Source organism: Microcebus murinus, chromosome 31 (genome assembly GCF_040939455.1).
Source record: "Microcebus murinus isolate Inina chromosome 31, M.murinus_Inina_mat1.0, whole genome shotgun sequence".
In the NCBI taxonomy this organism is placed as follows: domain Eukaryota; kingdom Metazoa; phylum Chordata; class Mammalia; order Primates; family Cheirogaleidae; genus Microcebus; species Microcebus murinus.
Window position 1 is genome coordinate 3,050,016 of NC_134134.1, and position 144,179 is coordinate 3,194,194.

Here is a 144,179-nt window from a genome sequence, read left to right on the forward strand (position 1 = left end):
ATATCATTAATATAATAGATTCCTAAGAAATATATTTAGCCAAAGTTGTTAAAAAAAAACCTTTACAATGAGTAGTGTAAGATATTAATAAAAGAAATTGAAGATGACATGAGAAAATAGAAAGATATTATCCAAAATAATGTATACATTCAATGCACTCCCTATCAAAATTCCAGAGGCATTACTTGACAGTATTAACCAAAAAATCCTAATATTTGTATGATATCACAAATACCATTGAGGAGCCCTATGCAATAATGAGAAAGAAGAAAAAAGTTTCCAGCATAACATTTTAGGATTTCAAAATAAATTTTAAGGTGGGAGTAATAAAAACAGCTAAATATATGCCTAAAAACCAACACAAATAACAATGGGAGAGAATAGAGAGCTCAGAAATAAACCAAAACATATAAGGTCAACTAGCATTTATCTAGGCATTAGCAATGCACAATGCAGAAAGTATGGCTCCTCAATGCTTGGTGCTGGAAAACTGGATACCCAAAAACTAATGAATAAAAGCAGACTATGGGCCGGGCGCTGTGGCTCACGCCTGTAATCCTAGCTCTTGGGAGGCCGAGGCGGGCGGATTGCTCAAGGTCAGGAGTTCAAAACCAGCCTGAGCAAGAGCGAAACCCCGTCTCTACTATAAATAGAAAGAAATTAATTGGCCAACTGATATATACATAAAAAATTAGCCGGGCATGGTGGCGCATGCCTGTAGTCCCAGCTACTCGGGAGGCTGAGGCAGAAGGATCACTCAAGCCCAGGAGTTTGAGGTTGCTGTGAGCTAGGCTGACGCCATGGCACTCACTCTAGCCTGGGCAACAAAGTGAGACTCTGTCTCAAAAAAAAAAATAAAATAAATAAAAGCAGACTATGTTTTCTTATGACACCCAAAAACTAACTCCAGAGGTAATAAAGATTTAAATGGAAAATATAAAACTGTAATGTTTCTATAAAATTGTATAAAGAAAAGAAGAAATATGGATATGGGAAAACATTGACATATGACTTGCAACTTTCTTATTTTTTTTTTTTTTTGGATATGACACAATAAACACTGTAACAAAATCTGAACAATTTGGGCTACATCAAACTTAAAATCCTCTGCACAGCAAGGAAAAAAAACAAAATAAGAAAACATATAGGATGGGAGAAAATTTTCAAAGTTTATATTGTATAAAATGTTAATACCCAAAACATATAGGAAACTCATATTTTTCAAATGCAAAACAATGTCATCACCCACATAAAAATAAGTAAAAGTTTATGTAGATTATTTTCAAAGAAAACATACCAGTTTACAACTGGAAACACGAAGAGTAACTCAGCATCACCAAAACATCATGTAAACAAAATGAAAACTATGATAAAGTATCACCTCACAACTGCTAAAATGGCTAATGTCCAAAAGAAGAGACTTAACAAGTGAGGACAAGAGTGTGCAGGAAATCAATCCCTGTAGACTGTTATTGATTGTAAATGGATAGTGTCATCATAGAGATTTGTTAAAACATGTAAATAATACAACTGCCTTATCATTCACCAATTCTACCTATGAGTATAAGCACGTAAAATCAGTATCTCAAGAAGATTCTGCACCCCCATATATATGGTAGCATTATGCACATTTGTCAAGAAAATGGAAACAAACTAAATGCCTGCTTATGATGAATAGACTAAAAACTGACTGCACAAACACATACCATATACTATTACTAAGCCATGAAAATGATAAATATCCTGCCATTTCAACAACATGGATGGACATAGTAGGCATTGTGGGGCGCGGTGTCAACGCCATTACAAGTTGGCGCCTGTTTCTGGCTTTGCCTAGAGCAGCTAACAAGTTCAGCGCACGCATAATTGTCGGTTGCCCTGTGGCGCGAGAATGCAAACAAAGGGTCCTGATATGGGCTAATGCTTTGGTGGCTCGACAGTTGAGCGGCCTATCGCAGCTTAGGGGTTGTACTTCTGGGGTATATAGCAGCTTGCACGCTGCCGGGCTGGGTCTTCCGCATCACGTAAGTTTAAAGGGAACCCCATTAAAGCACGGTCAGAAGAACTCCTGTTGCCGCGTCTTCCTTGCTGGCGAGGCGGGCGCGACAAGTGGTGCCGAAACCCGGGACCTCGTGCAACTTTGAAGCACCAGCGGAGACGACCTCGACAGAGGTGAGTTCAGAACTGACGTGTGGGACGGCCAAAACTCCCCTGCTTCCAAAAAATGGGTAATATTCTGCTGCGGCGCTTTTTGTGGCCTATTATCATAAAATGCCTGTATGATGAGACTTCAGGCTCGCGCGTAGCAGCTAGCCAAAGTGCACTGAGTGACTTGCAAGAAGCAAGCTCAGAGAGAAGCAGTAAGGGAAGGACTGCGGTAAAAGGTGGAAAAAAGGAATATAGAGCTAAAAAAAGGAAGTGTAAAGCGCTTGAAAAGAAAATGCAGGGAGGGATAGCGCAGCCCGACCTGCAAAGGGAGAGAAAGAAGAAAAGGGAGAGAAAGAAGAAAAGGGAGAGAAAGAAGAAAAGGGAGAGAAAGAAGAAAAGGGAGAGAAAGAAGAAAAGGGAGAGAAAGAAGAAAAGGGAGAGAAAGAAATGTAAAAGTACCAGGAATAAAAATAACAAAGGAAAGGACAGGACAGAAGACAGAGGAGATAGCCTTTTTCTGTCAGAATTTAAGAAATTAAATATTTCTGAGGATGATTCCTCTTCTTCCTCTTCTCTTACTTCCTCAAGTTCAGGAGAGGAGGTGGGGGAGGAATTAAAAAAAAAAAAGAGGAACCAGTTTTTCTGGAAGCGGCAGGTTGTGAGCGGTACCGCCCACCTCCGCATGCCCCGCCTTAGGAAGGGCTGGGTTTTTCTTGGGGGCTGCTCGCCGCTGGGGATCCTCTGCCCATACCCTGGAAAACAGAGGAGCCAGTGTGGGTACCTCAGTGGCCCTTACCCTCTGAAAAGTTACTCGAGGCCCATAATCTAGTGCAAGAGCAGCTTACTCTTGGGCATCTTGAACCCTCTCAATCTCCTTGGAATACCCCTATATTTGTGATTAAAAAAAGGTCTGGTAAATGGAGACTGTTGCATGACCTTAGAGCAATTAATGCCCAGATGCAGCTTATGGGGCCTGTTCAAAGAGGACTGCCCCTTCTCTCAGCTTTGCCTAAACATTGGAGTCTAATTATCTTAGACATTAAAGACTGTTTTTTCTCTATTCCCTTGCATCCACAAGATAAAAGCAGATTTGCATTCACGCTTCCTTCCATAAACCATGAGCAGCCTGATGCAAGATATCAATGGCAGGTTTTGCCTCAGGGCATGGCTACGGCAGTGCTTTGGCAGGATAGTCCCCTTTTATGGGTGCATCCTCAAGCCTCTCCAGGAAAGGTGATTGGCCATTATCCTACCTGTGTGGCCGAGATAGCTTTAAAGGGTATTAGTTTGGCTGTGTCCCATTTTGGGCGTCACCCTGATAGCCTGATTTGTCCATATACTGCCAATCAGGTAAACACCCTATGTGCCACTCTTGATGCATGGGCCATATTGAGATGCACCTTCCCAGGGAGCATTGACAACCATTATCCCAGACATGCCTTGTTGCAGTTTGCAATGAGGAACGAGTTTATTTTCCCAAGAGTAACTTCACTGTTACCTTTGGTTAATGCCTTGGATGTGTATACCGATGGCTCTAAGACGGGTATTGGGAGCTATGTCATTCAGGACAAGGTGTATACCAAACAGTTTAGCTATTCTTCTCCTCAGCTAGTAGAGTGTGCCGTAGTCGGTCTGGTTCTCAGTACCATCACTGAACCTATCAACATCATCTCAGACTCCTTTTATGTGGTCAACGCAGTTAAACAGTTAGAGAACTCCTTTCACATTCTTGCCAAAAGTACAGTCTTTTCTGTATTTACAGAAATTAGGAATACTATTCAAAATAGGAAAAACCCATTTTCCATTCAGCATATCAGAGCTCATTCCTTGTTACCTGGACCTATGGCTGCAGGAAATGCTATGGCAGATCACGCCACTCGCGCCCTCTGGGTGTCTGATGGCCACGCCGCCGCCATAGACTTTCATAAACTTTATCATGTGCCAGCTGAAACCTTACGACTTAAGTTCAACATCACACGTGCAGATGCTCGTGAGATTGTACTGCAATGTCCAAATTGTGCTCCTTATCGCACTGTTGTTCATACGGGCGTAAATCCTAGGGGTTTGCGTCCTCTACATATGTGGCAAATGGATGTAACTCATGTCCCATCCTTTGGGAAGCTTCAGTATGTTCACGTGTCTGTTGACACGTGCTCAGGCGTCCTTCATGCCACGCCTCTGGCTGGAGAAAAGGCAAGTTACGTTATCATTCACTGCCTAGAAGCTTGGGCAGCCTGGGGCAAGCCCCGGGTTATTAAGACAGATAATGGCCCGGCTTATACCTCAAAATCTTTTCAGCAGTTTTGCACTCGCTTGGGTGTGGAGCACCGTACCGGTCTTCCCTACAACCCTCAAGCACAAGGCATCGTGGAACGTGCTCACGGCACGCTCAAAATGTACTTACAAAAACAAAAAGGGGGAGATGCCCTACAGCTAGGGCTATCACCCAAAGGACGCATCTCCTTTGCTCTCTTTACTTTAAATTTTTTAAATTTAGATGTCAAAGGACGTTCGGCAGCAGACAGGCATGTCACGCCTGCTCCGCCACAGAAAGAATTAGTGAAGTGGAAAGATGTGTTGTCTAACCTATGGAAAGGCCCGGATCCAGTGTTAATGAGATCCAGGGGAGCTATTTGTATTTTTCCACAGGACCAGGACAATCCCATCTGGGTGCCCACGCGGCTGACCAGAACGGTGCAGCAGCCTCTGGAGCAGCATGAAGACGTGCTGGCTACTCCTCCTGATGACAGCATAGATGATCGCGAGGATGGCAGCGGAGCCACGCTGGAGGATCCTGTCAGTGCCTCCTCTGCCGATGCCTGTGACACATAACTCACCAATTTTCCCCCGTCTGTTCTACTAATGTTTCCCTGGACACTGCGTATATGCCGTTGGACACACAGAGTAATAATCTGGAGGGAAATAGATCCTTCTCCTTGAAGAGGACTTTGTGTTTTGTGTGGGGTTAACGGAAGCTGCACAGACTTGGCCCCCCTGTCCATTGGTGGCTGGGGGTATGGCAGGGAATGCTAGTTTCGCATGGAATCTTAGCGACTCTTTTAAGGGTTCTGTGAGGGTGATTGCGGGAGGGCGAAACTCGACCTTTGCCCCTACACCTGTCTGTGTTTGGCCCCCGTTTATTTAGGTGGTATCCACGGAAAAACCCTCTGGTACACATGTGAACTGTTCCTCTAATACGTGCAATTATACATTGTGTTGGAATGCCATGTCTCACCCCTCTGCCATTGTTACCTACTTGCCTAGATACATTCCTGTTTCTGTTGAAGCTCCTAGCTCTATGACTTTGTTTCGGTCTTGCAGCCACGAACCATGTGGTATTGGCACAGACATTTGCTGCGCTTGAACTGAGACAGTCTGCACAGGTGTGGTTGACCATGCTAAAAGGTTAGCCTAGTTTTGGGTTGCACCTGCTCCTACCCCCAGGTATTTTAGCAGACATGGCCTTTGTACTCTGAGGGGTCTCTCCCATTGCACCAAATAAGGCATGTCTCCTATCCCACAGCCAGCCTTTGCACACCTCCGAGTTGTGCTCATTGCACGAGGATAGGTGGTTGCTGGTGAAAGTGAGGCTCTGCAACCTTGATCGCACAGTCGAAGGATGGTGCTGAACGGTTGCTCAGCTCTCATTAAATTAATAAAACAGGGGGAGATGTGGGGCGCGGTGTCAACGCCATTACAAGTTGGCGCCTGTTTCCGGCTTTGCCTAGAGCAGCTAACAAGTTCAGCGCATGCATAATTGTCGGTTGCCCTGTGGCGCGAGAATGCAAACAAAGGGTCCTGATATGGGCTAATGCTTTGGTGGCTCGACAGTTGAGCGGCCTATCGCAGCTTAGGGGTTGTACTTCTGGGGTATATAGCAGCTTGCACGCTGCCGGGCTGGGTCTTCCGCATCATGTAAGTTTAAAGGGAACCCCATTAAAGCACGGTCAGAAGAACTCCTGTTGCCGCGTCTTCCTTGCTGGCGAGGCGGGCGCGACAAGGCATTATGCTAAGCAAAATCAGCCATTCCCAGAAAGATAAATACTACTATGGATAATTATTTTTAAAAAGTTGAATTTACAAAAATAAAGAGTACAGCAGTGGTTTCCAGGGTATAGAGTCAGAAAAAATGAGATGTTTAAGGGTAAAATCTTTCACTTATAAGATGAATAGATCTTGGAGATCTATTATATGGCAATATGATTAGAATTATTAATAATGTATATGCTTAAAATTTGTTAAGACCATAGACCTCACTATCAAAAAATTTTCTCAGTACAATTAAATGGTAAATATGTGAGATGATTGAACAGTTTATTACTTTAATTATATTGTTTTACATTATACACACATCAGATCACTACAGTGTGTACAATAAATATATACAGTTATACAATTATTATTTGTGGAAACTTCCACACATTAAACACCCTCCACACAGAAATATATGCACACATACACACATATGAATGGCACAATTCTGATGCTAGTAAACAGGAGGAAATTATGGAATATATGTCATCAAAATATTGTGAATCAATTGGGAGTATAAATATATTCATGTATGTGAAGTACTGAATGAGACAGATTATTTAGGAATTCTATAAGTTGAGCGTCCAAAATAAACTATATTATAGTTTTGGTATTTGGGTATAATAATGTTGAAAATTTACTCTTATTTATACTGAAAAAAGATTATTTAGAAGTGAAATAACATTAGATTGTCTTACATTTAGGCAGAGGCTATGCATTTGTACAAAGTTAGTGAGCCTGACTTTCTGTAGAATTGCCTCTGAAAACTTAGAATTGGAAATCATGATGCATAAAATATGACTATCTGTCCCTAGGGTTTCTGGTATTACAGAAACAAATCCAAATATCTCCACTGTTCCCCTTTACACATTTCAGAATGATGCATCAAAAGGAACTTAAAACAGGGAGCAGGGCATGGAGGATCACACCTATAATCCCAGCACTATTGGAAGCCAAGCAAGAAGGATTATTTGAGGCCAGGATCTTATACCAGCCCTAGCAACATAAGGAGATTCCATTTTTACCAGATAATAATAATAATAATAATAAATAATGGCTGACCATGGTAGCTCATGTCCATAGTTCTAGTTACTTGGAAGACAGAGGTTTTAGGATCCCTGGAGCCCAGATGTTTGAGTTAGCAGTGAGCTATGATCAGCCACTGTACTCAAGAAATGGCAGGAGAGCAAAACCCTGTCAAAAGATGGTTTAACGTAGTGGTCTTCAAAATATGCACAGATAGTCCCATAACTCCTAAACAATAGAAATGATGATAGATAATGTAGTCCCTTATAAGCCATCAAAAGAAGTATGGCTCTCACTGACTTCTAAGGATGATTACTTCATGAGTAGAAGTCTTAGAGAGTTCAAGAGCCTGGGACAACAGATGTCCTTCTGGAAGATAAAGAGCAATGTACACAGGCTTCTAAAAATCATTTCCAACTGAACACAATATTCCAATCCACTTTTTAATATCTGCCTTCCTCTTTGAGATTTACCTCTCTAACATTTGTTATGTGCTTCACTGAATCTCACCTACCTGGATATTTAACTGTTGTTTCCTCTTTCTTCATAATCCAGGGCTCTGTCCTTTGCTCCAGACATGCAATCAGCTCTGGCTTTGAGACAGCAAGACCTATTTCATTAGAAAAATTTCACATGACTCCTACTGAAGACTTTCCAATTACTAATGCAGTGCTATCTTTAGTAGACACAACATTACAGAAGATTCTATAAAATTCTTTTGCAATATATTGTTTTCTCACATACCCTGTAGAATGATAAAAAATTATTTCTAATTTATGACTAGAGCACCAATTCCCACTAGCACTAAATAAATAAAAGGTGTAAATTCTTTTCTAAGGTGCAGGCAACAATTATATACCCTGATTTCTAGAGTAACTACTAATCTAGTGTGAAATATACATATCAGTCCAAGAAAGGGAAAGGTTCAATATAACATGAGACATCTAATGATTTTATTTTACAAAACAATCCTCAAATTTTCTGTATAAGCATGGATATAAAGCATGGATATCCATGCTTTCTGTAAAAGCATGGATATAAAATTCATTCATGTAAAGTAGATACTTTTAAGGAACTATCTACAAAAATATACTAATGGCCTTAATGTGGAATAGGAATTCTGTATATAAGTGATCCTCACCAAGGGAGACCAGGTTTCCATAGTTCTCCAACATCACATCCCTATACAAATTCCGCTGAGCATTGTCAAGGCATGCCCACTCCTCTGGAGAGAATTCTACAGCCACATCCCTGAATGTCACCATCTCCTGTAAAAAGACACATATTTCCCAAGTGGCCGTAGAGAGAGTTCTTAATTTGACTATAAGGAAAATGAGTTATGAGAACTGTTTCTGACATATGAGTGACTGGCATTGTCACTCATATCTTATTGTCTAATAAGATAATTTTTAGCACATTGATATTATTGAACACATTCTCTTATCTGCTGGAATGAAGATCACAAAAGATATATGAAACTGTGTGCATATGATTTTGCTTTGGATGTTAATTATTGAATACAAAATTAAAGGCCTTACTACCATAATATAAATTTATGGGTGTTACATTTACATCACATTGATATATTGTGCAAATTTCTCACATAGAGAAACATAGAGAGTTAGAAGGTATTACCTAATTTTTACGAGTACAATGAAGAATTAGAGATTTTGTTAAAATACAGATTCTGATTCAGGAGATCTGGGATGGGGTCTGAATCTCTGCATCATATGATATAACTGCTGATATCAATGCTTCTTGCCTAAGAACAGTATTTTGTAAGGATTCAGTAAATGGTAGACTTTGAATTTATCTCAGTTCATCTGAACAGAAACAGATGACAGCCCTCGTTTTTTAAAGCAAGCTATAAGAAGAAAGGGGAGCTTCCAGATTAAATGTGATGGTTCATTCACGATAGTCAGTAAATCTCCACAAGACACTTAATGATAAAGAAAAGAACAATTAACTTTATATTGGAGGAATAATTCAGAGAGCATCTTAATCAAGTGAATGAAATTAACATAACTTTAATGGGACAAATTGGTGTTAGGCACCATTGAAAAGAGGAGGAAACAAAATCACTGCTGGCATGGTAGTGCCAACAATATGTAACCATGAAGAATCATCAGTTTTATGCAAATTTCAGATACAGATACTTCCCATGTTTTGTTATCTTTAATAATGTATGTAAATACTTTAGCATCATACAGAGTAAGCCTTCTATTTTCTCTTTTTCTCATAATTTTCGGGTTATCCCAAGCAGTTAATGCTATACTGTTTCTGAGTTTTCATAAAAATATTATGTAGAGCAATGAAGCATCCAGACCAAACTTTGAGAGTACATCTTTCCCGTCTTCACTCAAAACTAAAGACTCTCTCCCATCCCCAATGGGAATCTCAGACATTCACACTATACTATCTTGACCAGTCACAATGGGAACATTTTCAATAGTACATGTCATATATTTATTAGGAAACTTGATTATTGTATTAAGAAGTTTGTGGGAGAGAATGTAAAGCAGGCTCTGTTATATAGGGAGGAAGGATTTTCCAGAGCTCCTTGACTATCTTAAGAAGAAATAAAAAAAAATGTAGTTACAAAACTTATAAGGCATACATATCAGAAATAAAGAAGTAAAACTTTACAAGTTCAAAAATTGAAGTTCTACATGACTTTCTAGGAGAAATAGTGGATACAACCCAAATCTAGGACACACTTACCTGAAAACCAGCCATTTCTTCTTCCTCTTCTCCTACTCTGAAATTTCTTTTCAGGTGATATTGTGTTGAACAATGAGAATTGAATCTTGAGACTGCCCTTAAAGGACTCAGAACAATTTCTTCCCTTGTTTCCACAACACTCACAAGCAGGAGGAACATAAAATACAGAAGGGCTACACTCACTGGTTCTTAGTCACTAGAAAAAGTCAGCTATGAGCAGCTAATTCATTGAGACCAAAATGTGAGGTTCTCCTGTGTTTTCTTTTGGTTACCTTCCCCTGCTACAGGTGCCAGGAGTTTCTGCTACAGGAATGGGAATCTGGACCACACTGATCTGCCTCTACCAAACTCAATAGATTAGGCCCTGTCACTTTCCTCTGGAACAAAGGCTAAACTCACTTCTCATGAATGTATGCAGGAGTCCTAATGCTTGACCCGGAAACAAATTAGAATTATTTGGAGCATAATTAAAACCACATGGATGGTCCCACCCAGCCCAACACACAGGTGATGGTGTTTCTTCAATCTAGCCAGGTTATCCTAATTGAAAGGCTGGGCTGAGAGGTAATTACCTTAAAATTGTCTCTGAAATATCACTGTGAATATAAACCATGTAGTACTGTGAGCCTCAATCTAAGAAATGTGGTCTGCTGGTGTGGAAGGGGTTCATTAATTGGGTTCTTTGTCAGGTCCCATTTTAGCGCTGATGTTGCTCAATGTAGATCCATTATTAGTAGCACTCAGGTAGAGACAGCAAGCACAGCATACATACTGCCTTTTGCCCAACACTCATCACAACATATACTTAATTTCCAAAGTGAAGAGCAGCATAATGTAATGTCTGCTGAGCATGTGCTATGTGCTCAGAAGTATGTTATGCTGCACCGTGAAGAAGCCTTTACATTGTGTGATGTAATCCTTATTATAACAGAAAAGCTGAGGCGTAAGTGTCCAATAATTTATGGAAAAATTTAGATGTGGTGCCAGCCTTTCTATTCTTCTCAATCAAGTATAATACAACATTACTCGAGATCTAGAAAATTGTCTACACTCACTGCAAAAAAGTCCTTTCAAAGTCAACTTACAAGTCCATGTCGATCTCATACACTGTAGCACATGTCTCTACTGAGTTTTTGATACAACCTCAATCCAAAGTATGTCCCTGTGTTGTGAATTCCAGGTGGAGGCCAGGTCTACTTTGCATTAAACTGGTATATTCTTTGCTTTTACAGAGAGGGAAGGAAAACAGGAAGAGAAATTCCTCTTTGAAACCTGGACTAACGCATCCTGAGTAACCTCAGACCTTGGATTCAGAATTCAGAGCTTCAGATTTGGGTCTCTAGAGAGGCATGTATCAGTGGGACTCACTGCACAGTTCCTGGCATTTAGGCAAGAAGAGAAGGCAGAAAGTTTATGTGTCCAACCCAGTGAGAATTATCTTGTTCTCATTTGTATCCGATCCCCATGGTCTCTGAAATCATTTCAGCTCTAAAGATGTGAGATACGATTAGAGAAAGGATAGAACTACTGATTTTTATCCTATGAGAGTGTATTCATTGGAATCTGGTCTAAGAATGCTCTGGAGGGACAGTAGACACCAAAGAGGCCTAGAGATCATACTGTGTACAGATATGGGGACAGTGAAGCTCTGTGCTGCAGACTTTCAGATTATAGACTGGAAGCTCATGAAGGAATCTAGTGTCCAAAGCCCTTCTAATTTAGAAGTGGTGGGCACATTTTATGTTTATGCTGCATTTTAATTCTGGAAAGTGTTCCCAAAATATTAAAAGTCAAGAGTCTCCAAATAAGAAAACCTCTCCACAAAGTTAAAAGGGAATTAAAAGAAAACCCATTTTATTACTGAATTAAAGCAGAATGTGATCTGCACAGTGCCAATCCACTGAGAGATTTCAAAGGCACACATAAAGTTGTTACTGTATATAACTAAGCAAATCATAACTTTTACATACATGTTGTCTAGATAAAAAATAATTAGCTTTCAAGAAAGAAGAAAGAAGACTAGACAGCCCTATTTGTCATAACGGGTGCACCATAAACTTACTTGGTAATTAGTGAGACTCTTTTTTTTTTCGTAATTGATTAAATTCAAATACAAATCAAGCGTCTTAAGTCAATGTAGGAGGAGATAATTTTGCAACTTAAAGCTAGGTGCTCACTGAAATTAGGATCCCATCTTCATATGGAAATTGTGGTAAAGGAAACTATCTTCCTTGATCTTTCATTTCGAAGAGATGTTTTAGTTTCAGATAAAGCATTTCTTAAAAATTTTTTTTTAAATCTTTAAAAAGTATTTACAAGTCTTAGGCAAATAGTTAGGATCTCTGGCTCTTCTTGGTTCAATGATGCCCTGTTTTGGTGCTGTTCGCAGCAATTGCTCCACCTGGGGAGATGGATAAGGCTGCCATTCAATTTCAGTGCTGCTCCACCCTTAATTCAACCCTGAGCCACCTCTACACCTGAGGAAAGAGGGAATGCTTTATCATTCTAATGTTTCCCTAGCCAAGGCATAATAAGATTTGCAAGGTGATCTAGGGTATCCTAAGGGTAATTAATATGTCATTAGCTTTAATCTGCATTGCAGTTCACCCTCCACCATGGGCTTTCTTAGTGGGATATCCCATAGTGTGATGAAATTTTCAGGACACCTTTTGAATATTTGAAAAGAACCTACACCCCTGAAGAATCAAAGTCTGATGAAATAAAATTAATGAGCATGTTACCATTTTAAAGTAAAAAAATTAAAACCACCCAAGAGCCCATCAACTCATGAGTGGATTATTAATATTTGGTATATCTATACAATGAAATATTACTCAATTTTAAGAAATGACAGTGAGCTAGCACTGCTTATATTTTCCTGGATTGAGTGAGTCCTTTATCAGAAGTGAAGTAACACAAGATCAGAAGAATGGACTCCACATGTACTCGCCATGAAATTGGTACTGAATGATTACCACTACGGTGCACAAATGGTGGTAGTGTTCACCAGGAATTTAGGTGTTTGGGGATAGACCCACATCTGAAAGACGCCTTGATCATCATGGAGCAGAATGGCATAAATCTAACCTTTGCTAGGGAGAGGCAAAGATATATAATGCTACTAAAATGTTTATACTCTCATATTTTCTTGAAATAAAAAAATAAATATAAAAACCATACATCTTTCCTAAACTTCATAAAAATACCCAATATTGAGTCACAAAGCAAATACAAAGGTCAATCAAGTAATCATTTCAAAGTAACTTAAGCTAAAATTTCAAGCTTATTTAAAAATTATAAATATATCAATAAATTTTAATTTAGTAATTTCATGCCAGGAAGTTAGGGTTAGGGTGACTTTAGGGTAAATTTATAATTTAGGAAAAATTGTACATTAAAAAATATAAATTATTATATTGTCTATAATGGTACCATTGGAAGATTACTACATTTTAATAGAGATAATTATGTAAGGATACCATAGTTCTTCCATTTGGAGGTCTATGAATTTTTAAAAAGGCACAAACTGATACTTTGTACCCTTTGATTTTCACTTTCCTAATCCCACTCTCTGTGGTCACCACACTTCCTACTATGAAATCACCTTTCTTTAGATTCCACAGATAAGTGAGATCATACAGTATTTGTCTTCCTGTGCCTGGCTTACTTTACTTAGCATCATGTCCTCCAGTTCAAAACATGTTGTCACAAATGACAGAATTTCATTCCATTTGAAGGCTCATTGTGTAAATGCACCTCATTTTCTTTATCCATTCATGTGCTGGTGGACACTTAAGCTGCTTCTCTACCTAAAATAGAATGAATATTGTTATAATGAACATGGAAGGACAGATATGTCTTCTACATACTGGTTTTGCTTCAATTGAATATGCATGAAGATATGGGAGTGATGGATCAATTTTCATTGTTGAGGAATCTCTATACTATTTTCTACATTGGCTGTAATGAGAAAATAGATTTTTAAGACTCAGAAGGGAGGAGGGTGATTGGGATTGTTCAATCAAATCTTATCTACTGGGTGAAACCTGTATTCATTGAATGAATGATACACTCAATGTCCTGAATTTAACACTATATAATACATACATTCATCAGGGGAAAAAACTCTACTGGTACCCCCTAAATTTATTGAAATACAGATAAATTTGGCTGCCCTAATTTATATTCACAGCAACAATATTCAAGTTTTTCCTTTTCTCCTCATCCTCAGCAGCACTTAGCATTCTCACATATTGAGAGTAGGCATTCTCACAGGTGTGAGGTAACAGCTCATTATGGCTTCAACTTTCATTTCCATGATGATTAGATAGGTTGAGCATTTTGACATATATCTATTGACAATCCATTTCTGTCTTTTGAGAAATGTCAATTAGTTTTATCATATCTTTCCCAAAGTAGGCCTAGATAAAATCATCACACTGTGTCTGACATATACATATACAATTATTTGTCAATTCAAAACAAAAATAAAGCAAAATAAATAATGATGACCAAATAAGATGATTGCACAGGAATAAGAAATGGATATTTGATATAGTTCACAAATAAGCCACATTCCAAATATATTCTATTGGAGTACAAATACAGAAATGAATAAAAGGAAGAAAATGACCCATTTACATACCAACTTTCAAGACAATATCATTTCTTTCTGTATATGATCTGTTCCTCAAAATATCTGGCTTTATAGTTAAATGCATATGAATATGTCTCTCTCTATATGGTAAATCACACCATTTCAATGAATATGTTTCCTTGTTTTAGATTTGGATTTTCAGTGGAAATTTAAATATAGTATATTCCCTATTTTCTGAGAAGAATCCTGAGGGATCCGAAGAGGTTCCCATTCATTTCATTTTTGTCATGCCCTTTGCCTTTAGTTTCAGTAAATCATTACATTTGCATTTCACCATCATTTACTAAGGAATCATGAAAGAGTTCTAGAATATGACACTTGCATAATCACTGTTGAATTAGAACATGTACTTTTGAAATATTTTTTCCTTAAGTAAAGTTCTAGAAATTGAAATCCTCTCACAATTACAGTAAACATTCTGAAGAACTAAATACAATAAAAAATTCAGTGTTTAGTTACACTAGACACTTTTCAAGAGCTAAATAGCAACATGCAGTTAAAGGCTACAGCTTACACTACAGCATGGATACTAAACTTTTTCAGTATTGAAGAATGTTCCCTTGGATGCCTAGCAAAAACCAGCCACTGGGAGAGACAATACTGGCCTATACATAAGACAAACCCACAAGGCAGCCAAACAAGTTTAGCAAAAGAATGACCTACACTCAAGAGTGTACATGGTAACAGAAGAGCAAAATCTACATTCATCCATTCAGAACATAATTCCTACTGCACTGGACAAAATGCAGGAAACAAAGCAGAGAAGGCTCCCAGGCTCCCTGAGCTTTAATTCTGTTTTTGGTGATTTACACAAAATATAATTTCAGGTAAATGCAGCTGTGACAGAGAGAAGTAAAGCAGGATAATTGGAGGGAGCGTTAAAGGTGGGGTGGGTTGGGGTATGGGTGATGTCCCCCTAGGGAGATCCATTTGAGCAGGGGCCTGGATAAAGGTAGTGAGTGCACTGTGTGAGGATATGTGGGAAGAACCTGAGTGTGAGCTTGGTGAGTTGTGGCTCCAGTGGAATGAGTTGGGTGGTGAGTAGAATGAAATGGACAGAGGTCAGTAGAGATCAGGGGACCCTATACTTTTTATCTCAAACTCCTACCAGTAAAAAACTTTGGGGCATGCACCCATAATTCATGCATATAGAGAGTCTTTATTTACTATTATCAGTATATTAGCAAAGCATCATCACTACATTTAAGGATACAAGTAAACATCAATACAAGTTCTGGTATTCTCTCACTTTACCGCAATGTATCATTTGCCTAGGGGACATTAAGTGAGCAATGGTGCTTCCTTATAAAGTCTCAAAGTTGCCAGAAGGGTTTAATTAAACTGCTTGCATAGACCAAATTTTTGCCATTTAGCATATAGCAAAGCTTCTTGACAGCAGAAAGCCCCTGTAAGTAGTGCAAATACTTCCATAAACAAGCCATTTGGAAAGACGCTTTATAATATACTCATAAGTACCACTTTTGGGCAAATCAAACTCCTCTACTTGCTGTATAAATTTGAGCAAGTTATTTATGCTTACTGACTCTCAGTTTTCTCATTTGTAAAGTGAGAATTTGACTTAATTTTTTTTTCCTGAAGTTTGTGACAGGGGGCTCCTAAAGAACACCAAGTATGTTGTAAGTAAAGAAAACACACTACATTTTATCACTGTAGTCAGGCTTCTATGTACTGTAGTTAATTAGGCACAGGAGTTGTAGAAGATGTTCAGGAAGAAAAAAAATCAATGTTTGTATAGGTTAAGTAGTAGAAAATGGCATGGTGTTTTAGGAAATCCATTTATTTGTAAATGGTGAGAGAGCATGGGACATGTGTAGGATCCTTCAGCAGTGGCTGGTGCATAGTGGATACTTGAACATTTATGAAAATAACACAGGCGGAGTGATGGAAGGGAGTATGGGAGGAAACTATGCAGGAATCAGAGCCCTATCCAAATGAACTTTATACGCTGATTCTGATAACCTAGAAACTGGTGGGGGGGCTCTGAAGGAGTTTAGGGAGGAATAGAGGTGATAAAACTTGCATTTTGGCAATCTTGTAGCTACTAGAGTTTTAGGGGATGAGTTAGAGGGGCCAACTTGCATGGAAAAAGAACAGTTGGGAACCTATCAGACCAATCAACGTGGCAGTGACTAGGGCCCTGCTGAGGCTTTGGTATTGAGAAATGAGAGAGGTACATTCAGGTAATATTAGAGGTGAGATGATGTGTACAAGGGTGTCTTTTTCTGAGGTTAGAACACATGAGTGAGGTAAGAGAAATGTTAAGTAATCCATGGGACTTATGCCTACTTAAGAATATGGAGTGAAGTATAGGTCTTGACAATGACACTTAGCCTTCCAAACGAGAGGGTGAATGATTGTGGTGTCTTTTGCTATGACAATATATTCTGAAGTACCACAGGGGGTTGTGAAAGAAGCTGCAGAGTGAGCCTAGCTTTCTACCTGGTAAGTGTGAGTTTCCTATGGGTTCCCCAGGGAAGGCAGCTGAGAGGTGGTTTGGTGTGTGGACCTGAAGCTGCATTTTAGCACTTATAGCATTTAGGGGTGCTGATGTGACAAGATGAGATAAAACTGCTTAAGGCGTGTGCACAGTGAAGAGTGGAGGGTAAGGTTGTTTTATCAGGGGAGCAACACAGCACTAGAGGCTACTAGCTGTGGACTTTCAAAGATCTAACACAATATCAGAAGCCTGATATAAAATCTCTAGCTTATTAACCACTTTGGTACCAGTGTTAACTACAGTTGATATCCACAGATGAATGCGCACAGCTGAGCATTGACTATAGTCCATAGCCACAGATGAACATGCACAGCACCTTAGCCGACAGCGGTGATAGGAAGGTGCACAGCCGAGCATCAACTAAACGAACAGCATGACATGACTTTTCTAATTTTTCATTTATCAAAATAAAATTGTGAACATTTAAAAACAATGTAATAAAAATATATATGTATATGTTACCTATTCTGATTTACATTACAAGTAAAGCTGCCTGTAAAGTAAATCAAGCTTTCAGTGTTTTATATCTTTCCTCATCACACAAGAACAAAATGGATTCGTCGTCAATGCAAAGCACCAACTATCGTGTAGATATGAGTGCCATGTTGGCAAGGTTTCGGGGCGAGTGAGCACCATACTGAAGTGGTTAAAAACAAAAATACAAAAAAAAAAAAAAAAAAGAAACATAAAAATCTTGCAAAATATAATTATTTCCAAAGACATATTCTTAAAAGTCATTCTGCCCTTTTCCTACAACAAAATTATTGAATGATGATGTGGATGACTTTTCATATAGCTAATATGTCTAATGTAATGTGGGATGAGACCATTTCCAATTTATTATTCTCGAAGTCTATGAAAGAGGTTGGGGTATGTGAAAATGCATCTTCGATTTCACTAGTACCTGCAACACCCTTCCCTCAGCCTCTGACTCCTCCTACCTGGGGTGTTCTCCCCACTCTTGCCCATTCTACACCTCAGCACATCCCTCATTTTTCAAGGAAATTCCTTTAATACTCAGTGTAGACTTTCTGGGCTAGTAGTCCCTTGTGGTACTTTTCCCAATAGATTTAGCACTTTTTAAATTTTTTTTTTATTTCAGCATATTACAATGGTAAAAATGTTTAGGTTATGTACATGGCCTTTGTCTCACCTGAGTCAGAGCTTCAAGTGTGTCCATCCCCAAGATGGTGAGCACTGCAGCCATTAGGTGTGTATACACCCATCCCCTCCTCCATCCTCCCATTAGCCCAGCACCCAATGAATTTAGATGTGATGAACATTATCTTAGATCACCTTCTCCTTCTAGTGTGCCATGGTGGCCTTGCCTCTGGTTGATCCAGTCCAGGACTCTCTCAGTACTCTCTGGCAGCTGACCTGCTCCAGGGTCTTCTGCTGTCTCCAGAAAAAAGCATTTCTGTGCTACTCCTCTGCTGGGGTAGACCTCAAAGAGGTCACTCACTTCACTGTCAGCATCCTTTCCACCATGTTCTCACCTCCCAGGATCTCATTTCATGTCCCACCCTCTTCAAGCTCCAATCACATGCCCTGGCTTCTGAGGACCTGCCTTGTTACTAGAACTTCCCATGAATACTGCCAGGAAAGAGCTGCTCTGTAGGGCAAATCCACAAGGTAATGGACATAATATTGGACCTCAGCTTGGGTATTTATTTTTTTAAATATATTTTGGGAGAGGTCTAAAACCTCCCCCAAATTTAAGCAGATAATTAGAATCCAAACCCTCTAGGACTATCTGATAAAAACTAAAAATGAAAACAAAAATGAGGATTTCATGACTGAGAAAAATTCTGGCCAATGTGGCCAATGTCACCAATGTGATCATATAGACAGAACAATCCTGTCCTATTCTAAATCACTTGCTGACTATATAGGTAATTTAAAATTGTTAATTGTGGTAAAATACACCCAATATAATATTTACCATCTTACACTTGTTAGTTATGCAGTACAGTAGTGTTAAGCATGTTCACACTATGTGAAAGAAATTTCGAGAACTTTTTTTCCTCGAACACCGATTAAACATAACTCCATTTCTCCATTCTTCCAGTCCCTGGCACAACCATTTTACTTTTTGCTTCTATGAATTTGATTCTTCTAAATACTTTGGATAACATAGTTTATTTTTTATACACACAATAACAAAAGTATCTCCAGCAGAGAGAAAGAAGAAACCCCTGGTTTTAGTAAGTACCTAAATACTGACTTTAAGGGCTGTGATTTACCTCACTGCATTTTTTTTTTTTTTTTTTTGAGACAGAGTCTCGCTTGATGCCCAGGCTATAGTGAGTGCCATGGCGTCAGCCTAGCTCACAGCAACCTCAAACTCCTGGGCTCAAGTAATCCTTCTGCCTCAGCCTCCCGAGTAGCTGGGACTACAGGCATGCGCCACCATGCCCGGCTAATTTATATATATATATATATTAGTTGGCCAATTAATTTCTTTCTATTTATAGTAGAGACGGGGTCTCGCTCTTGCTCAGGCTGGTTTCGAACTCTTGACCTCGAGCAATCCGCCCGCCTCGGCCTCCCAGAGTGCTAGGATTACAGGCGTGAGCCACCGCGCCCGGCCTCCTCACTGCATTTTTATTCATTCATTTATTAATTCAGGAAGCAATGTGTTCCACAATGTGTTTAGACTGAAAAACACAGTGTTGAATATATGAGCTAGTAGACATTTATGCAGTTTTAAGAGTCCAACGATCTATTCCATAATGCCTCCCTTATTACCTCCTGCTGTTTTACCTGAAGGCTTCCTCCCTCCCATTTTTAACATCTGTCTGGAGAACATACAACAATTTTTCCAGACTTTATGGCCCACATTTTTATGTTTACTTGTGCTATGCTCTACCTGAAGTCTAGAGGTACTTTACTAAATGTATTTTTATATGTAAGTTACTTAAAATAAACAAATATATCTGATCAATCTCTGCATTACTAATGTCTGACATAGTATGGAAATGTGTGTGTTGGGTAAGTGTGTGCTGGCTGACTGTGTGACAAGTCAGCACTGTACTTTTATTCTTCTGCTTATATCATTACATAAACCAAGTGCTTAAAAAATCAATAAATTAAACAAAATTATCTTTTAATAAAACTAATACTTTTGTTTTAAATCATTTTCATTAAAAATTTTTGTATAGAATTATTTCCCTTTCATTCCATTCATAATGTTTAGTTGGCTGTTGATTGTTTAAAGCAGCTATGGTGAAAGCAAATTTTTTTTCTGTCAGATATTTGCAAAAGGATAGTAAAAAAAATCTTTTAAATCTATTATTATAATATGCCAATCCTTAGCCAAAAACCTTTAGATAAATTTTAATATCAGTTCCAGTATTTATAAATTAAACAAAAGATTTGTCATTTAGCTGAATTTCTAATTGAGGTTTTTAGTCATTAATAAAGTTTGCCAATATACTTTTGTTCCAGTACTTCCAGAACCTCCTTGTCTTAAAACATTAGATTTTTTAATTTGCATATTAATAGCAGAAGTTGTGCAATACAGTCTCTAGCCTGAATAACATAATCGGAAGTGAAACTCATCATAACGGAAATTTCATTCGAATAAGCTGAATCAATTATACCTAAATGTATTATTACTCTTTTTAATGTAACAGAAATATGACCAAATTATTAACTAATATTAATGTGCTTGTAGGATCAGGCCAAATATATCTATAGGTATATATATCTCAGTAGATGGTGTTAAGAGTCCATTGTCACAAGATGATCTTTGTTCTCTGAAATTACCTTTTGGGCCAAGAGTCTCAGCCAAAGTTGCATTTAAATGTCTGACCAGACCTTTTGGCAATTTCTGAAAAGTTTTTTTCTGCAGCCAGGTGCTCCCCTTGGGCCATAAGGTGCCATTGGGGTGCGGTGGTGGGGAGCTGGTGCTGGGCTGCCTGGCTGAGCATGGCCACAGCCTGGGGGGCTCAGCAGCCATGGCAGCGGTGGCACCATGCTGCTTAATTTTGCTGGGCATAATGCCGTTGGCATTTAGAATTAACATTATTAAAAGCCAATATATGTAAAATCCTATTCCTTAAATTAGGAGGACTAATCATTTCTTGCACCATATCTTTCTTGCAATCTATCAATAAAATCTACATGAGTTTCATTAATATTTTGTTTAAAATTTATATAGGAAGCTACAGTCTAAGAGAAGGTATCTTTTTCCATACTTTAATACAGCACTGTTGAATTTGAGAAATAGCCTGATCATCATATTTTAGTGGAGCATTAATATCAAATCAATATTCTTGACCTGTAATTTGTGCCAGAAATTTTTACTGGTGGGTCCGTGGACTCATTTAGCTAGGGTTTCTGACACATATTATCCCTGCACCAAGTGGTGAACTGTAAAAATTTAGGCAGAGATATAATTGTTCGCACAGGAGATTTCCAAACCCAAGGAATTAACATTTCTATTTGAACTACTTGTTTAATGGAGCTCAGGGTGTAAAGAGAGTTTGTGCTGGCTGTGCATAGGGGCTCACACCTGTAATCCTAGCACTCTGGAAGGCCAAGGCAGGAGAATCACTCAAGGTCAGGAGTTTGAAACCAGCCTGAGCAAGACATTGACTATGTCTCTACTAAAAATAGAAAGTAATTAATTGGCCAAATAAAAATACATAGAGTAATCAGCAGGGCATTATGGCATATGCTTGTAGTCCCAGCTACTAGGGAGGCTGAGGCAGAAAGATTGCTTCAGCCCAAGAGTTTGAGGTTGCTGTGAGCTAGGCTGATGCCATGGCACTCTAGCCCAAGCAACAGAGTGAAAGTGCTGCTTTTGGCATTCCATTTGTCAGTCGTAAGCAAGGAAACTCTGATATTTACCAGCAGGTTCATAATCCAGCACAACATGAAAGGGGCTTTAATGATTTTATTTGAAGCTAAAGACACCTGGACTTCCTGGTGCTGATGATTATGTTATGGAAGAGACTAAAGATGTATGTGGTGCTCACTGTCTCACCTCTGGCCACTGTGAGGATCGAAAACAGGATTGCATCCAAAATCACTGATGAAATTTTCAATCAAAAAGTGGCCATGATCCCTGAGATTCCTCTAGGGAGAATGACCAAATTATTGGCCAATGTTAGATAACTAAGAATGTGAAGTGTGTACTGCACACTCCAACTACTAAAATAAAGGAAGATAAAGTTATGTAAAATAAATTCCGTAAGATTGAAATATCAGGTAAAGAAAGATTATTCCAAACATTTTCGATGCAGAGAAATCATTCCATTATATTCTAACACTGAAAATACACACTCAAAAGTAGATTCTAGATGGATGCATATGTTGTACTATAATTAATAGAAAATTAAATCCAATGCTCTTTATCTAAACTCCCTATTAATAGATTGCCAAATTCTCATATTTCTTTTTATAGAACTTACCATATGCATCACACACTTATTAATGCTTCATTTATTGTAATTATTTTTATATTTATGACATTATATGTTAGGATCTAATAACAGTTTGCTTTTACAAAAGAAAACAATGCTGAGTTCTTGATTTACTCCTCTGGCCTTCAGAATTGTTTATCTTTCTTTGGCCTTTAAGGCTCTTACTTTAACCTTAGGACACTGAACCTCTCTAATTTTACTTAAGTTACGAGAATGCTGTATGTATAGCCTATAAATGGCCTCAAGCTGTCTAGCTAAAATTTTTGTTCACCAAACTAAAAAAATTCTACACTTCTCATCAGAACTTTTAAAGTATTGTGTGAACTGGCCAGGCTTGAGTGCAACAGTGAGAATATTATAGCCCAAGCACAGATGGAAAGAAGAATGGCTTAGATAGAGTTGTAGAAGGGAATGCAGATAAAAAATTCCAAAAAACTCGAGATAATTATGAAATGAAAGAAGCAGAATTTCCACTTATAAATTCCAAGAGTTGGTTGTTCTGCAAGTTCCCTCACTCTACATGCAAAATCAGTGATTTTTTACCCTGGATATTTTCAATCTCTTCTCTGGAGCCACAAGCTCTCTCCTACAGAAATATTGACTGCTAATTATAAAGCATCTATTAAATATCTAACAATGTCCTGTACTTATTTCTTCTATTTAAATATAAAATCAACTCCATAATTTATAAATCCTTCTGAGTGTTTACCTGAACAAAGTAGCCTGATAAAGTCAACAAATCAATTAGTTTGATAACCCAAAGTAAAAGAAACAGTAACCAGAATGTTCTTTCAATATCCTTCCCAAATTAGTATGAAAATATAGAATGTACTAAGTAAAATGTAATTACTACAATGTGGAATTACTCACACCTTTAGGTAATTTTATGAGCACCATGAAGTTTTATAACAATCCTTGTTGTAATTGCAAATCAGGTCACATAAATGGTATTTAATGAACTTTGAAATAATAAAATAACATAGGTGGCCTAGCATGAGTAATAAGCATGTAAGAACAGAGGATTGGCATGGGCAGGTTCCCATTCAGAAGCTTTAGGGTTTTAAAGAATTAATTCAACATAAAGTGAACAAAATATTTCCTTTCAGAATCTTTGAAGTTTCTAGTAAATTCTCAACACTTTTGAAATTATCCATCTTTTCTAATATTTCTTTTTTTCTGTTGAAATAGGTATACATCCACATTCACACAAACATAATTACTTACTCTGTAAATATACTACAACTATAGTTCAACTTAACCATGATGTATTTGTATATTTGATTCAATATAAATAAAAATATACTTATTTCTGTTTTATTGGCCAGGCAGGATGCATGTTGAAGGAAAAATGTAGGATACAATGTAATAACTAGTCATGCTGTGTTAAGAAATGTATGGCTTTTCATTAAGTACAAAATCTTTATTATAAGCATTATGGTAACAATTTAATTATAAATATAATGAAAAAGAGCTTTGGGAACATTATTCTTCAAAGCAGAGACACTGATAAAAAGGATCACAAGTGATGTCTTGCTACTGTGTAACCCCACAGTACATTTTTACAACCCATTACCTCCAACTTTGAGTAACATGGGATAGGTTAATTGTGGTGCAAAATAACACTTCATTCAATCTACATGTTTGACACATTAAAATTACTTTTAATTTAATGAAACAAATTAAGTTTACATGTAATCTAAAAATATTCCAAATTTCATTCGATTTTATCTATCATAATGTACAATATTAAAACAAGTAATTTCTAATATTCTAATTTTTTCATTCTGATTATAATAAGAATATTAGTCTGTATACCTACATCATACATCACTTGAAATACTGTTTGTTATTAAAAAATATCCATAGTACCTCTCGATTTCAAAAATCTTACATTTCAGTGATTTTAATTTCCCATGGAAAAGTACATGAATAATGCCTACTGAATACACAAAGACTACTAATAAATGGGATGTAGCTATCATTAACCACACACATTCACATACACGCTAAGAATGAAAACATACCATCTACTGTATCTAAAGTTGAATAACATTAGTATTTGCTTGTCAAAAAGGAAAAAAAAATTTACCTTTTATATTTTTACCCTACCCTGACCAGAAAGTATATTTTACATGTAATTATAACTTTCACAAAATCTCTCTCTTTTTAAAGCTGACATACAAGTAAATCAACTAACTATTTTAACTGGGTGGTACTCTATAATCAACAACCTGGTTTAAAGAAATTTGTGAATGTCTTAGTGCATTAGTGTATTACACTGTGAATCCTCTGATATTTGTTTAGACTTGATTCTTCATTAAATGTATTCTGAAATTCATTATATTTGTAGAGTATTTTTAAGTATCAATTCTTTGTGGTTCTCTAAGGTATATCTTTGGCATAAATATTTTTTCACATTCATTGTATTTGTAAGGTCTCTATTTCTTAAAATTTTTGTGATGCTGAGTAAAGTTGGAGAAAGTATTGGAGCATTTTTGTCAGTGTAAGTTCTCCCATGTCCAATAAGATCTCTGTTATAACTAAAAGTATTGTCAGCACTCTACATTATGATTGTTTACTTGAAGTATAAAGTACTGTTGTGCATTTTAAAGCTAATACTTAGGGAAAGCACTTCCATAGTCATTACATTTATCTCACTTTTATCTAGTATAATTTATTTGGTGTTGAATAAAATGCGAGCAGTTATTAAAACTTTGCCACAATTCTCACATTCATAGAATTTTTCTCTGTTATGCATTATTTTATGAAGACTAAGGTGTGAGCACTGGGAAAATGCTTTGCCACATTCCTCACTTTTGTATGGTTTCTCTCCTGTATGGATTCATTTATGTAGAGTGAAGTCTCTGAGCTGGAAAAAGACTTTTGTTACATTCTACAACATTTTAGGGTTTAACTCCAGTATGAATTCTTTTATGTTGAGTAAGGCTTGACCACTGGGTAAAGGCTTTGCCACATTCTTCACATTTGTAGGGTTTCTCTCCAGTATAAATTATTTTATGTAGAGTAAGGACTGAGGACTGGTTAAAGGCTTTGCCAAATTCTTCACATTTGTAGGGTTTCTCTCTAGTATGAATTTTTTTATGTCGAGTGAGGATTGAGGACTGGTTAAAGGCTTTGCCACATTCTTCACATTTGTAGGGTTTCTCTCCAGTATGAATTCTTTTATGTAGGGTAAGGATTGAGGACCGGTTAAAGGCTTTGCCACATTCTTCACATTTGTAGGGTTTCTCTCCAGTATGAATTCTTTTATGTAGAGTAAGGTTTGTGCAACAGGTAAAGGCTTTGCCACATTCTTCACATTTGTAGGGTTTCTCTCCAGTATGAATTCTTTTATGTAGGGTAAGGATTGAGGACCGGTTAAAGGTTTTGCCACATTCTTCACATTTGTAGAGTTTCTCTCCAGTATGAATTCTTTTATGTAGAGTAAGGTTTGTGCAACAGGCAAAGGCTTTGCCACATTCTTCACATTTGTAGGGTTTCTCTCCAGTATGAATTCTTTTATGTTGAGTAAGGCTTGAGAACAGGTTAAAAGCTTTGTCACATTCATCACATTTGTAGGGTTTCTCTCCAGTATGGATTCTTTTATGATGAGTAAGGATTGAGAACTGGTTAAAGGCTTTGCCACATTCTCCACATTTGTAGGGTTTCTCTCCAGTATGAATTCTTTTATGTACAGTAAGGTTTGTGCACCAGGAAAAGGCTCTGCCACATTCTTCACATTTGTAGGGTTTCTCTCCAGTATGAATTCTTTTATGTATAGTAAGGTTTGTGCAACAGGTAAAGGCTTTGCCACATTCTTCACATTTGTAGGGTTTCTCTCCAGTGTGAATTCTCCTATGTATAATAAGTTTTGAGCAACAGTTAAAGGGTTTTCCACATTCTTCACACTTGTAGGATTTCTCTGTGGTATGAATTTTTCTATGTCCAGAAACATTAGAGCTGTGGTTAAAAGTTTTGCTACATTCTTTAAGTTTGAAACTTTTCTCTCCAGTATGTCTTGTCTTGTGTCTATTTAGATTTGATGATTTGCTAAAGACTTTTACACATTTATTACATTGGACGATTTTTCTATGGCAAGTTGACAAACATTGGGTAAGACCATCAGAACATACTTTCTGCTTCTTACACTCAGCCACACACTCCCAGTCTCTTCTTAAGTGTATATTTTCAAGGCCACGGCTTCCATATAGTCTCATTATTGATTTCTGAAAGGGGTCTTTTATGCCCTGCTCTGGTAATAGGTCTTTGGTGCAATAGTGAGACAGTTCTGAAAGAAATGAAAATAACAAAGTATCTCACTAACCAGACTCAGGTTAATATACTTCACAATTCGAATACATAAAACTATACAAAGCACGTTAGCAAGAAAGCACAATAGAATACCATGGTCATACTTCCATCATAGATGTATGACCTTAAAAACATACTTACAACCATGATTCTTTTACAAATCATAACTGCTAATAGTTCATAGCACCCCAACTGAGAAAAACACCAAGAACCACAGGAAGGGATGGAAACTTTGTTGCATTTACCCACCAAAGCCCTTCCTCCATGCTGAGACTGAGTTATCACTTTAGTAGTAAAATCCCATCTCCTGGATTCCCTTTCAAAAGAGAATGAAACTATGGGCACATGTCCACACATGTGTTTTTTGTGGCCTTTCCAAAGGCTGGTTTCCACCTCCCTTGACAACTACATAACTCTCTGAGAAAAATATCCACATATTAAGAATAAAATTCTGGAATATCATAATGATGTTGGGCAAAATATTTAATTATGCTATAAAATTTGAAAGGCAAAATAAAAAAAGATCATTGCCATGTGTTAATTTCTATACTATATTAAAGGACATAATTATTGACATTGATATCATAAAGGTGAGGGCAGATGTAAAGATTAAAAATTTTTATATGCAACTGAAGTAGTTATTCATTTAACATAAGTAGTAAGTTCAAAGATTTTAAGTAGTTCTTACAGTGAACATCAGAAAAAATGTTTATAGAGATAAAAGAAAGCTAGGCAAAGAAACAAAATATGTCACTAAAAATCAGTGAGGCACAATGGAGGACAGAAGGAGAGAAAGAAAAGACATTGACAAAAGTTATATAAAACAATTAACATAAGAGAAATTGTAAGTCCTTCCTTTGAGAAAATTACGTAAATTTTATGTACTAGTGTTTCCAGTCAGAGGCACAGTTAAATAAAGAGTTAAAAAAAATCCAACTGTATTCTATCTAAAGCGACTTGACTTAATTCCTGGTGAGAACAATAGACTACAACTAGAAGGATATAGCAAGATATATCAGAAAAACATTTAGCATCTAAGAGCAGTGGAGTTCAAAATTATATTAGGCACATTATTTTGAAGTAAAAAACGTTATAATTTTTAAAATATACTTTAAGTCAAAACTGTCACAAGAGAAAAAAAGGCAATAAATATAAAAAGTGGTCATTCATAGAGGGCCTATGAAAATAATACATTTATATGATATCTATCTTTATCTCCAATCAAGGTTATCAAATATATTTTTAAAAAGCATTGACAGAAATGAAGCAAGAAATGGACAACAAAGTAATACGATACTTTGATATTCTATTCCACTTTCAATAATAATAAAACCAGTCAATTATTAATAAGAAAACAAAAGATTTGAAAACACTACAGAGCAATTAGACTTAACAGATATATTGGAAACACTCTACAGAATAATAGTAGAATATACAATCTCCTTGATAGCTCATAAAACGTTCTTCCTAAAAAACTACCTGTTCAGCCACAAGTCTTAACCAATTTTAGAAAATTGAAATTTTACTCACTTTAATTTTTGACTAGAATGGAATGAAACTGAAAATAAATAATAGAAGAAACACAGAAAAATTTACAAATATAGGAAAATAAACAACACACTCTTGAATACGTTCTTCTACAACAGAAGAAGACCTAACGTTGTGAAGATATCCAGACTGATCTACAGATTAAATGCAATTCCTTTCAAATTCTCAATTTCAGTTTTTGAATAATAGAAACAGCAAACTTTTCCTTCAGAAGTTTCATTAAATGTAAATGGTTTAGTCTCTCAAATGAAAAATAAGATGAATGTATGTATAAAAACAAACAGAACTCTACAATATGCCACCTACAAAATCCTTCCTTTAAAAGCTCTAAAAAGTCAAATGGTTGAAAGTAATGTAAAAAACACTACATAAATAATAGGAAGACGATATTGTGGCCATAATTAAAGAAAATACACTTTAAGTCAAAAACCATCAGAAGAGACAAAGACTTTTATAATGACAAAATCGGTCATTTAGGAGAAATCTATAGCACAGAACACACATAGACAGATGATATACATGTAATGTACACATTTTAGGTTAGATATTTTTTAAATATATATTATATATCAGGGCTTTGCATGATATGTGATTATTTCAATGATGAATATATAAGGCTATGCCTGATATATATGATTTCAATGATGAATACAAAAATTTGACAGAAGATAAATAAGAAAACAGATAATGGGAAAGACATTATAGACTAGTTAGATGTAAAAGACATTTAAAGAGGTCTGCAGTCAAAAGCAGCAGAATACACTATGGTTTCAATCATACATGGTAAATGCTATTAGGACACTTAAGTCTTATCAAGTTGAAGAACCCTAAAATCATACAACATATATTTTTTGACAAAATTGAAGTGGAACTAGAAATCAAAAGCACAATATAAACTGGCTAATACAAAAATATGTCAAAATTAAACACATTCTTTAATGCATTCATGCTCAATGGTCAGATGATTTAAAATTGTTAAGATCCTGACACTGTTTTAGTAGATGTAACATGAAATGCATAATAAAGAAAAAGGAAGAGAAGAAAAATGGGATTGTATCACACTTCAAATTTTTTTGCAGAAAGGAAAAACTTAGTAGAGTAAAAATGCCTCCTTTTAAATGGGTAAAAATAGATGCAAATCAAATATTTGATTGAAGTTAACATGGTGAATAAGTAAAAAATGATTAAAATTCAAAAACAATGGTGAATAGTTTGACTAATAAATGGACAATAGATTGTTCTGGCATTTCTGCAAGGAAGATATACTAATGGACAAACATACTTTGAAAGCATCCTAAAAATTATTAAACTATAGAGAAATCAAAACAATATCACAATGATTTACCATCTCACATGCATTACATTGAGAACTTAAAAGTAAATAAAAGCCTATGCAAATACATACATATGGTGAGAATGTATAGAAAGGGAAATGCTGCCATGTTATTCTGAGCCTTTGATTCTAAAAATTACAAAAAAACTGAAATAGAACAGATCACAAATTTAAAATATATGAGGAATCAAAATCAGCTCTATGGTGGGTAAAGAAGGATGCACTTGTTTTTCCCCCAAAGAACAAAAAAATTTGACAGCCATCCATGGAAAATTACAATTATCTGAATTTGGGGACTTAAATGGAAGGTCATTAAACTCTAGTGGAACCATAGATCTGGGAAGGTGATTTAGAATATTCAGGCTCTCATCCAGCTGACAAACTTAAGGACCCATTGTCCTGAATACAGACTGCAACATGGGTCAACCATCTTAGATATGCAGTCTCCAATGGTTCCCTGTGACAAAGTTGGAGTGGTGTTTCTCATCCAGAGACTTTGGGAGAGACACAGCTATCTGCAGCCATGGAGGCAGACTTGAATAACTTGGTCTTGCTATCATCTGTAAAGCAGAACTGTGACTCTGTTACAGCAGTCTGAACTATAGTCCATGTCCAGTTCTTTCAGTGCATAGATCCACACAGCGACCTGCAGGGACTCTTCCAAGGTACTCGTTGGGAGCCACACTCAGCCACACATATAGTATCAGCCCTAAAATATGCAGACTGAAATGCACAACCATACCCTAGTATGTGGCATACACATCCTAATCCTGAAGGCAACCAGTTTACCCAGAAACAAGAGAGGATTGGAAACTATCCAAGCCCTTTGGAACTGGCCCACCAGATGCAGACTCCACTGCAGAGCAAGGGGCAGCCTTGTGACCTAGCTACAGAAACTCTTCATTGTAAACCCAGTGGAGATTCCTTTAGCCCAAATACTCAAAAGAAAAAAATCTTTACCTTCCAAAACCAGTTTATAAAATCTGGGAAAGCTATTTAATCCTTCATATGCACAGATACCAATATAAGGTTAATGTGTAACCTCTCTTAATGCTTCTATTTTATCAAATTACTACAAGACCTAAGCAGAAAAATTAGGCAATAACATGACCAGATCCACTCAAATTAGAAAGGAAAAAATAAAAATAACACTATTTGCAGATGACATTATCATATATATGAAGAACAATAAAGAAGATAGGAAGACAGCTTTAAAAGTAATAAAACCCCCACTTAAGTCACGGGATGTAAAATTTACATACAGATATCAGTTTCTTTTCTATACACCAATAAAGTACACAATAAAAAAGGAAAATACTCTCATGTACAATACCATCAAGATAATAGATTTCTGAGAAAAAAAAATTAACATTTGGTTAAAAAAACCTCTTACACTGACTACTCTATGATATTAATAAAAGAAATTGAAGATGACATGAGGAAATAGAAATATATTATCCAAAAGAATGTATACATTCAATGCACTCCCTATCAAAATTCCAGGGGCATTACTTGACAGTATTAACCAAAAATTCTAATATTTATATGATCTCACAAACACCATTAATGAACCCTATACATAATTAGAAAGAAGAAAAAAGGTTCCAGCATCACACTTTCAGATTTCAAAATAAATTTTAAGGTGGGAGTAATAAAAACAGCTAAATATGTGCCTAAAATCCAACACAAATAACAATGGGAGAGAATGGAGAACTCAGAAATAAACCAAAACATATAAGGTCAAGTAACATTTATGTGGGCACTAGTAATGCACAATGCAGAAAGTATGGCTCTTCCATGCTTGGTGCTTGAAAACTGGATACCCAAAAACTAATGAATAAAAGCAGACTATTTTTTTCTTATATGACACCCAAAATGTAACTCCATATGTAATAAAGATTTAAATGGAAGATATAAAACTGTAATGTATCTTAGAAAAATTGTATAAAGAAAAGGAGAAATATGAGAAAACCTTGACCTAAGACTTGCAATTATCTTTTTTTTGGATATGACACAATAAGCACTGGACCAAAATATGAACAATTTTGGCTGCATCAAACTTAAAATCCTCTGCACAGCAAGGAAAAAAACAAAATAAGAAAATATATAGGATGGGGGAAAATATTTTCAATGTTTATATTGTATAAAATGTTAACACCCAAAATATATAGGAAACTCATATTTTTCAAATGCAAAACAATGTCATCACCCACTTAAAAATAAGCAAAAGTTTATGTAGATTATTTTCAAAGAAAACATACCAGTTTTCAACAGGAAACATGAAGAGTAACACAGCATAACCAAAACATCTTGTAAACACAAATGAAAACTATGATAAGGGATCACCGCACAAGTGTTAAATGGCTAATGTTTGAAACAAGAGACATAACATGTGAGGACAAGAGTGTGCAGGAAATCAATCCCTATAGACTGTTACTGATTGTAAATGGATAGTGTTGTCATAGAGATTTGTTAAAAATATAAATAACACAACTGCCTTATCATTCACCAATTCTACCTATAACCATGTAATATCAGTATCTGAAGAAGATTTTGCACCCCATATATATCGCACCATTATGCACATTTTCCAAGAAAATGGAAACAAACTAAATGCCTGCTTTGATGAATAGATTAAAAAATGACTGCACAAACACATACCATATAATATTACTAAGACATGAAAATGATAAATATCCTGCCATTTCAACAACATAGATGGACATAGTAGGCATTATGTTAAGTAAAATCAGCCATTCCCAGAAAGATAAATACTGCTATGGATAATTATTTTTAAAAAGTTGAATTTACAAAAATAAAGAGTACAACAGTGGTTTCCAGGGTGTAGAGTCAGGAAAAATGAGGAGATGTTTAAGAGTAAAATCTTTTAGTTATAAGATGAATAGATCTTGGAGATCTATTGTATGGCAACATGATTAGGGTTATTAATAATGTTTTATATGCTTAAAATTTGTTAAGACCATAGACCTCTCTATTAATAAATTTTCTCAGTATAATTAAATGGTAAATATGTGAGATGATGGAATAGTTTATGCCCTTTATTATATTGTTTTACTATTTATACACACATCTGATCACTACAGTGTGTACAATAAATATATACAGTTATACAATTCTTATTTGTGGAAACTTCCACCCATTAAACATCCCATACACAGAAATATATGCACACATACACACATATGAATGGCACAATTCTGATGCTACTAAACAGGGGGAAATTATGGAATATAAGTTATCAAAATAGTGTGAATCAATTGGGAATATAAATATATTCATGTATGTGAAGCACTGAATGAGACAGATTATTTTGGAATTCTATAGGGTGAGAGTGCAAAATAAACTATATTATAGTTTTGGTATTTGACTATAATAAAGTTGAAAATTTACTCTTATTTATACTAGAAAAAGATTACTTAGAAGTGAAATAACATTAGATTTTCTTACATTTAGGCAGAGGCTATGCATTTGTACAAAGTTAGTGAGCCTCACTTTCTGTAGACTTGCCTCTGAAAACTTAGAATTGGAAATCATGATGCAGAAAATATGACTATCTTTCCCTAGGGTTCCTGGTATTACAGAAACAAATCCAAATATCTCCACTATTCCCCTTTACACATTTCAGAAATGACGCATCAAAAGGAACTTAAAACAGGGAGCTGGGCATGGAGGATCACACGTATAATCCCAGCACTTTTGGAGGCCAAGCAAGAAGGATCACTTGAGGCCAGGATTTTATACCAGCCCTAGCAACATAAGGAGATTCCATTTTTACCAGATAATAATAATAATGAAAAATAATGGCTGGCCATGATAATTCATACCCATAGTTCTAGCTACTTGGAAGACAGAGGTTTTAGGATCCCTGGAGCCCAGATGTTTGAGTTTTCAGTGAGCTATGATCAGCCACTGTAGTCAAGAAATGGCAGGAGAGCAAAACCCTGTCAAAAGGTGGTTTAATGTCGTCGTCTTCAAAATATGCACAGATAGTCCCATAACTCATAAACTCCGCCTGCACAGATAGTCCCATCTATTAGCAATGCTAATAGATAATGTAGTCCCTTATAAGCTATCACAAGAAGTATGGCTCTCACTGACTTCTAAGGATGATCACTTCATGGGTAGAAGTCTTAGAGAGTTCAAGAGCCTGGGACAAAAGATTTCCTTCTGGAAGATAAAGAGCAACGTACACAGGCTTCTAAAAATCATTTCCAACTGAACAGAATATTCCAAGCCACTTTTAAATATCTGCCTTCCTCTTTGAGATATACCTCTCTGACATTAGTTATGTGCTTCACTGAATCTCACCTACCTGGATATTTAACTATTGTTTCCTCTTTCTTCATAATCCAGGGCTCTATCCTTTGCTCCAGACATGCAATCAGCTCTGGCTTTGAGACAGCAAAACCTGTTTCATTAGAAAAATTTCACATGACTCTTACTGAAGACTTTCCAATTACTAATGCAGTACTATCCTTAGTAAACACAACATTACAGAAAATTCTATAAAATTCATTTGCAACATATTGTTTTCTCACACACCCTGTAGAATGATAAAAAATTATTTCTAATTTATGACGAGAGCACCAATTCCCATTAGCACTAAATAAATAAAAGGTGGAAATTCTATTCTAAGGTGCAGGCAACAATTATATACCCTGATTTCTAGTGTAACTACTAATCTAGTGTGAAATATACATATCACTCCAAGAAAGGGTAAGGTTCAACGTAACATGAGACATCTACTGATTTTATTTTACACAACAACAATCTTCCAATTTTCTGTAAAAGCATGGATATTAAATTCATTCATGTAAAGTTGATACTTTTAAGGAACTATCTACAAAAATATACTAATGGCCTTAATGTGGAATAGGAATTCTGTACATAAGTGATCCTCACCAAGTGAGACCAGGTTTCCATAGTTCTCCAACATCACATCCCTATACAAATTCCTCTGAGCATTGTCAAGGCATGCCCACTCTTCTGGAGAGAATTCTACAGCCAAATCCTGGAATGTCACCATCTCCTGTAAAAAGACACATATTTCCCAAGTGGCCATAGAGAGAGTTATTCATTTGACTACAGGGAAAATGAGTTATGAGAACTTTTTCTGACATATGAGTGACTAGAATTATCCAATGAGATATTTTTTAGCATATTGATATTCTTGAACACATTCTCTTATTCACACGAATGAGGATCAGAAAAGATGTATGAAACTGTGTGCATATGATTCTGCTTTAGAGGATAAAGTATTTAATACAAAATTAAAGGCCTCAGTACAGAAATATAAATTTATGGGTGTTATATTTACATCATATCAGTAAATTGTGCATATTTCTCACATAGGGAAACATAGAGATTTAGAAAGTATCACATAATTTTGATCAGTACAATAAAGAACTGGAGATTTTTTTTTTAAAAAAAGCAGGCTCTGATTCAGTAGATCTGGGGTGTAGTCTGAATCTCTGCCTGTCACATAATATAACTACTGATAACAATGCTGCTTGCCTAAGGAGAGTATATTGTCAATATCCAATAAGTGGTAGACTTTGAATTTATCTCAGTTCATCTGAACAGAACACAGAGAATAGCCCTCATTTTTCAAAGCAATGTATAAGAATAAATTAGAGCTTCCGGATTTAATATGATGCCTCATGCACATCAGTCAGTAAATCTCCACAAGACACTTAACAATAAAGAAAAAAAAACCAATTAACTTTATATTGGATGAATCTGTCAGAGAGCATCTTAAGCAAGTGAATGAAATTAACATAACTTTAGCTGCACAAATTGGTGTTAGGCATCGTTGCAAAGAGGGGGATACAAATCACTGCTGGGATGGTAGTGGCCAACAATATGTAACCATGAAGAATCATCAATTTATGCAAATTTCAGATACTGATACTTCCTATATTTTGTTGTCTTTAATAATGTATCTAAATAGTTTAGCATCATACAGAGCAACTCTTCTATTTTCTCTTTTCTCCATAATTATTTTTTTCCATCAATGCTATCCTCTTTCTAAATTGTCCTAATGATATTTTATGTAGAGCTAATGAAGCATCCAGATCATACATTGAGAGTACATGTTTCCCTTCCTCACTCAAATCCAAAGACTCTATCCCATCCCCAGGACGAATCTCAGACATTCACACTATTCCATCTTGACCTGTCACAATGGGAACATTTTCAATATTACATGTCATACAGTTCTTATGAAACTTGGTTATTGTAGTAAGAAGCTTGTAGGAGAGAATATAGAGCAGGTTCTGTTATATAGGGAGGAAGGATATTCCAAAGCTCCTTGACTATCATAAGAAGAAAGAAAAAACATGTAGTTACAAAACTTTTTAGGCATATACATCAGAAGTAAAGAAGTAAAGGTTTACAAGTTCAAAAAATTGAGGTTCTACATGACTTTCTAGGAGAAAGAGTGGGCACAACCCCTTAATTGGGACACACTTACCTGAAAACCAGCCATTTCTTCTCCCTCTTCTTCTACTCTGAAATTCCTTTTCAGGTGAGATTGTGTAGAACGATTATAATTAAATCTTCAGACTACGCTTAAAGGAGTCAGCACAATTTGTTCCCTTTTTTCCACAATATTCACAAGCAGGAGGAACATAAAATGCAGAAAGGCTACACTCACTTGTTGTTAGTCATAGAAAAGATTCAGCTATGATCAGCTCCTTTATGGAGACCAAAAATTGAGGATCTTCTGTCTTTTCTTCTGGTTACCTCCCCCTGCTACAGGTGCCAGGAGATTCTGCTACAGGAATGGGAATCTGTACCAAACTGATCTGCCTCTACCAAACCCAAGAGAGCAGAACCTGTGACTTCCCTCTAAAACAAAGGCTAAACTCAATTCACATGAATATATGCAGAAGTCCTAATGCTTGACGCTGGTATCAAATTAGAATTCTGTGGGGCACAATTAAAACCACATGGATGTTCCCACCCAGTCCAACAGGCAGGTGATGGTGTTTCTTCAATCTAGTCAGGTTATCCTAACTGAAAGCCTGGGCTGAGAGGTAATTATCTTAAAATTGTCTCTGAAACATCACTGTGAATATAAATCATGTGGTACTGGTGGCCTCACTCTAACAAATGTGGTCTGGTGGTGTGGAATGGGTACATTAATTGGGTTTTTTGACATGTCCTCTTTTAGTGGTGATGTTGTTCAATCTAGATCCATTATTATTAGAACTCAGGTAGAGACAGCAAGCACAGCATACATACTGCCTTTTGCCCTACACTCATCACAACATATGCTTAATTTCCAAAGTGAAGAGCAGCATAATGCAATGTCTACTGAGCACGTGCTATGTGCTCAAAAGTATAGTATGTTGCACTGTAAAGAAGGCTTTACATTGTGTGATTTAATCCTTGCTGTGCCAGAAAAGGTGAGTAGTAAGTGTCCAATAATTTACAGAAAAATTTAGATGTGGTGCCAGCCTTTCTATTCCTCTAACACAATTATAATATGACATTACACAAGACATTATCATACAAGGCATTATAAGACATTATAATACGACATTACAGAAGATCTAGAAAATTGTCTACACTCACCCCAAAAAGGTTTTTTGAAACTCAACTTACAAGTCCATGTTGATCTCTAACACTGCAGCATATGTCTCCCCTGAGTTTTTGGTACATCCTTATTCCAGAGTATGTCCTTGTCTTGCGAATTCTAGGTTGAGGCCAGGTCTAGTTTCCTTCCCTCTGTAAAAGCAAAGGATACACAACATGTGTATACAACGTGTGTATACACTTGTGTATTCTTTGCTTTTACAGAGAGGGAAGGAAAACAGGAAGAAAATTTCCTCTTTGGAACCTGTCTAATGCATCTTGAGGAACCTTGGACCTTTCATTCAGAATTCACATCTGCAGATTTAGGTCTCTAAAGAGGCATGGATTCAGTAGCACTCATGCACACTTCCTGGCATTTGGGCAAAACAGAAAGCAGAAAGGGAGTTTATGTGTCACACACAGTGCACAGTAACTTGTTCCCATTTCTGTCTGAGCCCCATGGTCTCTGAATCCATTTCAGTTCTAAAGATGTGAGATGCATTTAGAGAAAGGATAGAACTACTGATTTTTATCCTATGAGAGGGTATTCACAGGAATCTGGTCTAAGTATGCTCTGGAGGGACAGTAGACACCAAAAAGGCCTAGAGAACTTACTGTTTGCAAATGTGGGGACAGTGAAGCTCTGTGCTGCAGACTTGCCGGTTACAGACTGGAAGCCCAAGAAGGAATCTAGTGTCCAAAGCCCTTCTAATTTAGAAGTGGTGGGCACATTTTATGTTTATGTTGCATTTTTAATTCTGGAAAGTGTTCAGGAGATATTAAAAGTAAAGAGTCTCCAACTCAGAAAACCTATCCAAAAAGTTAAAAGAGAATTGAAAAAAAAACCCTCTTATCACTCAATTAAAGCAGAATGTGATGTGCACAGTGCCAATCCACTGAGACATTTCAAAGGCACAACATAAAGTTGTTACTGGACATAGCTAGGCAACTCCTTTTACATACATGTTATCTAGATAATAATTTTCTGTGAACAAAGAAGAAAGAAGCCCGGACAGCCCTATTTGTCATAAACCGTGCATCCTAAACTTACTTGGTTTTCAGTGAGACTTTCTTTTTTTGGTAATTGGTTAATTTCAAATAAAATACATGTGTCTGAAGTTATTGCAAGAGGAGATAATTTTGCAACTTAAAGAAAAATGTAGGATGGAATGTAATAAGTAGTCATGCTGTGTTAAGAAATGTATGGCTTTTCATTAAGTACAAAATCTTTATTATAAGCATTATAGTAACAATATAATTATAAATATAATGAAAAAGAGCTTCGGGAACATTATTCTTCAAAGTAGAGACACTGATAAAAAGGATCACAAGTGATGTATTTTTACTCTGTAACCCCACAGTACATTTTTACAACACATTATCTCCAACTTTGAGTAACATTGGATAGGTTAAAGTTGGTGCAAAAATAACACTTCGTTCAATCTACAACATGTTTGACACATTAAAATTATTTTTAATCTAATGAAACAAATTAAGTTTACATGTTATCTAAAAATATTCTAAATTTCATTTGATTTTATTATCTATCATAATGTATAATATTAAAACAAGTTATTTTTAATATTGTAATTTTTCATTCTGATTATAATGAGAAGAATATTAGTCTGTATACCCACATCATACATCACTTGAGATACTGTTTGTTATAAGAAAAATCCATAGTACCTCTCCACTTCATAAATCTTACATTTCAGTGATTTTAATTTCCCATGGAAAAGTACATGAATAATGCCTATTGAATACACAAAGACTACTAATAAATGCAATGTAGCTATCATTAACCACAGACATTCACATACACACTAAGAATGAAAGCATACCATCTACTGTTTTTAAAGTTGAATAACATTAATATTTGCTTGTCAAAAAGGGAAAAAATTATATCTTTTTATATTTTTACCCCACCCTGACCAGAAAGTATATTTTACATGTAATTATAACTCTCACAAAATCTCTCTCTTTTTAAAGCTTACATACAAGTAAATCAACTAACTATTTTAACTGGGTAGTACTCTATAATCAACAACCTGGTTTAAAGAAATCTGTGAATGTGTTAGTGCATTAGTGTATTGCACTGTGAATCCTCTGATATTTGTTTAGACTTGATTCTTCGTTAAATGTGTTCTGAAATTCATGATATCTGTAGAGTAATTTTAACTATCAATTCTTTGTGGTTCTCTAAGGTATATCTTTTGCATAAATATTTTTTCACATTCATTATATTTGTAAGGTTTCTATCTCTTAAAATTTTTGTGATGTTGAGCAATGTTGGGGAAAATATTGGAGCATTTTTTTCAGTGTAAGTTCTCCCATGTCCAATAAGATCTCTGTTGTAACTAAAGGTATTGTCAGCACTCTACATTATGATTGTTTACTTTAAGTTTAAGTACTGTTGTGCATTTTAAAGCTAATACTTAGGGAAAGCACTTTCATACTCATTACATTTATCTCACTTTTATCTGGTATAATTTATTTGGTGTTGAATAAAATGTGAGCAGTTAGTAAAGACTTTGCCACAATTCTCACATTCATAGAATTTTTCTGTTATGCATTCTTCTATGAAGATTAAGCTGTGAGCACTGGGAAAATGCTTTGCCACATTTCTCACATTTCTATGGTTTCTCTCCTGTATGGATTCATTTATGTAGAGTGAAGTCTCGGAGCTGGATAAAGACTTTGCCACATTCTACCACATTTTAGGGTTTCTCTCCATTATGAATTCTTTTATGTCGAGAAAGGCCTGAACACTGGGTAAAGGCTTTGCCACATTCTTCACATTTGTAGGGTTTCTCTCCAGTATGAATTCTTTTATGTCGAGTAAGGATTGAGGACTGGTTAAAGGCTTTGCCACATTCTTCACATTTGTAGGGTTTCTCTTCAGTATGAATTCTTTTATGTAGAATAAGGTTTGAGGACCAGTTAAAGGCTTTTCCACATTCTTCACATTTGTAGGGTTTCTCTCCAGTATGAATTCTTTTATGTTGAGTAAGGTTTGAGGAATGGTTAAAGGCTTTGTCACATTCTTCACATTTGTAGGGTTTCTCTCCAGTATGAATTTTTTTATGTTGAGTAAGGATTGAGGACCAGTTAAAGGCTTTGCCACATTCTTCACATTTGTAGGGTTTCTCTCCAGTATGAATTCTTTTATGTTGACTAAAAATTGAGAACTGGATAAAGGCTTTGTCACATTCTTCACATTTGTAGGGTTTCTCTCCAGTATGGATTCTTTTATGTTGAGTAAGGTGTATGCACTGGGTAAAGGCTTTACCACATTCTTCACATTTGTAGGGTTTCTCTCCAGTGTGAATTCTCCTATGTATAATAAGTTTTGAGCAACAGTTAAAAGGTTTTCCACATTCTTCACACTTGTAGGATTTCTCTGTGGTATGAATTTTTCTATGTCCAGAAACATTAGAGCTGTGGTTAAAAGTTTTGCTACATTCTTTAAGTTTGGAACTTTTCTCTCCAGTATGTCTTGTCTTGTGTCTAGTTAGGTTTGATGATTTGTTAAAGACTTTTATACATTTGTAACTTTTGAAGATTTTTCTATGACAAGTTGACAAACATTGGGTAAGACCATCAGAACATACTTTCTGCCTCTTACACTCACCCACACACTCCCAGTCTCTTCTTAAGTTTGTATTTTCAAGGCCAGAGCTTCCATATAGTCTCATTATTGATTTCTGAAAGGGGTCGTTTATGCCCTGTTCTGGTAATAGTTCTTTGCTGCAATAGTGAGATAGTTCTGAAAGAAATGAAAATAACAAAGTATCTCACTAACCAGACTCAGGTGAATATACTTCACAATTTGAATATATAAAACTATACAAAGCACACTAGCAATAAAGCACAATAGAATACCATGGTCATACTTCCATCATACATATATGACCTTAAAAATATACTTACAACCATGATTCTTTTAGAAATCATAACTGCTAATAGTTCATAGCACCCCAATTGAGAAAAACACCAAGAACCACATGGAAGGGGATAGAAACTTTGTTGAATTTACCCACCAAAACCCTTCCTCCATGCTGATACTAAGGTATCACTTTAGTAGTAAAATCCCATCTCCTGGATTCCCTTTCAAAAGAGAATGAAACTATGGGCATATATCCACACATGTGTTTTTTGTGGCCTTTCCAAAGGCTGGTTTCCACCTCCCTTGACAACTACATAACTCTCTGAGAAAAATAAGCACATATTAAGAATAAAATTCTGCATTATCATAATGATGGTGCAAAATATTTAATTATGCTATAAATTTGAAAGGCAAAATTAAAAAATGATCATTGCCATGTGTTAATTTCCATACAATATAAAAAGACATAATTACTGACATCAATATCATAAAGGTGAGGGCAGATGTAAAGATTAAGAATTTTTATATGCAACTGAAGTAGTTATTCATTTAACATAAGTGGTAAGTTCAAAAGATTTTATGTAGTTCTCACAGTGAACATCAGAAAAAAAATGTTTATAGAGATAAAATAAAGGTAGGCAAAGAATCAAAATATGTCACTAAAAATCAGTGAGGCACAATGCAGGACAGAAGGAGAGGAAAGAAAGAAAATACAGTGACAAAAGTTATATAAAATAATTAACATAAGAGAAATTGTAACTCCTTCCTTTGAGAAAATTATGTAAATATTTATGTACTACTGTTTCCAGTCAGAAGGCACAGTTAAATAAAGAGTTAAAAAAAATCCAACTATATTCTATCTAAAGCAACTTGACTTCAAACCTGGTGAGAACAATAGACTACAACTGGCAGGATATAGCAAGATACATCAGAAAAACATTTAGCATCAAAGAGCAGTGGAGTTCAAAATTATATTAGGCACATCATTTTAAAGTGAAAAACGTTATAATTTTTAAAATATACTTTAAGTCAAAACTGTCACAAGAGACAAAAAGGGCAATAAATATAAAAAGTGGTCATTCACAGAGGGCCTTGTAAATAATACATTTATATTATATCTATCTTTATCTCACATCAAGGTTCTCAAATATATTTTTTAAAGGCATTGACAGAAATGAAGCAAGAAATGGACATCAAAATAATACGATACTTTGATATTCTATTCCACTTTCAATAATAATACAACCAGTCAAATTATTAATAAGAAAACAAAAGATTTGAAAACACTACATAGCAGTTAGATCTAACAGATATATTAGAAACACTCTACAGAATAATAGTAGAACACACAATCTCCTTGATAGCTCATAAAACGTTCTTCCTAAAAAACTACCTGTTCAGCCACAAGTCTTAACCAATTTTAGAAAATTGAAATTTTACTAACTTTAATTTTTGACTAGAATGGAATGAAACTGAAAATAAATAATAGAAGAAACACAGAAAAATTCACAAATATAGGAAAATAAACAACACACTCTTGAATACATTCTTCTTCAAGGGAAGAAGACCTAATGTTGTGAAGATGTCCAGATTGGTCTACAGATTAAATGCAATTCTTTCAAATTCTCAATTTCAGTTTTTGAATAATGGAAACAACACACTCTTCCTTCAGGAGTTTCATTAAATATAAATGGTTTAGATTCTCTAATGAAAAATAAGATAAATGTATGAATAAAAAACAAAGAGAACCCTACAATATGCCACCTACAAAAGCCTTCCTTTAGCTCTAAAAAGTCAAACTGGTTGGAATTAATTGTAAAAAAAAATCTACATAAATAATAAGAGGACGATATTGTGGCCATAATTAAAGAAAATATACTTTAAGTCAAAAACCATCAGAAGACACAAAGACTTTTATAAGGAAAAAATGGGTCATTTAGGAGAAATCTATGGCACAGAATACACATAGATGATATACATGTAATGTACATATTGTTGCATATATATTTTTAAATATATATTATATAACTGGGTTTCTAAACATATTAAGAAAATATGCACAAAATTATGGACAGAAGTATTGCAAGAAATACCTAGCAACACACTAGTTATAGGAGACTGTAAGACCTCACATTCAATGATGAATACAAAAATTTGACAGGACATAAATAAGAAAACAGAAAATGGGTAAGACATTATAGACCAGTTGAATGTAAAAGATATTTACAGAGCTCTTCAGTCAAAAGCAGCAGAATACACTATGGTTTCAATCATAAATGATAAATGCTGTTAGGGCACTTAAGTCTTATCAAGTCGAAGAATCCTAAAAACATACAACATACATTTTTTGACATGAATGAAGTGGAACTAGAAATCAAAAGCACAACACAAACTTGCTAATACAAAAATAAGTCAAAATTAAACACACTTTTTAATGCATTCAGCTCAATGGTCAGATGATTTAAAAAATTAAGATGTCAATACTCCACAGTGATATACAAATTGAATCAATGTCTATAATAGTCCTATCATACTTCTTTTGAAGATATATAAAACTAAATTCTAAAGCGTATTGGAACAATAAATAGCCAGACTGTTTTAGAAATACAAACAAGGAGGCATAGCACTTCTTGATTTCAAAACAAATCTACAGGAATAACAAAACAATCTACTGGCACAATAACAAACAATGAGATGAAACAACAGAATGGAGATCCCAGAAATAAACCTTTGTGTCCATAACCAAAATTATGTTAATCAAGATTGCAATGACCATGCAATGAAAAAGAAGAGTCACTTCAACAAATGTTGTAGAAAACTGAATATTTCTGATAGAAAAAAAAATGATGTTGGTACCTTCCCTTGCACTATTTAGAATATATCTCAAGTAAATTAAATATTAAAACATAAGAAATATATGTATAAAAGTCTTAGAAAAAATAAAAGGGAAACATCATGATATTGGTCCTGGCACTGTTTTAGTAGATGTAACATCAAATGCATAATCAAGAATAAGGAAGAGAAGAAAAATGAGATTGTATCACACTTGAAATTTGAAGAAAGGAAAAACTTAGTGCAGTAAAAATGCCTCCTACAAAATGGGTAAAAATAGATGCAAATCACATATTTGTTAGAATTTAAAACCGTGAATATATGAACAATGATTAAAATTCAAAAACAATTGTGAACAACTTGACTAACAAATGGACAATAGATTGATCCGGCATTTCTTAAAATAAGATATGCTAATGGCCAAACATAAAATGAAAGCATCATAAAAATTGTTAATCTTTAGAAAAATGCAAAAAGAAATCACAATGAGATATCACCTCATATCCATTACATTGAGAACTTTTAAATAAATAAAACCATAAGCCGTCACATACATATGGTGAGAATGTAGAGAATTTGAAATGCTGTTATGTTATTCTGAACTTTTGAGTCTAAAATTTATAAAAATTAAATTATAACAGATCACAAATTTAAAATATATAAGGAGAACAAATCAGCTATATGGTAGGAGGGGAAGGATCCACTTGTTTTTTTTTTTTTTCTTTCCCAAAGAACAACAAAAATTTGGCAGGCATCCAAGGAAAATTACAATTATCTGAATTTGAAGAATTAAATGGAGGGCATTAAACTCTAGTGGAACCATAGTTCTGGAAGGGTCATTTAGAATATTCAGGCTCCCATCTAGGTGACAAACTTAAGGACCCATTGTCCTGAATACAGACTGCAACATGGGTCATTATCTTGGATACACAGAGTCTCCAGTGATTCCCTGTGGCAAAGTGGGAGTGGTGCTGCTCATCCAGAGACTTTGGGAGAGACACAGCTATCTGCAGCCATGGAGGCAGACCTGAATAACTTGGTCTTGCTATCATCTGTAAAGCAGACTGTGACTGCTAAAGCAGTCTGAACTACAGTCCATATCCAGTTCTTTTAGGGCATAGATCCACACAGTGACCTGCAGGGACACTTCCAAGGTACTCATTGGGAGACACACCCACACACACTTATGGTATTGGCCCTAAAATATGCAGACTGAAATGAACAACCATGGCCTAGTATGTGTCATACACATGCAAACCCTGAAGGCAACCAGTTTACCCAGAAACAAGAGAGGATTGGAAACCATCCAAGCCCTTTGGAACTTGCCCACCAGATGCAGACTCCACTGCAGAGCAAGCAGCAGTCTTGTGACCTAGCTACGGAAACTTCATTGAAAACTCAGTAGAGATACCTTTAGCCCAAGTACTCAAAAGAAAAAAAAATCTTTACCTTTCTAAACCAGTTTATAAAAACTGAGAAAGGTATTTAATCCTTCATATGCACACATACCACCATAAGCATAATGTGCAACCACTGAAAATACTAGTATTTTATCATATTACTACAAGACCTAAGGAGAAAACTTTGGCAAGAACATGACAAGATCCACTCAAATTAGAAAGCAAAAAGTAAAAATAACACCATTTGCAGATGGCATTATCTTATATACCAAAACCCATAAAGAAGATAGGAAGAAAGCTTTACAAAGTAATAAAACCCCACAGTTAAGTCACAGGATGTAAAATTTACATACAGATATCAGTTGCTTTTCTATACACCAATAAAGTAGACAATAAAAAAGGAAAACATTCTCATGTACAATACCATCAAGATAACAGATTTCTAAGAAAAAAATTTAACCAAACGTTAAAAAAAAAACCTCTACACTGAGTACTATAAGATATTAATAAAAGAAATTGAAGATGACATGAGTAAATAGAAAGATATTACCCAAAAAATATATACATTCAATGCAATTCCTATAAATATTCCATGGGCATTACTTGACAGTATTAACCAAAAAATTCCTAATATTTCTATGATATCAGAAATATCTTTGAGGAGCCCTATGCAATAATGAGAAAGAAGAAAACCAGCATCACACATTCAGATTTCAAACTAAATTTTAAGGCGGGAGTAATAAAAACAGCAAAATATGTGCCTAAAAACCAAAAGAAATAACAGTGGAAGATAATGGAGACATCAGAAATAAACCGAAACATATAAGGTCAAGTAACATTTATCTAGGCACTAGCAATGCACAATACAGAAAGTGTGGCTCTTCAATGCTTGGTGCTGGAAAACTAAATACCCAAAAACAAATGAATAAAAGCAGACTATTTTTTCTTATATGATACCCAAAAACTAACTCTAGATGTAATAAGGATTTAAATGGGAGACATAAAACTGTAATATTTCTAAAAAAACCATAAAAGTATAAAGAAAAGAAGACATATGGGAAAACCTTGACATACGACTGGCAATATTCTTTTTTCTTTTTTTTTTTTTATATGACTAAATAAGCACTGGAACAAAATATAAACAATTTGGCCTGCATCAAACTTAAAATCCTCTGCACAGCAAGGGAAAAACAAAATAAGAAAACATATAGCATGGGAGAAAATATTTTCAATTTCATATTGTATAATACGTTAACACACAAAATATGTAGGAAACTCATATTTTTCAAATGCAAAACAATGTCTTCATCCACTTAAAAATAAGCAAATTTTATGTAGATTATTTTCAAAGACAACATACCAGTTTACAACAGGAAACACAAAGAGTAACTCAGCATCACCAAAACATCATGTAAATATAAATGAAAAGTGTAAGGTTTCACCTCCCAACTGTTAAAATGGCTAATGTCCAAAAGAAGAGACATAACAAGTGTGGACAAGAGTGTGCAGGAAAGCACTCCCTGTACACTGTTATTGATTGTAAATGGATAGTGTCATCATAGAGATTTGTTAAAAATATAAATAACACAACTGGTGAATCATTCACCAATTCTACCTATGAGTATATCCATGTAAAATCAGTATCTTAAGAAGATTCTGCACAGCCATATATATCGCAGCATTATGCACATTTGCCAAGAAAATGGAAACAAACTAAATGCCTGATTTGATGAATAGATTAAAAAATGACAGCAGAAACATATACCATAGAATAATACTAAGCCATGAAAATGATAAATATCCTGCCATTTCAACAACATGGATGGACATAGTAGGCATTATGCTAAGTAAAATCAGCCATTCCCAGAAAGATAAATATTGCTATGGATAATTATTTTTAAAGAGTTGAATTTACAAAAATAAAGAGTACAACAGTGGTTACCAGGGTGTAGAGTCAGGAAAAATGAGGAGATGTTTAAGGGTAAAATCTTTTAGTTATAAGATGAATAGATCTTGGAGATCTGTTGTATGGCAACATGATTAGGATTATTAATAATATTGTATATGCTTAAAATTGGTTAAGACCATAGACCTCACTATTAATAAATGTTCTCACTATAATTATATGGTAAATATGTGAGATGATGGAACAGTTTATTTCTTTAATTATATTGTTTTACCATTTATACACATATCAGATCACTACAGTGTATACAATAAATATGTAGAGTGATACAATTCTTATTTGTGGAAACTTCCACCCATTAAACACCCCCCATACAGAAATATATGCACACATACACACATATAAATGACATGATTCTGATGCTACCAAATAGGGGAAATTATGGAATATAAGTTATCAAAATGTTATTAATCAATTGGGAGTATAAATATATTCATGTATGTGAAGCACTGAATGAGACAGTATATTTAGGATTTCTATAAGGTGAGCAGGGCAAATAAACTATATTATAATTTTGGTATTTCGGTATAACAAAGTTGAAAATTTACTCTTATTCTATACTAGAAAAAGATTCCTTAGAAGTGAAATAACATTAGATTTTCTTACATTTAGGCAGAGGCTATGCATTTGTACAAAATTAATGAGCCTGACTTTCTGTAGAATTGCCTCTGAAAACTTAGAATTGGAAATCATGATGCATAAAATATGACTATCTGTCCCTAGTGTTTCTGGTATTACTGAAAAAAATCCAAATATCTCCACTGTTCCCCTTCACACATTTCAGAGATGAGGCATCAATAGGAACTTAAAACAGGGAGCAGGGCATGGAGGAGCACACCTATAATCCCAGCACTTTTGGAGGCCAAGCAAGAAGGATCACTTGAGGCCAGGATCTTATACCAGCCCTAGCAACATAAGGAGACTTCATTTTTACAAGAAAATAATAATAATAAAAAAATGGTTGGCCATGGTAGCTCATGCCCATAGTTCTAGCTACTTGGAAGACAGAGGTAGTAGGATCCTTGGAGCCCCTATATTTGAGGTTGCAGTGAGCTATGATCAGCTACTGTACCCCAGAAAGGGCAGGAGAGCGAAAGGCTGTCAAATGATGGTTTAATGTCATGGTCTTCAAAATATGCACAGACAGTCCCATAACTCCTAACCAATAGAAATGCTAATAGATAATGTAGTCCCTTATAAGCCATGACAAGAAGTGTGGCTCTCACTGAATTCTAAGGAAGATCACTGCATGGGTAGAGTTCTTAGAGAGTTTAAGAGCGTGGGACAGAAGATGTCCTTCTGTGAGATAAAGAATTCTGTGAGACACAGGCTTCTAAAAATCATTTCCAAAAGAGCAGAATATTCAAACGCACTTTTTAATATCTGCCTTCCTCCTTGAGTTTTGGCTCTCTAACATTTGTTAATCTGCTTCAGTGAATCTCACCTACCTGGATATTTAGCTGTTGCTTCCCCTTTCTTCATAATGCAGGGTTCCATACTTTCCTCCAGGCATGTGATCAGCTCTGGCTTTGACTCAGCAAGACCTGTTTCATTAGAAAAATTTCACATGACTCTTGTGGAAGACTTTCCAATTACTAATGCAGTACTATCCTTAGTAGAGAGAACATTAGAGAAGAATGTAGAAAATTCCTTTGCAACATATTGCTTTCTCACAGACCCTTTAGAATGATAAAAAGTTGATCTAATTTGTGACTAAAGCACGAATTCCCACTAGCACCAATAAATAAGAATGGGAAATTCTATTCCAAGGTGCAGACAACAATTACATACCCTGATTTTTAGAGTAACCACTGATCTAGTGTGAAATCCCAAAAAAGGGAAAGTTTTAAGATAACATGAGACATCTAATGATTTTATTTTATGCACCAAAATCTTCAAATTTTCTTTAAAAGCATGGATATAAAATTCATTCATGTTGCTTTCCACAGAGGTTGAACTAGCTTGCAGTCCCACCAGCAGTGTAGGAATGTTCCTCTGTCTCCACATCCATGCCAGTATTTGCTGTTTGGGGACTTTTTGATTACATTGAGAACTTTTAAATAAGTAAATATATATACACATACATACATACATACATACATATGTTGAGAATGTAGAGAAATTAAAATGCTGCCATGTTATTCTGAACCTTGGATTCTAATATTATACAAAATAGACATAGAACAGATCAGAAATTAAAAATACAGAAAGAATAAAATAATTTGCATTTCCCTGCTGATCAGAGATGTTGAACATACTGCAATGAGATATCACTTATCTCCAGTAAGAATGACCTTCCAGTAAAAAGTCCCCTAACAATAAATATTGGCACAGATGTGGAGAGATAGGAACACTTCTACACTGCTAGTGGGACTGCAAACTGGTTCAGCCTCTGTAGAAAGCAATATGGAGATACCTCAAAGAGATACAAGTAGATCTACCATTGGATCCAGCAATCCCACTACTGGGCATGTACCCATAAGATCAAAAGTCACTTTATGAAAAAGACATCTGCACTCCAATGTTTATAGCAGCACAATTCACAATTGTGAAGCTATGGAAAGAACCCAAGAGCCCATTAATTCATGAGTGGATTAATAAAATGTGGTATATGTATACCATGGGATACTACTCAGCTTTAAGAAACAATGGTGATATAGCACCTCTCATATATTCCTGGATATAGCTGGAACCCATTCTACTAAGTGAAGTATCTCAAGAATGGAAAAACCAGCACCACATATACTCACCAGCAAATTAGTATTAACGGATCAACACCTAAGGGGACACATATGAGTAACATTTATCAGGTGTCAGGAGGGTGGGAGGGAGGAGGAGGGGATGGGTGTATACAACCACAAGGAGTAAGATGTGCAATGTTTGGGGGATGGACATGCTTGAAGCTCTTACTCAAGGGGGCAGGGGGGCATGGGCAATATAAGTAACCTTAACACTTGTACCCCCATAATACACTAAAATAAAAATAAAAATAATAAAATTCATTCATGTACAGTAGAAACCTTTAAGAAACTATCAATAAAATAATAATAGCCATAATGTGAAACAGGAATTCTGTACATAAGTGATCCTCACCAAGAAAGACCAGGTTTCCATAGTTCTCTAACATCACATCCCTATACAAATTCCGCTGAGCATTGTCAAGGCATGACCACTCTTCTGGAGAGAATTCTACAGCCACATCCCTTAATGTCACCAGCTCCTGTAAAAAGACACATATTTCCCAAGTGGTCATAGAGAGAGTTCTTAATTTGACTGCAAGCGAAATGAGTTATGAGAACTGTTTCTGACATATGAGTGACTGCAATTGTCCAATAAGATAATTTTTAGCACATTGATATTCTTGAACATATTCTCTTATCCGCTGGAATGAGGATCACAAAAGATGTATGAAAAAGTGTGCATATGATTATGCTTTGGTTGATAAATCACTGAATACAAAATTAAGAGCCTTACAACAGTAATATAAATTTATGGGTGTTATACTTACAAAACATTGATAAATTGTGCATATTTCTCACATAGAGAAACATAGTGAGTTAGAAGGTATCACCTAATTTTTACGAGTACAATGAAGAAGTAGAGATTTTGTTAAAATACAGATTCTGATTCAGGAGATCTGGGGTGGGGTCTGAATCTCTGCATGTCACATGATATAACTACTGATATCAATGCTTCTTGCCTAAGGAGAATATGTTGTCAACATCCAGTAAAAGGTAGAATTTATCTCAGTTCATCAGAACAGAACACAGATGATAGCCCTCATTTTTCAAAGCAAGCTATAAGAAGAAAGGGGAGCTTCCAGATTAAATATGATCCTTCATGCACATCACTCAGTAAATCTCCATGAGACACTTAATGTTAAAGAGAAAAAAACAATTAACATTATATGGGAACAATCTCTCAGAGAGCATCTTAAGCAAGTAAGTGTAATTAATATCATTTTAGTGGGACAAATTGTTGTCAGGCATCATTGCAAAGAGTAGAATATAAAATCACTGCTGGGATAGTAGTGGCCAACAATATGTAACCATGAAAAATCATCAGTTGTATGCAAATTTCAGACACAGATGTTTCCCATGTTTTGTTGTCTTTAATAATGTATGTAAATACTTTAGCATCACACAGAGCAAGTCTTCTATTTTCTTTATTTTACATAATTTTCTGGTTATCCTACACAATCAATGCTATCCTCTTCCTGAATTCTCCTAATGATATTTTATGTATAGCTGATAAAGCAACCAGATAAATCTTTGAGAGTACATGTTTCCCCTCTTCACTCAAATTCAAAGACTATATCCAATGCCCAACAGGAATTTCAGACATCCACACTATTCTATCTTGACCTGTCACAATGGGCACATTTTCATATTACATATCATACAGTTCTTATAAAATTTGGTTATTGTATTAGGAAGCTTCTGGGCGAGAATGTAGAGCAGGCTCTGTTATATAGGAAGGAAGGATTTTCCAGAGCTTCTTGACTATCATAAGAAGAAAGGAAAAAAAATGTACTTACAAACTTCTTAGGCATACACAACAAAAGTAAAAAATTAAAGGTTTACAAGTTCAAAAAACTGAAGTTCTACATGACTTTCTAGGAGAAACAGTGGACACAACCTCTAATCTGGGACACACTTACCTGAAAACCAGCCATTTCTTCTTCCTCTTCTCCTACTCTGAAATTTCTTTTCAGCTGAGATTTTGTAGAACAATTACAATTAAATGTTGAGACTGCGCTTAAAGCAGTGAGCACAATTTCATCCCTTGTTTCCACCACATTCACAAGCAGGAGGAACATAAAACGCAGAAGGGCTACACTCAATTACTCTTGCTCACAGTAAAGAGTCAGCTATGATCAGCTCATACATGGAGACCAAAATGTGAGGTTCTCCTGTTTTTTATTCTGGTTACCTTCCCCTGCTACAGGTGCCAGGAGTTTCTGCTACAGGAATGGGAATCTGACCACAGTGATCTGCCTCTAACAAGCCCAAGAGAGCAGAACCTGTGACTTTCCTCTACAACAAAGGCTAAATCCAATTCTCACGAATATATGCAGGAATCCTAATGCTTGACCTGTTATCAAATTAGAATTAGTTGGGGCACAATTAAAACCACATGGATTTTCCCATCAGCCCAACAGGCAGGTGATGGTGTTTCTTCAATCTAGCCAGGTTATCCTAATTGAAAGCCTAGCTGAAAGGTAATTACCTTAAATGTGTATCTGAAACATCAATGTGAATATAAATCATGTGGTACTGTAGGCCTCACTCTAAGAATTGTGGTCTGCTGGGGTGGAAGGGGCACATTAATTGGGTTCTTAGCCATGTCCCTTTTAGTGCTGATGTTGCTCAACATAGATCCATTATTGATGGCACTCAGTAGAGACAGCAAGAACAGCATGCATACTGCCTTTTGCCCAACACTCATCACAACATATACTTAATTTCCATATGAAGAGCAGCATAATGCAATGTCTACTGAGCATGTGCTATGTGCTCAGAAGTATGGTTGGTTGCACTGTGAAGAAGCCTTTACATTGTGTGATTTAATTCTTATTATACAAGAAAAGGTGAGTAATAAGTGTTCAATAATTTACGGAAAAATTTAGATGTGGTGCCAGCCTTTCTTTTCTTCTCATGCAACTATAATATGACACTACACAAGATCTGGAAGATTGTTTACACTTATCCCTAATAGGTCTTTTCAATGTCCGATTACAAGTCCATGTTGATCTCTTACACTGCAGCATATTTCTCCCCGGAGATTTTGATCCATCCTCAGTCCAAAGCGTGTCCCTGTCTTGCAAATTCCAGGTTGAGGCCAGGTTTAGTTTGGATCAAATTTGTGTATTCTTCGCTTTTACAGAGAGGGAAAGAAAACAGGAAGAGAAATTCCTCTTTGGAAGCTGCTCTAATGCATCCTGAGGAAACTCAGACCTTGGATTCCGAGTTCAGAGCTGCAGATTTAGGTCTCTAGAGAGGCATGAATTCAGTAGGGCTCACTGCCCATTTCCTTGCATTTGGGCAAGAATTGAAGGCAGAAAGGGAGTTTATGTGTCCAATTCAGTGTGCATAATATTGTTCCCATTTGTGTTTGAGGCCGATGGTATCTGAATCCATAAAAGTTCTAAAGATGTGAGATGCATTTACAGAAAGGATAGAACTACTAATTATTATCCTATGGGAGTGTACTCACAGGAATCTGGTCTAACTGTACTCCAGAGGAACAGTGGACACCAAAGAGGTCTAGAGAACTCATTGTGTTCAGATGTGGGGACAGTGAAGCTCTCTACTTCAGACTTGCTGGTTACAGACTGGAAGCTCAAGAAGGAATCTAGTGTTCAAAGCCCTTCTAATTTAGAAATGGTGGGCACATTTTATGTTTATGTTGCAGTTTTAATTCTGGAAAGTGTTCAGGAAGTATTAATAGTAAAGAGTATCAAACTAAGAAAACCACTCCACAAAGTTAAAAGAGAATTAAAAGAAACCCTTTTATTACTCAAATCACAATGTGATGTGCACAGTGCCAATACACTGAGAGATTGCAAAGGGACACATAAAGTCGTTCCTGTACATAACTAAGCATATCCTAACTTTTACATAAATGTTATCTAGATGAATAATAATTAGCTTTGAAGGAAGAAGTCTAGACAGCCCTATTTGTCCTAAACAGTGCACCATAAACTTACTGGGTAATTAGTGAGACTCTCTTTTTTTGATAATTGGTTAAATTCCAATAAAAAACAAGCTTCTGGGCCGGGCGCTGTGGCTCACGCCTGTAATCCTAGCTCTTGGGAGGCCGAGGCGGGCGGATTGCTCAAGGTCAGGAGTTCAAAACCAGCCTGAGCAAGAGCGAGACCCTGTCTCTACTATAAATAGAAAGAAATCAATTGGCCAACTGATATATATATAAAAAAAATTAGCCGGGCATGGTGGCACATGCCTGTAGTCCCAGCTACCAGGGAGGCTGAGGCAGAAGGATTGCTCGAGCCCAGGAGTTTGAGGTTGCTGTGAGCTAGGCTGACACCACGGCACTCACTCTAGCTTGGGCAACAAAGCGAGACTCTGTCTCAAAAAAAAAAAAAAAAAAAAACAAGCTTCTGAAGTTAATACAGGAGGAGATAATTTTGCAACTTAAAGGCAGGTGCTCACTGAACTTTGGATCCCATCTTCAGATGGAAATTGTGGGATTGGGAGCTATTTTCCTTGATAACTGAAATTTCTTTCGAATAAGCTGAATCAATTACACCTAAATGCATTAATACTCCTTTTCATGTAACAAAAATATGACCAAATTATTAATATTAATGTGCCTGTTGGACCAGGACAAATAATGGCAAATTCTTAAAAGTTTTTTCAGCAGCCAGGTGATCCCCTTCCTCCATAAGGTGCCATTGGGGTGCGGTGGTGGGGAGCTGGTGCGGGGCTGCCTGGCTGAGCACAGCCACAGCATTGGTGGCTCAGCAGCCATGGCAGCGGTGGCACCATGCACTTTAATTTTGCTGGGCATAAAGCCGCTGGCATTTAGATTTAACATTATTAAAAGCCAATATATGTAAAACCATATTTCTTAAATTAGGAGGACTAACCATTTCTTGCACCATATGTTTCTTACAATCTAGCAATAAAATCTACATGAGTTTCATTAACATTTTGTTTAACATTTATATAGGAAGCTACAGTCTAAGAGAAGCTATCTTTTTCCATTCTTAATACAGCACTGTTGAATTTGAGAAATAGCTTGATCATCATATTTTAGTTAAGCATTAATATCAAACCAAATTTCCTGTCCCATCATTTGTGCCATCGATTTTTACTGGTGGGTCTGTGGACTCATTTAGCTAGGGTTTCTGACACATCTAATCCCTGCACTAAGTGGTGAACTTTAAAAGTTTACACGGAGATATAACGGTTCACACAAGAGATTTCCAAACCCAAGGAATTAATCTTTCCATTTGAGCCAATTCTTTAAACGAGTTATTGGTGTAAAGAGAGTTTGTGCTGACCGGGTGCAGTGGCTCACACCTGTAATCCTAGCACTATGGGAAGCTAAGGCAGGAGGATCACACAATGTCAGGAGTTTGAAACCAGCCTGAGCAAGAGCAAGACTGTGTCTGCACTAAAAATAGAAAGAAATTAATCAGCCAAATAAAAATATATAGATAAATCAGCAGGGCATTGTGGCATATGGTTGTAATCCCAGCTACTAGGGAAGCTGAGGCAGAAGGATTGCTTGAGCCCAAGAGTTTGAGGTTGCTGTGAGCTAGGCTGATGCCATGGCACTCTAGCCTGGGCAACAGAGTGAGAGTGCTGTTTTTTGTCATTCCACCTGTCATTCATAAACAAGGGAACTCTGATATTTACCAACAGATTAATAATGCAGCACAGAACATGAAAGGGGCTTTAACAATTTTATTTGAAGCTAAAGACAGCTGGACTTCCTGGTGCTGATGATTATGTTATGAAAGAGACTAAAGATGTATGTGGTGCTCACCGTCTCCTCTCTGGCCACTGTGGACATAGAAAGCAGGATTGCATCCAAAATCACTAATGAAATTTTCAATCAAAAAGCAGCTATGATCCATGAGATTCCTCTAGAGAGAATGACCGAATCGTTTGTCAAAGTTAGATGACTAAAAATGAAAACTGTGCACTGTGTACTGCACCCACTAAAATAAAGGAAGATAAAGTCATGTAAATAAATTCTCTAGATTGAAATATCAGATAAATATTATTCCAAATATTTTAAATACACAGAAATAATTCTATTATATTCTAACCCTGAAAATACACACTCATAAGTAGATTCTAGATGGATGCATAGGTTGTACTATAAGTACTTTATAGAAAATTAAATTCAAACTTCTTTATTTACCCAAACTCTCTATTAAGAGATTGCCAGATTCTCATGTTTCTTTATATAGTACTTACTGTATGCATCACACACTTATTTATGCTTTACTTATTGAAATTATTTTCATATTTATGGCATTATATGTTAGGATCTAATAACAGTTTGCTTTTACAAAGCAAACAATACTGAGTTCTTGATTTAATCCTCTGGCATTCAGAATTGTATATCTGTCTTTGTTCTTAAGGCTCTTACTTTAAGCTTAGGATTCTGAATCTCTCTAATCTTAATTAAGTAATCAGAATACTGCATGTATAGCCAATAAATTCCCTCAAATTCTATAGTTAAATGATTTTCACCAAATTAAATTAATTCTACAATTCTCATCAGAACCTTTAAAGTATTATGTGAACTCTCAGCAGGTGAGTACAACAGTGAGAATATTGTAGCCCAAGTGCAGGCAGAAAAAAGAATGGCATAGATACATTTGTAGAAGGGAATGAAGATAAAAAGAGACCAAAAAAAAAAAAAAAACAAAAAAACACTGGAAATAATTAAGAAATGAAAGAAGCTGAATTCCCACTGATAAATTCTGAGAGTTGTTTGTTCTGCAGGTCTCATCACTCCACATGAAAATCAGTGACATTTTTCACCCTGGACATTTCAATCTCTTACCTGGAGCCACAATTAAATTTTATAAAAATCATTCTTATAATTGCAGAGTAGGTCATACATACAATAAATACAAACTTTCAATTAATAAAATAATATATTAAGCCTAGCATGAGTAATAACCGTGTAAGAACAGAAGATAGGCACGGGCAGGTTCTGTATTAGAGACTTTAGAATTTTAAACAAATTCATTCAACATAAAGCAAAAAATATTGCTCTCAGAATCTGTGGAGTTTCTAGTTTGCTAGTATATTCTGAACAATTATTAAATTAACTATTTTTTTCAATATTTCTACTTTTCTTTTCAAAATAAGTATACATCCATATTCACACAAACATAATTACTTACTCTATAAATCTACTGCAACCAAAGTTCATCTTATACGTGATGTATTTGTGTATTTGATTCAGTATAAATAAAAAAGTGTGTTTATTTCTGTTTAACTGGCCAGACGGGTGGCATGTTGAAAGAAAAATGTAGCATAAAATGTAATAAGTACTCATTCAGTGTTCAGAAATATATGGCTTTTCATTAAGTGGACAAACTTTATTATAAGCATTACAGTGACAATGAATTATAAAAATAATAAAAAATAAAACTTGTGGGAACATTATTCTTCAAAGAATTAGAAATTTGAAGCCACTGAAAAAAAGATCACAAACGATTTAATTTTACTGTGTAACCCAATAGTACATTTTTGCAATCCATTGCCTCCAACTTTGAGTAACATGGAATAGGTTAATGTTGGTAACAAACTAACAGTTCATTCAATCTACAACACGTTTGACACAACAAAAACCTTTTTTAATTTAATAAAACAAATTAGGTTTACATGTAATCTAAAAATATTAAAAAATTCACTGTTTCATTATTTGAATGTACAATTAGTAAAACAAATTATTTGTAATATTGTCATTGTTTTATTCTGATTTTAATGAGAAGGATATTAATCTGTATACCTACATCATATATCACTTGAAATACTGTTTGTTAGAAGTCTACCACACAGCACCTCTCCATTTCATACATCTTACATTTCAGTGATTTTAGTTTTCTATGGAAAAGTAGATGAATGATATGTACTTAATACACAAAGACTTCTAATAACTGTGATGTAGCTATCATTAACCATAGACATTCACATACACACTAAAAATGAAGCATAGCATCTACTGTTTTTAAAGTTGAATTACATCAGTATTTCCTTGTCAAAGGTTGCAAAAAAAATTATACTTTATTGCATTTGCATCCCACCCTGACGAGAAAGTATATTTTACACATCATTATAATTTTCATAAAATCTCGTGTTTTTAAAGCTGACATAAAAATAATTTATCTAACTATTTTAACAGAGTTATTCTCTATACACAACAACCTGGTTTAAAGAAATGTTTAAATGTGTTAGTGCCTCAGCACATTTTTCTGTCAGTCCTCTGATATCTGTTTAGACTTAATATTGATTATATGTGTTCTGAAATTTATTATATCTCAAAAGGAGTTTTAAGTATCAGTTCTTTGTTGTTCTCTAAGGTATACCTTTTTCATAAATATTTGTTCACATTCAGTATATTTGTAAGGTTTCTATCTATGAAAATTTTTGTGATGTTGATCAATGTTTCAGAAAATATTAGAGAATTACTTTCAGTGAAAGTTCTCCCATGTCCAATAAAATCTCTGCCATAACTCAAGATATTGTCAGCACTCTACATTATTATTGTTTACATAAGTATAAGTACTGTTGTGCATTTTAAAGCTAATATTTTGGGAAAATACTTCCAAAGTCATTGCATTTATCTCACTTATATCTAGTATGATTTCTTTGATGATGAGTAAGATTGGAGCAGTTATTAAAGACTTTGTCACAATTTTCACATTTATACAATTTTTTTCTGTTATGAACTCTTTCATATAGATAAAAGTATGAGCACTGGATAAAAGCTTTGCCACGATCCTCAAATTTATATGGTTTCTCTATACTACGAATTATTTTATGTAGTGTAAGGATTGAGCACTGGGAAAAGGCTTTTCCACATTGCTCACATTTCTAGGGTTTCTCTCAAGTATAAATTCATTTATCCAGAGTAAGGTGTGTGTACCGGGTAACGGCTTTGCAACATTCTTCACTTTTGTATGATTTCTTTCCTGAATGAAATCTTTTATGTCAAGTGAGGTCTCTACACCGGATAAAGGCTTTGCAAGATTCTTTACATTTGTAGGGTTTCTCTCCACTATGATTTCTTTTATGAAGAGTAAGTGTTGAGCACCAGGTAAAGGCTTTGCCACATTCCTCACATTTTTAGGGTTTCTCTCCTGTATGAATTCGTTTATGTCGATTGACATGTCCAATCTTGTTAAAGGCTTTGCCACATTCTTCACATTTGTAGGGTTTCTCTCCACTGTGAATTCTTTTATGTTCAGTAAGGTGTGTGCTCTGGGTAAAGGCTTTGCCACATTCTTCACATTTGTAGAGGTTCTCTCCACTATGAATTCTTTTATGTTGTGTAAGTTTTCTGAACTGGGTAAAGGCTTTGCCACATTCTTCACATTTGTAGAGTTTCTCTCCTGTATGAATTTGTTTATGTCGATTGAGGTCTCCAAGCTTGATAAAGGCTTTGCCACATTCTTCACATTGGAATGGTTTCTCTCCACTATGAATTCTTTTATGTTGAGTAAGGTGTGTGCTCTGGCTAAAGGATTTGCCACATTCTTCACATTTGTAGGGTTTCTCTCCAGTATGATTTCTTTTATGTATTGTAAGGGTTGAGTACCGGGTAAAGGCTTTGCCACATTCCTCACATTTGTAGGGTTTCTCTCCTGTATGAATTCCTTTATGTCGATGGACATGTCCAATCTTGTTAAAGGCTTTGCCACATTCTTCACATTTGTAGGGTTTCTCTCCACTATGAATTCTTTTGTGTTGAGTAAGATATGTGCTCTGGGTAAAGGCCTTGCCACATTCTTCACATTTGTAGGGTTTCTCTCCACTATGAATTCTTTTATGTAGAGTAAGGGTTGAGCACCAGGTAAAGGCTTTGCTACATTCCTCACATTTGTAGGGTTTCTCTCCTGTATGAATTCCTTTATGTCGATGGACATGTCCAATCTTGTTAAAGGCTTTGCCACATTCTTCACATTTGTAGGGTTTCTCTCCACTATGAATTCTTTTATGTTCAGTAAGGTATGTGCTCTGGGTAAAGGCTTTGCCACATTCCTCACATTTGTAGGGTTTGTCTCCTGTATGAATTCGTTTATGGCGATTGAGGTCTCCAATCTTGATAAAGGCTTTGCCACATTCATCACATTTGTAGGGTTTCTCTCCACTATGAATTCTTTTATGTTGAGTAAGGTGTGTGCTCTGGGTAAAAGCTTTACCACATTCTTCACATTTGTATGTTTTCTCTCCATTATGAATTTTTTTATGTTGAGTAAGGATTGAGCAATGGGTAAAAGCTTTGCCACATTCTTCATATTTGTAGGGTTTCTCTCCTGTGTGAATTCTCCTATGTATAGTGAGATTTGTGTAGCAGTTAAAGGGTTTTCCACATTCTTCACACTTGGAGGGTTTGTCTATAGTGTGAAATTTCCTATGTCCAAGAACTTTTGAGCTGTGCATAAAAGGTTTGCCACATTCATTATGTTTGAATCTTTTCTCTCCAGTATATCTTATCTTAGGTTTATTTAGATTTGAGGACTTGCTCAACATTTTTATACATTTATAACCTTTCAAGATTTTCCTATGATTACCTGACAAACATTTGGTAAGATTATCATAACATACTTTCTGCATCTTATACTCATCAACACACTCCCGGTCTTTTCTTAAATGTACATTTTCAAGGTCAAAGCTTCCATATAGTCTTATTATTGATTTCTGGAATGGATGTTTTATGCCCTTCTCTGGCAGTAGGTCTTGGGTGCAATGGGAAGACAGTCCTGAAAGAAATTAAAATAACAAAGTATCTCACTAATTATACTTAGGTAAGTATACTTCATAATTTGAATATACAAAACTATACCAGGGACATTAGCAAGAAAGTGCAATAGACTACCATAGTCTTACTTCCATCATAGATATATTACCTTCAAAATATATTTGCAAACATGATTCATTGAGAAGTCATAATTGGTAATATTTCATGGTACCCCAGATGAGTATGACACCAAGAACCATATGGAAGGGGAAGGAACATTTGTTACATTTACCCAGCAAAACTCTTCCTCCCCACTGATACAGAGTTCTCACTTTAGCAGTAAAATTCTATTTCCTGGATTCCCTTTCAAAAGAGATTCCAACCAATGGCACATGTGTCCATACATCTGGTTTTTGATGGCCTTTGAATGTCTGGATTCTATCTTCCAAGACAACTACATAACATTCTGGGAAAGATATGCACATATCAAAAATAAAATTCTGCAGTATTATATTGATGGTGCAAAAAATTTAATTATGCTATAAAATTTGAAAGACAAAATAAAAATGATCATTACCACATGTTAATTGACAGAATATAAAGAGACATAATTATTGACATCTATATCATGAAGTTGAGAGCAGATATAAATATTATGAATTTTTATGTACAATTGAAGTTAAGTAGTTATCAGTTTAACATAAGTTGCAACTTCAGAATATTTTAGGTAATTCTCACAGTGAACACCAGAAAAATGTTTAAAGCAATACACAAATGAAGGTGGCCACAGAAACAAAATATATCACTAAAATTCAGTGAGGTGGAATGAGGAGAAAAGGAGTGAAAAGAAAGACTAAATAGTGACAAAAGTTATATAAACAATTAATATTAGGGCAATTTTGAATCCGTCCCTTTTAGACAATTATGCAAATATTTATGTACTAGTATTTCTACTCAGAAGACACAATTAAATAAAGAAATTAAAAAATCCAACTATATTCTCTCTAAAGAGACTTGACTTCATACCTGGTGAAAGCAATAGACAAAAAGTGACAGGAAATAACAAGACATACCACGAAAATGCTCAGCATACCAGAGCAGTGGAGTTCAAAATTATATTAGGCACATGACTTTTGAAGTGCAAAATGTTATAGTTTATAAAATATACTTTAAGTCAAAAGTTCCACAAGAGACAAACAAGGACATTTAATATAAAAGGAGGTCATTCACTGATAACCCTTTAAATATAATTTATATATCTGATATCTATCTATGTCTCGCATAAAAGTTCTCAAATATATAAAAAGTGTTGACAACATTGAAGCAAGAAATGAACATAAAAATAATAGGATAGCATGGTATTCCACTTTCAATACTAATAAGGTCAGTCAAATTACTAGTAAGAAAACAGGAGAGTTGAAATCACTAGAGAACAATAAGTCCTCACACATATATAGAACATAATAAAATATACAATATTCTTGATAGCTCATAAAAATTCTTCCTACAAATCTACCTGTTCAGACAGAAAACATGTCTTAACCAAGTTTCGAAAATTGAAATTTTACACAGTTTAATTTCTCACCAGAATGGAATGAAACTGTAGATAAGTGACACAAAAAACACAGAGAAATTCAAAAGTATAGGAAAATAAACAACACACTCTTGAACATGTTCTTGTTCAAGGGAAGAAGACCTAATGTTGTGAAAATGTCCAAAGTTATCTACAGATTAAATACAATTCCTTTCAAATTCTCAATTTCATTTTTTCAAAAATAGAAATAGCAAACCCCAAAATAATATGAAATCTAAAGAGACCACAAAGATGTGAACAATCATCAAAAAGAGAAGCAATGCTATAGGTACCACACTTACCCATTTTAAAACATTAAAAATGTATACTTTGGAATACTACTCAGCTATAAGAAACAACACTGATATGCACCTCTTGTAATTTCCTAGATAGAACTGAACCCCATTATCCTAAGTGAAATATTCCAAGAATAGAAAAACAAGCACCACATGTACTCACCAGGAAATTTGTTTCACTGATCAACACCTAAGTGGACATATAGGATTAACATTTATCGGGTGTCGGGCAGGTGGGAGGGGGAGGAGGGGATGTGTATATAGAAACATAAGGAGTGCGATGTGCACCATCAGGGCATGGACACGCTTAAAACTCTGACTCTGGGGGTGAAGGCAACACACATAACCTAAACATTTCTACCCCCATGATATGCTGAAATAAAAATAGAAAAATAAAAAAATGATACAGTAGTCAAAGAAGTTATCTAATGGCAGAGACACCTGGACCAATGAATGAGAAAGAAACACAAATAAGCTCTTACATATATTGTAAAATAAAGAGTTATCTTCATATGCATATTCATTTCACCATAATTTACAAAAGTCAGTGGATGATAGCAACCCAAACTGCCTTTGCCAAATGAACAGATAAATACTATTTGAAATGTAGAAATAATGGATTATTTCTCAGCTTAAGAAAAAACAGATTCTCTAATAACATCCACAATATAGATAAACCTCGATGACAATATGCTTAATGAAACCTCAGTCACAATAAGACAGATGTATTTTGATTGTATGTATAGGATATTTCTAAGCTGTTACACTCCTAGGAACAGAAAACATAATGCTTTTTGTCAGCAGTTAGGCAATGGGCAAAACAGGTAGTTTTCTCATGTGTACTGAAATTCACATTTACTTAGTACATACATTCCAGACAATATAGTACATGATGATGTAAATATAGCTCACATGACTGATGTTAACAACTAAAAGTAATTAAGATTTCAATTTTTGTGAATTTACAATAATTAAAATAAAAAGAATATCTTAAAGAGATACAGAGATGAACTTTTCAAAACTTTCTTACATATTACAAAATTGTTTTTTTAATTTCAAAATATTATGGGAGTAAATCATTTAGAATATGTATATTGCTTTTGCATCGACTGACCAGAGCTACAACTGTGCCCATCCACAGATCGTGTGCACCACACTCATTAGGAGTGGATTTTCCCAACACCTTCTCCCCCTTTCAACAGCCCAATACCCAATGAAATTTACTTCCATTTGTTCACATATGTGTTGATCGATTGGTAACAATTTGATAGGGACTATTTGTGGTGCTTGTTTTTCCATTCTTGTGATAGTTTACTTTAAAGAAAGGCCTCCAGCACAATCAAGGATAATACAAAAGGGTGTCATTTAGCCACTGAATTTGAGGCTCCGTAGTACTCTATGGTATACATATATCACATTTTATATTTATTTATAGATATATTTATATTAATGTATTTATAAGTACTAAGGATGTTTCTACCTCTTTGCAATTGTAAATTTTGATGTTATAAACATTCAAGTGCAGATGTATTTATTATAGGATGATGTTTTTACATTGGTTAGATAGCAAGTAGTGGGATTTCTGGATCAAATGGATGTTCTAAATTTAGTACTTTCCTGTGTCTCCATGTAACTTTCCAGAGAGATTGTACCAGTTTGCAGTCCCACTAGTAGTATACAAGTCTTCCTACCTCTCTACATCCACACCTACACTTACTTTGGGCTTATTGATAAAAGTCATTTTCACTGGAGTAAAGAGATATCTCGCTTTGGTTTTCATTTGCATTTCCTTGATGAATAGAGATATACACACTTTTTTCATATGCTTCTTGGCCATAGTACATGTCCTTTTTAAAACTTTCTGTTCATATATTGGCATGCTTTTAATCAGGTTGTTTGATTTTATCTTACTGAGTTCCTGGACTTATGTGTATAAATTCTAGCTATTAGCAATATATGGAATATATAGCATGCAAATATTTTCTCCCATTCTCTAGGTTGTCTGCTTGCTCTAGTTATACTTTTAATGGCTGTGTAGGAACTTTTTAGTATGATGAGGCCTGATTTATTTATTTTTGTTGGTGGTGTGATTGATTTGGGGTATTCTTCCTAAATTTTTTGTCTAGGCTGAAGTATGTAAGAGCATTTTCAACAGTTTCTTCTAAAATTCTATGGTTTTATGCCATAGAATAAAGTCTTTCATCCATTGTGAGTTGATTTTTGTGAGAGATGAGAAGTGTGGATCCTGTTTCACTCTTCTACATGTGGCTATCCAATTTTCACTGGACCATTTATTCAAAAGGGATTTCTTTCCCCTGTACACGCTCTTGTCTGCTATTCCATGGCTATATGAGGATGGTTTTATATCTGTGATCTCAGTTCTGTTCCTTTGTTCTATTTCCTGTTCTTGTGACAATGCCATGCTGTTTTGGTTACGATAGCCTTGTACTATAGCTGAAAGTCTAGTAAACGGATGCCTCTCAATTTGTTCATGTTCCTCAATGTCGTTTTTGTTTTATGGGGCCTTCTCTTGTACCATATGAAGTATAGAATTACTTTTCTAAATCTGTAAACAATGATGTTATTAGTTTAACACAAATTGTATTGAATCTGTAGATTACTTTGGGTAGTATAGATATTCTAACAATGTTGATTTTGCCTATCTTTGACCATGGGATGCTTTTCCGTATGTTTCTATTCTCTTCTATTTCCTTCCTCAGTGTTTTATAATTCTCCCTGTAGAAGTCCTTCTCATCCTTAGTAAATATATTCCTAAGTATTTCATTTGCTTTGTTTCAATTATGAAAGGCATGCATCTTTGACTTGGTTCTCAGTTTCACAGTTGTTGGCCTATGAGAAAGTTCCTGATTTGTGTACATTGACTTTGTAACCTGAGACTTTGCTGAACTTATGTATCAACTCCAGTAGCTTTTGGCAGACTCTTTGGTGTTTTCTGAGATCATTAATCTGTAAAGTGTGATGGTTTGACCTCTTCTGCTCTGATTGAGACTCCCTTAGTTTCTTTCCCTTGCCAGAAGCTCTGGCAATGATTTCCAGTACTATGTTTACAATAACTTAAAGGGATATATTATCTGTTTATAAGCAGGAATGCTTTCAAATTTTCTCTGTTCAGTGTGAGATTGACTGGGGGTTTGTCATATACGACCTTTATCATTTTGAGGTAAGTCCCCTCAATGCCTATCTTGTTAAGCATTCTTACACCAAAGAGGCCTGATTTTGTTAAATGCTTTTTCTGGGTCTCTTGAGAATATTATATGGTCTTTGTTTTTACTTTCCTTTTATGTATATAATTACATTTATGGATTTGCCTATGTTTAACCATGCCTACATCTCTCAGATGAAGCCCACTTAACCATAATAGATTACATCCTCAATATATAAAAATGACTACAACTCAACAACAAAAATGAATGACTTGATTAAATAATGGACAATGGATTGATCTGGCATTTCTGAAAAGCAGATATACAAATGGCCAAACAGAATTTGAAATGGTCCTCAAAATTATTAATCTTTAGAGAAATGCAAGCAACATCACAATGGGATATTACCTCACATCCATTACATTGAGAAGTTTTAAATAAGTAAATATATATACACATACATACATAGGTTGACAATGTAGAGAAATTGAAATGCTCCCATGTTTTTCTCAACCTTGGATTCTAATATTATAAGACATAGACATGGAACAGATCAGAACTTAAAAATACATAAAGAATCATGAAAGTAAACAGACAACCTACAGAATGGGAGAAAATTTTTGCATCCTATGCATCCGATAAGGGACTGATAACTAGAATATACTTAGAACTCATGAAAATCAGGAAGGAAAAATCAAATAACCCCATTAAAAAGTGGGTAAAGGACTTGAACAGAAACTTTTCTAAAGAAGAGAGAAGAATGGCTAACAAACATATGAAAAAATCCTCAACATCCCTAATCATTAGGGAAATGCAAATCAAAACCACAATGAGATATCACTTAACCCCAATGAGAATGGCCTTTATCAAAAAATCTCCAAACAATAAATGCTGGCGTGGTTGCGGAGAGAGAGGAACACTCCTACACTGCTGGTGGGACTGCAAACTAGTTCAACCTCTGTGGAAAGCAATATGGAGATACCTTAAAGCGATACAAGTGACTCTACCATTTGATCCAGCAATCCCATTGCTGGGCATCTACCCAAATGTTCCAATGACACTCTACAAAAAAGACACCTGCACTCGAATGTTTATAGCAGCACAATTCATAATTGCAAGGCTGTGGAAACAGCCCAAGTGCCCATCAATCCAAGAATGGATTAATAAAATGTGGTATATGTATACCATGGAGTACTATTCAGCTCTAAGAAACAATGGTGATATAGCACATCTTATATTTTCCTGGTTAGAGCTGGAACCCATACTACTAAGTGAAGTATCTCAAGAATGGAAAAACAAGCACCAGATATATTCTCCAGCAATCTGGTATTAACTGAGTAGCACCTATGTGGACACATAGGTACTACAGTAATAGGGTATTGGGCAGGTGGGAGGGGGGAGGGGGGCAAGTATATACATACATAATGAGTGAGATGTGCACCATCTGGGGGATGGTCATGATGGAGATTCAGACTTTTGGGGGGAGGGGGGGAAATGGGCATTTATTGAAACCTTATAATCTGTACCCCCATAATATGCCAAAATAAAAAAAAAAAAAGAATCAAATGAGCAATATGGTCGGGTGGAAAATATCCAGTTGTTTTATCCCAAAAAACAAAAATTTGGCAGCTATCCACGGAAAATTACATTTATGTGAATTTGGGGACTTAAATGGATGGTCATTAAACCATAGAGGTACCACAGATCTAGGAAGTCATTTTCAATATTCAGGTTCTCATCCAGTTGGCAAAATTAAGGATTCCTTGTCCTCACTACAGACTATAACATGAGTCAACCAACAGGAATGTGCAGAGGTTCCAATGGTTCCCTGTGACAAAGTTGGAGTGGTACTGCTCATCCAGTGACTTTAGGAGAGACACACCTATGTGCAGCCATGAAGGCAGGCCTGTATTACTTGGTCTTGCTATCATCTGTGAAGCAGACCTGTGACTCTGCTACAGCAGTCTCAACCACAGTCCATGTCCAGTTTTCTTAATATGTAGATCCACATGGTGAACTGAAGGGTAACTTCCAAGGTACTCATTGGTAGCCACACCCACCCACACAGCTGGTATCAGCCCCACCATATGCAGAGTCACTATACAACCAGGCCCTAATTGGTGTCATACAGATCAAACTCCTGAAGGAATGCCGTTTACCCAGAAACAAGAGAGGATTGAAAATGGCCCAAGTGCTTCAGAACTAGCACACCAAACGCAGACTCCACTGCAGAGCAAGAGAAAGTCTTGTTACCGAGCTACAGCAACTATCCATTGAAAACCCAGAACCCTAAAGAAAACATCTTTACCTTCCAAAATCACTTTATAAAAACTGGAAAAGTAATCCTTCACATGCACAGATACCAATATAAAGATAATATGCAATGACTCTTAACACATCTATTTTATCATATTACTACAAGATCTAATCAGAAATTTTAGGCAACAACATAAGAAGAATCCACTCAAATTATAAACAGAAGAGTAAAACTAACACTGTTTGCAGATGACATTATCTTATATATCAAAAGCCATAAAGAAGATAGAAAAAAAATTATAAAGTAGTAAAACAACTCAGCTATTCACAGGACATAAAATTTACATACAAATATCAGTTGTTTTTCTATACACTAGCAAACTATCCATTAAGTAAAGAAAACACTGTCAATTACAATAGCATCAAGATAATAGATTTCTAAGATATAAATTTAACCAAGTGGTAAAAAAGATCCTTTGCACTCACTACTAGAAGATATTAATAAAGGAAATTGAATAAGACATGAGTAAATAGAAAGATATTATCCAAAACAATGCATACATTCCATCCACGCCCTATCAAAATTCTAGTGGTATTACACATAGTATCAACAAAAAAATTCCTAATATTTGTACCATATCACAAATACTTTGATGAGCCAAAACAATGTTTAGAAAGAAGAGAAAAGGTTCTGGCATCACACTTTATGATTTTTAAGTGTATGTCAAGATGACAGTAATAAAAACAACAAAATATGAGTATTAGAAAAGCACAAAAAGAAAAGGAAGAGAATGGAGAGGTCAGAAATTAACGGAAACATATAAGGTAACTAAACTTTATCTATGGCACTAGCAATGTGAATGTAGGAAGTATGGTGTCTTCAATGCTTGGTGCTGGAAAACTGGATACCCACAAACAAATTAATAAAAGTAGACTATTTTTTCTTACATGATACACCAAAACTAACTTGAGATGTATTAAATATTTAAATGGTACACTTAAAACTGTAATGTTTCTTTAAAAAAAAGCATAAGTGAAAAGAAGAAATATGGGACAACCATGATATATGTCTTGAAATTTTGTGTTTTGTTTTTTGTTTTTCTTTGGGGGGGATATATATGACAAAATAAGCACTGGAAAAAATATAAAATATATGAGCTGCATAAAAGTTCAAATCCTCTGTACAGCAAGGAAAAGAAAAAAATAAGAAAACTTAAGATAGGAGAAAGTATTTTCACACTTTATATTCTATAATATGTTAATGCCCAAAATATAAAGGAAACTCCTATTAATCAAAAGCAAAAACAATATTATCTTCAACATCATTACCCAATCAAAAACAAGAAAAATATTGTGTAGATTTTTCTCACAGAAAACCTACAAGTTTACAACAAGCAACATGAAGAAAAACTCAGCATCACTACAACGTCATGCAAACACAAATCAAAATTTTGTTAAGGTATACCCTCCCAACTGTTAATATGGGTAATGTCCAAAAGAAGAGACATAACAAGTGTGGGCAAGACTGTGCAGGAAAGCAATCCCTGTACACTGTTATTGATTGTAAATTGGTACTGTCATCATAGAGATTCATTAACAATTGTAAAAAAAGAGAATAGCCTTATCATCCATCAATTCTACTTATGAGTATAACCAAAGATGTAAAATCAGTATCTTAGGAAGATTCTGCACCTCCATGTATATCACAGCATTATGCACATGTGCCAATAAAATGGAAACAAACTAAATGACTGTTTATGATGAAAAGGCTAAAAAATGAGTATACAAACAAATACAATAGAATATTATTAAGTCATAAAAATGATAAATATCCTGCCATTTCAACAACATGTATGGACATGGTAGGGATTATGCTAAGTAAAATAAGCCATTCCCAGAAACATAAATACTGCTATAGGTAATATAAAAAAGTTGAACTTATAAAAATAAATAGTACAACATTGGTTTCCAGAGTGCAGAGGCAAGACAAGTGGGCAGATGTTTAAGGGAAATAACTTTTAGTTATAATTCTTGGAGAACTAATGCACAGCATCATGGTTACAGTTATTAAAAATAATTTATATACATGAAACTTGTTAAGAACATAGACCTCACTATAAGTAAATGTTCTCACTATAAATAAATTATAAATGTGAGAGATGATGGATATGTTTATCACTTTAACTCTATTATTTTACAATGTATACACACATCAAATCATTACTGCATAAAAAATAAATGTGTACAGTTATACAATTCTTATTTGTGTAAAAGTACACCTGTTAGACACACACACCACACACACAAATACACACACACACACACACACATATACGCACACATATGCACATAGGAATCACACATTCCTGATGGTACTAATTAGGGGAAAATTACAAAATATAAGTTATCAAAATATTATGTATCAATTGTGATTATAAACATATTTAGCAATTTGAAGCACTCAATGGGACAGTATGTTTAAGAATTCTATGAGGTGAGAATGCAAAATAAACTATATTACTGCTTGGAAACTATGGTCTAATAAAGTTGTAATTTTACTCTTATTTTCTACTAGAAAAAAGGATATTTAGAAGTGAAATAACATTAGATTTTCTTATGTTTAGGAAGAGGCTATGTATTTGCATAAAATTAATGAGTCTGAATTTCTGTAGGATTGCCTCTGAAACCTTGGAATTGGAAATTATGATGCAGACAATATGAACATCTGTCCCTAGTGTTTCTAGCATGACTGAAACAAATCCTAATATCTCTAATATTCCACTTTATAAATTACAGTTATGAGGCAACAAAAGGAACTTAAAACATGGAGCTGGGTATGGTGGATCACACTTATAATCCCAGCACTTTGGGAGGCCAAGGAAAGAGGAACACTTGAGGCCAGAATCTTGAAACCAGCTCAAGCAACATAAGGAGACTCCATTTTTAAAAAAAAAAAACTATTAATAACAAAAAATAGCTTGCAATGGTAACTCCTGAACATAGTTAGTCCTAGCTACTTAGAAGACTAAAGTAGTAGGATCCCTGGAGCACAGAAGTTTGAGGTTGCAGTGAGCTATGATCAGCCACTATACTCCAGAAGGGGCAGCAGAGCAAAACTCTGTCAAAAGATGATTTAATGTAGAGGTCTTCAAAATATGTACAGATATTCTCATATCCCCACATGCAATAGAAATAGAGACAGATAATAGAGTCCCTTATAAGCCATGACAAGAAGTTTGGCTCATAGGCCGGGCGCTGTGGCTCACTCCTGTAATCCTAGCTCTTGGGAGGCCAAGGCGGGCGGATTGCTCAAGGTCAGGAGTTCGAAACCAGCCTGAGCAAGAGCGAGACCCCGTCTCTACTGTAAATAGAAAGAAATTAATTGGCCAACTGATATATATATAAAAAATTAGCCGGGCATAGTGGCGCATGCCTGTAGTCCCAGCTACTCGGGAGGCTGAGGCAGAAGGATCACTGGAGCCCAGGAGTTTGAGGTTGCTGTGAGCTAGGCTGACGCCACGGCACTCACTCTAGCCTGGACAACAAAGCGAGACTCTGTCTCAAAAAAAAAAAAAAAAAAAAAAGAAGTTTGGTTCCTACTGAATTCTAAGGAAAATCAGTGCATGGGTAGACTTTGTAGAGAGTTTAAGAGCATGGGACAGAAGATGTCCTTCTGTAAGTTAAAGAGAAACATACACAGGCTTCTAAAAATCATTGCCAACACAGCAGAATATTCCAAGCCACTTTTTAATATCTGCCTTCCTCCTTGAGCTTTACCTCTCAAACATTTGTTATCTGCTTCACTGAATCACACCTACCTGGATATTTGGCTGTTGTTTCCTCTTTCTTCATAATCCAGGGCTCTATCCTTTGCTCCAGACATGTGATCAGCTCTGGCTTTGAGACAACAAGACCTGTTTTATAAAAAAAAAAAAAAAAATTCACATGACTGTTGCTGAAGTCTTTCCAATTACTAATGCAGTACTATCCTTAGCAGAGAGAACATTATAGAATATTCTACAAATTCCTTTGCAAGATATTGTTTTCTCACAGACCTTGTAGAATGATAAAAAATTATTTCTAATTTATGACTAGAGCACCAATTCCCACTAGCACCAAATAAATAAGAGGTGAAAATTCTATTCTAACTTGCAGGCAAGAACTATATACCCTGATTTCTAGAGTAACTACTAATCTAGTGTGAAATATACGTATCAGCCCAAGAAAAGGAAATGTTCAAGATATCCTGAGACATCTAATGATTTTATTTTGTACACCAAAACTTCAAATTTTCTTTATAAGTGGGGATATACAATTCATTCATATAAAGTAGAAACTTTTAAGAAACTACCTACAAAAATAAATTAATGAACTTAATGTGGAATAGAAATTCTGTACATAAGTGATCCTCACCAAGGGAGACCAGGTTTCCATAGTTCTCCAACATCACATCTCTATACAAATTCCGCTGAGCATTGTCAAGGCATGCCCACTCTTCTGGAGAGAATTCTACAGCCACATCCCTGAATGTCACCATCTCCTGTAAAAAGACATAGATTTCCCAAGTGGCCATAGAGAGAGTTATTCATTTGACTACAAGGAAAATAAGTTATGAAAACTGTTTCTGACATATGAGTGACTAGACTTATCCAATGAGATATTTTTTTAGCATACTGATATTCTTGAACATATTCTCTTATTCACAGGAATGAGGATCACTAAAGATGTTTGAAACTGTGTGCATATGATTCTGCTTTAGATGATAAAGTATTTAATACAAAATTAAAGGCCTCAGTACAGTAATATAAATTTATGGGTGTTATATTTACATCATATCAGTAAATTGTGCATATTTCTCACATAGGGAAACAGAGATTTAGAAAGTATCACATAATTTTGATCAGTACAATAAAGAACTGAAGATTTTTTTTTTAAATGCAGGCTCTGATTCAGTAGATCTGGGGTGTAGTCTGAATCTCTTCCTGTCACATAATATAACTACTGATAACAATGCTGCTTGCCTAAGGAGAGTATATTGTCAATATCCAATAAGTGGTAGACTTTGAATTTATCTCAGTTCATCTGAACAGAACACAGATAATAGCCCTCATTTTTCAATGCAATGTATAAGAATAAATTAGAGCTTCCAGATTTAATGTGATGGCTCATGCACATCAGTCAGTAAATCTCCACAAGACACTTAACAATAAAGAAAAAAACAACAATTAACTTTATATTGGATGAATCTGTCAGAGAGCATCTTAAGCAAGTGAATGAAATTAACATAATTTAGCTGCACAAATTGGTGTTAGGCATCATTGCAAAGAGGAGGACACAAATCACTGCTGGGATGGTAGTGGCCAACAATATGTAACCATGAAGAATCATCAATTTATACAAATTTCAGATACTGATACTTCCTATATTTTGTTGTCTTTAATAATGTATGTAAATAGTTTAGCATCATACAGAGCAACTCTTCTATTTTCGCTTTTCTCCATAATTTTCTGGTTATTCTTTTCAATCAATGCTATCTTCTTTTGAAATTTTCCTAATGATATTTTATGTAGAGCTAATGAAGCATCCAGATCAAACATTGAGAGTACATGTTTCTCTTCCTCACTCAGATCCAAAGACTATCCCATCCCCAGGATGAATCTCAGACATTCACACTATTCTATCTTGACCTGTCACAATGGGAACCTTTTCAATATTACATGTCATACAGTTCTTATGAAAGTTGGTTATTGTAGTAAGAAGCTTGTAGGAGAGAAAATAGAGCAGGTTTTGTTATATAGGGAGGAAGGATTTTCCAGAGCTCCTTGACTATCATAAGAAGAAAGAAAAAACATGTAGTTACAAAACTTTTTAGGCATATACATCAGAAGTAAAGAAGTAAAGGTTTACAAGTTCAAAAAATTGAGGTTCTACATGACTTTCTAGGAGAAAGAGTGGACACAACCCCTTAATTGGGACACACTTACCTGAAAACCAGCCATTTCTTCTCCCTATTCTTCTACTCTGAAATTCCTTTTCAGGTGAGATTGTGCAGAACGATTATAATTAAATCTTCAGACTACGCTTAATGGAGTCAGCACAATTTTTTCCCTTGTTTCCACAATATTCACAAGCAGGAGGAACATAAAATGCAGAAAGGCTACACTCACTTGTTCTTGGTCATAGAAAAGATTCAGCTATGATCAGCTCCTTCATGTAGACCAAAATGTGAGGTTCTTCTGTCTTTTCTTCTGGTTACCTTCCCCTGCTACATGTGCCAGGAGTTTTTGCTACAGGAATGGGAATCTGAACCAAACTGATCTGCCTCTACCAAACCCAGAGAGCAGAACCTGTGCCTTCCCTCTAAAACAAAGGCTAAACTCAATTCACATGTATATATGCAGAAGTCCTAATGCTTGACGCTGGTGTCAAATTAGAATTTTGTGGGGCACAATTAAAACCACATGGATGTTCCCACCCAGCCCAACAGGCAGGTGATGGTGTTTCTTCAATCTAGCCAAGGTATCCTAACTGAAAGCCTGGGCTGAGAGGTAATTATCTTAAAATTGTCTCTGAAACATCACTGTGAATATAAATCATGTGGTACTGTGGGTCTCACTCTAAGAATTGTGGTCTGGTGGTGTGGAAGGGGTACATTAATTGGGTTCTTTGACATGTCCCCTTTTAGTGGTGATGTTGTTCAATCTAGATCCATTATTATTAGAACTCAGGTAGAGACAGCAAGTACAGCATACATACTGCCTTTTGCCCAACACTCATCATCACAACATATACTTAATTTCCAAAGTGAAGAGCAGCATAATGTAATGTCTACAGAGTATGTGCTATGTGCTCAGAAGTATAGTATGTTGCACTGTAAAGAAGGCTTTACATTGTGTGATTTAATCCTTGCTGTGCCAGAAAAGGTGAGTAGTAAGTGTCCAATAATTTACAGAAAATTTTAGATGGTGTGCCAGCCTTTCTATTCTTCTAACACAATTATAATACGACATTACACAAGACATTATAATACAAGATATTATAAGACATTATAATACAACATTACAGAAGATCTAGTAAATTGTCTACACTCACTCCAAAAAGGTTTTTTCAAACTCAACTTACAAGTCCATGTTTATCTCTAACACTGCAGCATATGTATCCCCTGAGTTTTTGGTACATCCTTAATCCAGAGTATGTCCCTGTCTTGCAAATTCTAGGTTGAGGCCAGGTGTAGTTTCCTTCCCTCTCTTCAAAGCAAAGGATACACAATGTGTGTATACAACGTGTGTATCCTTTGCTTTTACAGAGAAGGAAGGAAAACAGGAAGAGAAATTCCTCTTTGGAACCTGTCTAATGCATCTTGAGGAACCATAGACCTTTCATTCAGAATTCAAATCTGCAGATTTAGGTCTCTAAAGAGGCATGGATTCAGTAGCACTCATGCACACTTCCTGGCATTTGGGCAAAACAGAAAGCAGAAAGGGAGTTTATGTGTCACACACAGTGCAGAGTATCTTGTTCCCATTTCTGTCGGAGCCCCATGGTCTCTGAATCCATTTCAGTTCTAAAGATGTGAGATGCATTTAGAGAAAGGATAGAACTACTGATTTTTATCCTATGAGAGGGTATTCACAGGAATCTGGTCTAAGTATGCTCCGGAGGGACAGTAGACACCACAGAGGCTTAGAGAACTTACTGTGTGCAGATGTGGGGACAGTGAAGCTCTGTGCTGCAAACTTGCAGGTTACAGACTGGAAGCTCAAGAAGGAATCTAGTGTTCAAAGTCCTTCTAATTTAGAAGTGGTGGGCACATTTTATGTTTATGTTGCATTTTTAATTCTGGAAAGTGTTCAGGAAATATCAAAAGTCTCCAACTAAGAAAACCTCTCCACAAAGATAATAGAGAATTGAAAGAATACTCTTTTATTACTCAATTAAAGCAGAATGTGATATGCATAGTTCCAATCCACTGAGACATTTCAAAGGCACACACAAAGTTGCTACTGTACATAGCTAAGCAAATCCTAACTTTTACATATATGTTATCTACATAAATAATCATTTTCTGTGAAGAATGAAGACTGTACAGCAATATTTGACATAAACGGTGCACCCTAAACTTACTTGGTTATCAGTGAGACTTTCTTTTTTTGGTAATTGGTTAAATTCAAATAAAATACATGCGTCTGAAGTCAATGCAGGAGGAGATAATTTTGTAACTTAAATCTAGATGCTCACTGAAGATAGGATCACATCTTCCTATGGAAATTGTGGGATAGGGACCTAACTTCCTTGATGTTTTATTTCAAAGAGATGTTTTTCAGTTTCAGAAAAATCATTTGTTATAATAAAAAAAACTTTTAAAAATCTTCAAAAGGATATACATATCTTAGGCAGATAGTTTGGATCTCTGGCTCTTCTCAGGACAATGGTGCCCTGTTTTGGTGCTGTTTCCAGCAATTGCTCCACCTGGGGAGATGGATAAGGCTGCCATTCTATTTCAGTGCTGCTCCACCCTTAGTTCTACCCTGAGTCACTTCTACACCTGAGGATGGAGGGAATGCTTTATCAATCTAGCATTTCCCTATCCAAGGCATAATAATATTTACAATGGGACCTAGGGTGTGCTAAGGGTAATTAATATGTCATTATCTTTAATCTGCAGTGCAGTTCACCCTCCCCCATGGGGTTTCTTAGAGGGAGCTCCTATAGTTTGATGAAATTTTCAGGACACCTGTTGATTATTTGATAAGAACCTACACCTCTGATGATACAAATCCTGATGAAATAAAATTAATGAGTGTGTTAGAATTTTAAAGTAAAAAAATAGGGGGCGGAGCAAGATGGCGGACGAATAACACCGCCAGACAGAGTGTCTCTGTAGAAAAGACAGATTCTAGCAGAAATTAGAGGAAAGAAGCAAGAAGACGAGCATACAGCGGATAAGGGCCGGAAGTAGGGGTACCTGAGACCCCAGGAGACTCCACGGGAGGAGGCTGCGGAGGAGAACCGGAGGCTGAGACCACCGGAGCAGCCCAGAGACCAGCGGAAAGGGTAGGTGGATTTGCTGTTTCCCCTCCCCTGCATTTGGGACTGCTGGTGGGCTCCCCAGCGGGTGGAGAGACCTGCGGACACCAGCCCAGAGACCGCCGCCGCCACCAGCCAGCAGTGAGCCTGTAGCAGACGTGGCACCAGGTTCCCAACTTCCTCCGGGCACCTCCGTGTGCACAGATCCGAGCCGCACGGCAGGCGCCATATTGCCTCCTCCTCCCCTCCACCAACCCTACCCGTGGCTGCCCAGAGAGACAATACAGTCGCCAGCCAGAGGCACCTCCAGGGAACGGGACCTTTCCATTTGGGACCCTACATCTGACTTAGGGGAACTCAGACTGTGAACTCCCTACCCGCCAGCCCTCCCAGGTGCTGCTGGCACCGTGTTCCCAGGAGAACGGTGCCGACTCAGAGGCTGAGAGACATAGACCCAGCTTGGGCTCCCTGTGGGTGAATTGGGACCGGAAATCCTCTCCCTGGTGGGGATACAGTTTGAACTCTGGGACCCAGAGGTCGGACCTGCAGACAAGATCCCCTGCACCGAGGGCTAGCATTGCCCAGGACACAGAAGGGTTATACGTGAACAGCCTACTGAGGTGTGTGTGCCTCCAGGGGTGGATCGGCGTCCTAGAGGGCAACCCTCCTCCCAGTAGGAGGCCGTGTGCCCAGCCAAGGTGGCGTTCCTGTGCAGGGAACCTCCCCGCCGACATCACAGTCCGGGGAAGCCTGGTGGCTTGTGGTCTGGCCTGCTGGCAGAGGCCCAGGAGTAGCTGCGGAGTTGAGGAGGGTGGAAAGAAGCGAGGCCTGCTCCAGACTGCGTGTCTCAGACAGCCCCACCCCCACACACAGACTTTCCGGCTGAGCGGGACCATTCCAGCCCCGCCCTGACAGCTTTCCCTGGAAGCAGAGAACAGAACTTTGACCCCTGCTAACGGCCTGAGGGCAGGCTTACCCAACCCAGCTCCGTCCAGAACAAGAGCTGTTAACAGGACACAAAATCAACAGTATAGCCTGTTCCTCCAAGCAAACGCCACCTACTGACAGGGACGGCATCTTGCAGAGCCTTTCCATGGCACCCACTGACTCAATATACAGGGAGTGTTCCAATTTCACCCACAGACACCACGTAATGCCTCAGAAACTAAACAAGGTGTGTGAATACCCAAACAATAACTTAAGGAAAGAAACAACAACTGATCGACATGGGAAGAAATCAGCGAAAGAACTCAGGAAATATTAAAAACCAAACGGAAAACACACCCCCAAAGAGGAGCACCAGCCCCCTAGAAACGGACACCGACCAAAATCAGGCAACCAATATGACAGAAGAGGAATTTCGTATGTGGAACATAAGAACACTCACCCAGCTGCAACAACAACTCAATAACCAACACAAAGAAACCACAAAAAGCCTCCAGGATATGGGAAAAGAAATAGACAAAATGAAGAAAAGTTTAACCGAACTCCTGGAAATGAAGAATCAATTCAAGGAACTACAAAATACAGTGGAAAGTCTCAAGAACAGGGAAGATCAAACAGAAGAAAGAATCTCAGAGCTTGAAGATAACACCCTCCAATTAAATAAATCAGTCACAGAAGTAGAGCAGAGAAACAAGAGAAAAGAGCAAAGCCTAGAAGACCTGTGGGATTATGTGAAGAAACCTAATGTGAGGGTCATAGGGTTACAAGAAGGGGAAGAAGACAACACTCAAGGGTTGGACAAGCTGTTTGAAGATATGATAGAGGAAAATTTCCCAGGCCTTGCTCAAAATCTTGATATACAAGTTCAAGAAGCTCAAAGGACCCCTGGGAGATTCAACGCAAACAGGAAGACATCACGACATGCAGTCATCAGACTGACCAAAGTATCAACTAAAGAGGCCCTTCTAAGAGCTGTAAGACAAAAGAAGCAAGTAACATACAAGGGAAAGCCAATTCGAATAACATCTGACTTCTCTAATGAGACTTTACAAGCAAGGAGAGACTGGGGCCCCATTCTCACTCTTTTGAAACAAAACAAAGCACAGCCTAGAATATTCTTCCCTGCAAAACTAAGCTTCGTATATGAAGGAGAAAAAAAACATTCTAAGACAAGCAAAGGCTCAGAGAATTCACCAAGACAAGACCAGCCCTACAAGAAGTACTTAAAACAGTGTTACACACGGAACATCATAATAATAACACACGAATATAAAAACAACCAAAACCCAAAGATATTAAAGGCCAGATATTACAATGGCTCAAGACAGAAATCATAGCAACAACATCCAACCCAACAGAATGATCAATAATCTACCTTACCTATCAGTTCTCTCAATAAATGTAAATGGCTTATACTCTCCACTCAAGAGACATAGGCTGGCTGAATGGATAAGAAAATATAGGCCAAGTATATGCTGTCTTCAGGAAACACATCTAACCTGCAAAGAAGTATAGAGTCTAAAAATAAAAGGGTGGAGATCAATATTCCAAGCAAATAGAAGCCAAAAGAAGGCTGGTGTGGCAGTTCTAATTTCAGATGATTTAGTTTTTAAACCAACAAAAGTAGTGAAAGACAAAGAGGGTCATTATATAATGGTGAAGGGCAAAGTCCAACAAGAAGAGATAACAATTTTAAATATATATGCACCCAACTTAGGTGCACCCAGATTCATAAAGCAAACCTTACTGGAGCTAAGCAAATGGATTAATAGCAACTCCGTAATCGCCGGAGATTTCAACACCCCACAGACGGCACGAGACAGATCCTCCAAACAGAAAATTAATAAAGAAATAATGGACTTAAACAAAACTCTAGAACAATTGGGTCTGACAGACATCTACAGAACATTCTACCCAAAATCCACTGAATATACGTTCTTCTCATCAGCTCACGGGACATTCTCTAAGATTGACCATATCCTAGGACACAAAGAAAATCTCAAGAAATTTAAAAAAATAGAAATCATACCATGTACCTTCTCAGATCACAGTGGAATAAAACTAGAAATCAACCCTAACAGAAACTCACGATTCTACACAAAAACGTGGAAATTAAACAACCTCCTACTAAATGATTACTTCGTAAATGAAGAAATCAAGACGGAAATAAAAAACTTCTATGAAGAAAACGACAATGGAGAGACAAGTTATCAACTCCTCTGGGACACAGCTAAAGCAGTTCTGAGAGGAAAGTTTATCTCCATAAATGCCTATAACCAAAAGACAAGAAGATCACAAATAGACAATCTAATGAAACGACTCAAAGAGCTGGAAAAAGAAGAACAGACCAACCCCAAACCCAGCAGAAGAAGTGAAATCAACAAGATCAAATCAGAACTAAATGAAATTGAAAACAGGGAAGCTATTCAGGAGATTAATAAAACAAAAAGTTGGTTCTTTGAAAAAATAAACAAAATTGACACACCATTGGCTAAACTAACGAAAAGCAGAAAAGAGAAATCTCTAATAAGCTCCATCAGGAATAAAAAAGGAGATATCACAACTGATTCCAAAGAGATACAAGATACAATTTATGAATACTACAAAAATCTTTATGCACACAAACTAGAAAATGTGGAGGAAATGGACAAATTTCTAGAAACACACAGCCTCCCTAGGCTCAACCAGGAAGAAATAGATTCCCTGAACAGACCAATCTCAACAGCTGAAATAGAAACAGCAATTAAAAATCTCCCTAAAAAGAAAAGTCCCGGTCCAGATGGCTTCACACCTGAATTTTACCACACTTACAAAGAAGAACTAGTACCTATCTTGCAGAAAGTATTCCACAACATTGAGAAGAACGGAAACCTCCCTGACACCTTTTATGAAGCGAATATTACTCTGATACCAAAACCAGGAAAGGATGCAACAAAAAAAGAAAACTACAGACCAATATCACTAATGAATATAGATGCAAAAATTTTCAACAAAATCTTAGCTAACCGAATCCAGACACTTATCAAAAAAATAATCCACCACGACCAAGTGGGCTTCATCCCAGGGATGCAGGGATGGTTCAACATACGTAAATCTATAAATGCAATTCACCACATAAACAGAAGCAAAAACAAAGACCGCATGATTCTTTCAATAGATGCAGAAAAAACTTTTGACAAAATTCAACACCCTTTCATGATACGAACACTTAAGAAAATAGGCATAGAAGGGACATACCTAAAAATGATACGAGCCATATTTGACAGACCCATAGCCAACATCATACTGAATGAGGAAAAATTGAAATCATTCCCACTTAAACCTGGAACCATATAAGGCTGCCCACTATCTCCACTTCTGTTCAACATAGTGCTGGAAGTCTTGGCTACAGCAATCAGACAGGAAAATGAAATCAAAGGTATCCCAATAGGGGCAGAAGAAATCAAACTTTCACTGTTTGCTGATGATATGATATTGTATCTAGAAAACCCCAAGGATTCAACCAAGAAGCTCCTGGAACTGATCAATGAATTTTGTAAAGTCTCAGGATACAAAATCAAGACACAGAAATCAGAGGCATTCGTATACGCCAACATCAATCTAATTGAGAACCAAATCAAAGACTCAATTCCCTTTACAATAGCAACAAAGAAATTAAAGTACCTAGGAATATACTTAACCAAGGACGTAAAAGACCTCTACAGGGAGAACTATGAAACACTGAGGAAGGAAATAGCAGAGGATGTAAACAGATGGAAATCCATACCATGCTCGTGGATCGGCAGACTCAATATCATCAAAATGTCTATACTACCCAAACTGATCTACAGATTCAATGGAATACCTATTAAAATCCCATCAGCATTCTTCACAGACATAGAAATAATAATTTTATGCTTCGTATGGAACCAAAGAAGACCTCGAATATCAAGAGCAATTCTAGGCAACAAAAACAAAATGGGAGGCATTAATATGCCAGATATCAAACTATACTACAAAGCTGTAGTAATTAAAACAATATGGTATTGGCACAAAAATAGGAATATTGACCAGTGGAACAGATGTGAGAATCCTGATATAAAACCATCCTCAGCCGGGCGCGGTGGCTCACGCCTGTAATCCTAGCACTTTGGGAGGCCGAGGCGGGCGGATTGCTCAAGGTCAGGTGTTCGAAACCAGCCTGAGCGAGACCCCGTCTCTACCAAAAATAGAAATAAATTAATTGAGCAACTAAAAATATATATACAAAAAATAAATTAGCCGGGCATGGTGGCGCATGCCTGTAGTCCCAGCTACTCTGGAGGCTGAGGCAGGAGGATCGCCTGAGCCCCGGAGATTGAGGTTGCTGTGAGCCAGGCTGATGCCACGGCACTCACTCTAGCCTGGGCAACAAAGCGAGACTCTGTCTCAAAAAAAAAAAACTAAAACCATCCTCATATAGCCATCTAATCTTTGACAAAGCAGACAAAAACATACGCTGGGGAAAAGAATCCCTCTTCAATAAATGGTGCTGGGAAAACTGGATAGCCACCTGCAGAGGGCTAAAACAGGACCCACACCTTTTACCTCTCACAAAAACCAACTCACGCTGGATAACAGACTTAAACCTAAGGTATGAAACTATTAGAATTCTAGAGGAAAAAGTTGGAAACACTCTCCTAGACATTGGCCTGGGCAAAGAGTTTATGAAGAAGTCCCCAAAGGCAATCACAGCAGCAACAAAAATAAATAAATGGGACATGATCAAACTACAAAGCTTCTGCACAGCCAAAGAAATAGTCATGAAAGTCAACAGACAACCTACAGAATGGGAGAAAATTTTTGCATCCTATGCATCCGATAAGGGACTGATAACTAGAATATACTTAGAACTCACGATAATTAGGAAGAAAAAATCAAATAACCCCATTAAAAAGTGGGCAAAGGACTTGAACAGAAACTTTTCTAAAGAAGACAGAAGAATGGCCAACAAACATATGAAAAAATGCTCAACATCTCTAATCATCAGGGAAATGCAAATCAAAACCACAATGAGATATCACTTAACCCCAATGAGAATGGCCTTTATCAAAAAATCTCCAAACAATAAAAGCTGGCGTGGTTGAGGAGAGAGAGGAACACTCCTACACTGCTGGTGGGACTGCAAACTAGTTCAACCTCTTTGGAAAGCAATATGGAGATACCTTAAAGCGATACAAGTGAATCTACCATTTGATCCAGCAATCCCATTGCTGGGCATCTACCCAAATGATCCAATGGCACTCTACATAAAAGACACCTGCACTCGAATATTTATAGCAGCACAATTCATAATTGCAAGGCTGTGGAAACAGCCCAATTGCCCATCAATCCAAGAATGGATTAATAAAATGTGGTATATGTATACCATGGAGTACTATTCAGCTCTAAGAAACAATGGTGATATAGCACATCTTATATTTTCCTGGTTAGAGCTGGAACCCATACTACTAAGTGAAGTTTCCCAAGAATGGGAAAACAAGCACCAGATATATTCTCCAGCAAACTGGTATTAACTGAGTAGCACCTATGTGGACACATAGGTACTATAGTAATAGGGTTTGGGCAGGTGGTAGGGGGGTGGGGGGCGGGTATATACATACATAATGAGTGAGATGTGCACCATCTGGGGGATGGTCATGATGGAGACTCAGACTTTTGGGGGGACAGGGGGAAATGGGCATTTATTGAAACCTTATAATCTGTACCCCCATAATATGCTGAAAAAAAAAAAAGCCTGAGGAAAGGCAAACAGGCATGGAATGTAGAATGATAAGGAGCTCACCTATATGGTTATGGAAATAACTGGCTAGAGTAAATGGTGTCTGGAAAGCAAAGGAATCTCAAATTATGCCCAGAAGGAGTTTGAATTTCACTGTGTAAGCAAGATGATACTTTTTTAAAGATGGAAGTTAAAGCAATAGACCTTTTCTGAAATGAAATATGTGTGCATTTTTATTTTATTCCCTAAACACTTAGTAAATGTTTGATAGCATCATTCAGCAACTCTACATGTTACAGTTTGAAAAGTTCCCCCAAATAAATGTGATGGCAACTTAATTTCCAGTGAAAAAATGTTGAGAAATGGGACCTTTAAGAGGTGATTAAGTAATAAGAACTCTACTTTCATAAATGGATTAATGTCACATAAGTGAGTTAGTTATTGCAGCATGTTTCTGATAAAAGAACGAGTTCAGCTTCATTCGCTCCCTGCCTCTCTCATGTACTCTCTTGCCTGTCTGCCTTCCACCATGGGAGATGACTCAGAAAAAAAAAACATTAGAGGCAGGCCTCTAGACTTTGGACTTCTCAACTTCCAGAATGGTAAGAAAAAACTTATTGTCTTTATAAATTACCCAGTCTGTGGTATTCAGTTGTAGCAACAAAAAAAAGGACTAAGGCACTGTACTAGTTTTCTGCCATGTTTCAAGTGCTATACTGACTTTTCATAAACATATTTTGATTTATAAACTGACACTACTGATGTATAAAGTGGAAAAAGGAAACTATTGAATTCATAAAGCAGGAATTGGATGAGTATTATAATATCTTTTTGAATTATCCTATTTGTTGACATTAAATTTTTATAACAAAGTTCAAAAAATAAATATGCTTATTTCTGTTTTACTGGCCAAGCAAGTTGCATGTTGAAAGAAAAATGTAGGATAGAATGTAACAACTAGTCATTCTGTGTTCAGAAATGTATGGCTTTTCATTAAGTGCAAAATCTTTATTATAAGCATTACAGCAACAATGTAATTATAAATTTAATGAAAAAAAAGCTTTGGGAACATTATTCTTCAAAGTAGACCCACTGATTAAAAGGATCACAAATGATGTCTTTGTACTATGTAATCCAACAGTACATTTTTACAATCCATTACCTCCAACTTTGAGTAACATGGGTTAAGTTAAAGTTGGTGCAAAATAACACTTCATTCTATCTACAACATGTTTGACAAATTAAAAATATTAATTATTGAAAAAAATTAAGTTTACATATCTAAAAACATTCCAAATTTCATTCTATTTTATTATCTGAATGTTTAATTGTAAAACAAGTTATTTCTAACATTGTAATTTTTTCATTCTGATCATAATAAGAATATGAATCTGTATACCTACATCATACATCAGTTGAAATACTGTTTGTTACAAGAAAACTCGAAAGTACCTCTCCATTCCATAAATCTCATATTTCAGTGTTTTCAATTTTCCATGGAAAAGTACATGAATAATGCCTACTTAATATAGAAAGACTGTATTCTTAATATAGAATAAATGTGATGTAACTATCATTAACCACACACATTCACATCAGGGTAAGATTGAAAGCATACCATCTACTGTATTTGAAGTTGAATAACATCAGTATTTGCATGTCAAAAATAGCAAAAAATTATACTTTATTACATTTTACCACCACCCTGACCAGAAAGTATACTTTACATGTGATTATAACTCTAAAAAAACTCTGTCTTTTTTAAAGCTGACATACAAATAAATCAACTAACTTTTTTAACTGGGTTGTTCTCTATAATCAAAAACCTGGTTTAAAGAAATGTGAGAATGTGTTAGTGACTCAGTGCATTGCCCTGTGAGTCCTCTGATATCTGTTTAAACTTGATTCTTGATTAAGTGCATTCTGAAATTTATTATATCTGTCTTGTAGTTTTAAATTTCAATTCTTTGGTGTTCTCTAAGGTGTATCTTTTGCATAAAATGAATGTATATCTTACATTCATTATAATTGTAAGGTTTCTATTCCTTAAACTTTTTGTGATGTTAAGCAATGTTTGAGAAAATATTGGAGCGTTTATTTCAGTGTAAGTTCTCCCATGTCAAATAAGATCTCTGTTATAACTAAAGCTATTGTCAGCTCTCTACATTACCATAGTTTACTTTAAGTACTGTTGTGCATTTTAAGGCTAATACTTGGAGGAAGCACTTCCATACACATTACATTTATCTAACTTTTATCTAACATTTCTTTGATGTTGAATAAGATGTGAGCAGTTATTAAAGATATTGCCACAATATCCCCATTTGTAGAATTTTTCTCTTATATAAATTCTTTTATGTAGATTACAGTGTGAGCACTGGGAAAATGTTTTGCCACATTCCTCACATTTGTATGGTTTATTTCCTGTATGGATTCATTTATGTAGAGTGAGATCTCTTAGCCCAGTAAAGGCTTTGCCACATTCTTCACATTTTTAGGGTTTCTCTCCAGTATGAATTCTTTTATGTTGAGTAAGGCTTGAGGATTGTGTAAAGGCTTTGCCACATTCCTCACATTTGTGGGATCTCTCTCCTGTATGAATTCTTTTATGTTGAGTAAGGTGTGTGCACCGGGTAAAGGCTTTGCCACATTCTTCACATTTGTAGGGTTTATCTCCAGTATGGATTCTTTTATATAGAGGGAGTTTTGTACACCAGGCAAAGGCTTTGCCACATTCTTCACATTTCTAGGGTTTCTCTCCAGTATGGGTCATTTTATGTTGAGTAAGGATTGAGGACTGCTTAAAGGCTTTGCCACATTCTTCACATTTGTAAGGCTTCTCTCCAGTATGAATTATTTTATGTTGAGTAAGGTGTGTGAACTGGATAAAGGCTTTTCCATATTCTTCACATTTCTATGGTTTCTCTCCCATATGAATTCTTTTATGAAGACTAAGGTTTGTACACCAGGTAAAGGCTTTGCCACATTCTTCACATTTGTAGGGTTTCTCTCCAGTATGGATCCTTTTATGTTGAGTAAGGGTTGAGGACTGGGTAAAGGATTTGCCACATTCCTCACATTTGTAAGGTTTCTCTCCTGTATGAATTCTTTTATGTTCAGTAAGGTATGTGCACTGAGTAAAGGCCTTGCCACATTCTTCACATTTGTAGGGTTTCTCTCCAGAATGGATTCTTTTATGTTGAGTAAGGTGTGTGCACCGGGTAAATGCTTTGCCACATTCTTCACATTTATGGGGTTTCTCTCCAGTATGGATCACTTTATGTTGAGTAAGGTGTGTAAACTGGGTAAAGGCTTTTCCACATTCTTCACATTTGTATGGTTTCTCTCCTATATGAATTCTTTTATGTAGAGCAAGGTTTGTACACCAGGTAAAGGCTTTGCCACATTCTTCACATTTGTAGGGTTTCTCTCCACTATGGATTCTTTTATGTTGAGTAAGTATCGAGGACTGGTTAAAGGCTTTGCCACATTCTTCACATTTGTAGGGCTTCTCTCCTGTGTGAATTCTCCTATGTATAATAAGTTTTGAGCAACAGTTAAAGGATTTTCCACATTCTTCACACTTGTAGGATTTCTCTGTCGTATGAAATTTCCTATGTTCAGATACATTATAGCTGTGATTAAAAATTTTGCCACATTCATTAAGTTTGAATGTTTTTTCTCCAGTATGTCTTTTGTTGTGTCTATTTAGATTTGATGATTTACTAAAGATTTTTATGCATTTATAACATTTGAAGATTTTTCTATGGCAACTTGATAGACATTGGGTAAGGCCATCAGAACATACTTTCTGCTTCTTACACTCAACCACACAATCCCATTCTCTTTTTAAGTGTACATTTTCAAGGCCACAGCTTCCATATAGTCTCAGTATTGATTTCTGAAATGGGTCTTTTATGCCTTGCTGTGGCAATAGTTCTTTGATGCAACGGGAAGACAGTTCTGAAAGAAAGGAAAATAACAAAGTATCTCACTGACTAGACTCAGGTGAATATATTTCACAACTTGAATATATAAAACTGTAGGAAGCACATTAGCAATGGTATCTATCATCCATGTATGACCTTAAAAATATACTGTCATATATACTATCATAGATGTATGACCTTAAAAATATACTGACAACCATGATTCTTTTAGAAATCATAACTGCTAATTGTTCATAGACACCTAAATTAGAATAACACCAAAAAACACATGGAAGGGGAAGGAAACTTTGTTGCATTTACCCACCAAAGCCCTTCTTCAATGCTGATACTGAGTTATGACTTTAGTAGAAAAATCCCATGTCCTGGATTTCCTATCAAAAGAGAATGAAACTATAGGCAAATATCCACACATCTGTTTTTTCATAGCCTTTCCAAAGGGTGGTTTCTATCTTCCAGGACAACTACATAACTCTATGGGATAAATATGCACATATCAAGAATAAATTCCTGCTTTATCATAATGTTGGTGCAAAATATTTAATTATGATATAAAATTTGAAAGGCAAAATAAAAAATATTATTTCCATGTGTTAATTTATATACAATATAAAGAGATGTAATTATTGACATCAATATCATAAAGGTGAGGGCAGAGGTAAAGATTAAGAATTTTTGTATGCAACCGAAGTTAAGTAGTTATCCATTTAACATAAGTTGCAAGTTCAAAAGATTTTTCGTAGTTCTCACAGTGAACATCAGAAGAAATGTTTATAGAGATAAATAAAGAAAGCTAGGCAAAGAAACAAAATATGTCACTAAAAATCAGTGAGGTATAACGCAGGACAGAAGGAGAGGAAAGAGAGAAAAGATAGTGAAAAAGTCATATAAAACAATTAGCATTATAGAAATTGTAAATCCTTCTTTTGAGAAAATTATGTAAATATTTATGTACTACTGTTTCCAGTCAGAAGACACAGTTAAATAAAGGGATTTAAAAAATCCAACTATATTCTATCTAAAGTGACTAGACTTCATACCTGGTGAAAAAAATAGACTAAAACTGGCAAAATATAGCAAGATATATCAGGAAAACATTTAGCATCTAAGAGCTGTGGAATTTAAAATTATATTAGGCACATTATTTTTAAGTTAAAAACATTATAATTTTTAAAATATAGTTTAAGTAAAAACTTTCACAAGAGACAAACAAGGGCATTAAATATAAAAAGTGATCATTCACTGAGGGCTTATGAAATTAATACATATACATGATATCTATCTTTTTCTCACATCAAGGTTTTCAAATATGTTTTAAATAGCATTGACAGAATTGAAGAAATGGACAGCAAAATAGGATATTTTGATATTCCACTTTCAGTAATAATAAAACCAGTGAAATTATTAATAAGAAAACAAAAGATTTGAAAACACTAAAGAGCAATGAGACCTCACAGATGTATTAGAAACACTCTACAGAATAATCGTAGAATACACAATCTTCTTGATAGCTCATAAAACATTCTTCCTAAAAAACTACATGTTCAGCCACAAGACTTACCCAATTTTAGAAAGTTGAAATTTTACACTCTTTAATTTTTGACTAGAATGGAATGAAAATGAATAATAGAGGAAACATAGAAAAATTCAGAAATATAGGAAAATAAACAACACACTCTTGAATATGTTCTTCTTGAAGGGAAAAAGACATAATGTTGTGAAGATGTCCAAATTGATCTACAGATTAAATGCAATTCCTTTCAAATTCTCAATTTCAGTTTTTGAATAATAAAAAGAACCAGCAAACTGTTCCTTCAGAAGTTTCATTAAATATAAATTGTTTAGTCTCTCTAATGAAAAATAAGATGAACCTGTGAATAAAAACAAACAGAACCCTACAATATGCCACCTACAAAAGCCTTCCTTTACCTCTAAAAAGTCAAACTGGTTGAAAGTAATTGTAAAAAAAAATCTACATAAAAAATAAAAGGAGGATATTTTGGCCATAATTAAAGAAAATACACTTTAAGTCAAAAACCTTCAAAGTTGACAAAGACTTTTATAAGGACAAAATGGGTCATTTAGGAAAAATCCATGGCACAGAATAGAGATAGACAGATCATATACATGGAATGTACATATTTTAGCATAGATGTTTTAAAAAATATATTATGTATCAGGGCTTCTAAATATATTAAGAAAATATGAACTGAATTATGGACAGAAGTGTGGCAAGAAACACCTAGTAACACACTAGTTATAGAGACTGGAAGACCTCACTTCCAATGATGAATACAAAAATTTGACAGAAGATAAATAAGAAAACAGATAATGGGAAAAAATTATAGACCAGTTAGATATAAAAGATATTTACAGAGCTCTTCTGTCAAAAGCAGCAGAATACACTATAGTTTCAATCATACATGGCAAATGCTGTTAGGACACTTAAGTCTCATGAAGTTGAAGAAACCTAAAAACATACCACATATATTTTTTGACAAAAATGAAGTGGAACTAGAAATCCAAAGCACAACTGACACTGGCTAATACAAAAATATATCAAAATTAAACACACTCTTTAATGCATTCATGCTCAATGGTCAGATGATTTTTAAAAGTTAAGATGTCAATACTCCACAGTGACATACAAATTTAATCAATGTCTATAATAGTCCTATCATACTTGTTTTGAAGATATATAAAAATAAATTCAAAAGTGTATTGGAACAAAAAATACTCAGACTGTTTTAGAAATACAAACAAGGAGGAATAGCACTTCTTGATTTAAAAACAAATCTACAGGAATAAAAAAATGAGCTACTGGCACAAAGTCAAATAATGAGATGAAACAACAGAATGGAGAACCCAGAAATAAACCTTTGTGTCCATGACAAAATTTAGGTTCCTCAAGATTGCAATGACCATGAAATGAAAAAGAAGAGTCACTTCCACGAATGTTGTAGAAAACTGAATATTTATGAGTAAAAAAAAAATGATGTTGGTACCTTCCCTTCCACTATATAGAATATATCTTAAATAAATTAAACACTAAAACATAAGAAATACATGTATAAAACTCTTAGAGAAAATATAAAGGAAACAACATGATATTGGTCCTGGCAGTGTTTTAGCAGATGTAACATCAAATGCATAATCAAGAAAAAGAAAGAGAAGAAAAATGTCATTCTATCATTCTTCAAATTTTCTGCACAAAGGAAAAACTCAGTGGAGTAAGAATGCCTCCTACAAAATGGGTTAAAATATATGCAAATCACATATTTGATAGAAGTTAACATCATGAATAAATGAACAATGATTAAAATACTAAAACAAAGGTGAATAACTTGACTAACTAATGGACAATAGATTGATCTGGCATTTCTGCAAAGAAGATATACTAATGGCCAAACATAATTTGAAAGCAATCTAAAAATTGTTAATCTTTAGAGAAATGCAAAACAATATCACAATGAGATATCACCTCACATCCATTACATTGAGAACGTTTAAATAAATAAAAGCATATGCAGATGGATACATATGGTAAGAATATAGAAAAACTAAAATGCTGCTATGTCATTCTGAATCTTTGATTCTAAAAATTATAAAAATTGAAATACAACAGATCACAAATTTATAAATATATAAAAAGAGCAAATCAGCTATATGGCAGGAGGGGAAGGATCTACTTGTTTTATTTTACTTTATCCCAAAGAACAGAAAAATTTGGCAGCCATCCACGGAAAATTATAATTATCTGAATTTGGGGATTTAAATGGAAGGTCATTAAACACAAGTGGAACCATAGATCTGGGGAGATCATTTAGAATATTCAGGCTCTGATCCAGATGACAAACTTAAGGACTCATTGTTCTGAATACAGACTGCAACATGGGTCAACCATCTCGGATACACAGTCTCCAATGGTTCCCTGTGACAAAGTTAGAGTGGTGCTGCTCATCCGGAGACTTTGGGAGAGACACAGCTATCTGCAGCCATGGAGGCAGACCTGAATAACTTGGGCTTGCTATCATCTGTAAAGCAGAACTGTGACTCTGCTACAGCAGTCTCAACTATAGTCCATGTCCAGTTCTTTCAGTGCATAGATCCACACAGTGACCTGCAGGGACTCTTCCAGGGTACTTGTTGGGAGCCACACCCAACCACACATATGGAATTAGCCCTAAAATTTGCAGACTGAAATCCACAACCATACCCTAGTACGTGTCATACACATCCAAATCCTGAAGGCAACCAATTTACCCAGAAACAAGAGAGGATTGAAAACCACCCAAGCCCTTTGGAATGGGCCCACCAGATGCAGACTCCACTGCAGAACAAGGGGCAGACTTGTGTCCTAGCTACAGCAACTCTTCATTGAAAACCCAGTGGAGATACCTTTAGTCCAAGTACTCAAAAGAAAAAATCTTTACCTTCCAAAACCAGTTTAAACTTGGAAAGGTATTTAATCCTTCATATGCACAGATACCATCATAAGTATAATGTGCAACCACTGCTAATGCTATTTTATTATGTGACTACAACACCTAAGCAGAAATGTTTGGCAAGAACATGACAAGATCCACTCAAATTAGAAAGGAAAAACTAAAAATAACACTGTTTACAGATGACATTGTCTTATAGATCAAAAGCCATAAAGAAGAAAGGAAGAAAGCTATAAAAGTAACAAAACCTCTCAGTTAAGTCGCAGAATCTAAAATTTACATACAGATAGCAGTTGTTTTTCTATACACTAATAAAGTAGACAATGAAAAAGGAAAACACTCTCCTTTACAATACCATCAAGAAAATAGATGTCTAAGAAATAAATTTAACTAAAGTGGTTAAAAAAACCCTTTCCCCTGAGTACTATAAGATATTAATAAAAGAAATTGAAGATGGCATGAGTGAATAGAATGATATTATCCAAAACAATGTATACATTCAATGCACTCCCTATCAGAATTCCAGGGGCATTACTTGACAGGATTAACCAAAAACTTCTAATATTTGTATGATCTCACAAATACCATTGATGAGCCCTATACAATAATGAGAAAGAATAAAAAGTTTCCAGCATCGCACTTTCTGATTTCAAACTAAATTTTAAGGTGGGAGTAATGAAAACAGCAAAATAGGTGCATAAAAACCAACACAAATAACAATGGAGGAGAATGGAGAGCTCAGAAATAAACCGAAACATATAAGGTCAAGTAACATTTATCTAGGCACTAGCAATGCACAATGCAGAATGTATGGCTCTTCAATGTTTGGTGCTGGAAAACTGGATACCCAAAAACAAATGAAAAAAAGCAGACTATTCTTTTCTTCTATGATACCAAAAACTAACTCCAGATGTAATAAAGATTTAAATGGAATACATAAAACTCTAATATTTCTTTAAAAATAGTATAAAGAAAACAAGAAATATGGGAAAACTTTGACATAAGACTTGCAATTTTTTTTTTTTTGATATGAAACAAAGTGCAGTGGAACAAAATTGGAAAAATTTGGGCTGCCTCAAACTTAAAATCCTCTGTACAGCAAGGAAAAAAAATAAGAAAACATATAGGATGGGAGAAAGTATTTTCAAAGTAGATATTGTATAATATGTCAATACCCAAAATAATTGGGAAACTCATATTTTTCAAATGCAAAACAATGTCATCACCCACATAAATATAAGCAAAAGTTTATGTAGATTATTTTCAAAGAAAACATACCAGTTTACAACAGGAAACACAAAGAGTAACTCAGCATCGCCAAAACATCATAAACACAAATGAAAACTATGATAAGGTATCACCTCACAACTCTAAAATGGCTAATGTCCAAAACAAGAGACATAACAAGTGAGGACAAGAGTGTGCAGGAAATTAATCCCTGTAGACTGTTATTGATTGTAAATGGATAGTGTCATCATAGAGATTTGTTAAAACATGTAAATAACATAACTGCCTTATCATTCACCATTTCTACCTATGAGTATAATCATGTAAAATCAGTATCTCAAGAAGATTCTGCACCCCCATATATATTGTAGCATTATGCACATTTGCCAAGAAAATAAAAACAAACTAAATGCATGCTTTGATGAATAGATTTAAAAATGCCTGTACAAACATATACCATATACTAATACTAAGCCATGAAAATGATAAATATCCTGCCATTTCAACAACATGGATGTACATAGCAGGCATTATGCTAAGTAAAATCAGCCATTCCCAGAAAGATAAATACTGCTATGGATAATTATTTTTTAAAAGTTGAATTTATAAATATAAAGAGTACAACAGTGGTTTCCAGGGTATAGAGTCACAAAAAATTAGGAGATGTTTAAGGGTGAAATCTTTTAGTTATAAGATGAATAGATCGTGGAGATCTATTGTATGGCAACATGATTAGAGTTATTAATAATGTATATGCTTAAAATTGATTAAGACCATAGATCTCACTATTAATAAATGTTCTCACTATAATTAAATGCTAAATATGTGAGATGATGGAACAGTTTATCACCTTTATTATATTATTTTACTATTTATACACACATCAGATCACTACAGTGTGTAAAATAAATATATACAGTTATTTAAGTATTATTTGCGGAAACTTCCACCCATTAAACATCCTCCACACAGAAATATATGCACACATACACACATATGAATGATACAATTATGATGCTACTAAACAGGGGGAAATTATGGAATATAAGTTGTCAAAATATTGTGAATCAATTGGGAGTATAAATATATTCATGGATGTGAAGCACTGAATGAGACAGTATATTTAGTAATTCTATAAGGTAAGCATGCAAAATAAACTATATTATAGTTTTGGTATTTGACTATAATAAAGTTGAAAATTTACTCTTATTTATACTAGAAAAAGATTATTTAGAAGTGAAATAACATTAGATTTTCTTACATTTAAGCAGAGGCTATGCATTTGTACAAAGTTAGTGAGCCTGACTTTCTGTAGAATTGCCTCTGAAAACTTAGAATTGGAAATTATGATGCAGAAAATATGACTATCTGTCGCTAGGGTTTCTGGTATTACAGAAACAAATCCAAATATCTCCACTGTTCCCCTTTACACACTTCAGAAATGACACATCAAAAGGAACTTAAAACATGGAGCTAGGCATGGAGGATCACACCTATAATCCCAGCACTTTTGGAGGCCAAGCAAGAAGGATCACTTGAGGCCAGGATTTTATACCAGCCCTAGCAACATAAGGAGATTCCATTTTTACCAGATAATAATAATAATGAAAAATAATGGCTGGCCATGGTAGCTCATGCCCATAGTTCTAGCTACTTGGAAGACAGAGGCTTTAGGATCCCTGGAGCCCAGATGTTTGAGTTTGCAGTGAGCTATGATCAGCCACTGTAGTCAAGAAATGGCAGGAGTGCAAAACCCTGTCAAAAGATGGTTTAATGTAGTGGTCTTCAAAATATGCACAGATAGTCCCATAACTCCTAAACAATAGAAATGATGATAGATAATGTAGTCCCGTATAAGCCATCACAAGAAGTATGGCTCTCACTGACTTCTAAGGATGATCACTTCATGGGTAGAAGTCTTAGAGAGTTCAAGAGCCTGGGACAACAGATGTCCTTCTGGAAGATAAAGAGCAACATACACAGGCTTCTAAAAATCATTTCCAACTGAACAGAATATTCCAAGCCACTTTTTAATATCTGCCTTCCTCTTTGAGATTTACCTCTCTAACATTTGTTATGTGCTTCGCTGAATCTCACCTACCTGGATATTTAACTGTTGTTTCCTCTTTCTTCATAATCCAGGGCTCTATCCTTTGCTCCAGACATGCAATCAGCTCTGGCTTTGAGACAGCAAGACCTGTTTCATTAGAAAAATTTCACATGACTCCTACTGAAGTCTTTCCAATTACTAATGCAGTGCTATCCTTAGTAGACACAACATTACAGAAGATTCTATAAAATTTTTTGCAATATATTGTTTTCTCACATACCCTGTAGAATGATAAAAAATTATTTCTAATTTATGACTAGAGCACCAATTCGCACTAGCACTAAATAAATAAAAGGTGTAAGTTCTTTTCTAAGGTGCAGGCAACAATTATATACCCTGATTTCTAGAGTAACTACTAATCTAGTGTGAAATATACATATCAGTCCAAGAAAGGGAAAGGTTCAATATAACATGAGACATCTAATGATTTTATTTTACACAACAATCCTCAAATTTTCTGTATAAGCATGGATATAAAGCATGGATATCCATGCTTTCTGTAAAAGCATGGATATAAAATTCATTCATGTAAAGTAGATACTTTTAAGGAACTATCTACAAAAATATACTAATGGCCTTAATGTGGAATAGGAATTCTGTATATAAGTGATCCTCACCAAGGGAGACCAGGTTTCCATAGTTCTCCAACATCACATCCCTATACAAATTCCGCTGAGCATTGTCAAGGCATGCCCACTCCTCTGGAGAGAACTCTACAGCCACATCCCTGAATGTCACCATCTCCTGTAAAAAGACACATATTTCCCAAGTGGTCATAGAGAGAGTTCTTAATTTGAGTATAAGGAAAATGAGTTATGAGAACTGTTTCTGACATATGAGTGACTGGCATTGTCACTCATATCTTATTGTCTAATAAGATAATTTTTAGCACATTGATATTATTGAACACATTCTCTTATCTGCTGGAATGAAGATCACAAAAGATATATGAAACTGTGTGCATATGATTATGCTTTGGATGTTAATTATTGAATACAAAATTAAAGGCCTTACTACCGTAATATAAATTTATGGGTGTTACATTTACATCACATTGATATATTGTGCAAATTTCTCACATAGAGAAACATAGAGAGTTAGAAGGTATTACCTAATTTTTATGAGTACAATGAAGAATGAGAGATTTTGTTAAAATACAGATTCTGATTCAGGAGATCTGGGATGGGGTCTGAATCTCTGCATCATATGATATAACTGCTGATATCAATGCTTCTTGCCTAAGAACAGTATTTTGTAAGGATGCAGTAAATGGTAGACTTTGAATTTATCTCAGTTCATCTGAACAGAAACAGAAGACAGCCCTCATTTTTTAAAGCAAGCTATAAGAAAGGGGAGCTTCCAGATTAAATGTGATGGTTCATTCACGATAGTCAGTAAATCTCCACAAGACACTTAATGATAAAGAAAAAAACAATTAACTTTATATTGGAGGAATAATTCAGAGAGCATCTTAAACAAGTGAATGAAATTAACATAACTTTAATGGGACAAATTGGTGTTAGGCACCATTGAAAAGAGGAGGAAACAAAATCACTGCTGGCATGGTAGTGCCAACAATATGTAACCATGAAGAATCATCAGTTTTATGCAAATTTCAGATACAGATACTTCCCATGTTTTGTTATCTTTAATAATGTATGTAAATACTTTAGCATCATACAGAGTAAGCCTTCTATTTTCTCCTTTTCTCATAATTTTCTGGTTATCCCAAGCAGTTAATGCTATACTGTTTCTGAGTTTTCATAAAAATATTTTATGTAGAGCAGATGAAGCATCCAGATCAAACTTTGAGAGTACATCTTTCCCGTCTTCACTCAAAACTAAAGACTCTCTCCCATCACCAATGGGAATCTCAGACATTCACACTATACTATCTTGACCAGTCACAATGGGAACATTTTCAATAGTACATGTCATATATTTATTAGGAAACTTGATTATTGTATTAAGAAGTTTGTGGGAGAGAATGTAAAGCAGGCTCTGTTATATAGGGAGGAAGGATTTTCCAGAGCTCCTTGACTATCTTAAGAAGAAATAAAAAAAAAATGTAGTTACAAAACTTATAAGGCATACATATCAGAAATAAAGAAGTAAAACTTTACAAGTTCAAAAATTGAAGTTCTGGCCGGGCGCTGTGGCTCACGCCTGTAATCCTAGCTCTTGGGAGGCCGAGGCGGGCGGATTGCTCAAGGTCAGGAGTTCAAAACCAGCCTGAGCAAGAGCGAGACCCCGTCTCTACTATAAATAGAAAGAAATTAATTGGCCAACTGATATATATATAAAAAAAAGAAAATTAGCCGGGCATGGTGGCGCATGCCTGTAGTCCCAGCTACCCGGGAGGCTGAGGCAGAAGGATCACTCGAGCCCAGGAGTTTGAGGTTGCTGTGAGCTAGGCTGACGCCACGGCACTCACTCTAGCCTGGGCAACAAAAGCGAGACTCTGTCTCAAAAAAAAAAAAAAAAAAAAAAAAAAAAATTGAAGTTCTACATGACTTTCTAGGAGAAATAGTGGATACAACCCAAATCTGGGACACACTTACCTGAAAACCAGCCATTTCTTCTTCCTCTTCTCCTACTCTGAAATTTCTTTTCAGGTGATATTGTGTTGAACAATGAGAATTGAATCTTGAGACTGCCCTTAAAGGACTCAGAACAATTTCTTCCCTTGTTTCCACAACACTCACAAGCAGGAGGAACATAAAATACAGAAGGGCTACACTCACTGGTTCTTAGTCACTAGAAAAAGTCAGCTATGAGCAGCTAATTCATTGAGACCAAAATGTGAGGTTCTCCTGTGTTTTCTTTTGGTTGCCTTCCCCTGCTACAGGTGCCAGGAGTTTCTGCTACAGAAATGGGAATCTGGACCACACTGATCTGCCTCTACCAAACTCAATAGATTAGGCCCTGTCACTTTCCTCTGGAACAAAGGCTAAACTCACTTCTCATGAATGTATGCAGGAGTCCTAATGCTTGACCCGGAAACAAATTAGAATTATTTGTAACACAATTAAAACCACATGGATGGTCCCACCCAGCCCAACACACAGGTGATGGTGTTTCTTCAATCTAGCCAGGTTATCCTAATTGAAAGGCTGGGCTGAGAGGTAATTACCTTAAAATTATCTCTGAAATATCACTGTGAATATAAACCATGTAGTACTGTGAGCCTCAATCTAAGAAATGTGGTCTGCTGGTGTGGAAGGGGTACATTAATTGGGTTCTTTGTCAGGTCCCCTTTTAGTGCTGATGTTGCTCAATGTAGATCCATTATTAGTAGCACTCAGGTAGAGACAGCAAGCACAGCATACATACTGCCTTTTGCCCAACACTCACCACAACATATACTTAATTTCCAAAGTGAAGAGCAGCATAATGTAATGTCTGCTGAGCATGTGCTATGTGCTCAGAAGTATGTTATGTTGCACCGTGAAGAAGCCTTTACATTGTGTGATGTAATCCTTATTATAACAGAAAAGCTGAGGCGTAAGTGTCCAATAATTTGTGGAAAAATTTAGATGTGGTGCCAGCCTTTCTATTCTTCTCAATCAAGTATAATACAACATTACTCGAGATCTAGAAAATTGTCTACACTCACTGCAAAAAGGTCCTTTCAAAGTCAACTTACAAGTCCATGTCGATCTCATACACTGTAGCACATGTCTCTACTGAGTTTTTGATACAACCTCAATCCAAAGTATGTCCCTGTGTTGTGAATTCCAGGTGGAGGCCAGGTCTACTTTGCATTAAACTGGTATATTCTTTGCTTTTACAGAGAGGGAAGGAAAACAGGAAGAGAAATTCCTCTTTGAAACCTGGACTAACGCATCCTGAGTAACCTCAACCTTGGATTCAGAATTCAGAGCTTCAGATTTGGGTCTCTAGAGAGGGATGTATCAGTGGGACTCACTGCACAGTTCCTGGCATTTAGGCAAAAAGAGAAGGCAGAGAGTTTATGTGTCCAACCCAGTGAGAATTATCTTGTTCTCATTTGTATCTGATCCCCATGGTCTCTGAAATCATTTCAGCTCTAAAGATGTGAGATGCAATTAGAGAAAGGATAGAACTACTGATTTTTATCCTATGAGAGTGTATTCAGTGGAATCTGGTCTAAGAATGCTCTGGAGGGACAGTAGACACCAAAGAGGCCTAGAGATCATACTGTGTACAGATATGGGGACAGTGAAGCTCTGTGCTGCAGACTTGCAGATTATAGACTGGAAGCTCATGATGGAATCTAGTGTCCAAAGCCCTTCTAATTTAGAAGTGGTGGGCACATTTTATGTTTATGGTGCATTTTAATTCTGGAAAGTGTTCCCAAAATATTAAAAATCAAGAGTCTACAAATAAGAAAACCTCTCCACAAAGTTAAAAGGGAATTAAAAGAAAACTCTTTTTATTACTGAATTAAAGCAGAATGTGATGTGCATAGTGCCAATCCACTGAGAGATTTCAAAAGAACACACAAAGTTGTTACTGTATATAACTAAGCAAATCATAACTTTTACATACATGTTGTCTAGATAAAAAATAATTAGCTTTCAAGAAAGAAGAAAGAAGACTAGACAGCCCTATTTGTCATAACAGGTGCACCATAAACTTACTTGGTAATTAGTGAGACTCTTTTTTTTTTCGTAATTGATTAAATTCAAATACAAATCAAGCGTCTTAAGTCAATGTAGGAGGAGATAATTTTGCAACTTAAAGCTAGGTGCTCACTGAAATTAGGATCCCATCTTCATATGGAAATTGTGGGATAGGAAACTATCTTCCTTGATCTTTCATTTCGAAGAGATGTTTTAGTTTCAGATAAAACATTTCTTAAAAAAATTTTTTTTAAATCTTTAAAAAGTATTTACAAGTCTTAGGCAAATAGTTAGGATCTCTGGCTCTTCTTGGTTCAATGGTGCCCTGTTTTGGTGCTGTTCGCAGCAATTGCTCCACCTGGGGAGATGGATAAGGCTGCCATTCGATTTCAGTGCTGCTCCACCCTTAATTCAATCCTGAGCCACCTCTACACCTGAGGAAAGAGGGAATGCTTTATCATTCTAATGTTTCCCTAGCCAAGGCATAATAAGATTTGCAAGGTGATCTAGGGTATCCTAAGGGTAATTAATATGTTATTAGCTTTAATCTGCATTGCAGTTCACCTTCCACCATGGGCTTTCTTAGTGGGATATCCCATAGTGTGATGAAATTTTCAGGACACCTTTTGAATATTTGAAAAGAACCTACACCCCTGAAGATACAAAGTCTGATGAAATAAAATTAATGAGCATGTTACCATTTTAAAGTAAAAAAATTAAAACCACCCAAGAGCCCATCAACTCATGAGTGGATTATTAATATTTGGTATATGTATACAATGAAATATTACTCAATTTTAAGAAATGACAGTGAGCTAGCACTGCTTATATTTTCCTGGATTGAGTGAGTCCTTTATCAGAAGTGAAGTAACACAAGATCAGAAGAATGGACTCCACATGTACTCGCCATGAAATTGGTACTGAATGATTACCACTACGGTGCACAAATGGTGGTAGTGTTCACCAGGAATTTAGGTGTTTGGGGATAGACCCACATCTGAAAGACGCCTTGATCATCATGGAGCAGAATGGCATAAATCTAACCTTTGTAGGGAGAGGCAAAGATATATAATGTGACTAAAATGTTTATACTCTCATATTTTCTTGAAATAAAAAAATAAAAATAAAAACCATACATCTTTCCTAAACTTCATAAAAATACCCAATATTGAGTCACAAAGCAAATACAAAGGTCAATCAAGTAATCATTTCAAAGTAACTTAAGGTAAAATTTCAAGCTTATTTAAATATTAGAAATATATCAATAAATTTTCATTTAGTAATTTCATGCCAGGAAGTTAGGGTTAGGGTGACTTTAGGGTAAATTTATAATTTAGGAAAAATTGTACATTAAAAAATATAAATTATTATATTGTCTATAATGGTACCATTGGAAGATTACTACATTTTAATAGAGATAATTATGTAAGGACACCATAGTTCTTCCATTTAGAGGTCTAGGAATTTTTAAAAAGGCACAAACTGATACTTTGTACCCTTTGATTTTCACTTTCCTAATCCCACTCTCTGTGGTCACCACACTTCCTACTATGAAATCACCTTTCTTTAGATTCCACAGATAAGTGAGATCATACAGTGTTTGTCTTTCTGTGCCTGGCTTACTTTACTTAGCATCATGTCCTCCAGTTCAAAACATGTTGTCACAAATGACAGAATTTCATTCCATTTGATGGCTCATTGTGTAAATGCACCTCATTTTCTTTATCCATTCATGTGCTGGTGGACACTTAAGCTGCTTCTCTACCTAAAATAGAATGAATATTGTTGTAATGAACATGGAAGGACAGATATGTCTTCTACATACTGGTTTTGCTTCAATTGAATATGCATGAAGATATGGGAGTGATATATCATTTGGTAACTCAATTTTCATTTTTGAGGAATCTCTATACTATTTTCTACATTGGCTGTAATGAGAAAATAGATTTTTAAGACTCAGAAGGGAGGAGGGTGATTGGGATTGTTCAATCAAATCTTATCTACTGGGTGAAACCTATATTTGTTGAGAGAATGATACACTCAATGTCCTGAATTTAACACTATATAATTCATACATTCATCAAAAAAAAAAAAAAAACTCTACTGGTACCCCCTAAATTTATTGAAATACAGATAAATTTGGCTGCCCTAAATTATATTCACAGCAACAATATTCAAGTTTTTCCTTTTCCCCTCATCCTCAGCAGCACTTAGCATTCTCACATACTGAGAGTAGGCATTCTCACAGGTGTGAGGTAATAGCTCATTATGGCTTCAACTTTCATTTCCATGATGATTAGATAGGTTGAGCATTTTGACATATATCTGTTGACAATTCATTTCTGTCTTTTGAGAAATGTCAATTAGTTTTATCATATCTTTCCCCAAGTAGGCCTAGATAAAATCATCACACTGTGTCTGACATATACATATACAATTATTTGTCAATTCAAAACAAAAATATAGCAAAATAAATAACAATGACAAAATGAGATGATTGCACAGGAATAAGAAATGGATATTTGATATAGCTCACAAATAAGCCACATTCCAAATATATTCTATTGGAGTACAAATACACAAATTAATTAAAGGAAGAAAATTACCCATTTACATACCAACTTTCAAGGCAGGATCATTTCTTTCTATATATGATCTGTTCCTCAAAATATCTGGCTTTATAGTTAAATGCATATGAATATGTCTCTCTCTATATGGTAAATCCCACCATTTCAATGAATATGTTTCCTTGTTTTAGATTTGGATTTTCAGTGGAAATTTAAATATGGTATATTCCCTATTTTCTGAGAAGAATCCTGAGGGATCCGAAGAGGTTCCCGTTCATTTCATTTTTGTCATGCCCTTTGGCTTTGGTTTCAGTAAATAATAACATTTGCATTTCACCATCATTTACTAAGGAATCATGAAAGAGTTCTAGAATATGACACTTGCCAAATTGAGAGATCATAATCACTGTTGAATTTGAACATGTACTTTTGAAATATTTTTTCCTTAAGTAAAGTTCTAGAAATTGAAATCCTCTCATAATTACAGTAAACATTCCGAAGAACTAAATACAATAAAAAATTCAGTGTTTAGTTACACTAGACACTTTTCAAGTGCTAAAGAGCAACATGTAGTTAAAGGCTACAGCTTATACTACAGCATGGATACAGAATATATTCAGTATTGAAGAATGTTCTCTTAGATGCCAAGCAGAAACCAACCACAGGAAGAGACTGTACTGGCCTATAGATAAGACAAACCCACAAGGCAGCCAAACAAGTTTAGCCAAAAAATGATCTACACTCAGGAGTGAACATGGTAACAGAAGAGCAAAATCTACATTCATCCATTCAGGTCATAATTCCTACTGCACTGGAGAAAAGGCTGGAAACAAAACAGAGAAGGCTCCCAGGATCCCTGAGCTTTCATTCTGTTTGTTGTGATTCACACAAATATATAATGGCTGGTAAATGTAACTGTGATGGAGAGGAGTAAAGCAGGGTAATGGAGGGAGAGTTGATGGTGGGGTGGGGTGTGGGCGATGTTCCCCTAGGGAGATCCATTTGAGCAGGGGCCTGGATGAAGGTAGTGAGTGCACTGTGTGAGGATATGTGGATAGAACCTGAGTGTGAGCTTGGTGAGTAGTGGCTCAAGTGGATTGAGCTTGGTGGAGAGTAGAAGGAAGTGAGCAGAGGTCAGTAGACAACAGGAATCCCTATACTGTTTATCTCAAACTAGTATTAGTAAACATGTTTGGGGCATGCATCCCTAATTCATGCATATAGAGAGTCTTTATTTACTATTATCAGTATATTAGCAAAGCATCATCATTACATTTAAGGATAAAAGTAAACATCAATCCAAGTTCTAGTAGTCTCTTACTTTACCTCAATGTATCATTTACCTAAGGGATATTAAGTGAGAGATTGTGCTTCCTTATAAAGTCTTAAAATTGCCATAAGGGATTAATTAAATTGGTTCAATTGACCAAATTTTTTCCACTCAACGTATAGCAAAGCTTCTTCACAGCAGAATGCTCCTGTAAGCAGTGCAAAAACTTCCACAATCAATCCATTCGAAAGAAGCTGTATAGCATACTGATAAGTACCACTTTTGGGCAAATGAAGCTCCTCTACTTGTTGTATAACTTTGAACAAGTTCTTTATTCTTACTGACTTTCAGATTTCTCATTTGTAAAGTGAGAATTGCACTTAATTTTTTTCCTGAAATTTGTGACAGGGGCTCCTAAAGAAAACCAGGTAAGTTATAAATAAAGAAAACACATTACATTTTATCTTTGTAGTCAGGCTTCTATGGACTGTAGTTAATTAGGCACAGGAGGAGTTGGAGAAGGAGTTCAGGAAGAAAAAAAAACCAATGTTTGCATAGGTAAAGTAGTAGAAAATGGCATGGTGTAATTAGGAAATCCATTTATTTGTAAATGGTGAGAGAGCATGGGTCATGTGTAGGATTCTTCAGCAGTTGCTGCTGCATAGTAGATACTTAAACATTTATGAAAATAACACAGGTGGAGTGATGAAGGAGAGTATGGAAGGAAACTATCAGGAATTAGAGTTCAATACAAAGGAGCTTTATATATTGATTCTGATAGCGCAGAAACTGTGGGGGCTCTGAAGAATTTTGCGGAGGGATTGATGTGATAAAACTGGCCTTTAGCATCCCTCTAGCTAGTAGAGGTGTAGAAGATGGGTTGGAGGGGCCAACTTTCAGGGGGAAAGCATAGTTGGGAACCCATCAGACCAATCAAGGTGGCAGTGACTAGGGCCCTGCTGAGGCTTTGGCATTGATGAAGGAGAGAGATAGATTCAGGTAATATTAGAGGTGAGATAAAGTGCACAATGGTATTTTTTACTGAGATAGGAACATATGAAGCAGGTAAGAGAAATATTAAGGAATCAATGAGATTTAAGCCTACTTACCACTTCTATAGGAGCATCGACTATAGTCAACAGTCACAGAGGAAAACGGACAGCTGAGTATTGACTTTAGCCAACAGCCCTGATATGAAGGTGCACAGCTGAGGTAGACTTTAGGCGACAGCCAAAAGCTTTTACTTTTACAGCTTTTATATCTGTAGTTGCAGTGTGTATGTTCAGCAAATAAGTTACTACAAATCTGTGACCTTTTAACAAGTCCTTACTATGAGTTATTATAGTTATTTTCCTAAAGCTGCCTATAATGTAAAGCAAGCTTTGAGTGCTTTAAATCTTTCCTCATCAAACAAGAGCAAAATGGATTTGTCATCAATGTATAGCACAAACTATCGGGCAGAGTATGAGTGTTGGCAGAGGGCAAGGTTTAAGGGCCAGTAAGCACAGTACCGAAGTGGTTAAGAATATCAAGTGAAGGATATGGCTTCATAATGACTCTTGGGCTTACAAATTCAGAGGATGAATGATTGTGGTGTCTTCTCCTGAGACAAGATGTTCTGAAGTATCACATGGAGTTGTGAAAGAAGGAACAGAGTGAGCCTAGCTTTCCACCTGCTAAGTGTGAGTATGGGTTGCCCAGGGAAGGCAACCACCATTGGGTGGTAGTTTAGCATGTGGACCTGAAGCTGCATTTTAGCACTTGTAGCATTTAGGGGGAGCTGAAGTGACAGGACTAGATAAAATTGCCCAATGAGTGTGCACAGTGAAGAGTGGAGGGTAAGTTGTTGTTTTTTTTTAATCTGGGGAGCAATGCACCTCAAAAAGTTACTACCTGTGAACTTTCAAAGATCTAAAACAATAACAGAAGCCTGATGTAAAACCTCTAGGTTGTTAAAAAGAAACCAAAATACACACACAAAAAAACATAAAAACCTTGCAAAATATAATTATTTGCAAAGAAATAGTATCAAAGCCATTCTGGTTTTTTCCTACAACAATATTATTGAATCACATTGTGGATGAATTTTAATAATGCTAATATGTGTAATGTAATGTGGAATGAGGCCCCTTCTAAATTTATTATTTTTGAAGTCTATGAAAGAGGTTGGGGTGTGCAAAAAGGTGTCTTCTCTTTCACTGTCACCTGCAACCCCATCCCTCAGCCCCTGACGCCTCCTTCCTGGGGTGCCCTCCCCACTCTTACCCATTGTACCAGTCACCACATCTCTCACTTTGGGAGGTGATTTCTGTAATGCTGAGTATAGATTTTCTGGGTTAGAAACCACAAGTAGCTCCTTGTGGTACTTGTCCCACAAGATTTAGTTATCTTTTAATATTTTTTCAGCATATTACAGGTGTAAAAACGTTTAGGTTATGTATATGGCCTTTGCCCCACATGAGTCAGAGCTTCAAGTGTGTCCATCCCCCAGACAGTGAGCACTGCAACCATTAGGTGTGTATATACCCATCCCCTCCTCCATCCTCTCATCCTCCCAACATGTGATCAATTTAGTTCTGATGAATATCATCTTAGATCACCTTCTCCCTCTGGGGTGCCATGTTGGCCTTGCCACTGCTTGATCCAGTCCAGGGCTCTCTCAGTACTCTCTGGCAGTTGGCCTGGTCCAGGTTCTTCTGCTGTCCTGAGAAAAAAAGCATTCCTGTGCTGCTCCCCTGCTGAGGGAGAGCTCACTCAGGCAACCCATTTTCCTGTCTGCATCCATTCCACCATGTTCTCACCTCTCAGGAGCTTATTTCATGCTCCAATCTCTTCTTGCTCCACTCACATGCCCTGGCTTCTGAGGACCTGCCTTGTTACTAGAGCTGCCCATAGATACTGCCAAGAAAGAGCTTGCTGTGGAGGGCAAACCCACAAGGTAATGGACATAATATTGGACCTCAGCTTGGATATCTATTTTCTAAAAAAGATTTTGAAGAGGTCTAAAACCTCTCCCACTTTTAAGTACATACATAGAATAAAAAACCTCTAGGACTATCTGACAAAAAGCAAAAATGAAAACAAAAATGGGGGTTCATGGCTGAGAGAACATTCTGGACAATGTGGCCAATATCACCAATGTGATAATATGAACAGAATAACCCTGTCCTATTATGAATCACTTGGTGACTTTATAGGTCATTTAAAATGTGAAATTGTGGTAAAATACACCCAATATAATATTTACCATCTTACACTTGTTAGGTATGCAGTACAGGAGTGTTAAGCATATTCACACTATGTGAAAGAAATTTTGAGAACTTTTTTTCCTGAACACCGATTAAACATAACTCCATTTCTCCATTCTTCCAGTCCCTGGCACAACCATTTTACTTTTTGCTTCTATGAATTTGATTCTTCTAAATACTTTGTATAGCATAGTTTATTTTTTAAACAGACAATAACAAAATATCTCCAGCAGAGAGAAAGAAGGAACCCCTGGTTTTAGTAAGTACCTAAATACTGACTTTAAGGCCTGTGATTTTCCTCACTATATTTTTATTCATTCATTTATTAATTCAGGAAGCAATGTTCCACAATGTATTTAGGACTTAAAAACACATTGTGGAACATATGAGCTCTGTAGACATTTATGCAGTTTTAAGAGTCCAACAATCTATTCCATAATTCCTCCCTTATTACCTCTTGTTCTTTTACCTGAAGGCTTCATACCTTCCATTTTTAACATCTGTCTGGAGAACAAACAACAATTGTTTCCAGACTTTATGGCCCACATTTTTATGTTTATTTGTGCTATGCTCTACCTGAAATCTATAGGTACTTTATTAACTGTATTTTTGAATGTAAGTTACTTAAAATCAACAAATATGTCTGATCAATCTCTGCATTACTAATGCCTGACAGAGTATGAAGATGTGTGTGTTGGGTAAATGTGTGCTGGCTGACTGTGTGTGTGACAAGTCAGCACTGTACTTTTATTCTTCTGCTTATATCATTACATAAACCAAGTGGTTAAAAAAATCAATAAATTAAACAAAATTATCTTTTAATAAAACTAATACTTTCATTTTAAATCATTTTTATTAAAAATTTTTGTATAGATTGTTTCCATTTCATTCCATTGATACAGTTTAGTTAGCTGTTGATTGTTCAAAGCAGCTATGGTGAAGGCAAATATTTTTCTATCAGATATTTGCAAAAGGATAGTAAAAACAGTCTTTTAAATTTATTATTATAATATGCCAATACTTAGCCAAAAACCTTTAGATAAATTTTAATATCAGTTCCAGTATTTATAAGTCCAACAAAAGATTTGTCATTTAGCTTAATTTCTAATTGAGGTTTTTGGGCATTAATAAAGTTTGCCAATAAACTTTTATTCCAGTACTTCCAAACCCTCCTTGTCTTAAAACATTAGATTTTTTAATTTGCATATTAATAGCAGAAGTTGTGCAATACATTCTCTAGCCTGAATAACATAATCAGAAGTGAAAATCATCATAACTAAAATTTCATTCGAATAAGCTGAATCAATTATACCTATATGTATTATTACTCTTTTTAATGTAACAGAAATATGACCAAATTATTAACTAATATGAATGTGCTTGTAGGATCAGGCCAAATATATCTATAGGTATGTATATCTCAGTAGATGGTGTTAAGAGTCCGTTGTCACAAGATGATCTTTGTTCTCTGAAATTACTTTTTGGGCCAAGAGTCTCAGCCAAAGTTGCATTTTAAATGTCTGATAAGACCTTTTGGCAATTTCTTAAAAGATTTTTCCACAGCCAGGTGCTCCCCTTGGGCCATAAGGTGCCATTGGGTTGCGGCGGTGGGGAGCTGGTGCTGGGCTGCCTGGCTGCACACAGCCACGGCCTGGGTGGCTCAGCAGCCATGGCAGTTGTGGCACCATGCAGTTTAATTTTGCTGGACATAAAGCTGCTGGCATTTAGAATTAACATTATTAAAAGCCAGTATATGTAAAGTGATGCTGCTTAAATTAGGAGGACTTACTATTTCTTGAACCTGATATTTCTTGCAATTTAGCAATTAAATCTATATAAGTTTCATTAACATTTTGTTTAAAATTTATATGGAAAGATACAGCCTAAGAGAAGCTATTTTTTCCCTACTTTAATACAGCACTGTTGAATTTGAGAAATAGCCTGATCGTCATATTTTAATTGCACATTAATATCAAACCAATATTCATGGCCCATAATTTGAGTCAGAAATTTTTATTCGTGGGTCCATAGACCCATTTAGCTAGGGTTGCTGATGCAACTTTTCCCTGCACCAAGTGGTGAACTATAAAAGTTTAGGCAAAGATATAACTGTTTGCACAAAAGATTTCCAATCACAAGGGATTAACATTTCTAATTGAGCCAATTCTTTAATTGAGCTCTTGGTATAATGACAGTTTGTGTTGGCTGGGAGCATTGGCTCACACCTGTAATCCTGGCACTCAGAGAGGCCAAAGCAGAAGGATCACTCAAGGAGTTTGAAACCAGCCTGAGCAAGAATGAGACTGTGTCTCTACTAAAAATAGAAAGAAATTAATCAGCCAAATAAAAATATATAGAAAAATACGCAGGGCATTGTGGCATATGCCTGTAATCCTATCTACCAGGGAGGCTGAGGCAGAAGGATTGCTTGAGTTCAAGAGTTTAAGGTTGCTGTGAGCTAGGATGAGGCCATGGCACTCTAGCCCAGGCAACAGAGTGAGAATGCTGCTTTTGTCATTCCATTTGTCAGTCATAAGCAAGGGAACTCTGATATTTTCCAATAAATTCATAATCCAGCACAGAACATGAAAGGGCTTTTAATGCTTTTATTTGAAGCTCAATACACCTGGACTTCCTGGTGCTGATGATTATGGTATGGAAGAGACTGAAGAGGTATGTGGTGCTCACTGTTTCACCTCTGGCCACTGTGACCATACAAAACAGGATTGGATCCAAAATCACTAATGAAATATTCAATCAAAAAGTGGCCATGATCCCTGAGATAACCCTAGAGAGAATGACCGAATTGTTGGCCAAAGGTAGATGACTAAAAATGAGAACTGTGTACTGCACCCTGCACCTACTAAAATAAAGGAAGATAAAGTTATGTAAATTAAATTCTCTAAGATTGAAATATCAGATAAAGATTATTCCAAATATTTTCTATCCAGAGAAATCATTCTATTATATTCTAACACTGAAAATACACACTCATAAGTAGATTCTAGATGGATGCATATGTTGTACTGTAAGTAATTCATAGAAAATTAAATTCAATCCTATTTACCTAAACTCCCTATTGAGATATTGCCAAATTCTCATATTTTTATATAGTACTTAAGATATGCATCGCACACTTATTAATGCTTCACTTATTGTAATTATTTTCATATTTATGGCATTATATGTTAGGATCTAGTAACAGTTTGCTTTTAAAAAGCAAACAATGCTGAGTTCTTCATTTAATCCTCTGGCCTTCAGAATTGTATATCTTTCATAGGACTAAGGCTCTTAGATTAAACTTAGGACAATGAATTTCTCTAAACTTAATTAAATAATCTGAATGCTATATGTATAGCCTGTAAATGGTCTCAATCTTTCTAGTTAAAATGTTTTTTTCCTCCAAATTAAAAATACTCTACACTTCTCATCAAAACTTTTTAAATACTTTGTGAACTGGCTGGCGTTGAGTACAACAGTGAGAATATCGTAGCCCAAGCACAGTCAGAAATAAGAATGGCTTAGATACAGTTGTAGAGGGGAATGAAGATTTAAATGGGGAAAACTGGAGATAATTATGAAATGAAAGAAGCAGAATTTCCACTTATAAATTCAGAGGGTTGGTTGTTCTGCTCGTCCCTTCACTCCACATGAAAAATCAATGACTTTTTTTACCCTGGACATTTTCAATCTCTTCTCTGGAGCCACAAGCTCACTCCCAGCGAAGTATTGACTGCTAATTATGAAGCATCTATTACATATCTAACACTATCCTGTACTTATTTCTCCTATTTAAATATAAAATCAACTCCATAATTTATAAATCCTTCTAGTGTTTACCTGAACAAAGATGCCTGATAAAGTCAATAAATCAAATACTTCTATGACCAAAAGTAAAAGAAATAGTAACCAAAAAGTGCTTTCAATGTGATTCCGTAATTAGAATGAAAATATAGAATGTACTAAGTAAAATTAAATTACTACACGGTGGAATTATTCATACCTTCAGGTAATTTTATGAGTACCATTAAGTTTTATAACAATCCTTGTTGCAATTTCAGATCTGATCATATAAACAATAATTAATGAACTTTGAAATAATAAAATAACACAGTAGGCCTAGCATGAGTAATAAGCATGTAAGAACAGGGGATTGGCATGGGCAGGTTCCCATTCAGAAGCTTTAGGGTTTTAAACAATTAATTCAAATAAAGCAAACAAAATATCTCCTTTCAGAATCTTTGAAGTTTCTAATTTGCTAGTAAATCCTCGACACTTTTGAAATTACCCATTTTGTCTAATATTTCTTCTTTTCTGCTCAAAATAAGTATACATCCACAGTCACACAAACATAATTACTTATTCTGTAAATATGCTACAACTCTAATTCAACTTAACTGTCATGTATTTATATATTTGATTCAATATAAATAAAAAATATGCTTATTTCTGTTTCACTGACAGGAAGGTCACATGTTGAAAGAAAAATGTAGGATAGAATGTAACAACTACTCATTCCATGTTCAGAAATGTATGGCTTTTCATTAAGTGCAAAATCTTTATTATAAGCATTACAGCAACAATGTAATTATAAATATAATGAAAAAAAGCTTTGGAAACATTATTCTTCAAAGTAGAGCCACTGATAAAAAGGATCACAAATGATGTCTTTGTACTGTGTAACCCAACAGTACATTTTTACAATCCATTATCTCCAACTATGACTAACATGGGATAGTTTAAAGTTGGTGCAAAATAACACTTCATTCTATCTACAACATGTTTGACACATTAAAAATATTTTTAATTTAATGAAACACATTAAGTTTACATGTTATCTAAAAACATTCCAAATATCATTCTACTTTATTATTGTAATGTGCAATTATAAAACAATTTATTTCTAATATTGTCATTTTTTCATTCTGATTATAATAAGAATATGAGTCTGTATACCTACATCATACATCACTTGAAATACTGTTTGTTATAAGAAAACTCCATAGTATCTCTCCATTTCATAAATATTACATTTCAGTGTTTTCAATTTTCCATGGAAAAGTACATGAATAATGCCTACTTAATATAGAAAAACTGTATACTTAAGATAAATGTGATGTAGCTATCATTAACCACACACATTCACATACACGCAAAGAATGAAAGCATACCACCTACTGTATTTAAAGTTGAATAACATCAATATTTGCATGTCAAAAATAGCAAAAAATCATGCTTTGTTACATTTTAACTGCACCCTGACCAGAAAGTGTATTTTACATGTAATTATAACTCTCAAAAAGTCTCCCACTTTTTAAAGCTGACATACAAAAAAATCAACTAACTATTTTAACTGGGTTGTTCTCTATAATCAAAAACCTGGTTTAAGGAAATGTGAGAATGTGTTAGTGACTCAGTGCATTGCCCTGTGAGTCCTCTGATATCTGTTTAGACTTGATTCTTGATTAAGTGCGTTCTGAAATTTATTATATCTGTATTGTAGTTTTAAGTATCAATTCTTTGTTGTTCTCTAAGGTATATCTTTTGCATAAATATTTTTTCACATTCATTATATTTGTAAGGTTTCTATTCCTTAAAATTTTTGTGATGTTGAGCAATGTTTGAGAAAATATTGGAGCATTTCTTTCAGTGTAAGTTCTCCCATGTCCAATAAGATCTCTGTTATAACTAAAGCTATTGTCAGCACTCTACATTATTATAGCTTACTTTAAGTACTGTTGTGCATTTTAAGTCTAATACTTTGGGAAAGCACTTCCATACACATTATATTTATCGAACTTTTATCTAGTATGATTTCTTTGAGGTTGAATAAGATGTGAGCAGTTATTAAAGATTTTGCCACAATATCTACATTTGTAGAATTATTCTCTGATATGAATTCCTTTATGTAGATTAAGGTGTGAGCACTAGGAAAATATTTTGCCACATTGCTCATATTTGTATGGTTTCTCTCCTGTATGGATTCATTTATGTAGAATGAGGTCTCTTAGCCAGGTAAAGGCTCTGCCACATTCTTGACATTTTAGGGTTTCTCTCCAGTATGAATTATTTTATGTTTAGTAAGGTTTGAAGACTGGGTAAAGGCTTTGCCACATTCTGCACATTTGTAGGGTTTCTCTCCAGTATGAATTCTTTTATGTTGAGTAAGGTTTGTACAGCAGATAAAGGCTTTGCCACATTCTTCACATTTATATGGTTTCTCTCCAGTATGAATTATTTTATGTTTAGTAAGGTTTGAAGACTGGGTAAAGGCTTTGCCACATTCTGCACATTTGTAGGGTTTCTCTCCAGTATGAATTCTTTTATGTTGAGTAAGGTGTGTGAACTGGGTAAAGGCTTTTCCACATTCTTCACATTTGTATGGTTTCTCCCATATGAATTATTTTATGTTTAGTAAGGTTTGTACACCAGAGAAAGGCTTTGCCACATTCTTCACATTTGTACGGTTTCTCTCCAGTATGGATCTTTTTATGTTGAGTAAGGGTTGAGGACTGGGTAAAGGCTTTGCCACATTCCTCACATTTGTAGAATTTCTCTCCTCTATGGATCCTTTTATGTTGTGTTAGGATTGAGGACAGCCTAAAAGTTTTGCCACATTCTTCACATTTGTAGGGTTTCTCTCCAGTATGAATTCTTTTATGTTGAGTGAGGTGTGTGAACCGGGTAAAGGCTTTGCCACATTCTTCACATTTGTAGGGTTTCTCTCCTGTATGAATTCTTTTATGTTGAGTAAGGGTTGAGGACTGGTTAAAGGCTTTGCCACATTCATCACATTTGTAGGGTTTCTCTCCAGTGTGAATTCTCCTATGTATAATAAGTTTTGAGCAACAGTTAAAGGATTTTCCACATTCTTCACATTTGTAGGATTTCTCTGTCGTATGAAATTTCCTATGTCCAGATACATTAGAGATGTGATTAAAAATTTTGCCACATTCATTAAGATTGAAACTTTTCCCTCCAGTATGTCCTGTCTTGTGTCTATTTAGATTTGATGATTTGCTAAAAACTATTATACATTTATAACATTTGAAGATTTTTCTATGGCAACTTGACACACATTGGGTTAGACCATTAGAACATACTTTCTGCTTCTTACACTCAACAACACAATCCCAATCTCTTTTTAACTGTACATTTTCAAGGCCATAGCTTCCATATAGTCTCATTATTGATTTCTGAAATGGGTCTCTTATGCCCTGCTTTGGCAACAGTTCTTTGGTGCAATGGGAAGACAGTTCTGAAAGAAATGAAAGTAAAAAAGTATCTCAATAACTAGACTCAGGTGAATATACTTCAAAATCTGAATATACAAAAGTATAGAAAGCACATTAGCAATAAAGCACACTAGAATACCACAGTATTACTTCCATCATAGATTTATGACCTTAAAAATATACTTACAATCGTGATTCTTTTAGAAATTATAACTGCTAATTGTTCATAGCAACCCAAATTAGAATAACACCAAGAACCACATGGAAGGGGATTGAAACTTTGTTGCATTTACCCACCATAGCCCTTCCTCCATGCTGATACTGAGTTATCACTTTAGTAGAAAAATCCCATCTCTTGGATTTCCTATCAAAAGAGAATGAAACTATGGGCACATTTCCACACATCTGCTTTTTTATAGCCTTTCCAATGTCTGGTTTCTATCTCCCAGGACAACTATATAACTCTCTGGGAAAAAATATGCCCATATCAAGAATAAAATTCTGCATTATCATAATGATGGTGCAAAATAATTATGCTATAAAATTTGAAAGGCAAAATAAAAAAATGATCATTTCCATGTGTTAATTTGTATACATTATAGAAAGACATAATTATTAACATCAACATCATAAAGGTGAGGCCAGATGTAAAGATTAAGAATTTTTGTATGCAACCGAAGTTAAGTAGTTATCCATTTAACATAGGTTGCAAGTTCAAAAGATTTTACATAGTTCTCACAGTGAACATCATAAAAAATATTCATAGAGATAAAAAAGAAAGCTAGGCAAAGAAACAAAATATGTCACCAAAAATCAGTGAGGTACAATGCAGGACAGAAGGAGAGGAAAGAAAGAAATGATAATGACAAAAGTCATATAAAACAATTAAAATTATATAAATTGTAAATCCTCCCTTTGAGAAAATTATGTAAATATTTATGTGCTAGTGTTTCTAGTCAGAAAACACAGTTAAATAAAGGGATTTCAAAAATCCAACTATATTCTATCTAAAGTGACCTGACTTCATACCTGGTGAGAACAATAGACTAAAACTGGCAGAATATAGCAAGATATATCAGGAAAACATTTAGCATCCAAGAGCAGTGGAGTTAAAAATTATATTAGGCATATTGGAGAGCAAGATGGCGGACGAATAACACCGCCAGACAGAGGGTCTCTACAGAAAAGACCAATTCTAGCAGAAACTAGAGGAAAGAAGCAAGAAGACGAGCATACAGCGGACAAGGGCCGGAAGGAGGGGTACCTGAGACCCCGGGAGACTCCACGGGAGGAGGCTGCGGAGGAGAACTGGAGGCTGAGACCACCGGAGCAGCCCGGAGACCAGCGGCAAGGGTAGGTGGAATTGCTGTTTCCCCTCCCCTGCATTCGGGACTGCTGGTGGGCTCCCCAGTGGGTGGAGAGACCTGCGGACATCAGCCCAGAGACTGCCACCGCTTGCCAACGGTGAGCCTGTAGCAGACGTGGCACCAGGTTCCCAACTTCCTCCGGGCACCTCGGTGTGCACGGACCCGAGCCGCGCGGCAGGCGCCATATTGCCTCCTCCTCCCCTCCGCCGACCCTACCCGCGGCTTCCCAGAGAGACAATACAGCCACCAGCCGGAGGCACCTCCAGGGAACAGGACCTTCCCGTTTGGGACCCCGCCCGCCCTCCCAGGTGCTGCTGGCACCCTGTTCCCAGGAAAACGGTGCCGACTCAGAGGCTGAGAGACATAGATCCAGCTTGGGCTCCCTGTGGGTGAATTAGGACCGGAAATCCTCTCCCTGGTGGGAATACAGTTTGAACTCTGGGACCCAGAGGTCGGACCTGCAGACCAGATCCCCTGCACCGAGGGCTAGCATTGCCCCGGGCACAGAAGGATTATACGCGAACAGCCTACTGAGGGCTGTGTGCCTCCAGGGGCGGATCGGCGTCCTAGAGGGCAACCCTCCTCCCAGGAGGAGGCCGTGCGCCCAACCCAGGTGGCGTTCCTGTGCAGGGAACCTCCCCGCCGGCACCACAGTCCGGGGAGGCCTGGTGGCTTGTGGTCTGGCCTGCTGGCAGAGGCCCAGGAGTAGCTGCAGAGTTGGGGAGGGTGGAAAGAAGCGAGGCCTGCTCCAGACTGCGGGTCTCAGACAGCCCCAACCCCACCTCCAGACTTTCTGGCTGAGCGGGACCATTCCAGCCCTGCCCTGACAGCTTTCCCTGTAAGCTGAGAACAGAACTTTGACCCCTGCTAACGGCCTGAGGGCAGGCTTACCCAACCCAGCTCCGCCCAGAACGAGAGCTGATAACAGGACTCAAAATCAACACCATAGCCTGTCCCTCCAAGCAAACGCCACCTACTGACAGGGGCGGCATCTTGCACAGCCTTTCCACGGCATCCACTGACTCAATATACAGGGAGTGGTCCAATTTCACCCACAGGCACCACCTAACGCCTCAGAAACTAAACAAGGTGTGTGAATACCCAAACAATAACCTAAGGAAAGAAACAACAACTGATCGACATGGGAAGAAGTCAGCGAAAGAACTCAGGAAATATGAAGAACCAAACGGAAAACACACCCCCAAGGAGGAGCACCAGCCCCCTAGAAACGGACACCGACCAAAATCAGGCAACCAATATGACAGAAAAGGAATTTCGTATGTGGATCATAAGAACACTCACCCAGCTGCAACAACAACTCAATAACCAACACCAAGAAAACACAAAAAACCTCCAAGAAATGGAACAAAGGTTCAACAAAGAGATTGACACAGTGAAGAAAACTTTAACCGAAGTCCTGGAGATGAACAATCAACTCAGAGAACTACAAAATACTGTGGAAAGTCTCAAGAACAGGGTAGATCAAGCAGAAGAAAGAATCTCAGAGCTTGAAGATAACACCTTCCAATTAAATAAATCAGTCACAGAAATACAGCAGAGAAACAAGAGAAAAGACCAAAGCCTACAAGAGCTGTGGGATTATGTGAAAAAACCTAACGTGAGGGTCATAGGTTTAGCCGAAGGGGAGGAAGACAACACTCAAGGGCTGGACAAGCTTTTTGAAGATATAATAGAGGAAAATTACCCAGGCCTTGCTCAAAATCTCGATATACAAGTTCAAGAAGCCCAGAGGACCCCTGGGAGATTCAATGCAAACAGGAAGACGTCACGTCATGCAGTCATCAGACTGACCAAAGTATCAACTAAAGAGGCCCTTCTAAGAGCTGTAAGACAAAAGAAGCAAGCGACATACAAGGGAAAGCCAATTCGAATAACATCAGACTTCTCTAATGAGACTTTACAAGCAAGGAGAGACTGGGGCCCCATTCTCACTCTTTTGAAACAAAACAATGCCCAGCCTAGAATATTATTCCCTGCAAAACTAAGCTTCATATATGAAGGAGAAATAAAAACATTCTCAGACAAGCAAAGGCTCAGAGAATTCACCAAGACAAGACCAGCCCTACAAGAAGTACTTAAAACAGCGTTACGCACGGAACATCATAATAATAATCCACGGATATAAAAACAACCAAAACCCAAAGATATTAAAGGCCAGATATTACAATGGCTCAAGACAGAAATCATAGCAACAACATCCAACCCAACAGAATGATCAGTAATCTACCTTACCTATCAGTTCTCTCAATAAATGTGAATGGCTTAAACTCTCCACTCAAGAGACATAGGCTGGCTGAATGGATAAGAAAATACAGGCCAAGTATATGCTGTCTTCAGGAAACACATTTAACCTGCAAGGATGCACATAGACTAAAAATAAAAGGGTGGAGATCAATATTCCAAGCAAATAGAAACCAAAAGAAGGCTGGTGTGGCAGTTCTAATTTCAGACGATTTAGTTTTTAAACCAACAAAAGTAGTAAAAGACAAAGAGGGTCATTATATAATGGTGAAGGGCACAGTCCAACAAGAGGAGATAACAATTTTAAATATATATGCACCCAACTTAGGTGCACCCAGATTCATAAAGCAAACCTTACTGGAGCTAAGCAAATGGATTAATAGCAACTCCATAATCGCCGGAGATTTCAACACCCCACTGACGGCACGAGACAGATCCTCCAAACAGAAAATTAATAAAGAAATAATGGACTTAAACAAAACTCTAGAACAATTGGGTCTGACAGACATCTACAGAACATTCTACCCAAAATCCACTGAATATACGTTCTTCTCATCAGCTCACGGGACATTCTCTAAGATTGACCATATCCTAGGACACAAAGAAAATCTCAAGAAATTTAAAAAAATAGAAATCATACCATGTACTTTCTCAGATCACAGTGGAATAAAACTAGAAATCAACCCTAACAGAAACTCACATTTCTACACAAAAACGTGGAAATTAAACAACCTCCTACTAAATGATTACTTCGTAAATGAAGAAATCAAGACGGAAATAAAAAACTTCTATGAAGAAAACGACAATGGAGAGACAAGTTATCAACTCCTCTGGGACACAGCTAAAGCAGTTCTGAGAGGAAAGTTTATCTCCATAAATGCCTATAACCAAAAGGCAAGAAGATCACAAATAGACAATCTAATGAAACGACTCAAAGAGCTGGAAAAAGAAGAACAGACCAACCCCAAACCCAGCAGAAGAAGTGAAATCAACAAGATCAAATCAGAACTAAACGAAATTGAAAACAGGAAAGCTATTCAGGAGATTAATAAAACAAAAAGTTGGTTCTTTGAAAAAATAAACAAAATTGACACGCCATTGGCTAAGCTAACGAAAAGCAGAAAAGAGAAATCTCTAATAAGCTCCATCAGGAATGAAATAGGAGATATCACAACTGATCCCAAAGAGATACAAGATACAATTTATGAATACTACAAAAATCTTTATGCACACAAACTGGAAAATGTGGAGGAAATGGACAAATTTCTAGAAACACACAGCCTCCCTAGGCTCAACCAGGAAGAAATAGATTCCCTGAACAGACCAATCTCAACAGCTGAAATAGAAACAGCAATTAAAAATCTCCCTAAAAAGAAAAGTCCCGGTCCAGATGGCTTCACACCTGAATTTTACCATACTTACAAAGAAGAACTAGTACCTATCTTGCAGAAACTATTCCACAACATCGAGAAGAACGGAAACCTCCCCGACACCTTTTATGAAGCGAATATTACTCTGATACCAAAACCAGGAAAGGATGCAACAAAAAAAGAAAACTACAGACCAATATCCCTAATGAATATAGATGCAAAAATTTTCAACAAAATCTTAGCTAACCGAATCCAGACACTTATCAAAAAAATAATCCACCACGACCAAGTGGGCTTCATCCCAGGGATGCAGGGATGGTTCAACATACGTAAATCTATAAATGCAATTCACCACATCAACAGAAGCAAAAACAAAGACCACATGATTCTTTCAATAGATGCAGAAAAAGCTTTTGACAAAATTCAACACCCTTTCATGATACGAACACTTAAGAAAATAGGCATAGAAGGGACATACCTAAAAATGATACAAGCCATATATGACAGACCCGTAGCCAACATCATACTGAATGGGGAAAGACTGAAATCATTCCCACTTAGAACTGGAACCAGACAAGGCTGCCCACTATCTCCACTTCTATTCAACATAGTGCTGGAAGTCTTGGCTACAGCAATCAGACAGGAAAATGGAATCAAAGGTATCCAAATAGGGGCAGAAGAGATCAAACTTTCACTGTTTGCTGATGATATGATAATGTATCTAGAAAACCCCAAGGATTCAACCAAGAAACTCCTGGAACTGATCAATGAATTTAGTAAAGTCTCAGGATACAAAATCAATACACAGAAATCAGAGGCATTCATATACGCCAACAACAATCTAATTGAGAACCAAATCAAAGACTCAATTCCCTTCACAATAGCAACAAAGAAATTAAAGTACCTAGGAATATATTTAACCAAAGAGGTAAAAGACCTCTACAGGGAGAACTATGAAACACTGAGGAAGGAAATAGCAGAGGATGTAAACAGATGGAAATCCATACCATGCTCGTGGATCGGCAGACTCAATATCGTCAAAATGTCTATACTACCCAAACTGATCTACAGATTCAATGCAATACCTATTAAAATCCCATCAGCATTCTTCACAGATATAGAAAAAATAATTTTACGCTTCGTATGGAACCAAAGAAGACCCCGAATATCAAGAGCAATTCTAGGCAACAAAAACAAAATGGGAGGCATTAATATGCCAGATATCAAACTATACTACAAAGCTGTAGTAATTAAAACAATATGGTATTGGCACAAAAACAGGAATATTGACCAGTGGAACAGATGTGAGAATCCTGATATAAAACCATCCTCATATAGCCATCTCATCTTTGACAAAGCAGACAAAAACATACGCTGGGGAAAAGAATCCCTCTTCAATAAATGGTGCTGGGAAAACTGGATAGCCACCTGTAGAAGGCTAAAACAGGACCCACACCTTTCACCTCTCACAAAAACCAACTCACGCTGGATAACAGACTTAAACCTAAGATATGAAACTATTAGAACTCTAGAGGAAAAAGTTGGAAACACTCTCCTAGACATCGGCCTGGGCAAAGAGTTTATGAAGAAGTCCCCAAAGGCAATCACAGCAGCAACAAAAATAAATAAATGGGACATGATCAAACTACAAAGCTTCTGCACAGCCAAAGAAATAGTCATGAAAGTAAACAGACAACCTACAGAATGGGAGAAAATTTTTGCATCCTATGCATCCGATAAGGGACTGATAACTAGAATATACTTAGAACTCACGAAAATTAGGAAGAAAAAATCAAATAACCCCATTAAAAAGTGGGCAAAGGACTTGAACAGAAATTTTTCTAAAGAAGACAGAAGAATGGCCAACAAACATATGAAGAAATGCTCAACATCTCTAATCATGAGGGAAATGCAAATCAAAACCACAATGAGATATCACTTAACCCCAGTGAGAATGGCCTTTATCAAAAAATCTCCAAACAATAAATGCTGGCGTGGTTGCGGAGAGAGAGGAACACTCCTACACTGCTGGTGGGACTGCAAACTAGTTCAACCTCTGTGGAAAGCAATATGGAGATACCTTAAAGCGATACAAGTGAATCTACCATTTGATCCAGCAATCCCATTGCTGGGCATCTACCCAAATGATCCAGTGACACTCTACAAAAAAGACACCTGCACTCGAATGTTTATAGCAGCACAATTCATAATTGCAAGGCTGTGGAAACAGCCCAAGTGCCCATCAATCAAAGAATGGATTAATAAAATGTGGTATATGTACACCATGGAGTACTATTCAGCTCTAAGAAACAATGGTGATATAGCACACCTTATATTTTCCTGGTTAGAGCTGGAACCCATACTACTAAGTGAAGTATCCCAAGAATGGAAAAACAAGCACCAGATATATTCTCCAGCAAACTGGTATTAACTGAGTAGCACCTAAGTGGACACATAGGTGCTACAGTAATAGGGTATTGAGCAGGTGGGAGGGGGGAGGGGGGCGGGTATATACATACATAGTGAGTGAGATGTGCACCATCTGGGGGATGGTCATGATGGAGACTCAGACTTTTGGGGGGAGGGGGGGAAATGGGCATTTATTGAAACCTTAAAATCTGTACCCCCATAATATGCCAAAATAAAAAAAAATAATTAAAAAAAAAAAAAAAAAGAAGAAAAATAGAAAAATTCACAAATATAGGAAAATAAACAACACACTCTTGAATATGTTCTTCTTCAAGGGAAGTAGACCTAATGTTGTGAAGATGTCCAAATTGATCTACAGATTAAATGCAATTCCTTTCAAATTCTCAATGTCAATTTTTGAATAATAAAATAAACACCAAACTCTTCCTTCGGAAGTTTCATTAAATATAAATTGTTTAGACTCTCTAATGAAAAATAAGATGAATGTGTCAATAAATACAAACAGAACCCTACAATATGCCACCTAAAAAAGCCTTCCTTTACCTCTAAAAAGTCAAACTAGTTGAAAGTAATTGTAAAAAAAATCTACATAAAAAATAAACTGAGGATATTTTGGCCATAATTAAAGACAATACACTTTAAGTCAAAAACCTTCGAAAGTGACAAAGACTCTTATAAGGAAAAATGGGTCATTTAGGAGAAATCTATGGCACAGAATACAATTAGACAGATATTATACATGGAATGTACATATTTTAGCATAGAGGTTTTAAAAAATATATTCTATATCAGGGCTTCTAAATATATTAAGAAAATATGAACAAAAGTATGGACAGAAGTGTGGCAAGAAACACCTAGCAACACACTCGTTATAGAGACTGCAAGACCTCACTTTCAATGGTGAATACAAAAATTTCACAGAAGATAAATAAGAAATCAGATAATGGGAAAAATTTGTAGACCAGTTAGATGTCAAAGATGTTTACAGAGCTCTTCAGTAAAAAGCAGCAGAATACACTATAGTTTCAATCATTCATGCTAAATGCTTTTAGGACACTTAAGTCTCATGAAGTTGAAGAAACCTAAAAACATACAACATATATTTTTTGACATAAATGAAGTGGAACTAGAAATCAAAAGCACAACTGAAACTGGCTAAAACAAAAATATGTCAAAATTAAACACACTCTTTAATGCATTCATGCTCAATGGTCAGATGATTTTAAAAAGTTAAGATGTCAATACTATCCACAGTGACATACAAATTTAATCAATGTCTATAATACTCCTATCATACTTCTTTTAAAGAAATATAAAAATAAATTCAAAAGTGTATTAGGACAATAAATAGCCAGACTGTATTAGAAATACAAGCAAGGAGGAATAGCACTTCTTGATTTGAAAACAAATCTACAGGAATAAAAAAATGAGCTACTGGCACAAAGACAAACAATGAGATGAAACAACAGAATGGAGAACCCAGAAAGAAACCTTTGTATCCATGACAAAACTTAGGTTCCTGAAGATTGGAATGACCATGCAATGAAAAAGAAGAGTCACTTCAACGAATGTTGTAGAAAATTGAATATTTCTGAGAGAAAATAAATGATGTGGGTACCTTCCCTTGCACTATATAGAATATATCTTAAATAAATTAAATATTAAAACTTTAGAAATACATGTATAAAACTCTTAGAGAAAATATAAAGGAAATATCATGATATTGGTCCTGGCAGTGTTTTAGCAGATGTACCATCAAATGCATAATCAAGAAAAAGGAAGAGAAGAAAAATGGGATTCTATCATTCTTCAAATTTTCTGCACAAAGGAAAAACTTAGTGGAGTAAGAATGCCTCCTACAAAATGGGTTAAATAGATGCAAATCACATATTTGATTGAAGTTAACATCGTGAATAAATGAACAATGATTAAAATTCTAAAACAAAGGTGAATAACTTGACTAACTAATGGACAATAGATTGATCTGGCATTTCTGCAAAGAAGATATATTAATGGCCAAACATAATTTGAAAGCAACCTAAAAGTTGTTAATCTTTAGATACATGCAAAACAAAATCACAATGAGATATCACCTCACATCCATTACATTGATAACTTTTAAATAAATAAAAGCATATGCAGATATATACATATGGTGAGAATGTAGAGAAACTAAAATGCTGCTATGTTATTCTGAACCTTTGATTTTAAAAATTATAAAAATTGAAATACAACAGATCACAAATTTAAAATATATAAGGAGAGCAAAACAGCTATATGGTGGGAGGGGAAGGATCCACTTGTTTTATTTTTTTTTCCCAAAGAACAACAAAAATTTGACAGCCATCCACAGAAAATTACAATTATCTGAATTTGAAGACTTAAATGGAAGGTCGTTAAACTCTAGTGGAACCATAGATCTGTGAGGGTGATTTAGAATATTCAGCTCTCATCTAGCTGACAAACTTAAGGACCCATTGTCCTGAATACAGACTGTAACATGGGTCAACCATCTTGGATACACAGAGTCTCCGATGGTTCCCTGTGACAAAGTTGGAGTGGTGCTGCTCATCCAGAGACTTTGGGAGAAACACACCTATCTGCAGCCATGGAGGCAGACCTGAATAACTTGGTCTTGCTATCATCTGTAAAGCAGAACTGTGACTCTGCTACAGCAGTCTCAACTATAGTCCAGGTCCAGTTCTTTCAGTGCATAGATCCACACAGTGACCTGCAGGGACTCTTCCCAAGGTACTCGTTGGGAGCTATGCCCACCCACACATATGATATTACCCTAAAAAATGCAGATTGAAATGCACAACCATGCCCTAGTATGTGTCATACTGATTCAAATCATGAAGGCAACCAGGTTACCTAGAAATAAGTGAGGATTGAAAACCACCCAAGTTCTTTGGAACTGGCCCACCAGATGCAGACTCCACTGCAGAGCAAGGGGTATTCCTGTGACGTAGCTACAGAAACTCTTCATTCAAAACCTAGTGGAGATACCTTTAGCCCAAGTACTCAAAAGAAAAAAATATTTACCTTTCAAAACCAGTTCATAAAAACTGTAAAAGGCATTTAATCCTTCATATGCACAGATACCACCATAAGCATAATATGCAGCCACTGTTAATGCTACTATTTTATCATATTACTGCAGACCTAAGCAGAAAAGTTTGGCAAGAACATGACAAGATCCACTCAAATTAGAAAGGAAAAGGTAAAAACAACACTGTTTAAAGATGACATTGTCTTATAGATCAAAACCATAAAGAATATAGGAAGACAGCTTTAAAAGTAATAAAACCCCTCAGTTAAGTCATACGATGTAAAATTTACATGCAGATATCAGTTGTTTTTCTATACACTAATAAAGTAGACAACAAAAAAGAAAAACACTTTCATGCACAATACCATGAGATCATAGATTCCTAACAAATATATTTAGTCAAAGTGGTTTTAAAAAAAACCCTTTATACTGAGTACTATAAGATATTAATAAAAGAAATTGAAGATGGCATAAAAAAATAAAAAGATATTATAAAAAACCATATGTACATTCAATGCACTCCCTATCAAAATTCCAGGGGCATTACTTGACAGTATTAACCAAAAACTTCTAATATTTGTATGATCTCACAAATACCATTGATGAGCCCTATACAATAATGAGAAAGAATAAAAAAGGTTCCAGCATCGCACTTTCTGATTTCAAACTAAATTTTAAGGTGGGAGTAATAAAAACAGCAAAATATGTGCATAAAAACCAACACAAATAACAATGGAGGAGAATGGAGAGCTCAGAAATAAACCAAAACATATAAGGTCAAGTAACATTTATCTAGGCACTAGCAATGCACAATGCAGAAAGTATGGCTCTTCAATGCTTGGTGCTAGAAAACTGGATACCCAAAAACAAATGAATAAAAGCAGACTATTGTTTCTTATATGATTCCCAAAAACTAACTCCCGATGTAATAAAGATTTAAATGGAAGGCATAAAACTAATGTTTCTTTAAAAAATAGTATAAAGAAAAGAAGACATATGAGAAAACCTTAACATAAGGTTTGCAATTTTCTTTTATTTTTGGATATGACACAATGAGCACTGGAACAAAATCTGAACAATTTGGGCTCCATCAAACTTAAAATCCTCTGCACAGCAAGGAAAAAAAAAACAAAATAAGAAAACAGAGGATGGGAGAAAATATTTTCAACGTTTATATTGTATAATATGTTAATACCCAAAATATATAGGAAACTGATATTTTTCAAATGCAAGACAATGTCATCACTCACTTCTAAATAAGCAAAAGTTTATGTAGATTATTTTCAAGAAAGCATACCAGTTTAGAACAGGAAACACAAAGAGTAACTCAGCATCACCAAAACATCATGTAAACACAAATGAAAACTATGATAAGATATCACCTCACAACTGTTAAAATGGCTAATGTCCAAAAGAAGAGACATAACAAGTGAGGACAAGAGTGTGCAGGAAATCAATCCCTGTAGACTGTTTGTAAATGGATAGTGTCACCATAGAGATTTGTAATAAAATGTAAATAATACCACTGCCTTGTCATTCACCGATTCTACCTATGAGTATAACCATGCAAAATCAGTATCTTAAGAAGATGCTGCACCCCTATGTCTATCGCAGCATTATGCACATTGCCAAGAAAATAAAAACAAACTAAATGCTCGTGTATCATGAATAGACTAAAAAATGAATGCACAAACACATACCATATAATATTACTAAACCATGAAAACGATAAATATCCTGCCATTTCAACAACATGGATGGACATAGTAGGCATTATGCTAAGTAAAATCAGCCATTCCCAGAAATGCTGCTATGGATAATTATATACTGATAATAAACACTGCTATGGATAATTTTTAAAAAGTTGAATTTACAAAAATAAAGAGTACAGCATTGGTTTTCAGGGTGTAGAGTCAGGAAAAGTGAGGAGATGTTTAAGGGTAAAAGCTTTTAGTTATAAGATGACTAGATCTTGGAGATCTAATGTACGGCATTATGATTAGAGTTATTAATAATGATTTATATGCTTAAAATTTGTTTAGACCATAAACCTCACTATTAATAAATGTTCTCACTATAATTAAACGGTAGATATGTGAGATGATGGATATGTTTATTAACTTAATTATATTGTGTTACCATTTATCCACACATCAGATCACTACAGTATGTACAATAAATTTATACAGTTATACATTTCTTATTTGTGGAAATTTCCACCCATTAAAACCCCACACACAGAAATACATGCATGCACACATACACACATATGAATGACACATTTCTAATGCTACGAAATAAAAGGAAATTATGGAGTATAAGTTATCAAAGTATTATGTATCAATTGGGAATATAAATATGTTCGGCTATTTGAAGCACTGAATGAGACAGTATATTTAAGAATTCCATAAGGTGAGCAGGGAAAATAAACAATATTATTAGTTTGGGAATTTGGGTATAATAAAGTTGAAAATTACTCTTATTTCATAAAAGAAAAAGAGTATTTACAAGTGAAATAACATTAGATTTTCTTACATTTAGGAGGAGGCTATGCATTTGTACAAAATTAGTGAGTCTGACTTTCTGTAGGATTGCCTCTGGAAACTAAGAATTGGATATCATGATGCATAAAATATGAACTTGTGTCCTTAGTGCTTCTGGCATTCCAGAAACAAGTCCCGATATCTCCACTATTCCCCTTTACACATTTCAGTAATGAGGCATCAAAAAGAACTTAAAACATGGAGCTGGGCATGGTGAATCACACCTATAATACTAGCACTTTGGGAGGCCAAGAGGGAAGGATCACTTGAGGCCAGGATCTTGATAGCAGCCCTCGCAACATAAGGAGACTCCATTTTTACAAGAAAATAATAACACCTAAGAAATGGCTGGCCATGGTAGCTCATGCCCATTGTTTTAGCTACTTAGAAGACAGAGGTGGTAGGATCCCTGAAGCCCCTATGTTTGAGGTTGCAGTGAGCTATGATCAGCCACTGTACTCCAGAAAGGGCAGGAGAGCGAAAGGCTGTCAAATGATGGTTTAATATCATGGTCTTCAAAATATGCACAGATAGTCCCATAACTCCTAACCAATAGAAATGCTAATAGATAATGTAGTCCCTTATAAGCCAAGACAAGAAGTTTGGCTCTCACTGAATTCTAAGGAAGATCACTGCAAGGGTAGAGTTCTTAGAGAGTTTAAGGGCGTGGGACAGAAGATGTCCGTGTGTGAGATAAAGGGAAACATACACAGGCTTCTAAAAATCATTTCCAAAAGAGCAGAATATTCAAACCCACTTTTATATATCTGCCTTCGTCCTTGAGCTTTGGCTCTCTAACATTTGTTAATCTGCTTCACTAAATCTCACCTACCTGGATATTTAGCTGTTGTTTCCTCTTTCTTCATAATCCAGGGCTCTATTCCTTGCTCCAGGCATGTGATCAGTTCTGGCTTTGAGAAGGCAAGACCTGTTTTATTAGAAAAATTTCACATGACTCTTGCTGAAAACTTTCCAATTACTAATGCAGTACTATCCTTAATAGAGAGAACACTATAGAAGATTCTAGAAAATTCCTTTGCAAGATATTGTTTTCTCACAGACACTGTAGAATAATAAAAAAATTACTTCTAATTTATGACTACAGCACCAATTCCAACTAGCACCACATAAATAAGAGGTGTAAATTCTATTCTAAGGTGCAGGCAACAACGATATACCCTGATTTCTAGAGTAACTACTAATCTACTGTGAAATATACATATCACCCAAAGAAAGGGAAACGTTCAAGATAACATGAGACATCTAATGATTTTATTTAATACACCAAAAATCTTCAAATTTTCTTTAAAAGAAGGAATATAAAATTCATTCAGGTAAAGTAGAAACTTTTAAGAAACTATCTACAAAAATAAAATAATGGCCTTAATGTGGAATATGAATTCTGTATATAAATGATCCTTACCAAGGGAGACCAGGTTTCCATAGTTCTCTAACATCACATCCCTATATAAATTCCGCTGAGCATTATCAAGGCATGCCCACTCCTCTGGAGAGAATTCTACAGCCACATCCCTGAATGTCACCATCTCCTGTAAAAAGACACACATTTCCCAAGTGGTCATATAGAGAGTTCTTAATTTGACTACAAGGAAAATGAGTTGTGAGAATTGTTTCTGACATATGAGTGACTGGAATTATCCAATAAGTTATATTTTAGCACAATGATATTATTTAATATATTCTCTTTTTCACAGGAATGAAGATCCCAAAAGATGTATGAATCTGTGTGCATATGATTCTTCTTTGGATGATAAAGTATCTAATACCAAATTAAGGGCCTTACAGAAGTAATATAAATTTATTGGTGTTTTATTTACATCATGTCAATAAATTGTGCATATTTCTCACATAGAGAAACATACAGAGTTAGAAAGTATCACCTAATTTTAACAAGTACAATCATGAACTGGAGATTTTGTCAAAGTACAGAGTCTGATACAGTAGACCTGAGGTGAGGTCTGAATCTCTGCATGTCACATAATAAAACTATTGATAACAATGCTTCTTGCCTAAGGAGAGTATTTTGTCAACATCCAGTAAAAGTGGTAGACTTTGAATTTATCTCAATTCATCTGAACAGAACACAGATGATAGCCCTAATTTTTTTTTTTTTTTTTTTGAGACAGAGTCTCGCTTTCTTGCCTAGGCTAGAGTGAGTGCCGTGGCATCAGCCTAGCTCACAGCAACCTCAAACTCCTGGGCTCAAGCGATCCTCCTGCCTCAGCCTCCCGAGTAGCTGGGACTACAGGCACAAGCCACCATGCCCGGCTGATTTTTATATTATATATATTAGTTGGCCAATTAATTTCTTTCTATTTTTATGGTAGAGCGGGGTCTCGCTCAGGCTGGTTTTGAACTCCTGACCTTGAGCAATCCGCCCGCCTCGGCATCCCAGAGTGCTAGGATTACAGGCGTGAGCCACCGCGCCCGGCCGATAGCCCTAATTTTTCAAAGCAAGCTATAAGAAGAAAGGGGAGCTTCCAGATTAAATGTGATTGTTCATTCACAACAGTGAGTAAATCTCCATGAGACACTTAATGATAAAGACAAAAAACAAAAAACAATTAACTGTATATGGGAAAAATCTGTCAGAGAGCATCTTAACCAAGTGAATGAAATTAACATAAATTTAGAGGGACAAATTGGTATTAGGCACCATTGCACAGAGGAGGATACCAAACCACTGCTGGGATGGTAGTGGCCAACAATATGTAACAATGAAGAATCATAAGTTATATGCCAATTTCAGATACAGATACTTTTCATGATTTGTTATCTTTAATAATGTATGTAAATACTGTAGCATCATACAGAGTGAGTCTTCTATTTTCTCTTTTTTCCATAATTTTCTGGTTATCCTAGACAACCAATGTTATCGTCTTTCTCAATTTTCCTAATAATATTTTACAGAGAAGTGATGAAGCATCCAGATCAAACTTTGAGAGTACATGTTTCCCATACTCACTCAAATCCAAAGACTCTATCCCATCCCCAGTAGGAATCTCAGATATTCATACTATTCTATCTGGACCTGTCACAATGAGTATATTTTCAATATTACATGTCATACGCTTCTTATACAACTTGGCTATTGTATTAAGAAGCTTATGGGAGAGAATGTAGAGCAGGCTCTGTTAGATATGGAGGATGGATTTTCCAGAGCTCCTTGACTATCATAAGAAGAAATAGAAAAAAATATAGTTGCAAAACTTATAAGGAATACACATCAGAAGGAAAGAAGTAAAGGTTTACAAGTTCAAAAAATTGAAGTTCTACATTACATTCTAGGAGAAAGAGTTGACACAACCCCTAATCTGGGAAACATGTACCTGAAAACAAGCCATTTCTTTTTCCTCTTCTCCTACTTTCAAATTTCTTTTCAGGTGAGATTGTGTAGAACAATTACAATTAAATCTTGAGACTTCCCAGAAAGGAGTCAGCACAATTTCTTTCCTTGTTTCTACAACACTCACAAGCAGGAGGAACTTAAAATGCAGAAGGGCTACACTCACTGTTTCTTGCTCACAGTAAAGTGTCAGCTATGATCAGCCCATTCATGGAGACCATAATGTGAGGTTCTCCTGTCTTTTCTTCCTGTTACCTCCCCCTGCTACAGGTGCCAGGAGTTTCTGCAACAGGAATGGATATATGGACCACACTGATCTGCTTCTACCAAACCCAAGAGAGCAGAACCTGTGACTTTCTTCAGGAACAGAGGCAAAACTCAATTCACATGAATATATGCAGAAGTCCTAATGCTTGACCCTGGTATCAAATTAGAATTATGTGGGGCACAAAAAAAACCACATGGATGTTCCCACCCAGCCCAACACGCAGGTGATGGTGTTTCTTCAATCTAGCCAGGTTATCCTAATTGAAAGTCTGGGTTGAGAGGTAATTACTTTAAAATTGTCTCTGAAACATCAATGTGAATGTAAATGATGTGATAATGTGCACCTCACTCTAAGAATTGTGGTCGGCTGGTGTGGAAGGTATACACTATTTGGGTTCTTTGTCAGGTCCCCTTTTAGTGCTGCTGTTGGTCAACCTGAATCCATTATTAGTAGCACTCAGGTAGAGACAGTAAGCACAGCATACATACTGCCTTTTGCCCAACACTCATCACAACATATACCTAATATCCAAAGTGAAGAGCAGCATAATGCAATGTCTACCGAGCATGTGCTATTTGATTAGAAGTATGGTTTGTTGCACTGTGGAGAAGCCTTTACATTGTGTGATTTAATCCTTATTATTCCACAAAAGGTGACTAGTAAGTGTCCAATAATTTACAGAAAAATTTAGATGTGGTGCCAGCATTTCCATTCTTCACACACAACTATAATACAATACTACACAAGATCTAGAAAATTGTCTACACACACCCCAAAAGGGTCCTTTAAAAGTCAACTTACAAGTCCTTGTTGATCTCTTACACTGCAGTATATGTCTCCCTGAGATTTTGGTGCATTCTCAGTCTAACGTCTTTTCCTGTGTTGCGAATTCCAGGTAGAGGCCCAGTCTATTTTTGTTCAATCTGGTATAATCTTTGCTTATACAGAGAGAGAAGGAAAACAGGAAGAGAAATTCCTCCTTTGAACCTGCTCTAGCTTCCTGAGGAACCTCAGACCTTGGATTCAGAATTCAGAGCTGCAGATTTAGGTCTCTAGAGAGGCATGAATTCAGTACCACTCACTGCACATTTCCTGGCATTTGGGCAAAAAGAAGGCAGAAAGGGAGTTTATGTGTTGAACCCAGTGCACATTATCTTGCTCCCGTTTGTGTCTGGGCCCTATGGTCTCTTAATCCATTTCAGTTCTAAAGATGTGAGATGCATTTAGAGAAAGAATAGAACTAGTGATTATTATCCTATGAGAGTGTATTCACAGGAATCTGGTCTAACTATGCCCAAGAGGGACAGTACATACCAAAGAGGCCTAGAGAACTTACTGTGTGCAGATGTGGGGACAGTGAAGCTCTGTGCTGCAGAGTTGCAGGTTATAGACTGGAAGCTCAAGAAGGAATCTCATGTCCTAAGACCTACTAAGTTAGAAGTGGTGGGCACATTTTATGTTTATGTTGCATTTTTAATTCTGGAAAGTGTTCAGGAAATATTAAAAGTAAAGAGTCTCCAACTCAGAAAACCTCTCCACAAAGTTAAAAGAGATTTAAAAGAGAACCCTTTTATTACTCAATTAAAGCAGAATGTGATGTGTGCAGTGCCAATCCACTGAGAGATTTCAAAGGCACACATAAAGTCATTACTGTACATAACTAAGGAAATCCTAACTTTTACATACATGTAATCTAGATAAATAATAATTTGCTTTGAAGAAAAAAGAAAGAAGACTGGATAGCCCTATTCGTCATAAACAGTGCACCCTACACTTACTTGGTAATTAGTGAGACTCTCTTTTTTCATAATTGGTTCAATTCTAATAAAAAACTGATGTCTCAATCAATTCAGGAGGAGACAATTTTGAAACTTAAAGATAGGTGCTCACTGAAGTTAGGATCCCATCTTCATGTGGAAATTGTGGGATAGGGAAATATCTTTGTTGATATTTCATTTCAAAATGATGTTTCTCAGTTTTAGATAAAGCATTTCTTGAAAAAATCCTTTTAAAAATGTTTCAAAAGGATTTACAAATCTTAGGCAGATAGTTAGGATCTCTGGCTTCTCTTAGGACAATGGTGCCATTTTTTGGTGCTGTTTCCAGAAATTGCTCCACCTGGGGAGATGGATAAGGCTGCCATTCCATTTTGGTGCTGCTCAACCCTTCATTCTACCCTGAGCCACTTCTTACCTGAGGACCCAGGGAATGCTTTATCAATCTAATATTTCCCCAGCCAAGGCATAATAAGATTTACAAAGTGACCTAGGGCATCCTAAAGGAAATTAATATGTCATTAGCTTCAATCTGCATTGCAGTTCATCCTCCCCCATGGGGTTTCTTAGAGGGAGCTCCTATAATTTGATAAAATTTTCAGGACACCTGTTGATTATTTGATGAGAACCTACACTTCCGAAGATACAAATTCTGATGAAATGAAATTAATGTGCATGTTACAATTTTAAAATAAAAAATAAATACCACACATGAACCTGTCAATTCATGAATGGATTATTAATATTTGGTATATGTTTACAATAAAATATTACTCAATTTTAACAAATGACAGTAGCCAGCACTGCTTATATTTTCCTGGATTGAGTGAGCCCATTATCCAAAGTGAAGTGACACAAGATCAGAAGAATGGCTCCACATGTACTTGCCATCAAGTTGGTACTGACTGATTAACACTATGGTGCTCAAATTGTGGTGGTGTTCAAGAGCGATTCAGGAGTTTTGGGTAAGCCCACATCTGAACGATGTCTTGATCATCATGGAGGGGAAAGGCACACCCCTGACCCTTGCTAGGGAGAGGCAAAGATATAAAATGGGACTAAAATATGCGTACTCTCATATTTTTTTGAAATAAAAAATATAAAAGTAAAAACAATACATCTTTCCTAAATTTTATAAAAATTCCAAATATTGAGTCACAAAGCAAATATAAAGGTCAAATAAGTAATGATTTCAAAGTAACTTAAGCAAAAAGTCAAGTTTATATCAAAATTATAAATGTATCAATAAATTTTGATGTAGTAATCTCATGCCAGGTACTTAGGGTTAGGATGACGTTAGAGAAAATATTTAATTTAAGAAAAATTATACATTAAAATATATAATTTAGTATATTGTCTATAATGGTAGCATTAGAAGATAACTACATTTTTTTTTGAGACAGAGTCTCACTTTGTTGCCCAGGCTAGAGTGAGTGCCATGGCGTCAGCCTGGCTCACAGCAACCTCAATCTCTGGGGCTCAGCGATCCTACTGCCTCAGCCTCCCGAATAGCTGGGACTACAGGCATGCACCACCATGCCCAGCTAATTTTTTGTATATATATTTTTAGTTGGTCAATTAATTTATTTCTATTTTTGGTAGAGACGGGGTCTCGCTCAGGCTGGTTTTGAACTCCTGACCTTGAGCAATCCGCCTGACTCGGCCTCCCAAAGTGCTAGGATTACAGGCGTGAGCCACCATGCCCAGCCGATAACTACATTTTAATGAAGATAATTATGTAAGGATACCATGGTGCTTCTTTTTAGAGGTCTGTGAATATTTAAAAATATACAAACTGATACTTTGTACCCTTTGATTTTCTCTTTCCCCATTCCACTCTCTGTGATGACCACACTTCCCACTAAGAAATCAGCTTTCTTTAGATTCCACAGATAAGTGAGATCATACAGTGTTTGTCTTTCTGTGCCTGGCTTACTTTACTTAGCATCATGTCCTCCAGTTAAAAACATGTTGTCACAAATGACAGAATTTCATTCTGTTTGAAGGCTCATTGTGTAAATTCACCTCATTTTCTTCATCCACTCATGTGCTGGTGGAAAGTTAAGCTGCTTCTATACCTGGGCTAGAATGAATATTGTTGTAATGAACATGGAAGGACAGATATATCTTCTACATACTGGTTTTGCTTCAACTGAATATGCATGAAGAATTGGTAGTGATGGATCATATGGTAATTCAATTCTCATTGTTGAGGAATCTCTATACTATTCTCTACATTGGCGGTAATGAGAAAATTTATTTTTAAGACTCAGAAGGGAGGATGGTGATTGGGATTGAGGGATCAAATCTCATGTACTGGGTGAAACCTATATTCATTGAATGAATGATACACTAAATGTCCTGAATTTAACACTGTATAATTCATACATTCATCAAAGGAAAAAAAAAAAAAACAGAACATGACGGGTACCCCATAAATTTATTGAAAGAGAAATAAATTTGCTTGTCCTAATTTATATTCACAGCAACAACATGCAAGTGTTTCCTTTTCTCCTCATCCTCACCAGCACTTAGTATTAATCATATTGAGAATAGGATTTTCACAGGTGTGAGGTAATAGCTCCTTGTGGCTTTAACTTTAATTTCCATGATAATTAGATAGGTTGAGCATTTTGACTGAAATCTGTTGAACATTCATTAGTCTCTTTTGAGAAATGTCAATTATTTTTATCATATCTTCCCCAAAGTATGCCTAGATAAAATCATCACACTGTGTCTGACTTATACATAAAAAATTATTTGTCAATTAAAAACAAAAATATAAAAATAAATAGCAATGACCAATAAGATGATTGCATAGGAATAAGAAATGGATATTCGATATAGTACATGAATAAGCCACATTCCAAATATATTATATTGGAGTACAAATACAGAAATGAGTAACAGGAAGAAAATGACCTATTTACATATCAACTTTCAAGAGAGGATCATTTCTTTTTGTCTGTTATCTGTTCCTCAAAATATCTGGCTTTATATGTAAATGCATATGAATATGTCTCTCTACATATGGTAAATCCCACCATTTCAATGTATGTGTTTCATTGTTTTAGATTTGGATTTTAGTGGAAAGTTAAATATGTCATATTCCTATTTTCTGAGAACTCTCCTGGGGGGTCCAAAGACACCCCCATTTGTCAGATTATAGATGAGAGGGTTGATCATTGTCATTAGTATGGTATAGATGACAGAGACCATTTCATCTTCTCAGGGGAATGAGACTTTTGTAGAAGGTACTTGCGAAGGGCACCCACATAGAATAGAGACTCCAGGGCCATGTGAGAGAAGTAACCAGGGTTTCCATGTATCCCTGGCCTGAGACTGTCACCAGTTGAGTGGACAGTATAAATACATAGGAGGCCATAATAGCTAAAATAGGAGGGAAGTGAAAACTAACACCATGGATAAAAAGACCCTGATATAGAGGGAAGTGTCAACAGAGACCAGTTTAAATACAGCTGGGATCACAGAAACAAAATGACCACCTTCCCTGGAAGTGAAGTAATGGAAAGTCAGAGGGCAGAGCACATGGATCAATGCATTGAGCACTACCCTCAGCCAAGATGCCTGCACCAGGAGAACACAGAGGACATGGGGAATGTGGATGGGGTATCACAATGGGTGACAGATGGCCACGTAGCAGTGCTAAGCCAGGACAGCCAGCATCTGACACTCTGCTGCTGACAAGCTGATGAGAAGGAAGAAATGAATGTCAAAGTCAGTGAGAGAGATGTGATGATCCCTAGAGAGAAAGTTGAGGGCCATCTGAGGAACAAACATGTACATATAGAATTGCTACATGACAGATGGCTTGCTGATCAGAAAATATATATTGCAGTGGAGAGGTGAGTAGGGCCGAATGAGGAGGATTACTGTGATGTTTCCAGAAAGGATCAGGAGTTCCAGCATGGTGAGGACAAAAAGAAGCCAGGGATCCTGGGTTCTGTGAAACAGGACTAAAGGATGACACAACCCTTGATGTCAGGTTGTTCTTCTGTGCTTTTTCCTTTTTTGTTAACTGTGAAGAAAGTTTGAAAGAGCATTATGTTCACAATCTGTACATAATTACACCGAATTTAGTCACAAGGCAATTTCCAGCACTTCAAATTCATTTTTGCCCTGCCCTTCTTATTTTAGTTTCAGTAAATAATTACATTTGCATTTCACCAAGATTTACTACAGTATCATAAAATAGTTCTAGAATATGAGCCTTGACACATTGGAAGAGAGGGCATAAGCACTGTTGCAACATGTACTTTTGAAATGTTTTTTTCTTAATGAAAGTTCTAGAAATTGAAATCCTCTCATAATTACAGTAAACATTCTTAAGAACTAAATAGAATAAAAAAATGCAGTGTTTTAGTTACACTAAACACTTTTCAAGAGCTTAGTAACAACATGTGGTTAAAGGCTACAGCTTATACTTCAGCATGGATATCAAACATTTTCAGTATTGAAGAATGATCTCATGGATGCCAAGCAGAAACCAGCCATGGGAAGATAAAGTACTGGCCTATAGATAAGAAAAACCCACAAGGCAGCCAAACAAGTTTAACCAAAGAATGATCTACACTCAGGAGTGTACATGGTACCAGAAGAGCAAAATCTACATTCATCCATTCAGGTCATAATTCCTACTGCAATGGAGAAAAGGCTGGAAACAAAACAGAGAAGGCTCCCAGGCTCCCTGAGCTTTCATTCTGTTTGTGGTGATTCACACAAATATATACTGTCAGGTAAATGTAACTGTGATGGAGTGGAGTAAAGCAGAATAAGTGGAGGGAGAGTTGATGGTGAGGTCGGGTGTGGGTGATTTGCCCCTAGGGAGATCCATCAGAGCAGAGACCTGGATGAAGGTAGTGAGTGCACTGTGTGAGTACATGTGGGAAGAACCTGAGTGTGAGCTTGGTGAGTTTTGGCTCAAGTGGTGTGAGCTGGGTGGAGAGTAGAAGGAAATGAGCAGAGGTCAGTAGGTAACAGGGGTCCCTATACTTTTTAACTCAAACTCCTATAAGTAAAAAATTTGGGGGCATGCACCCCTAATTCATGCATACAGAGAGCCTTTATTTACTATGATCAGTTATTAGCAAAGCATCATCACTGCATTTAAGGATAAAAGTAAACATTAATACAAGTTCTAATATTCTCTCACTTTACTCCAATGTATCATTTGCCAAAGGGACATTAAGTGAGAGATTTTCTTTCCTTATAAAGTCTTAAAGTTTCCCGTAGTGATTAATTAGGTTGCTTGAATGGACCAAATTTTTGCCGCTTCTATAAGCACTGCAAAACTTCCATAACCAAGCCATTTGGAAAGAAACTGTATAGCATTCTTATAAGTACCACTTTTGAGCAAATCAAGATCCTCTATTGCTGTATAACTTTCATCACGTTCTTTATGCTTACTAACTCTCACTTTTCTCATTTGCAATGTGGGAATAAGACTTAATTTTTTTCCTGAATTTAGTCACTAGGGGCTCCTAATGTAAACCCAGTAAGCTATAAGTAAAGAAAACACACTACATTTTATCTCTGTAGTCAGGCTTCTATGGACTGTAGTTAATTAGGCACAGGTGGTGGAGAAGGAGTTCAGGAAGAAAAAAAATGCTTGTATAGGTAAAGTAGTAGAAAATGGCATGGTAAATTTAGTAATTCCATTTATATGTAAACGGTGAGAGAGCATGGGATATGTGTAGGATCCTTCAGCAGTGGCTGGTGCATCCTAGATACTTAAACATTTATGAAAATAACACAGGCGGAGTGATGGAGGGGAGTATGGGATGACACTATGCAGGAATCAGAGCCCAATCCAAATGAGCTTTATACACTGATCTGATAGCCCAGAAACTGTGGGGGCCTCTGAAGGAGTTTATGGGGGAACTGAGGTGATAAAACTGGCATTTTGGCAAGATTTTGGCTAGTAGATAAATAATCTACTAGCTAGAGTAGGGAATAATTTGGAGGGGCCAACTTGGAAAGATAAAGAACAGTTGGGAACCCATCAGACCAATCAACATGACACTGACTAGGGTCCTGCTGAGGCTTTGGTATTGAGGAAGGAGAGGCATAGATTGAGGTAATATTAGAGGTAAGATGATGTGCACAATGGTGCCTTTTTCTGAGGTAGAAACAAATGGGTCAGGTAAGAGAAATTTTCAGGAATGAGTGGGACTTATGCCTACTTAAGAATAGGGTGTGAAGGATAAGCCCTGATAATGGCACTTAGGCTTCCAAATTGAGAGAATGAATTATTGTGGTGTTTTTTTTTCTGTGACAATATGTTCTAAAGTACCACAGGGGGTTGTGAAAGAAGCTGCAGAGTGAGCTTAGCTTTCTACCTGGTGTGAGTTTCCTATGGGTTGCCCAGGGCAGGCAGCTGAGAGGTGGTTTGGTGTGTGGATCTGAAGCTGCATTTAGCACTTGTTGCATTTAGGGGGTGCTGATGTGACAAGATGAGATAAAACTGCTTAAGGTGTGTGCACAGTGAAGAGTGGAGAGTAAGGTTGTTTTATCAGGGGAGCAACACAGCACTAGAGGCTACTAGCTGTGGACTTTCAAAGATCTAACACAATATCAGAAACCTGATATAAAATCTCTAGCTTATTAACCACTTCAGTACGAGTGTTAACTATAGTTGATATCCACAGATGAATGCGCACAGCTGAGCATCGACTATAGTCCATAGCCACAGATGAACATGCAGAGCACCTTAGCCGACAGCGGTGATAGGAAGGTGCACAGCCGAGCATCAACTAAATGAACAGCATGACATGACTTTTCTAATTTTTCATTTATCAAAATAAAATTGTGAACATTTAAAAATAATGTAATAAAAATATATATGTATATGTTACCTATTCTGATTTACATTACAAGTAAAGCTGCCTGTAAAGTAAATCAAGCTTTCAGTGTTTTATATCTTTCCTCATCACACAAGAGCAAAATGGATTCGTCGTCAATGCAAAGCACCAACTATCGTGTAGATATGAGTGCCATGTTGGCAAGGTTTCAGGGCCAGTGAACACCATACTGAAGTGGTTAAAAACAAAAATACAAAAAAAAAAAAAGAAAAGAAACATAAAAATCTTGCAAAATATAATTATTTCCAAAGACATATTCTTAAAAGTCATTCTGCCCTTTTCCTACAACAAAATTATTGAATGATGATGTGAATGACTTTTCATATAGCTAATATGTCTAATGTAATGTGGGATGAGACCACTTCCAATTTATTATTCTCAAAGTCTATGAAAGAGGTTGGGGTATGTGAAAATGCATCTTCGATTTCACTAGTACCTGCAACACCCTTCCCTCAGCCTCTGACTCCTCCTACCTGGGATGTTCTCCCCACTCTTGCCCATTCTACACCTCAGCACATCCCTCATTTTTCAAGGAAATTCCTGTAATACTCAGTGTAGACTTTCTGGGCTAGTAGTCCCTTGTGGTACTTTTCCCAATAGATTTAGCACTTTTTTAATTTTTTTTTTATTTCAGCATATTACAATGGTAAAACTGTTGGGGTTATGTACACGGCCTTTGTCTCACCTGAGTCAGAGCTTCAAGTGTGTCCATCCCCAAGATGGTGAGCACTGCAGCCATTAGGTGTGTATCTACCCATCCCCTCCTCCATCCTCCCATTAGCCCAACACCCAATGAATTTAGTTGTGATGAAAATTATCTTAGATCATCGTCTTCTTCTAGTGTGCCATGGTGGCCTTGCCTCTGGTTGATCCAGTCCAGGGCTCTCTCAGTACTCTCTGGCAGCTGACCTGCTCCAGGGTCTTCTGCTGTCTCCAGAAAAAAGCATTCCCGTGCTAATCCTCTGCTGGGGTAGACCTCAAAGACGTCACTCACTTCACTGTCAGCATCCTTTCCACCATGTTCTCACCTCCCAGGATCTTATTTCATGTCCCACCCTCTTCAAGCTGCAATCACATGCCCTGGCTTCTGAGGACCTGCCTTGTTATTAGAACTTCCCATGAATACTGCCAGGAAAGAGCTGCTCTGTAGGGCAAACCCACAAGGTAATGGACATAATATTGGACCTCAGCTTGGGTATTTATTTTTTTAAGAATATTTTGGGAGAGGTCTAAAACCTCCCCCAATTTTAAGCAGATACTTAGAATCAAAACCCTCTAGGACTATCTGATAAAAACTAAAAATGAAAACAAAAATGAGGATTTCATGACTGAGAAAAATTCTGGCCAATGTGGCCAATGTCACCAATGTGATAATATAGACAGAACAATCCTGTCCTATTCTAAATCACTTGCTGACTATATAGGTAATTTAAAATTGTTAATTGTGGTAAAATACACCCAATATAATATTTACCATCTTACACTTGTTAGGTATGCAGTACAGTAGTGTTAAGCATGTTCACATTATGTGAAAGAAATTTTGAGAACATTTTTTCCCCGAACACCGATTAAACATGACTCCATTTCTCCATTCTTCCAGTCCCTGGCACAACCATTTTAATTTTTGCTTCTATGAATTTGATTCTTCTAAATACTTTGGATAACATAGTTTATTTTTTAAACAGACAATAACAAAAGTATCTCCAGCAGAGAGAAAAAAGGAACCCCTGGTTTTAGTAAGTACCTAAATACTGACTTTAAGGGCTGTGATTTTCCTCACTGCATTTTTATTCATTCATTTATTAATTCAGGAAGCAATGTGTTCCACAATGTGTTTAGACTGAAAAACACAGTGTTGAATATATGAGCTAGTAGACATTTATGCAGTTTTAAGAGTCCAACAATCTATTCCATAATTCCTCCCTTATTACCTCCTGCTGTTTTACCTGAAGGCTTCCTCCCTCCCATTTTTAACATCTGTCTGGAGAACATACAACAATTTTTTCCAGACTTTATGGCCCACATTTTTATGTTTATTTGTGCTATGCTCTACCTGAAGTCTAGAGGTACTTTACTAAATGTATTTTTATATGTAAGTTACTTAAAATAAACAAATATATCTGATCAATCTCTGCATTACTAATGCCTGACACAGTATGGAGATGTGTGTGTTGGGTGTGTGCTGGCTGACTGTGTGACAAGTCAGCACTGTACTTTTATTCTTCTGCTTATATCATTACATAAACCAAGTGGTTTAAAAAAATCAATAAATTAAACAAAATTATCTTTTAATAAAACTAATACTTTTGTTTTAAATCATTTTCATTAAAGATTTTTGTATAGAATTGTTTCCCTTTCATTCCATTGATACTGTTTAGTTGGCTGTTGATTGTTTAGAGCAGGTATGGTGAAGGCAAATTTTTTTCTATCAGATATTTGCAAAAGGATAGTAAAAACAGTCTTTTAAATCTATTATTATAATATGCCAACCCTTGGCCAAAAACCTTTAGATAAATTTTAATATCTGTTCCAGTATTTATAAATCCAACAAAAGATTTGTCACTTAGCTTAATTTCTAATTGAGGTTTTTGGTCATTAATAAAGTTTGCCAATATACTTTTGTTGCAGTACTTCCAGAACCTCCTTGTCTTAAAACATTAGATTTTTTAATTTGCATATTAATAGCAGAAGTTGTGCAATACAGTCTCTAGCCTGAATAACATAATCGGAAGTGAAACTCATCATAACGGAAATTTCATTCGAATAAGCTGAATCAGTTATACCTAAATGTGTTATTACTCTTTTTAATGTAACAGAAATATGACCAAATTATTAACTAATATTAATATGCTGGTAGGATCAGGCCAAATATATCTATATGTATGTATATCTCAGTAGATTGTGTGAAGAGTCCATTGTCACAAGATGATCTTTGTTCTCTGAAATTACCTTTAGGGCCAAGAGTCTCAGCCAAAGTTGCATTTAAATGTCTGACCAGACCTTTTGGCAATTTCTGAAAAGTTTCTTTCTGCAGCCAGGTGCTCCCCTTGGGCCATAAGGTGCCATTGGGATGCAGTGGTGGGGAGCTGGTGCTGGGCTGCCTGGCTGAGCATGGCCACAGCCTGGGTGGCTCAGCAGCATGGTAGCCATGGCACCATGCTGTTTTATTTGCTGGGCATAAAACTGGTGGCATTTAGAATTAACATTATTAAAAGCCCATATATGTAAAATCATATTTCTTAAATTAGGAGGACTAACAATTTCTTGCATCATATATTTCTTGCCATCTAGCAATAAAATCTACATGAGTTTCATTAACATTTTGTTTAACATTTCTATAGGAAGCTACAGTCTAAGAGAAGGTATCTTTTTCCATACTTTAATACAGCACTGTTGAATTTGAGAAATAGCCTGATCATCATATTTTAGTTGAGCATTAATATCAAACCAATATTCTTGACCCGTAATTTGTGCCAGAAATTTTTACTGGTGGGTCCATGGACTCATTTAGCTAGGGTTTCTGACACATATTATCCCTGCACCAAGTAGTGAACTGGAAAAATTTAGGCAGAGATATAACTGTTCGCACAGGAGATTTCCAAACCCAAGGAATTAACCTTTCTATTTGAACTACTTGTTTAATCGAGCTCAGGGTGTAAAGAGAGTTTGTGCCGGCTGTGCACAGTGGCTCACACCTGTAATCCTAGCACTCTGGAAGGCCAAGGCAGGAGAATCACTCAAGGTCAGGAGTTTGAAACCAGCCTGAGCAAGACATTGACTATGTCTCTACTAAAAATAGAAAGTAATTAATTGGCCAAATAAAAATACATAGAGTAATCAGCAGGGCATTGTGGCATATGCTTGTAGTCCCAGCTACTAGGGAGTCTGAGGCAGAAAGATTGCTTCAGCTCAAGAGTTTGAGGTTGCTGTGAGCTAGGCTGATGCCATGGCACTCTAGCCCAGGCAACAGAGTGAAAGTGCTGCTTTTGGCATTCCATTTGTCAGTCGTAAGCAAGGGAACTCTGATATTTACCAGCAGGTTCATAATCCAGCACAACATGAAAGGGGCTTTAACGATTTTATTTGAAGCTAAAGACACCTGGACTTCCTGGTGCTGATGATTATGTTATGGAAGAGACTAAAGATGTATGTGGTGCTCACTGTCTCACCTCTGGCCACTGTGAGCATCGAAAACAGGATTGCATCCAAAATCACTGATGAAATTTTCAATCAAAAAGTGGCCATGATCCCTGAGATTCCTCTAGGGAGAATGATCAAATTATTGGCCAATGTTAGATAACTAAGAATGTGTACTGTACACTCCAACTACTAAAATAAAGGAAGATAAA

The 144,179-nt window shown here is 36.0% G+C and overlaps 2 protein-coding genes across 2 annotated transcripts; both read right to left on the reverse strand.

Moving 5' to 3' along the window:
• Positions 1-25,434: 25,434 nt before the first annotated feature.
• LOC142865686 (uncharacterized) lies at positions 25,435-48,888 on the reverse strand. The gene is made up of 2 exons (XM_075998874.1): positions 48,855-48,888; positions 25,435-26,819 (listed from the first exon to the last, which is right to left on the reverse strand). Exons 1-2 carry the CDS (start codon positions 48,886-48,888, stop codon positions 25,435-25,437), a joined length of 1,419 nt encoding a protein of 472 aa, XP_075854989.1.
• A 10,223-nt stretch (positions 48,889-59,111) lies between these two features.
• LOC142865687 (uncharacterized) lies at positions 59,112-106,301 on the reverse strand. The gene is given in 3 exon segments (XM_075998875.1): positions 59,112-60,349; positions 105,142-105,249; positions 106,298-106,301. Coding segments are annotated over 3 exon segments (1,350 nt in total).
• Positions 106,302-144,179: the final 37,878 nt, after the last annotated feature.

Bases quoted from the DNA above. Each gene is read 5' to 3' on its own strand.
- LOC142865686 (XM_075998874.1), bottom strand. From the start codon at position 48,888: ATGAAGAAAGGGGAAGCAACAGCTAAATATCCAG. The intron at 26,820-48,854 runs GTAGGTGAGATT...CATTTCTTTCAG, and splicing joins AGCAACAGCTAAATATCCAG to AACTGTCTCACTATTGCACC.